A 144,179-nucleotide genomic window follows, 5' to 3' on the forward strand; every position below is an offset into this window, starting at 1 on the left:
CCAGTCTGGTCAAGCTGAGGTTCTGTGGCTCAGCACCATAGAGTCAGGTAAGCCATCCTGCCAGCCACATATGCCCACCGAGGCAGACTGGTCTAATGAAGGCTTGGTTTGGCATAAAAGATGGGCAAAATGATATTTTGGCGATATATTAAGCCATGATCTATATGAGCACCCCCATTTCCCTCAGTGCTTCCCTCCCTCCCAATAGGCAGTTGGCAGTCCCAACTAGTCAGGGGCCATGATGCTCCTGCTATGATCCAAACTAACCCTGCCAACAATGACCCCTCAGACCAAGAGTGAGCAGCACCAGAAACCCAAGTGGCCATTTTAATGGAGAACAAAGTCATGGTCATTCAAATCTCAATGACTTTTATGTGCCAGAGCTGAGAAGGGTCCCCCAAGGAGCCCTGGGGTCAGGAAGGAGGCAGGGGAGAGATCTAATTGCTGTCTAAGGGGAAGTGGTGGTTGGCAAAGGAACTCAGGAGGTCAGGACATCCCCTACCTATGTCCAGGCCAGATCCTAACCAGGGGGGCCCACCAATTCCCTGGCTCTCCTGGGGCTTTCTTGGGATATGTCCCTTTTTGCCCTACTGCCCAGGATTCACCCCCAAAGTGAGAGGGTCCTCTAACTCAGGTCCAGTGTATTCAAGGAATACAAAGTCAGGAGGCATCTTGGAAGGGGGGAGTTGTGGGTGGGAGGATCAAGGCAAGTGAGATACTGACCTAGATTTTGGCTAATAGCACCCCATAATTCCCCCAGCCAATCCCAAGTGTGATGGCAGTTTGGGAGCGAGGTATCCAACACTTAGTCACTAGGCCTTCACAAGGGGCAGGGAACATAAACCCCAGGACCTGAGTGAGGAAATAGTGAAATTGGGTTGGAGGCGGGGTAAGATTGGGAGCCAGTAATTGGGTCTGGATTAAGTAAGAGTGGAAGAGTGCCAGAGAATCAGATAAGGCTGCTGATTGGGGGGCCATTCCCAACCCAGGCTCCCCTCATCCAAGATATGTACACCTATACACATGGTATGTTGGTGTGCTGCTAGTTGTAAGTAATGGAGCTCGTCACTGCTTGGGAAAAGTAGAGGAGTAGGGGGAATGGGTAGAGTTGGAGAATATGGGCGTTGGAGGTGGAAAGGAGCCCTTTCTCCCCTCTATCCAAGCTGAGCAGGTTCCAATACACAAATAAGGCACCCCTGATGGCAAAGAGGGATGAGGGTTGGGTAATGTTGGGAGGATTCTTGGGTTTCCCATTGGTTCCCATTGGTTGTCTTGATCCCTGTCCTACAAGGTTGTTCATCCCTGGTACTCTACAGGCACTCCCCTGCCCCCCATCAAAGTTTGGGAAAGGGAGGGTGAAAGGGAAGGGTACCCTGAGCTGGTCCCATCAGCCTCAGAGGCTGAAGCCAGACAGGGGGGAGCGAGGTCTACGACGGCATTAATTTGGGGCCGGCAGCGTGGGCTTCTTGACTGCCCCACCGGAGAGACCCCATCTGCATCCCTCTTTCTCTGCCCCTTTAGGCTTGAGCCCCAGAACCAAGCAGGGGCCCTGAGGAGAGCAGGTCTGGCTGGGAGGACAGGGCAGGAGGCCGGTCACTTTGGCATCTCCAAGGCCGACACCTGAGGCTTCACCTTGAAGTATTGGTTGAATCTGATCACCGCATATCTGCCAGGAGACAGGGAGTAGGGGCTGGTATCAGGGAGGAAGTCAAGGGGATTCCAGAATCATGGCCCCAAATGTCACCATGCACAATCCTCCATCATCAGAGGTTGGATTACAACAGCATCGTCTACCATATTGCCAACCAAAGTACTCCAATCTATGACCTGGGGAGGGCATTGGGGAACTTGGCATCATCTTACAAGCCCTGGCCTTGGAATGAGTAGAAAAAGGGTTCAAATCCCAATTCTGACATTTATCAGCCAGTTAAAGCATTTACTAAATGCTTACTATGTGGCAGGCACTGTCTAAGTTCTGGGGATATAAATTCTTGAGCAAATCATTTCATCTGATCCTCAGTTTCCTCATCTGTAAAACGGAAACAAGAATATGTGTACTAGCTGCCTCCTGATGTTGTGAAGAAAGACTTTTATAAATCTTAAAGCACACGATTCCCCAGGTTCATTGGAGGAAGCCCTGAATGGGTGAGGAGGGCAGGAAAACAGTAAAAACATCTCATGGAAGCTCCTCATTTTCCCTTCTCAGTGCCCCTTTCAGGGAAGCCCTGGAAACCCTAGAATTAGAAACTCTGGGTTTGGGGTCAGAGGTTCTGGGTTTGAATCCTGACTACTACAGGTTTCCTGAGGGACCTGAGGTCACCCACCTGCAGCTCCTTATCTACAAAAATGAGAGGAGTGGTTTTTCTTCTGACTCTGGACCAGAGACTGATTAAAGTTTGAAAATGGCGCCCCCTCGTGTATACTGTCCAAAGGATGCTTGAAGCTATCATCCACACACAACTAGACTTTACTAACATACAACTTGATGTATCTGAGAACATACATCTATGGGACCCTCAGAGCAAAATTTTCAAGCATTAAAATCGTGAGGTCTTTAGAGTGACTTAGATGTGGAGGCATAGAAGGACACATGCACACGTCGACGTATGTGTAAGTATATATGTATGGAAGTTCTATTAAAAAAAAAAGTCTTTTCCCACAATTCACCTAGAGGACTGACTGTTCCCTTGGGGGTTGTCTATCCTGCCTACCCATACTCCTCCTCTCCTCACTCAGCCCCTACATTACAAGCCAAGGATAGGCAGGGTGGGAGGAAATAGTGGAAGAGGATAAAGGAAACCCTGTCTCTGAACCTCAACTGGAAGTATTCACCAGGGGGGAGAGGATGGAGGCTGATAGGAATGCTGGAATATAGTTACGTAGAATTATTATATGTGTTATATGATGCAGAATATCCTAATTATAAGTCATAATTACATATCCTATTTGTGTTCTATATAATGACATTATATATAATTAAGTCAGTCTAATAATTAGTTTATATGATTCTTCTCAGAGGGAGTCTAGGAATGACAGAACAAGAAAGGACTTTTAGAGACCGTCTAAGTCCGTCCCTCTTTATTTTACAAAGTGGAAAACTGAGGCCCAGAGAGATCAGGGGATAGCTTGATACAAGGAAAGAATAGTGACTGTAGTCAGAGACCTGGGTTCAAATAGTCTCTCCCCTCTGCTTGCTCCCTATGTGATGCTATCTGGGAAAGTCACAACCTCCTTGAGCCTCAGCTTGCTTGTCTGTAAAATAACGAGTTCCTTTTTAGCTCTAGATCTCGGAGCTTATGGCATGACTTAGCCAAGGTCACAAAGCTGATCAATGGCAGCACTGGGATTCTATTACCCCCCACTCCAAAGCAGAAATCACCTCCTGCAGCAGTAACTAGACTTTTGAGGACTAAGGTCAGGGAAAGGGGGTGGGGGGGTCACACAGTCTCATCAAAGGAAGCATTGTCAGGCAATGGGAAGAAAACATTGGCCAGAGTTTCAGGACAGCTGGGATAAATCTTGAGACTGAATTAGACCAGCATGAATGGTTTCCTTTTTCTTTTTCAAAAAGCCCTCACCTTCTGTCTTAGTATCTATTCTAATACAGAAAAGCAGCATGGACTATGTAATTGGGAGTAAAATGACTTGCCTAGGGTCACACAGCTAGGAGGTGTCTGAGGTCATATTTGAACCTCAGACCTCCTATCTCCAGGCCTGGCTCTCTATCCACTGAGCCACTTAGCTGCCCTCATGGATAGTTTCTGTAAGAAATAGCATGGAAATGTACTGGATTAGAAGTCAAAGAACTTGGTTTGAATCTTGGCTCTGCTAGTTATTAATGGTGTGGTCTTGGACAAGTCATTTCCCATCTCTCAGGGCCTCTTTCCTCAGGCTCCTTCATAATCCGCCAAACTCCCTCTAGTTCTGAAATGCTGCCATGTTAGGATTCTGTACACTGGCTTGGGAGCTGGCCAGTGAACTGCCTGCCAGAGTTAGGTTCTTCTTACAAAGAAGAGGGGGCTGGAGAGCAGGAGGAAGCAGGGGCTTTTAAGGGAGGGCTGTCTTGTTCCAGCTCCATTGGCTCTTTCTCCTAAGGGCTTCCCAGAGCTCAGAAGGGCACCCTTATTCTACAAATGGGGAAAGGGCCAAAACCTTGGATGGGGAAGGATCAGGATGGGAGTAGGGAGTAGATGACCCATTCATTAGGTCTCCTCTCCCTGGATGGATGCCTCTTGGCTCACCCTCCCAGGCCAGGGGAGTTTCCTTCCTCCAATCCCCTCCCTTCTCACCTTTCTCCCTCCCTACCTCTTTTTGTCCCTTGCCCACTCACCTGAGGAAGTCAAAGTCGATGGTAGAAAACTGATTCTGGATGAGAGCCCAGAATGCCCAGAAGAAGTGAGAGGCCTGGGAAAGAAGCAGAAAAGGTCAGGGTGTTCATCTACCTTCTCCCCCCCAGCACCCTCCCTTTAGAACATAAGACAAACACAGAAGGTTGGCTCAGAGTCAAACTGGGAGAAGTTCAGTCTCTGGGGTCTTTAGTGCTGGCTTAGGTAGGACTGTGTGATGGAAAGATTAGTGAGTTTAGGGTTGGAGGACCTAGATGCAAATTCTGGCTCTTCTTTTTACTTGAGAGGTCATTTTAGTTTGCTTAATCAACAGTTCTCTCATTTATAAAATAATAGACGGCCACACTATGATTTCAAAGCCCCTCTCCAGGGCTACATCTCATGATCCCATGGGGACAGGATGTCTAGGCTCCTTCCCCTGACACAGTACAGAGAGAGCAGGTCCCTCCTGGAAGCCAATGCCATAGCCCTCAGGGGAATGTTCCCTGCCCAGCTCCGATGGCCCTCCAGTCTGATATTCATGCCCTGCAACCTCTACCCATTGGGTCAAAGAATTTTGTCCTCTATGGATCACATGCTATTTCTGGTTGGCAAAAGCCTCCCTAAACACAGGAGCCAAGAAGGTTTGTAGGGAAATCTCCTTCCCTGGAAGACTTTCTCAAGGAATGAGACAACCTAACTTCTTGGAGGTGAGGTGGGAATGGTGCTGCCCAAAGGCATAGAAACCTGATGACCCTTTCCAGAACTGGAGCGGCTACAAATTGTCCATGCATTAATGAGCTTAGACAGGTTTTAGGGAGTTCTCATCCGATTTCTTTTCTTTTCTTTTTTTTTTATACCATTACTTTCTGTCTTAGATCAATACTGTGTATTAGTTCCAAGGCAGAAGAGCAACAAGGTCTAGGCAGTTGGGGTTAAGTGACTCACCCAGGGACTTATAGCTAGAAAGAATCTGAGTTCAGATTTGAATCCAGGACCTCCAAAAGCCTGGTACTCTATCTATGCTACCTGGCTGCCCCTCATCCAATTTCTTTTAGGCTTGTTTCCTCGTTATTACCTCCCACCCCATCACCCAATTTCAGGTTTCTATTCTTGCTACTACACCACCATATAGGCCATCTAGGATAACCAGTGCTTCCTATCTTCTATCCAGGGTGTAGGCTCTCACCAGCGCAAACTTGTTGACTTGTACGTAGAGCTTCTCTACCTCCCTGGGGGTCACAGCCGTCCCACCCCAGCCTTCCTTGCAGAGTTGCTTGTGGGCCTGCAGGTAGTGATTCAGCCAATGCAGTTGAGTCTCCCGGCTGGGGTACAGGCTATAGTCCACCTCATTCACACCTAGGAGACAGAGGCCCTGGCTCATTGGAGGATACTTGGGAGAAGTGGCCCACATTCTTGAGCCTTCCTGAGCAGGATGGGATTGCCATTCCTGTCCCTTTACTGCCTCAACCTCCTTAGGCTTTGGAAACATAACCTCAGTCTGAGGACCATGCCCATAATTGTTCAGGCCTTAGGCAAAACAGTATTCTCTAGGCTTTTCTTCCTTATCTGGTCCCTTATACTAGCTCCGTTCCATTAGCTTACAAAAACAATGTCTCCAACATCTTAGCCTTACCTTGCATTCTTCCCCAAAAGCTAAGGACATTGTTTTTCTTTTCTTTTTCAACCCTTGCCTTCTATCTCAGGATTACTACTTTTTCCTCCCTTAAACCCTTACCTTCTGTCTTAGAATCAATAATATGTATTGGTTCCAAACAGAAATGGAGTAAGGGAACAAGAGAAGTTAAGTAACTTGACTGAGGTCACACAGCTAAGAAGTGTCTGAGACTAATTTTAATCCAGGACCTCCTATCTCCAGGCCCTGGTTCTCTATCCACTGAGACACCTAGATGCTCTTCTGCCTTCTAAGATGGAAGTTAAGGAGAAAGAAAGAGAAAGAAAGAGAAAGAAAGAGAAAGAAAGAAAGAAAGAAAGAAAGAAAGAAAGAAAGAAAGAAAGAAAGAAAGAAAGAAAGAAAGAAAGAAAGAAAGAAAGAAAGAAAGAAAGAAAGAAAGAAAGAAAGAAAGAAAGAAAGAAAGAAAGAAAGAAAGAAAGAAAGAAAGAAAGAAAGAAAGAAAGAAAGAAAAGAAAGAAAGAAAGAAAAAGAAAGAGAGAAAGAGAGGAAGAAAAAAGAAAGAGGAAGGAAGGAAGAAAGACAGGCAGAGAGAAAGAAAGGGGAAGAGAGAGGAAGAAAGGAAGGAAAAAGAGAGAAAAAGAGAAAGTAAGAAAGAAAGGGAAAGAGAGAAAGAAACTACAGAGTGTGAAGAATCTATACTAACCATGTCCACTTCCCCATTCCTCCTCCCCCTCTTTCCCTCCTCCTCCCCTCTACTACTTCCTCTTATAGCCCTTATGATGGTCACTGGACTCTGAGTACATGATAGGAATGGGGAAAACACAAAGATTTCCTAGCTTCATAAAGAGACAACACAGAGAAGTGAGAAGATCTAACTTCGGAGTATGGGACCTGGCATTACCAGACCAGTTCAAATGTTAGCTCTACTCTTTCTCTGTATAACCTTGGGCAAGTCACTTTCAGGGCTGTAAAGTCGTCTTCTGTAAAATTAGAGGGCTGGATTAGACTTCTGAAGTGTCTTTGAGTTCTAGATCAAGGTTCCTATATGCAGGAGACTCAATATATTGGACTGGAGGGACTATTGTAGTGGATCGGTCATTTCAGTAGAGTCTGACTCTTTGTGACCCTATTTGGGGTTTTGTTGCTAAAGATACTAGGTTGGTTTGCTGTTTCCTTCTCCAGCTCATTTGACAGGTAAGGAAATGGTGGCAAACAAGGTTGAGTGACTTACCTAGGTTGACACAACTAGTAATTGTCTGAGGCTGGATTTGAACTCCTGAAGATGTCTTCCTGATTCCAGGTCTGGCACTCAATCCACTGCACCATCTAGCTGCTCTGGAGGGATTGGGACTCCCTTTCTTTTAGACCTGCTGCCTGATGTCTAATAGAGCCAAGGCAATGGGGCTAATAGTCAGTCAAAAAAACATTAATTAAGTACCTACTATATGTCAGGAGCTGAATTTAGTACTGGGAACCCAAAGAAAGGCAAAAGACAATTCCCTGCTCTCAGAAGAACAGAGAAAGACAATATATAAAAAAGAGGCTGAAAAGCTAGGATAGGGTGAAGGTTAGAAAGGAAGGAAGGAAGGGGGGGTACTCTTATTTCCCAGGTGGGTTTAGGGATGCTCTCTAAGGTCCTTTTCAACTCTAAAAATCCAGTTTCAGGAATTGCAGTGCCCAGAATCACAGCTTCTATGAAGTCTCCAGAATAGTAGAGGATGTTAGGGGCAGATAGAGTGCTGGACCTGGAGTGAGGAAGACTCATTTTGCTAAGTTCAAATCTAGATTCAGATGCTTATTAGCTGTGTGACCCTGAATAAGTCACTTAACCCTATCTATTTCAGTTCCCTCATTTGTAAAATGAGGAAGGAAATGACAAACCACTCCAATGTCTTTGCCAAGAAAACCCCAAATGAATTCATGAAGAGTCACAACTTAACAACAAAAGAACTAAAAGAGACCTCAGGACTTGGTTTAGTTTAATCTTGATGTTACGGATGTTAAAAAGGAGTCTTAGGGAAGTCAAGTGAGTGAAATGACCTTCCCAAGACTGTATTTGCTAACTAATGGCAAAATTGATGTTAGAACCCAGCTTTTGAACCCAGAACTCAGACCTTTAAATTGTACCATGCTGAGAACCTCAGCTGCTCTGCCCAGCACTCATCCCTCTCTCCAACACTGCAGTCACCAGGCTTCTCTCTCCGCAGTGTCCCTTAACCTCCGTGCCAAAGCTAGGATCAGGACACAACTCAAATCACTTGCCCCCTTTGAGTAAACTCCAAGTGAACTTTGCTCATACAGTGGGCGAGAGAAGGGATTAAAATGCTTTGGGAATTATCCTTCCCCCTCCCAGCCCAGGCAAGTCTTTCTACATGGCAGCTGAGTGCTTGGCAGGGCATGGTGCCACCACTGGTGCCAGGCTGGACATAAGGATCTCCTACATCCTTCCCTCCACCTGATCGGCTGGTATCTACTAGCCTAGGGAAGGAAGCAAGGGAAGCTCTATGGCTCCTGTACTGGCCCCATTTCTTTGTGAGCTGTCTAAGAAGTGATTATTGATGAGCAAATGGCTGGCTGGGGAATGGCAGCCTTCACTCAGATGTAATTGCTACTTTGCTCTCTTCTCTTGCTCTCTCCCCCCCCCCCCCCAATAAACAATGGTGCCTAGATTCAGGCAAAAAAACAGGAGAGCCAAGTAACATTAGAGGAATCCAGTTGGTTGGGCTGGTTTTTCTTTTCTTTTTTTTTTTAAACTCTCATCTTCCATCTTAGAATATTGTGCATCCATTCCAAGGCAGAAGAGTGTTAAGGGCTAGGGAATGGGGTCAAGTGAGTTGCCCAGGGTCACTCAGCTAGGAAGTATCTGAGACCAGATTTGAACCCAAGTGGGCAAGCTTTTCTATGCACTTTGCCTTCCCTTTTCCTCAGTATGGATCATCCTCCTGGAGTCTTCTATAATTCAGAATGGCAGAAGGATAAAAATACCTCAGAGATCACCTCATCTTGCCCCCAATTCACCTGTGAAATCAGATCCCCACTCCCATGCCTTGGTTCTACTAATCTCATAATTGTAGAGCTGGAGGTCAGCTAGTCCAAATCCCTGTATTTGACAGATGAAGCAGCTCAGGCCCAGGGAGCAGTGATTTGTGTAAAATCACACATGTATGAAGCATAAAAGATGGAATGTGAACCCAGATTGGTTGTTTCCAGAGTCAGGGCTTTTCCAGCCATAAAATCTTGCCTCCCTCATAGACAATATCAGCCAATTGGCCCCCCAAATAGATATCGTCTTCACTCTAAGTTAGCTGGAGAAAGAGATGGCAACCCACTCAACTATCTTTGCCAAGAAAACACCAAATGGGATCAAGAAGAGTTGGACATGAGCTGAAACAACCAAACAACAATACTCCAGTGTCCCCAGACAGGGGAGTGGTTTGTCAATTTCTTCCCCAGCTCATTTTACAGATGAGGAAACTGACACAGAGTTAAGTGACTTGCCCAGGGTCACCCACTTAGTAAGTATCTGAGGCTAGATTTGAACTCAAGAAGATGAGTCTTCCTGATTCCAGGTCTGTCCCTCTATCTGCTATGCCACTTGGATGTCCCCAAGACAGAGGAGGGAACCCTCCATATCAGTATGTATTTCAAAGCCCTGTCACAGAATCATATTTCTGGAGTTTAAATGGACTTTGGAAGTCACCTAGTCTAAACTCCCCTCATTTTACAGATAAGGAAACTAAGGCACAGAGAAGTAAAAGAACTTGCCCAGAATTCCACAGGTAGAAAGTGAAAGAGGTGAGATTTGAACTGAGGTTCTTGTACTGTTACATGCTTCATCTTTACATTCTCATCTTCTTGTCCTTCACTCCTATGACAACTCTCCACTTTGGCCAAAAAACTTACTATTTGTTTCTTATGAACATGTTGCCCTTTCTTGCCTTGGCTGTCCCTCTGACCTATGAAAAACCTCATCCTCCTCCACAATCCTAAACTGTTCCCCTAGACTCCTTCCATCTTGGCTCCAGACAATTCAATGGAATTCAACAAAGACATATTAAATGACTGTTCTCTGTTCTCTGTTGGTACTAGAAATATAAAGGGGAGGAGGAGGAGAAGAAATAGTTCCTGTCCTCAAGACCATATATGCTGTTGGAAGGATATAACATGGACATAGACAAGTAACACAGGAGAATTTAAGGAGGCGGGAGGACTAATGATGGAAAGAATCAAGAAAAGCTTCTATTAGGAAGTAGAGGCTGAGTTGAACCTTGAAGGAAGCCAAAGATTCTGAGGAATTAGATAAAGGAGAGAAATATATTCCAGGAATGGAAGACAGTTGGGGAAGAAGCAAAGAATCTGAAGGTGGAATATTTACTTTGAGGAACAGCTTGTTTATGGCAGTGTGTCTGTAATGAAAAGTTTGTGAAAGGGTAATATGTATTGTCTGGAACAGTAGGTGGAGCCTGCTATATTGGGGAGGGCTTAAGCAGTTTGTCTTTTTATTTTATTGTAATTAAAAAAAAATCTTTACCTTCCACCTTAGAACCACCAATATTGGTTCTAAGGTAGAAGAGTCTTAAGGGCTAGGCAATGGGGATGAAATGACTCGCCCAGGGTCACACAGCTAGATTTGAACCTAGGACCTCTCATCTCTAGGGCTGGCTCTTAGTCCATTGAGCTACCCAGCTGCCCCCTTGTCTTTATTTGAGAGGGAGGTATTGAAGATTCTTGAGCAGGAGAGTCTCAAGGTCAAATCTTTTTTTTTCCCTTGGAAAGCTTACGTGTAAATTTATTACTGGAATAAGATAAAGAAAAAAATTTAATCCTGGAAGATCAGCAAAGATACCAATTGAATGAATACTTTCTATAAAATCACAGGCTCAAAAATAAATCCTCAAAAATCTATAACAAAATCCAAGAGGAAATAATAGAGAAATCTCATGGAAAATAAGCTAGCTATGTGACTGTGGACAAGTCACTTAACCCCAATTGCCTAGCCCTTCTGCCTTGGAACCAGTGCTTAGAATCCATTTTAAGACAGAAGGTAAGGGTTTTAAAAAAAAGTTTTGATAAAACTTGGCAACTGACTAGCCTGAGAATGAGGATAGTGAGGAAGAAATATCAAGGGTGACTAGACATGTCAGCCTGGATGGGCAGGAGGATAGGTGGTAGCTTCAACATCAACAGGAAAACTTGGAGAAGAGGTATTAAGGAGGGGAAGATGATGAGTGCCATTTTAGATATACCGAGTCTGAGATTCTTATGGGACATCCAAGTTGAGATTCTACCAGAAGGCAACTGGTGGTAAGAACCTGAAGTTCAAGGAGAAGATTAGGGCCAGATCCATAGAGCTAAGGGTAATCTGGAGAGTGGTTCCATTCTGGAGAGCTGGCTCCATTGTAGCTGCTGAGAACACTAAAAGAGATAAAGAACATAGATAGACGAGGAGCCCCAGGACGGAGCCTTCTTAGATATGGTCACTTAAGGGATTCAAGAGGGATAATGATTCAGCAAAAGAGGCTGAGAAAGGTTGGGGAAAGCCAGGAGAGAGCAATGGCCTAGAGTTGGGAGGTCCTGGGTTCAAATCTTACCCAGGAGAAGCCATTTAACCCCAGTGCCCAGACCTTATTAATCTGGAACCAATACTTGGTGTCCATTCTAAGACAGAAGGGAAGGGTTCCAAGAAGAATTAGTTCTAGAAGTCCTAACACTCAGAGGGAGCCAAGAACTATAACGAAGGTTTGTTTGTCTTTAAAACGATAATTGGAAAAAGAGGAGAATCAAAGAAATAGGCGCCTTGCTTGGAGCATGTGGGTCAGCAAGACCTGAAAAGGCAGGAAAGAAAGACTTGCTCCATTTTTATTCTGCTCCTGTTTTCTCTCTTAAGAATGACTTTTGGACTAGACAGGCCAGAAAAATAAAAACAAAAACAATGTTAGTAGAGAGTTGATGCTGAGATAAGAGAGTAAATAAAGCCAGAGAGAACGTAGCTGTCCTTGAGGAATTCTTGATGCCTGGCCTGAGTGAACTCCATGGGCAGGTCCTAAAAGCACTGGTGGGTGATGGCCGGGTCACTACCAATAATACAGAGAAAACAGTAGAGAATGGAAAAAAGGAGTATGCCAACTGCTGCCCACTGACTATGATTTTGATTCCTGGGGACATTCTGGAATGGATCATTAAAGAGATGGTAAGAGGCAACCAGGTGGCTCAGTGGATAGAGAGCTGGGAGGTCCTGGGTTCAAATATGACCTCAGACACTTCTTTGCTGTGTGACCCTGGGCAAGTCACTTAACCCCCATTGCCTAGCCTTTACTGCTCTGTAAAAATGGACTTGAATCCAGGACTTCAATCCCCAGAAGTCCTTGCTCCACTTCCCCAGAATGCCCTCTAATCTCACTGAAACCTCACCTGGGCCAAGAGCAAGATGGGGTATTTAACCTGGTTGTGAATAGGCTCTGTCTTCTTTGCTACTTCCGCTTGGGAGCAGACTCGGCTCTCCACCTAGCAGGCAAGATGTGAGTGGTCGTGAATAGGCTCTCTGGGCCTAGACACGTGCTTTTCTTACTTGTGTTTTCTTTATATATTTAATCTTCAATAAACCTCATAAAAATATTATACTCCTAGCAGAGAGAAACTAATTTCTACGTGCTCCGTTTCCCCAATTTGTAATCTTTATAGCTCTTCTGCCTTGGAACCACTATTTAGTATTAGTTCTAAAATAGAAGGTAAGGATTTAAAAAAAAGGGAGAGAAATGGTAAGTGAATGTCTAAAAAAGGAAGTAGTGATTATAAAGTGCTGCCTTGGATTCTGAGATAACAGGTCATAGCAGGCTGATCTAGCACTTTAGCACAGTGCCCAGTACATAGAAAGCACTTAATAAATGTTTATTGATTGATTAATCTCATTTTCCTTTTGTCACAGAGCCACTGTACTAGTAGATTGGGGAGTGAAGTTTACTTTGATGTTGTTCAGTCATTTCAGTTATATCTGATTCTCGGTGTCGCCATTTGGGTTTTTCTTGTCAGAGATACTGGAGTGGTTTGCCATTTCCTTCTCCAGCTTATTTTACAGATGAGGAAACTGAGGCAAACAGGGTTACTTGCCCAGGGTGCCATAGCTAGGATCTGAGGCTGGATTTTAATTCAGGTTTTTCTGACTCTAAGCCTGGTGCTCAACCCACTAAGCCACTTAGATTTACTTAGATTTTAGCAAAGCATGTGATAAAGAATTTCATACTATTCTCATGGAAAAGATAGAGAATTAGAAGATAATACAGACAAGCTGATGCTGAATTGTTTGAATGGCTGGACCCAAGGAATTTCATTAATGATTCAATTTCAACTTGGCAGGAGGTCTATAAGAGGGGAAGCCAGAAATTGTGCTTGACCTTGTACTATGAAACTTGGATATGGGGCAGCTAGGTATCACAGTGGATAGAGCACTAGGGCCAGAATCTGGAAGTCTTGGGTTCAAATCTGATCTTAGATACTTCCTAGCTATGTGACCCTGGGCAAGTCACTTAACCCCAATTACCTAGTCCTTGCCACTCTTCTCTCTTAAAATTGATACTAGAGAACAATGAATGAAAATGACCAAATAAAATAATGTTTAAAAAAATTGATACTAGGACAGCAGATAAGGGTTTGAAAAAACAAAAATAAAATAAAGAGAAAGATATTATATTCTTTGCAAATGTTAAAGAAACTGGAAGGGATAGTTAGCACTGGATGACAAAATTGGAATTCAAAAGATCTTGACAGGATAGAACATTGGGTTAAATCTAATAAGATGGAAGTCAACAGGGATAAATGTAAAAACTTACACTGGGGTTCAAAAAAATCAACTTTCATTCAAAAAATCAACAAGCAAAGGATGAAAGAGACTTGGTTTGTTTTTAAAATATCTGGGGATGGGGGACAGTTAAGTGGCTCAATGGATGGAGAGCCAGGCCTGGAGAGGGAGGTCCTGGGTTCAAGTCTGGCCTTAGAGACTTCCTAGGTGTGTGACCCTGGGCAAGTCACTTAATCTTCATTGCCTACCCCTTACCACTTTTCTGCTTTAGAACTCAGAACTTGGTATTGATTCTAAAATGGAAGATAAGGGTTTAAAAAAATAAAAAAGGTCTGGGGATTTAGTGGACTTCCATGAGTCAGCCATTTAATATGGAAGTTAAAAAACAAAAAGGCAACAAATGTGATCCTGGTCTATATTAAGAGAAGCAGAGCTCTCAGAACTGGGAGGTGATAGTCCTGGTTAGATCAAACCTGATTTACTATAGGGGTGGGTAACTAGTGGCCTGATAGATAGAGCTCTAAGCTTGGAATCAGGAAGACTCACATTGAAATCTAGCCTCAGATACTTACTAGCTGTGTATGACCCTGGGCAAATCACCAAACCTCTATTTGCCTCAGTTTCCTCAACTGTAAAGTGTAAAGAACATCTCCCTTGAAGGGTTGTTTGGAAAATCAAATGAGACATTAAAAAAAAAAATGTTTAACCCACAATAGGCAATTCATAAATTCTCATTTCCTTCTTTTCCCCTTATTATATTCAGCTCCAAGTGTCCCAGTTTTGAGGTGGATATTGCTAAACTGGAGTGTCCTGAGTAGGGTGACCAGGATGACAAAAGGTCTTGAAGCCATATCGTTTGTGGCTTAGTTGAAAGAACTGAGGATGTTTCGTCAGGACAAGAGAAGATGGGTGACAAGAGCAGAGGGATTGTAACTGTTTTTGAGTATTTGAAAGTCTATCCTGTGAAAGAGGGCTTAGATGTGCTATGTGTCATCCTAGAGAACAGAACCAGTCATACCACTACTGGATCTGTAACCTGAAGAGATCAAAGATGGAGGGAAAGGACCTACTTGTACCAAGATATTTATGGCAGCTCTTTTGTGGTGGCAAAGAACTGGAAAGCGAAGGGATGCCCGTCAGTTGGGGAATGACCAGACAAGCTTTGGTATGTGATTGCACGGAATACTATTGTATCTTAAGAAATGATGGGAAGGTCAATCATGAAAAATGTAAAAAACAGACAAATCTGGAAAGACTTCTAGAAAGTGATGCAAAGTGAAGAGAGCACAGACAGGAAGGTGGATGGAGAAGGGAGGTCCTGGGTTCAAAACTGGCCTCAGATGACACCAGGCTGTGTGACCCTGGGCAAGTCACTTAATCCCAGTTGCCTCACCCTTACCACTCTTCTGCCTTGGAACTAATTCTTAGTGTTGGTTCTAAGACAGAAAGTAAGGGTTTAAAGAAAAAAGTGAAGTGAGCAGAACCAGGAGAAAGTTGTCCATAATAGTACAATGATCAACTATGAATGAGTTCACTGTTATCATCAATGTATGGATCCAAGACTATTGCAAGAAAATGGTAAAAGCTATCCACCACCATAGAAAGAACTGACTGAGGCTGAATGAATGAAGCAGACCACTTATCTCCTTCATGAGATTTTTTCTTATATAGGTGATATGTCTTCTTTCACAACATGACAGCCATGGAAATACATCTTGCATCATAGTACATATGTAACTATATCATATTACCTGCCTTCTCAGGGAGGGGGGAAGAGAGGGTAGGGAAGGAGAGAATATGGATTGCAAAATGTCAGAAAACAATTATGAAAAATTATACTGACACAGAATCTGGAAAAATAGGATAAATATATATAATATTTTATTTAAAATTGTTTTCTATGGTTACTCTTTCCCCTCTTCTCCCAGAGTTGACAAGCAATTTCACTGGGTTATACATATGTTATCACTCAAATCCTATTTCCATATTATTCATTTAATATTTTTTTAAAGAAAAGAAAAAATGTCCCTCCTAGCCCTCCATGTAGCCGCATAGATTACCAACCCTTAGTCCGGACTCTGACAGACTCTCTGTTGGTTGGTTGCTCACTTACCTGCAAACTCATTGAAGTGGTTGCCAATGTCAAAGGCTTGGTAGTTGTAGCCGGCATATTCATAATCTATGAATCTGACGTGACCTGCAAAGCGGTGTAACACAGGAGGAGTGATAAAGATCAGGAAGGAGCAGGGAGATCTTTCCAAAATGCTCAGAGTAGGTGCCGCACCCACACACGCTGGGCCCCAGCACAGGGGCCACAGAGTTCACATACTGATTCAACTCTTGCCCTATCCGCCATCTTCCCTACCCCTTCACTGGCCCCTCCAGCAAAGGGCTCCAGGGCCATTTCTCGATTTCTCTCTAGATTCAAAAGTTCCTTCCCTTCAGTGTGGAGGAAGGTCTTCTGAGTGCAAATCCTGCCTCTACTGCTTCCTGTCAATGTGACTGACCTTGGGCACGTCACTGACCTCCCCTGTGCCTCAGTTTCCTCATCTATAAAAAGAGAAGGTTGGATTTAATGGCCTCTGAGTTTCCTTCCAGCTCTAGATTTATGATTCTATGATCCCCTTAATATTTCCCCACTTTAAAAACAAGCAGTCAGCATGACTAAGATTAGAAATAATCTCCATCCTTACCAGGGAGGTTTGTTATTAGGAAAGGGAGGGATTCTTTCTCTGGAGGTCTTAAAATATATGCCTGGAGGCAGGGGGATCGATAAGATGACTTCAGAATCAGAGCATTTCAGCATCAGAAGGGACATCTACTCCAACCCATATTCCTAAGATCCTTTGTGGATGAAGAGGCAGAGGGAGGAGGAGAGGAGGAGGATGGTACTGGGAAGGGGAAGGAAAGGAAGGGGAGAGGAGAGGATGCATTGAGACATAGAATGGAAGGAAACACAGACAGGGTGCTTTCCTCAAACTGCCCTTTGCAGCAGGCTGAGAGCTCCTGCTTTCATTCCTGTGCTTGGCCACCCTTACCAAAGGTCTCTGCTACCAAGATGCTTCTGCCTCCCCCCATGGACCCTCCCCAGCCCAAAAGCGAGAGGCCAGAGTGATGCCCACCTTTCTTTTCATTATAGATGATGTTCTTGCAAAGCAGATCATTATGGCAAAATACTATGGGAGAATCCAGCTGCGAAAGGTGCTCCTTCAGCCAGGCCATTTCCTGCTCGAGGACCTCCACACTGGGTATGCTCTGGGAAAGTCTAATTCAATAGGATGTGAGGTCAATTATGAGGGAGGATTAGGAGAGTAGAGGAAGGGCAGCTGGATGGTTCAGTGGATAGAGAGCCAGGCCTGGAGCTGGGAGGACCTGGGTTCAAATGTGACCTCAGACACTTCCTGGCTGTGTGACCCTGGGCAAAGCACTTAACCCTATTTATCTAGCCTTTGACCTTCCATCTTAGAATTGCTACTAAATCAGAAGGTGAGAGTTTGAAAAAAAGAACAGAGTAGGGTAATGGAAGGCAATAGCACTCAACTGAGTCCCAAGAGACCTGGAATCCAGTCTCTAGCTATATGTCTTTGGGTCAATCACTTCATTCTCCTGGCCTCAGTTTATTGATCTGTAAAATGGTTATAATAATGACTCCCTTAGTTGTGAATTGATCCAACCATTCTGGATGGCAATTTGGAACTATGACCAAAGGGCTTTAAAAGACTGCCTGCTTGGAGGGGATGTGGCAAAGTGGGGACACTAATTCATTGCTGGTGGAGTTGTGAATTGATCCAACCATTCTGGAGGGCAATTTGGAACTATGCCCAAAGGGCGATAAAAGACTGTCTGCTCTTTGATCCAGCCATAGCACTGCTGGGTTTGTACCCCAAAGAGATAATAAGGAAAAAGACTTATACAAGAATATTCATAGCTGCACTCTTTGTGGTGGCCAAAAATTGGAAAATGAGGGGATGCCCTTCAATTGGGGAATGGCTGAACAAATTGTGGTATATGTTGGTGATGGAATACTATTGTGCTCAAAGGAACAATGAACTGGAGGAATTCCATGGGAACTGGAATGACCTCCAGGAATTGATGCAGAGTGAAAGGAGCAGAGCCAGGAGAACATTGTACACAGAGACTGATACACTGTGGTACAATCGAATGTAATGGACTTCTCCAGTAGCAGCAATGCAATGATCCAGGACAGTTCTGAAGGACTTATGAAAAAGATGCTATCCACATTGATTTTTGTAATCCTGGAAGAATGCTCTAAATTAATCAATTAAAAAATTTTAAAAAAAAAAGACTGTCTGCCCTTTGATCCAGCCATAGCATTGCTGGGTTTGTACCCCAAAGAGATAATAAGGAAAAAGACTTGGACAAGAATATTCATAGCTGCACTCTTTGTGGTGGCAAAAAATTGGAAAATGAGGGGATGCCCTTTAATTGGGGAATGGCTGAACAAATTGTGGTATATGTTGGTGATGGAATACTATTGTGCTCAAAGGAATAATAAACTGGAGGAATTCCATGGGGACTGGAACAATCTCCAGGAAGTGATGCAGAGTTAAAGGATCAGAGCCAGGAGAACATTGTACACAGAGACTGATATACTGTGGTACAATCAAATGTAATGGATTTCTCTACTAGCAGCAATGCAATGATCCAGGACAATTCTGAGGGACTTATGAGAAAGAACACTATCCACATTCAGAGAAAGAATTGTGGGAGCAAAAACACAGAAGAAAAACAGCTATTGATGGGGATATTATTGGGGATGTAAACTCTAAATGATCACTCTGGTGCAAATATCAATAATATGGAAATAGATCTTAATCAATGACACAAGTAAAACCCATTGGAATTGCTCATTGGTTCTGGGAGGGAGGAAGGAGGGGAGGAAAAGAACATGAATCATGTAACTATGGAAAAATTCTCTTAATTAATCAATTAAATAAATCTTTCTAATGACTCCCTTGCCCATCTTACAGGTCTAATGTGAAGATCAAATGAGACAACAAATACATAAGTACTTTGAATATTATGAAGGGTTCTACACATCTAAGCTGTTGTATTATTTAAGAGAGGACAGGCAGTGAGATCTGGGAGAGTATTATAAATGAAAGGTCAGGGGACGGCTAGGCAGCACAGTCGATAAAGTGCAAGGCCTGGAATTGGGAGGACCTGCATTGAAATTTGGCCTCAGATACTTCCTAGCCATGTGATCCTGGGTAAGTCACTGAACGCCAATTGTCTAGCCCTTTACCACTCTTCTGCCTTAGAATTGGTGATTCTGAGACAGAAGATAAGAGCCTTAGGAAAAAAAGAAAAGAAACGAAAGTCAAGCCTTCTTCCAAACCCCAACCAAGAACAGAATAACTATAATGAAAAGGCAGAAAACATGAGTTTCTTGATACACTATGAAGAGACAAGGTTAGCCTAATTATAATGATTCACTTTTTTCTGCCAATGAAAAAGATACCCTGGTCCAGGCTAGTCCTAAATGGACATACCATGAAGCTTGGAGCATGCTTCTTAGTGTAACTTAATCTCTCTCTTCCTTAAGGGCTCAGTTGAGACACCAATTCATCCAAAATGTGTTCCTTTTTCCTCCCAAATAAAAGTGTTTTCTCTCACCTCAATTTTTCCTTGAGCATTTTGGATTTCTCTTTTGCCAAATTATATGTACTCATATGAGTAGCAAAGTGGCACAATGGATAGAGTGCCAGACCTGGTGTCAGAAAGACCTGAGTTCAAATATGTCCCTAAATTAAAAAATAGCTGGGTGATCCTGTGCAAATTACTTAACCTTGTTTGCCTTAGTTTCCTCATCTGTTAAATGAGCTGGAGAAGGAAATGGTGAATCACTCCAGTATCTTTGCCAACAAAACCCAAATGGGGTCAGGAAAAATTGGAATATAACTGAAAAAAATGATTGAACAATAACAACATATACTTATCTGTGCATTTACCATATTCCTCCCAAGTAGAATATAAGGTCCTTGAGGACAGAGCAAGTCATCTTTTTATACCCAATGCCTGTCATAGTGCTTTGTAGATGGGTGATTAATAAATGTTTGTTAAATTGAATTTGTTGACAATTCAGTCATGCTCGAATTGAAAGGACCGTAAGATGTCATCTAGTCCAATTCCCTTATTTTACAGACAACAGAAGCCCAGTTGAACACTTCTTGGACTATAGGGACAAAGAGATGTCAATTAGGTTCCTTTTGGTCTAGTGGATTTGATGGGTCAATTTCAGAATAATCTAGAATACCTTCTTCCCGTTTGTCTAAAATCATTTGGAAATTAGGTTGGGTTTGAATAGGTTGGATGCCCTGGACTCTGGCTCCTAGAAAAGCACATTGGTTTGTGTACAGTGTAAAACCAAATATCTGACCCCATCCCAGTAAAGTTCAGAGTGAACCAATCAGTGAAGGGGAGGAGACTTGGGTGAGTATAACTAAACGTGGTCTTTCTTTGATTCATGGATCTGTTTGTTTGTGTTTTATCTTCCCAGGCAGTTGAGCACAAGAAGAAAGGGGGGAGGATTGATTTTCTGGATTCCCTCCAGTGTATGTACAGTGCGTGACCTCTTGAGGATGGCATATCCCCAGGAGGCCAAGCCACTGGACCAAGTATCCAGGGATATTAGGTCACTATTGTCCCTTGCCTCCCACAAAGCTTTGGACACGTGGTTTCTAGAGACTTACTAGATAGGGACTTTGGGATCATAACCCTCCACCACCCAAACCAACACATACAAGCCCACAAACACACATACACTAGGAGGAAGGCAGGCTGGAGCAGGAAACAGAAACCTAAAGAAGGCTCAAAGTGACTTGCTTAGCCCTCCAGCCAGTTGCATTGCACTCTGAAGCTGATCCTGCCTCTTCTCCATTGAGCATTTGGAAACACTGGGCCAAGGGTCTACCATCTTCCATTTTGACCTTCTCACATCTATTTGAGGGTTGTAGGTTTGGCAACTTTAGTATCCATCACTACCATAGTAACACACTGAGTGGAAAAGTATTACTCTTGCAGCCAGGGAGAGGGGTGAGAGGGGCAGGAAAGGGGATACAAAAAGTTATAAAACCCTTGGCACTCATCCTACACAAAGAACTGGAGCTATTCCAAGAGGAACCTCAAGACAATGAGTACTGTTTTCACCTATGAACCCAAGGAAGCTAAGTGAAGGTATCTCCAAAGCAGGAAGTGGCAGAAAAGAAGGGCTTCTGTCCCTACAGTTGGATGGATTCTTCTCTGGGGATGAGCTCATGCCTGCCTGTAGGCCTCCTGTCAGTAGTCAGACTTTACTACCTTCCCAGACTGGGGCCTCCCCCTGAATCCTTGGTTTTTATCAACAGAATCACTATTCTTCCTAGTCACTACAGTTCAAAAATTCAAATCTCCTCTTTGCTTTCCCCAACCAGTAGCTACACTGTGTTTATCCTAGCTCTGAAAAGTTTCTCAAAACAGTCCCTTCCTGCCCATATCATTGTCACCACTCTAGTTCAATTTCTGCTGGCTCTCTGCCTGGCCTTCCCCTTTGCCCTTGTCTTGATCTCTCCTCCCCCACATAGTTATTTGTGTACTTGTCTCTCTTCCCCCCATTAACTCCTCAAGATGGGGGCCTATATCATCTATTGCTGTATCTTCTAGGGCATCTCATCCAATGCTTTAATCCTAGGAGGAACTTAATTAATGCTTGTTGAATTGAATTGCACTCAGACTTATACCTGTTCTCTTCGGAGAGATTGTTATAGCCTCTTGGCTAGTTTTCTTCCCTTCAGTCCCTCATCCCTTCCAATCTGTCCCCACCAGCAAGGCCAGATTAGTCTTCCTTTATCACCACTTGGATCAAAGGGTTCCTCACTGCATCCCAAATAAAATTGAAGCTCCTTATTTTATGGTATATGTTATTTTTATTTCAGCCTTTCTGGATTTCACCCTACAATTTCAGGAGGACCTAGAAAGGTGGACTAAATGATCTGCAAGTTGTCTTTCAACACTGATATTTCTATGTTTCCAAGAATAAAATAAAATCTCTTGGCAAATGTTTAAGCACTACTTTGATCATTTGCTATTATTCTTATTCTTTTCTAGTCATTGAGAGGAGAAAGGATGCCCCCCTCCCTCAGCACTCACCCCATTAACAGGATGAAAGGAATTTGAAATAGGAGACATACAAGGACAAGGGAAGAGAGAGAGAGAGAGAGAGAGGCTAGGATTGTTCCAACAGTGACATTTCAAGGCCACCCAAGACCAAATGTCCTTAAATCAGTGCTTGTTAATGATTAAGTGGGATGATCTGGATAAAGTCATCCATGGTTGAAGGCTGGGACAAAGTCACAGTGGGGATGGCATTAATGATTCTTTCTCCAATTCACATATTCCTTCCTCTCCCTTCTCTCTCTTGTGCCTTTGAGTCAAAGAACCTGATTGGACAGGGAGCTATCTATGAGAGGGAATAGAGTAAAGAGGGAAAAAAGAGCTGAACCTAGAGAAATTGGCTTGAGACTTCTCATTGAGAATCAGCCTCCATCATTTGCAAGCTGCGACCATGGGCTATCAAGGTCCTTCATTTCTTTGGTTCTCTATTTCCTCATTTGTAAAATGGAGATAATAATAACATGTGTACTATCCAATTAACAGAGTTGTTATAAGGAAAGTGCTTTGCAAACACAACTATTTAAATGTGGGAAGAGGTAAAGGAGGAGGCTGCTGTCTGGGGGAAAAAGGGAGCCTCTTTCTTCCTTTCTCTCCCTGTGATGGGGATGTAGGAAGGGGGAAAACAGGGTTTTGAGAGATTAGTAGGAGCCTTAGGGTTATAGATTGGGAAAGGATTTTAGAAGCTGGAGGACCCTCATGACTGGGTGGGATACAGCAGACAGATAGTGGTACTTCCTTCCCTAGAGAAGGAAGAGGACAAGAGAGAATTACTTGTCTGCCTGAGATGGGTAAGGTTTAGAGCCTGGAGATGAGATGGACAATTAGCCTGTGCAGGTAGACAGAAGTTTTTTGTTGTTGGTTTTTTTTTAAGCCTTACCTTCCATCTTTGATTCCAAGGCAGAAGAGCTCTAAGGGTTAGGCAATGGGGTTAAGTGATTTGCCTAAGGTCACACAGTTAGGAAGTGTGTGAGATTTGAACCCAGGCATACAGAAGTTCAAAAGGGAAGGAAAGAGGCTTGCTGGTTGGAGGATCCCATTCCTGCTTCATCTCTACTCTCCTGTCATAGGATTTTATCTAAGTGATCAATGTAGGGGAAAGCCCATCAGAAGACCTGGGTTCAATCACTGACTCATTGTTTGTGACTGGACAAGTCCCTTCACCAAATTCTCTTGACTTCTATTCTTCTTGGGTAAAATAAGAGACCCTTCTCCTGACCTCAGTCTTGCTCTGAAGGCCTGAAACCGGATGGCATTTCACCAGAGATGAAAGACCTTGAAAAGGAGAAGTCTTTTAAAGTCAAAAAAGATTTGAGCTGTCATTCAGGTAAGACCCTGACTTGGACATGGTCTCTCCAACCAGCTCACCCCTAGCAAAAGACAAGCAAATAGCCTCTGGATTCAAATGAGAGGTGTGGAAAATAGTTGAAAATCAGCCTTAGCCCACTCTGAGGCTTTACTACCTACCTCTATGAGCTGAAGAAAATGACTTAATTTCTCTGGGTCTACCATCTTTGGTCCTGGGACTCTCTTGGGTCTGAGGCTCTAATTTCCCAAACCCACTCAAGGTGAGGAACTTAGGCCGAATTTTACCCAGAAATATTTACCCAGCAATAATGTGGGTAGGGGAGGACAGGGGTGCCTGACTATGGCTCCTTTATTTACCTGGAGTTGAAAGAATCCTTGACAAGAGTGAAATAGCTGTACATTTTGGACCACAGGCCAGGTTTGGGCAGGCAGCCGTTGGCATGGATGGCATGGATTTTTGCCATCTCCCGGGCAATCAGTCTATGGTAAAGCACAAATATGAAGGTCACTGTAAGGTAGCTCACAGCCTGAAATTCCCATGCCACTCCTCTCACTTAGCCCTATTGCCTCCCGTGTCAGAAAGAGAAAAGGGTAAAGGAGGGGGGAGGACCAATCATTTGCTGTTTGGGGAAGGAGGACCCCAAACTTCTACAAGTCAGGAGAATAAAATGGAAGCATTAGGCTTAAGGCTACCATCTCATTTTCAAAACTGGAAGCAGGAAAGAGGAAGGACTCCTTAAACATATAAACTAATGGAAGTTGATTGGCTTTTTGAGGTCTTAGTTTTCTCAGCCATAAAATGCAGGGGCTGCTGAATCTAAGGTCTCTTTCAGCTCTAACACCAGAAATCAAGGGGCCAGGCCTTTCAGAGCGGTCATTATTTTTTCTTTCTGTAATTTGTTCCTACTCAATCCTTCAACCTGTCACGGTCCCTTCCCTACTACTTTCCCCTCCCATGGATTCTTGGCAGCCTAGTCACTGGACCAGAAAACCATTGGATTTAGACTCATAAAACCAGAATTACATGTTATCTTAACCACTTACATGTTATCTTTTTTTTTTTTTAACTCTTACCTTCTGTCTTAGAATCAATACTAAATAAGTATTGGTTCCAAGGCAGAAGAATGGTAGGGAATAGGCAACAGGCTTTGACTTGCTCAAGGTCACATAACTAAGAGGTATGAGGTCAGATTTGAATCCAAGACTGCCTGGCTCTCTATGCACTGAACCACCTAGCTGCCCTTACTTACATGTTACCTTAAGGCTTACAAAATTTGTTTCTCACAACCACCCTGGGAAGATGGTGTTTTAATCATCATGAATGCCATTTTACATATGGGAAAATTAATTTCAGTAAGGCTAAATGCCTTGCCCAGTGCTACAAAGCAGGCAGCTCAGTGGCACAGTGGATAGATTGCCTGATAAGTTTGAATCTAGCCTCAAATACTTACTAGCTATGTGATCTTGGGCAGGCCATTTATTCTCTGCCTCAGTTTCCTCTTTTGTAAAATGAGGATAATAATAACCCCTATTTTCCAAGGTGATTGTGAAAATCAAATAATATTTGTAAAATACTTAGCAGAGTTCCTGGCACAATTGTTGTGGTTCAGTCACTTTCAGTCAAATCTGACTTTTTGTGTCCCCATTTGGGATTTGTTTAGTAAAGACTTGAGAGTCCTTTGTCATTTTCATCTCCAGCTCATTTGACAGATGAAGAAAAGGGAGGGAAATGGAGTAAAGTGACTTATCTGAGGTCACATAGCTAGTATTTGAGACCAGATTTTAACTCAGGCACCAAGTAAGCACTTATTGTTTATTATTATTGTTGTTGTTGTTATTATGGCACAGTAAAAGGAACTCTGGATTTCAGGATCACAGACCTAGATCCAAGTCTCAGGTGACACATTTAATAGCTAGGAGCACCTTTTGTCACTTTCTCTCTCCGAGTCTCAGTTTCCTCTTCTGTAAAATGGTGAAAACAGTAAGTAGTGGACACTGCCCATATGGTCAGGACTCAGCAAGACCACCTGGTATAGTGTAAGTCCTAGATGTGAAGGCAAGAGACATGGGCTGGAGCCTTTGTTCCTCATTTGTACATAATAATGCCAGCCACATATTTGCCCATAGGCTTCTTGTGAGAACTCGAGGTAACATGTAAATGTATATATTAATAGGTGTGATGCTTTATAGGTATCACACAAATATTCATACCATTATTAGGAGAATGACTATTTGTTCAGCCTCATACAGGAACAGAGAGGGCAGTAAGCGAGGGGAGGGGACCTGCCATGGAGGGGGGGTACCCGTCTACTTTTCTTCAGGGTGGACCCCGTGCAGGATGCTCTGGTCCAAGGGAGGGATACCAGGCAGGAAGTACCCAGCTCTTATCAGGCTGGCCGAGGCAGGGATGTAGGCCCAAGGCAGCCTCTCCTCGGCCAAGGGGAGTTGATATTGGCATCAGGGTGCCAAGGACACACAACAAACCCACGTTCTTATTTCAGGCTCTGTTGTGGACACAGTCCAAGGTCCTGGGAGGGAGAGGGTTGTAGAGAACAGAGGCAGAGGGGAAAGCTAAGCTGGGAAGAGCCAGAGGGGAGTGAAGGGGAAAGACTTCCCACCCTAAACCCCAGGGCCATGCCAGACAGTTGGGATCCCTTTGGGTAACACCGAGCTCTCCCTGCAGTTTCTATCTTCCTCTATCGTCTCTCCCTCCTTCCCTCCCACCCCCCCAAGCCTTCAACATTCTCCTTCTCTGCCTTTGCCTGTTGCTTGGATAATAATCACGGGCTGAACACAACAAAGGCATTTGCTGTTTGAAACCTTGTTACCATGTTGTTCTCCCCCCACCCTACACCCCGCACCCCCTCCTTTGCCTGGCTTCAGGGAGAGGCAGGGCTGACAGTGCCCTCCAGAGGCAAAGGGGCAACCCCCAGCCTTTGGAAGGGACACCCACCACCCCATGCCCTCCTCCTCCATCCGTCTCTCCTTGGGTGCAGTGGAAAAGGTTGGGGGCGGGAGAGGTGGCCATGGAGGGTTGGAGAGATCAAGGCCAGCTTCAGAGGTTGAGAAGGAGGCCTCAGGGTGGGAGGAGAAAAGCTGGAACAGGGCTTCACTCCCACAGGGCCAGAGGAACAGACCTGAAAACACAGATCTTTCCCATCTCCCTTCCCAGAGGAAGATTCTACACAGAGCGTTTCCTTGAATATCAATAGAGCTCTTGTCTGGAATAGCAATGAGCGAGACATCTACACTCAGCATTTTTTGGAGCTGCAAAGCCTAGGCAGGCAGAGAAAGAGGTCTCCCCAGGTGACCAGGGCTTCTTAGGGTCATGCTCCTTCTTCTCCTGCCTCTAGGCAGGTGGACTCACCCTTACCTAGACAGGTGTCCCTGCAGAAAGATCCTGGGCCATGGAGCTCTAGTTAGCCCTGACTGGCACTGGCCTACCTGTCCTGGTACGATTTTTTTTTTGCCTCTCTCCAATAGGGACGTTCTTCCTGCTCTTAACTGAAATCCCTTCTCTTGCCTTTCTGACAACTGAAATCTCTCCTATCAGGGATGACAGGTGGAAATCATCTACCTAGGTGGGGGTGGGAGTGGTAGGTTTCTGCAGTGCTTGAGTTCCTGCTTCAGAATTGGGAGGGATGTAAGAAAAGGGCTCCAGGCAGCTTTCTACCATCTGTCCTGTCCCCAGAACAACCGAACAGGGCTGGGGCACAAATGAGGGCCACTTTTTAAAATGACTAACCTCCCTGTTCCTATCTGCCAATCAGATCCTCCTGTCCTCAATTTTAAGGCAAGGGTGGAGTTGAAAAAGTAAAAGCAACTTTTACTTCATGGCCAGTTTTCTAAAAAATTTTCTACACACATTTGCAAATCCCCAGTGTCCCACAACTTAGGGCTCCCTGTGATCAGTTCTCCTCACCTTGGTGTCCTATCTAAAGGAGAGGGGGTAGGGAAAGTCCCTTCGGTAGCTCTTAGAAGCCCATTCAGAAGTTTACCTGGGTAACTGGCAGAGAAAGACTTGTACCTGTGTACAGAAGCCCCTCTCTTGAACCTATCCCTTACGGTGGTGGCCAGGTAAGGGAGAAACAGAACTTAGAAGATTCTTCATCTGTAACCAGCAAGGACCTTCTCCTGATCTATCCCCACCACTTGAGGCTCTAAGAGCCCCAATAGCTCCCAGGATTAGCTCTCTAGATATAGATTTTGTTATATCCCTCAGTGGTTCTAGGAGTGACAGTCAGTCTTTAGAGCCTGAAGGAACCTTAGAGATGAGTATCTTTATTTTACTGAGGAAACTGAGTGCCAGTGAGGGAAAGAGATGTCCCAGCCTCATAGAAAGAACAAGACAGTAGAAGGAGGAATTTGCCACAGTAATAAAGTAAGGTGAAAAGCTGGAATTAGAACCCAGATCTCCAGATTCTAAAATCTTATGTAAGGCTTTTTAGCAGTGCCTGATTGCTTAACTATGTTCTGTTCTTCCCAGCTGTTTGGGTGAGGGTCAGCTGAGTGTGTAGCTGGGAGAACGTGAGGTTCTGCTTTTGCCACCCTCCTGGTTGGCCTTTAGTACTGGGGTCAGTGGAATAGTGGGGAGAAACCTGCTTACAAGCATCTCCAAAGACCCCTTTCCATCAGGCCCCTAGACCCCCATTGTATCTCACACCTGGGTTTGAAACAATGAAATAAAGGCATCTGGGTTTTATGGAGAAAAGCCCAGCTCTCAGAATCCCTAGGGATCCAGAAGGAAGCTCCTGCTTGGGAGGAGCTGGGTCACCCTTCAGAGGTGGGGTTCAGGTGCAGTACATACTAGTTCTGGGATGGGTCCCAATTTCCTTTCATTCCTGAGCTAGTGACAAGGTGAGGGGAAGGGAGAGAGAGAAACCCCAAGAACTCCAAGAATTTGGATAGAGTGGCTGGCACATAGCGGGCACCTGGTAAAATATTTGCTGAAAGGAAATGTTGAATGAGTGAGCCATTTCTAAGGTTGGAGAGGGATGTGGATAAGTCTAGAGGTTGCAGCTGAGATGCAGCCTTCCTTTACTTGAACTCCTTGCCCTTTGCAACAACTCAAACAGAACATAGCCAAAAACCCAGGGTCCTTGTGTTTAATTTCTACTTCATTCTGCTCTCCCCTCCTCTATATCCCCAAACCTGCCTTGTTGGCCAAGAAAGATCCTTAAGAGCTTAAAACTCCAGTGGCCTAAGATGAGTTCAGACAGAAGCACATCATTAACACACAACTTCTGAGCCCAGTGGTTCCCCACCACCAATAAAAATGGTTCCCAACCTCCTCCTGGACTCCCGAGCCCACCTCACCTGTAGAGCCGAGGTTCCAGAATATGCTCAGGCCCCAAAGCCATGCCTGGGAGAAACTCATAGCACAGGCCATTTTGGAAGGTACAATAGAGTTTAGGTGCACAGCCATGGGCCCGCAGGAGCTGGAAGTTCCTGACCTCATTCTCTCGGTCCACCAGAAGCTCTGTCCGCTCCCCATAGACACGGACCAGCACTGCATCCCTCATGTCATCCTCTACAAAGCAGGCCACCAGCTTGTTGGTGATCCCATCAGTGAAGCGCTAGACAATGAAGGAAAGGGGGGAAAGGAGCTGAGGGGGATGAGAGGAGAAGGGTATTGAACTTCCCAACCCTATCATCCTCACTCAAGACGTTCACTGAAGTCAATTTTAATTTGTGTGCTAAAAGGAATAGTCTACATCAATAAACATTGCTACTTCAAATCTTCCAAAAGATCCAGGATTTGGTCTATACAGGTATTCCCTCCATTGATATAAATTGCATACCCTTTTTGCCTTAGTAGTTGTTGAATTTTTTGTTTGAGGTGCTGTGGACAAATTGATCCATTCCCTGGTGGCCAAAGTTTTAACCACTGATCCTTTCTTTGCTTAGTTAGAACAGACATCAATAGCCCCAGTCCTTGGTGGGGCTCATACTTTGAAGCCTTCTCACCTTGGGAGGACGTGTAAGAGCTTGTTTTCAGTTGTCATAGTCTTTGAGAACCCAGAGTCCCCTTCAGGTCATGATAAGGCATCAGAGTAAGATTTTTATGAAGACTAATATACATAATTCTCCCAGATGTGCCAAAAAATTCAATAGGTATTTCCTTCCCATCAGTGCCCTCTCAACTTTCTCCCAACCCAACCAACATCTCCTTGCTTTTTCTCCCAGTGCCTCAGCTGAGCTAGGCAGTTATACTGAGCTATAAAAATGGCAGACTGGCCATTTTATCCTCAGTCCTGGTTGGTTCTTCTTCATAGCTTGAGCCTCAAGATGGAGAGAGTTTCTGGGTTCTGGAGAGATTAGGCTCTTTCTCCTCTCTCCCCATTTTAATTGCTTCCCTCAAATTGTTTCAAATACAAATAGGACCAGCAGAAGAAGGCAAGCAAGAGAGCCTTCAGATAGAGGTTATTCTCAGTCAGGGCTAAAAGAATGCTAGCCTTGGACTTAGAAGTTCTATGTTCAAATGCTAGCCCTGGTATTTATTGGCTAGGAAAGCTTAACCTGAGTACTATACTTTCCTCATCTGTAAAAGGAAGAAAATATTTGTACTACCTACCTAACAAGGTTCCTTAAAGTTCTAAGGAATAGTATTATTGCCCTTTACTCAGCTTATTGTCTTAAGTCAGAGAGCAATGTCCTAAGAATATCAATGAGACACCTGCATGTCGTCTTGGGTGGAGAGAAGGCAATTATTTCCAAGGTTGCACAGATGACCCTCAGGGACCAGTGTTGAAGGGGAAAGTAAGGTGCCCAGAATTTAGGCACTTTCATTGAATAAGAATATTTAGAGCTAGGAGAAACCTAAGGGATCAAGGTAACTTACTCATTTTATAGAAGAGGTAGCCAAGTCTCAGAGTCAGGATTATTGGTCTCAGGCTACATAGCTACTTAATGGTAGAGTCAGGGCTAAAAGAACCCAGTCAAGTCTTTTAACTTGAGGTCAGTGTTCTTTCCACAACCATATACCTATTTCTTCTCAATGAGCCCTATCTCCCACATATCAAACATGCAGGCACTGTACATAGGGAGAGAGAGGCTCTTCTTACTCAGCAGAGTGTCACTTTCCACAGTCTACCCTGGACCTTCCTAGTAGCTTCCACTCCTTGGTCAATGTTCCAGCATGACCACTGGCACAGAGTGTCCTGTCATTCTATGAAACAAGTCAGAGGGACTCAGCCTTTAACATTCCTTCTGGGGAAGACTGGATGTTCTCCTCTCAAGGAGCAGGCCCTGGGGTGGAATGGGGTGTGGGCACACAGGTGATGCCTTTTCCTAGAGAAAAGATGTGTCAGCTTGAGAATCAGTCTGGCTCTCCTGGGATAGGAGACATTCTATGCTCTACTGGGGACTGAGGTTGACTCTTCTCCCCCTCCCCTTTCCACTTTTCTTCTTGTATGTGGCTTTGCCTGAAAGTCAGGAGGCTGGTGAAACCAGCCTAATCCTTGGGAGGCTGTCTCTTGCTGAGGGAGGCCAAGCTTGTAGTCTTTTACTACTGCTTTCTGGGAGTATCCAGTTAAGACAAGGCAAGAACCCTAGTACTATGGTCTTTGGACAGAAAAGATGTAGGGTTATGGGGAGTGCAACTGGGGTCCCCAGAAAAAGTTAGCCCTGTGTTTGGATTTCTGGATTTGCAGATCACAGGAAGGGGGAATACTCGGTATATACGACTAGGCTACCAGGTATGAGTATGGGTGGCATCCCCAAGCAGTGGAACGCTCTCCAAGCACAGCAGAAACAAGAAAGAGGGGGCGTGGTGTGTGTGTGTGTGTGTGTGTGTCTGAGAGAGAGAGAGAGAGAGAGAGAGAGAGAGAGAGAGAGAGAGAGAGAGAGAGAGAGAGAGAGAGAGAGAGAAGGAGGAGGGGATCGGGGAGTTCCCACCACGAAAATGGAGTGAACCCTATATTTTAATGGACCCCCCCAACCAACCAAAATGAAAAAAAAAATTCAGCCATCTCCCCCCTCCCCGTGCCTCCTGCAGAGAAGCTCCCGAGTAGCTCCGACACACACTCAAGAGACATAGCAGCATCCCCGCCTCCTCTCCAGATCAGCCCCCACTCCCCCCTCCAGCCTCCTCATCCCCAGAAACGTGTTGCTTCTCCTCCCTCTCCCAGTCCGCCCCGGGAGGGGAGTGCGAAGGAAGGAGCGGGGGGGGGGGGTGTCTCCCCCTGCCTCGGAACCGCCGAGTCCCTGCACCGCCCAGCCCGCACCTTCCCTAGCCCGCGTACCTTGGTCTTAACGTGCTCAGGCTTCCAGTGAGGGCGCAGCTCCTGAATGAGCCGGAGGGCTCCGGGAAGGATGTGATTTTGGTCCACTGCAGTATTGAAGTACTGGACCGCAGATATCCTCCGGGGGCCTGGCAGCTCCCAGCTGCCCCCGCTGGCCCCCGACTGCGCCGCTGTCTTCTCCTCCATGCCCCATGTGCACTGTGGGCAAGATCTTTGCCTCTTCAGGTAAAATAGGGAGCCGGGCAGAGGAGGAGAAGAGCGAACAGCCATTCCCAGCAGCCCCACCCCCTCGGAGCCCGAGGAGCGAACGCTAGCCCTTGTGGGGGGGGCCAGCGAGGGAGTGGGAGTGGTAGAGGAGGAGCCAGGAGAAGTCCATGACTCACAAGCGAGCTCCCCCCGAGCAATCCCCTTTTTCCCAGCCGGACAACTGGGAGCCGAGACTGGAAGGCTCGGTCCGGGAGGGATTGTGACATCACGAGCCGGAGGAATGGGCCCGGGGCCAGGGGGCAAGGGGCAGGGGATGGGAAGCCGTGGAAGCGCCCGCCCCCGCTGCCAGAAGAAGGCCGCCGTGATGGTGGATGGTCTAGTTGGGTTTGCAGCGGGCTTCCCACAGCAATAACCTGGAGCTCGCGATGGAGGAGCGAACCCCCACCTCCCCTGACTCCCCGCCCAACCCTAGGGAAGGCTGGTCAGGTTGGGGGAGGGGCATGCACTGTCCGGCCTTCTCTGCCCCACCCCCCCTCCCCCCCGCTCCACCTCCTCTCTCCTCTCCCCGCCTCTCCCTTGCGGGGGGTCCCCTGATTCCAAGAATTCTCCTGCCTGGCTTGGACTCCTAGCCCACTTTCCCTTTGCCCCGAGGGGGGAAAGTTACTTCTCTGCTCCGGGAGGATTGGCTCCGGCTCCGTCCGTTTACATCCTTGGCAGCTTCAGCATCTAGCTGCTGGGGCCCGTGTAGAGAAGAGAGAGAAGCCGGGAGATTCCTGGGCCAAACCCGGAGAACGAGCTTCCGGCTAGCCGCCAGGTCAGCTTGAACTAACCCAGCAAAGTTTTCCCCTGGAGGGAGGCCCTTCTGTTGGGGAAACTTCACTCTGAACTTCTTGGACACGATAAGAGTAGCCCCTGCCCCGCCCCCTTACCCCAGGTTCCCTTCTCCCTTTTTCTAGCCCACCTGGGAGAGCCACAGTACCTCCATTGCCAAGCCCATAGCTCCCTGCCCTAGAGACAAGCCTTTGCCACTCCAGTTTGTTGCTGAAGTGATGGAAGGTGGAGGGAGGGAGGAAGAATAATTACAAACCAAAGAAAAACAATAACAACAACAGAAAAACCTAGCTCAGTTTTGCAGCCCCCAGAGGCGGAGGGAGGGGCACATTTAACTTTCTCCTTCGGAGTGACGGGGAATCGGGAGATAATCTCACTAATCGCTTCCTGGGAGGGGCATATGCCAGCCTGACTTCTAGTGGGGTTGGCTGTGGGCTGTGGAGGACCTTGAAGATGCTGCTGCTTCTCTGGGGCTGGGGAGCTACAGAGTTGATGGGTGGAAACACAGTCTAGCAGAGTTATCTTCTCTGGCCTGCCTGTCTTCCCTGAAATCACCTGATCACTGTGAAGGATGGAAGGAGACCAAAAGAATTTGGCATCTTCTCTGGTCTTTGTGTTTTAAGTCATTTTAAGCAATTTAAATCTAATCCAAATCTCCACCCTGACCTTTGCTCTAGCCCTGCTGGTTGAACTACCTTCAGAAGGACATGATCATCTCCACCCTCCTACCAGCACCTCCATTTCAACCATTCAATAAACATTTATGAGGTGCCTAGTATATTGCTAGGCACTGGGAAGACAGACTGAAAGAAACCAAAACAAGAAACCATACATGAAGAGCAAACAGCCCCTACCCTCAAGGACCTTATATTCTGTTGAGGGAGTAGGATACAACATGGATAATTAATTATTTGATCTTAACATACCCAAAGTCAAGTATATTATTGTCCTTTCTTCCCCTCCCCCAAAGCTATTTGTCCTTCTGACTTGATTATTTCTATTTAAAAGATTGTGATTATTTTCTATTGGAATTTTTGGTCAGTTAAACCAGGTCCTGTTGATTCAACTTCCAAAGTCCTCTCAAATGAGCAAAATCATTCAAAACCAACATATTGAAAAATCTGACAATTTAAGTCTTGTTCCAGACCTATGGATTCTATAGCTCTAAAGACGAAGGACTCTGGGTTGAAAATTTCTTTTCATATTTTTTCTTTGGGGTCAAGCTTGTTCTTTATAATTTCTCAATATTCATTTTATTAAAAAACATTTTATTGATGCTTTAAAAAAAATAACATCAGAATCTCTCCCAGTATCTCTCCTCCTTTCCCTTTCAGGGAGACATCCTATATAACAAATAACATTTAGTGGTTTTTAAATAAAGTTCAAACACCCTTGTTGGGCTTTCAAACTGGTACCCACCAAACCTTCCAAACATGTCCTTTGAACCACCATTCTTCCACCTCCACCCATTTATTAAAGTTTTCTTTATTCCTGAGAAGCCCCCTCATTTCTTCCCTCCCCTCTGGTAGAGCCCTAACTAGAAAGTCTGGAATTTCACAGAGCAGTTAGTTTTGAATCTAAACTATATTATGTCATGTTGTTTATGGTAGTTATCTGTGTTTGGGTCTGTTTCCCCTATTAGGCTGTAAGCTTCATGAGTGTAGGAACATATATTTTCATTTTCTTAAAAAAAAATCCCTTACCTTCTGTCTTAGAATAAATACTAAATATCAGTTTCAAGGCAAAGTGGTAAGGGCTAGGTAATTGGGGTTAAGTCATTTGCTCAGGGTCACACATCTAGGACGAGTCGGAGGTCATATTTGACCTAGGTTCTTCTCACTCTATGCCTGTCTCTCTCATTGTGCTACCTGGCTACCTCAGGAATATATATTTTCTAAACTTTTTATTACCACCCCATCCCTGTCCCCCCCCTCCCCAGTGTGCAGCACATCTTTGAACAAGCAGATACATAATCAATATTTACTGAATGATTATTAAATAGATTTTACTTTTTTGAAACCCTTATCTTAAAATTGATACTAAGAATCTGTTACATGACAGAAGAGCAGTATGGGCTAGGCAATTGGGGTTGTGATTTGCCTAGGGTCACATAACTCCAAAGTATCTGAAACCAAATTTGAACATAGTCCTGTTAAATGAGTTTTGCAAATAATTATTATTAAGCTTTCCTATGTTTGAAGTACTCTACTGACATTCTCATTCTGGGATTCCCTCTCTCTTTCCAGTCAATAGATAGGTAGCCAGCTCTTTATAAGAGAAAGGGAAAAGGATGGTTACCAAAATACTTAACTTCATTCTGATCCTCTTCCATTTATTTTTTGAAACCCTTATCTTCTGTCTTAGAATTGATACTAAATATCTGTTACAAGGCAGAAAAATGGTAAAGGCTAGGCAGACCTAATGAGGACAGTAGTCCCAGCTCTCTGTGTGTGTGTGTGTGTATGTGTGTGTGTGGAGAGAGAGAGAGAGAGAGAGAGAGAGAGAGAGAGAGAGAGAGAGAGAGAGAGAGAGAGAGAGAGAGAGAGAGAGAGACAAGGTGGGGGACAGGACTAGAGAAGAGATTGTCATCAGGATAGATCTGTTCTTATATCTCCCAGAGATGACTGCTCCCTATGTTTTTGGGCTAATATCTGTTAATCTGTGTACTTGTCTAAAGCACCCAGGCTTCAAAGTAAGAAGAATAGGCAGCCACTTTTCCTATGTCTAATCCAAATAGCTCTCATGCTCCATTTATATTCATGCAATGTCAAATGAATGAGAAAAAGGCTCCCAGCACATTAGGCAGAACCCCTGCAGTGGATTTATTGGAGGGCATAACCAGTAGTGCAAGTATGGATGGTCTACAGCATACATCATTAGAGGGAGCATCCATGTCAATGAGAAAGTGACTGATCCTCTGGGGTATTGCATTCTGGGCATCAGTCAAAGATAGGACACAACATGCAGCAGCTTGATAGATTTCTCAATATCATTTTTTGTGATTGTACAAAATGCCAATGCCTGGAAATTCAGTTCTCTATGGCCAAAAGGTGTGTTCATCTGAGATGTCGTTTAAGCCACACATATTATAGGAAAGGCTCAAGCCCCCTGGAGGATAGTAACACAGAGCCACAATCCATCAATCCTACTTAGGACCTATAAAAGCCTTCTCCAGTGTCCCTGTGGATGTTTTTGGTTCTTGGCACATGGCTTTGTACATATAGCCAGCTCATTGATAAGGCATATGAACAACTAAGGTGAGGACAGAAGGCTTTGTCTAAGGGAATTTGGAAGGTACTGACAGTACTTGTAGTCCTTTCAACTACAAGTCTAAGAAACAATAGAATCTAGCACCTACTGAGCAAAAGTAATTCTTTTAAAATAAACTCAAACTGATGGTTCTTCAGGGAAAGTTTCTACCCTGCCCATCTTGTTCTCTTCCTCTGTAGTAGTCTCTCCAGCCTTAGCTTCACATTAATATAATAGAGGCTCTGTCTGATTACATGGGGGAAGTCTTCCCTTTTGTGGAAAGGAAAACTGAAGCAAGTTTTGGATTTTCTGCCACTCAGGTGGAACAAACAGCAGTTGGAATGTTAGAGAGAAGATATTGACAAGGACAGTTGGTGGGGGAAGGGGACTGGGAGAGTGACAGTTGGTCTAGTGAGTCTCTTTCCTGGCCCTCAGACTGGAAGGAGCCTCTCTGTCTCAGGATAGAAATACCTCTATTCCTGAATATTTCCCAACTTCTTGCTCTACCTGGATTCCTGTGATCATGTCATCAAACAAAAGGATTTACAGGGATCAATTTGAACTGTAAGCCTGGTCTTTAGGGTGCTAGCCTGAAGAGACAGGCCCAACCAGCTCTGAAAGTCAGAACCTTTTCTTCCTCTTCTTGTCTTCTGCTAAAGACTTTGATCTTAAGAAAACTAGCATAGATATAGCATAGACAGGAATAAAAGAAACCCTCCACCAGCCTGTGAGGCCTGGCCTCAGCTCAAAAGCTGAGAGAGACTCAAATCCAATCTAGGGAAATCCCAATTCCCTCTTCCTTGATACCTCCCCAATCCAAACTTGTTATTAAAATTCATCTTTATTTAAATAACTACAGTCAGATAAGGGGAATGTCATTTCAGGGGACATAGAGGGAGCTGAACCCAAGGACAGCCATTCAACCATAGACGGTCCTTATTGTACCCCTGCCGGGTGACCTTGGTCCAGGAAAAGGCTTGTCCTTCAGGAGGGTCTGTACTTACCTGCTCTGGGCTATCTTCAACATCAATCCATAGAGAAGCCATCCCCTCAGGCTGTCATAGGTGGCCCATTTCTTGGGAACCCCAATTTTCAAAGAAAGCCTCTCAGCAGGGGTATCTCTCTTCTTTTACCTCACTGGCAGCCATATTATCCTCTCTCCCTTCAACCCCTCCATTCCCTGTTACAAACCCTTTCTTATCCCCTGTACTTCTTCAATCCCTATAATCCATATAATTATTATACTTTCCCTCTCTCTGCTTCAACTGTGCGCACCTATTCCATGTTGTTTGTTCCAGTGCATTTTGTATATTTGCCACAGATCTAAAATTCTCAGGGTAGAGGGAATTCCTTTTAGCAACGAGATTGGGTCAGGTCATTTCTGAATACTGGAAATTCTGTGAGTCTATATGGGCAAGTTATCACCCCTACATGTTGGCAACTGTGCTATGTTTTGGGTGTCATGAATGCACAACGGTACATTGTACATCCTGTGACTTTCACATGCACTTTGCATCAGTATATGCTTGTCTCTGGTTCTGTGTGCATGTACAGGTGTACATCTACATGTCGATGGATGTGTATATTCATACATCTGTAAGTGTCTGGGCTTGATCAACTCAGTTGGTGAGAGCTCTGTTCTAAGGAGCCTCAAGGTCATGGGTAAATCACTGGATGAGCCACTGAGTTTTTTTTTGCTGCTGGGCAGCCCAATCGCTGGTTATAGCCTTTGCTTGGACTAGCTGGTTTGCAAATGCTTGCCCTTGGTTGCAAGGGGAGTTAGAGTGTGGCAACAAAGAGTCTGTTTTCCAAAGCCCGAGTCTAGGTAAGGATAGTGAGGCTCAGTCACCACGAGGCTGCCCATTTTTTGGTCTTGACAGCTCATGAAACCAAGAAAATATTTCCTCATTGCTAGAAAAATCAACTCAAATGGCACATTGTACAGAGGGGGAAGGGACAATGCTGCAATTAAGCTATTGTGGGTGAGGAATGTGGAAACATGGATTGCATGACAGCATTGGTATGGCCTCTATGAGACTCTTTACTGCCTTGGGGAGGAGAGAATCTTTTTATTTTTAAATTTTTTAAAATTTTTAAAAATTTTATTTAATTGATTAATTTAGAGCATTTTCTAGGATTACAAAAATCATGTTCTTTCTCTCCCCTCTCCCCAAACTCTTCCCATAGCCAATGCACAATTCCACTGGGTTTTACATGTGTCTTTGGTTAAGACCCATTTTCATATTATTGATATTTGCACTGGGGTGATCATTTAGGGTTTATAGCCCCAATTATAGGGGAGGAGAGAATCTGAATCACAAAATATTGGATAGCAATCTTCAACAAATGTTTCTACATTTAATTGAAAACACATTTTAAGTTAAAAAATAAGAAGCTATTGCAGGGAAGCTTGGTGGTCAGGTCTGGAGATGGTAAATACTGGGTTTAAATTTCACTTCAGACACATCCTAGCTGTGTGACCTTGGGCAAGTCACTTCACTCATTGCCCACTTGCCACTCTTCTGTCTTAGAATTGATATTTAGTATTGATTCTAAGGCAGAAGGTAAGGGAGTAAAAGAAGAAGTAGGTATTGCAATTGGAATTGCAATTATATAACAAAGGGTGATACATGTGTCCATTTGGACTTCAGAGTTTATGAGCCTATATGGATTTGTCTATATAGCAGGATCATTGCCTTTTACATTCTGAAGAGACATTGTGCTTCTTCCAGTTCCTGCTATACCCCATTCTCATTTAAAAGACAGATGCAGATTTGAGCAATGAAACTTTATTCTATTCTCCATTAAGGCAGAAGATTAACAGTGGTCTCCAGGATTCGAGAGCTTGATGGAGGGACTTGCCTCTGTCCCAAGGACTGAAGCACAACAGGGAGAAAAAGTGGGATCTAACAGGGATGTGGGCAGAGACAGGTCAGACTGCCAAGGCAAAACCAATGCGATTGTTGTTCCGGTCAAATTCCGTGTAGAACTTTCGGATGAAGGTTGTTCCCAGGATCCACAGAGGTCCTACTGGTTTAGCTATATCCTTGCCATGGAAGGCCACCATGCACATCTTATCATTGCGCTTTGAAGCCTGTAAGGAGAGATAAGTTTGGACTGATGCCCTTTAACAAACCTGTATGATCCTTCATCCTCTTCCTCTGACCCCAGCTTTTAGCAAATACTCAATTTAGCTCCTAGTTATAATAAAAATCACAGAATCTTGGCACTGGAAGGAAGAGGATGACAAGATCACAGAGGATCAGTTAGAAGGAAGTTTAGAAGGCATCTAGTCCAACCCGAAGGAGAACTAATATGATATGCTTGACAAATGTCATCCTAACTTATGCCAAAAGCAATTTAGAAGAGAGGAACCCATTGCTTCCTGAGCCAGCCCATTCCACTATGGGTTAGCTATTAGCATTAGGAGATTGTTCTTTATATCAATCCTGCTAGTTATAAGCTTTATTCGACCTCTTTAACCTTCTGCCCATCTTTCCTAGCTCTTCTGTTTGGAGTCAAGTAGAAACACACCAATTTTTCTTCCTCTAGTTAGTCCTTCAAGTACATAAAGGTAATGATCACTTCCTCCACCACAACTCCACCACCAGCTCTCCCCGTAAACTCTTCTCTAGGCCAGACATACTAAGTATCCTAAACTGATCTTTTTTTTTTTTAATTTTTATTTGGTCATTTCCAAACATTATTCATTGGTAACAAAGATCATTTTCTTTTCTTCCCTCCCCCCCTCCCACCACCTCTCCCATAGCCCATGCGCAATTCCACTGGGTATCACATGTGTTCTTGATTCAAACCCATTTCCCTGTTGTTGGTATTTGCATTAGAGTGTTCATTTAGAGTCTCTCCTCAGTCATATCCCCTCCACCCCTGTAGCCAAGCAATTGCTTTTCATCGGTGTTTTTACTCCCACAGTTTATCTTCTGCTTGTGGATAGTGTTTTTTAGATCCCTGCAAGTTGTTCAGGGACATTGCATTCCACTAATGGAGAAGTCCATTACCTTTGATTGTGCCACAATGTATTTGTCTGTGTACAATGTTTTCCTGGTTCTGCTCCTTTTGCTCTGCATCACTTCCTGGAGGTTGTTCCAGTCTCCATGGAATTCCTCCAATTTATTATTCCTTTTAGCACAATAGTATTCCATCACCAACATATACCACAATTTGTTCAGCCATTCCCCAATTGATGGGCATACCCTCGTTTTCCAATTCCTTAACTGATCTTTTGTACCAGCCTGTTTGTCCTCCTCTGGGAAATCTCTAGCTTATCAATGTCCTTCCACCAATGTGGCATCCAGGACTAAATGTAGCACCCCTGATAGTCAGATCAGGACAGAATGCAGCAGAGCTAGTACCTGCCTTCACACTGTAGCCTAAAATGGAATCAGCTTTTTCCCTTGCTCTATCACCCTGTTCACTGATTCTGAGTGTAAAGGTCACTGAATCTCTCTGATTTTTTTTTTTTTTGTCAAACTACCTCATTTTTGCACTTGGGAAGTTGATTTTTGGAACCTGTGTGAAAGACTTCACATTTTATCTCCACTGCTGTGGACCTCATATAAAGACTCCATTGCTACCTGAACTGGTTTAAAATGTAATTAGGAGGAAACTAAGTGGCTCAGTGGATAAAGAGCCAGAACTGAAGATGAGAAGCCCTGGGTTCAACTCTAGCCTCAGACACTTCCTAGTTGTGTGAGCCTAGGTGAGTCATTTAACTCCTATTGCCTATCTCTTACCACTTTTCTGCCCTGGAACTAATACAAGTATTGATTCTAAGACAGAGGGTAAAGTGTTTTTTTTTTTTTTTGTAATTAGGTGACTAAATGGATAGCAAGCCAAGTGTGGAGATGGGAGGTCCTGAGTTCATGACACTTCCTAGCTGTGTGACCCTAGACAATTTGCTTAACCCCCATTGCCTAGCCCTTACCACTCTTCTGCCTTGGGAGCAATACACAGTTTTGATTCTAAGATGGAAGGTAAAATTTTGGGATGGAAGCTATATTTGAACCCAGATACTCCCAATTCCAGACCTGGTGCTCTATCCTTTGTGCTACCAACTGTCCCCTGCTGTTCATTTCTGATGATCAATCCCCCACCCCAACCCCATTCCATACCCCACTGATGGTCCCCTCTTAGGGGTAGCCTCCAGGAAAATTCCCAGCCTAAAGCTATCTCAACTAATGAGAACAAATGTCAAGTGCTTTATCACTCTTAAAGAGACATATGTCTCATTATTTCCTATCACTTCCCCCAGGATGGGAAATGCAAATCCTCTCCAGAAATACACATCTGTCTTTCTTCTAGTTGGGATGGGAAAAGGTCAGAACACTAAGGCCCAGGAGGAAATAGAACCTAGAGTGACTGACCCTGTCAGGAAGGAGACCACCTCCACACTCTTAACCAGGGACATCTTTGGGCAGATCTGCTTTCCTGAGAAGGTCTCCCTCTACCTTCTTCTTCACTCCAGCTTCACAATTCTTTGGTACTTGGGTTACCCTAGGAGCTGGAGGCAGTTTAGTCCAGTCCATTGACATTTCAGAAGAAGTTCTTGAAGCTGTCCCATGGTGAAGCTCTCAATAATACTCATCATCAATAAAAATATAATAGATGCTTAATATTATGAGATATAAGTACTAAGTACCTTTCCAAAGTACTTCAAGGCTCAGATATTCTGTGAGGTAGCTAATGAAAGCATTATATTCATCACTTTATATTATAAGGAAATCAGGGGAGTTTGGAAAGTTAAAGAACTTGCCCAGAATCAAAGATCAACAATCTTTCTACCACACCATGGTCATGGTTCTCTTGTCCTGCCATATGGATAGCCTTAATTTCTGGGAAAGGAAGTTATTTGAAAGAATCTGTTTTTTTTTTAATTTAAATTCTTACCTTCTGTTTTAGTAACATTTCTAAGACAAGACAGAAGAGAGGGAAAGTCTGGGCACTTGGGGTTAAGTGACACAGCTAGGAAGACTTTGAGGTCAAATTTGAACATAATGCCTCCAGGCCTGACTATCTGCCAGAAGCTCCTATTTTAGTAGAATCTTAAAATGGGAAGCAAATTGAGAGATTATACAGGCTAACTGTCTTATTTTACAGGTAAGAAAGTTGAGGACCAGAGAGGGGAAATGAATATTCAGCTGACCAGTGACAGAGCAGCCCCTAGAATCCAGGTTTCTTAATTCAGTTCATTTCAGCAAACCTGAAGCATATGATTGTTGCACTATGATATAGGTGCTGGCAATACAAAGATTAAACAATAACCAGAACAGCTCTGAAGGAGCCCGCATTCATCTTTTTTTTTTTAATCTCACCTTCCATCTTGGAGTCAATACTGTGTATTGGCTCCAAGACAGAAGAGTGGTAAGGGCTAGGCAATGAGGGTTAAGTGACTTGCCCAGGGTCACACAGCTGGGATGTGTCTGAGCCTAGATTTGAATACGGAATCTCCAATCCCTGGACCTGGCTCTCCATCCACTGAGCTACCCAGCTGCCCCCTCCCCCAGCCCTCATTCTATTAGAGGTGACAACACACACCTGGATGAACCAATGCAAGATAATTTGAGAAGAAAACACAACTGGAGAGGAGAAGGAAAAGTTTCCCTTCGGAAGTTGTACTTGAGGTGAGCTTTAAATGAAGACAAGAAGTCTAAAAGGTGGAATTGAAAATCCCATCTCAGAAAAGGAAATAGATTTATCTATAAATGAACTACAAAAGGAAAAAAAACAAACCTTCTGGTCCTAATGAATTTACAGGAAAATTCCATAAAACTTTTTTTAGCACTTACCTTCTATCTTAGAATTGATACTAAGTACCAGTTTCAAGGCAGAAAAACAGAAAGGGCTAGGCAACTGGGGATAAGTGACTTGCCCAGGTTCACATAGTACAAAGTGTCTGAAGTCAAATTTGAACCCAGGACTTCCCAGCTCCAAATATGGTATTCTATCTTCTGAGCCACCTAGCTGCCTTAAACTCTATAAATCTTTTAAAAATATTCAATACCCATATTTTACAAATTATCTCTAATAATTGAGGAAGAAAGCACCCTACCAGAATCCTTTTGTGAGACAGTCTTAATCCCTAAACCAAGGAAAGATAAAACACAAAAAGAAAAATCACAGGGCAATATCATTACTAAACACTGACTCAAAAATATTAAACAAAATAAAATTTCAGCGGTTTATCCAAGAAATCCTTCATTATGATCAAATAGGGTTTCTACCAGGGATGGAAGGGTGGTCCAATATTGGAAAAATAATTACATAATTAGTAAAAATGATGATGATTGCTAACATTTATATACTGTTTATTCTATATCAGGTACTATGCTAAGCACTTGACATCTCACAACAACCCTGGGAGGGAGGAGCTATTATTTTATTTTATGGATGAGGAAACTTGGGCAAATAGAAATAAAATGAGTTGCCTAAGATCACATGGCTATGAAGGATCAGAGGTAGGATTTGAACTCAGAACTTCAAGGCTACCAGTCATCATTGTATCCACTGTGCCACCTAGCAACCTAGGTTATTAAAATCCAAGCATCTAAAACTCCCATGATCATCTCAAGAGAAGCAGAAAAAATCCTTTGACAAAATATAACACAATTTTATGCTTAAAATGCTGCAAAGTACGGGCATTGATGGAGACCTTTATATTAATGCAAAAAGCATCTATGTAAAACCAAAAGATCATCGCCATATGCAATTGGGATATACTAGAATTGTTTTCAATAAATACAAAGAGGAGCAAGGATGCATTCTCTCTCTCCACTATTATTTGATATAGTTCCAGAAATGCTAGCAATAACAATAAGACAAGATAAAGGGATAGAAGAGAAAATAACACTATCTCTGTTGATGATCCCATTAGGTCTCTGATCCTGAGTTTCCTCATCTGTAAAATGGGGATAAAACTTATATACTACCAGCTTTCTAGGGTTGTTGGGATACAGATACTCGATGGCCCAACACTTTGGGGCTAGTTAGTAAATGAACCATCTTTTATGGAGGAAGCATAGGAGTACCTTTAACTCTCTATATTCACCACTCCCCTACCCTGGTTTTTAGCCATGCAGCTGATTCCTAATTCCCATGGTCCCCTCCTTCAGAGAGAGAGATAGACAGACAGACACAGACAGAGAGGCAGAGATAGAGATCAAGACAGAGACTGAGAGAGAAAAAAGAGAGGCAGAGACAGACAGAGAAACTGAAAGAGAATGATCCAGAAGCTTACCTCTAAGACATATTCGGAACCTTGGAGTGTGAAGTCCTTGCCATCAAAGTTGAAGGAGATATTCAGGAGCTTCTTTTTCTGTTCACATTTTACAAAATACTCTGGGGAGTAAGAATCCCAAAGCCTGTGTGAGTTCCAGGCATTCTAGACCTCACATGTACCCAGTAAGGAAGGGCTGAAGTGTCCTCTGGGTCCCCTTTCTCAGTGTTAGTCCAGGTTCAGGAGTTTACACAGTCAGAATAGAAAGTAGCCCCAGAGGTACTGAACAGGGAGCTCCTCTGCCTTTATGGGGACAGTGAGGGGAGAGACTATTGGGCCTGGAGTCAGGAAGACTCATCTTCCTGAGTATGGCCTCAGATACTTAATAGCTCTGTGATCCCAGACAAGTGACTTCACCCTGCTTGCCTCAGTTTCCTCATATGTAAAATGAGCTGGAGAAGGAAATGGCAAAACCACTCCAGAAGCTTTGCTAAGAAAAGCCCACATGGGATCATGAAGATTTGGACAGGACTGATGATGACTAAGCAATTGCCTCTATAGCACTGGTGTCAAACAGAAAATTTTTTCATTATTTATATAAATAATATATATATGTATATATATATACAATATATACAAATAAAATAAAAAATATAAATTTATATATAAATATATATAAATAAAAATATTTCGTTAAACATTTCTTTTCAACATTTGCCAGCTTCCATCTCCAGCATAGGCATCAGGTGATTATCAAATGATCACTTGCTTCCTTAAGTAATAGGGGATTCATTTTCCCTTTAGGCAGGCCAAAGTAGAATGGCACTTAGGGGAAGCCCTCATTTTTAGGACATTTTTTCATACATTGAGCTGAAATCTGGCTTGACTACTTCCACTCCTTACTCTTAGCTATGGCCCTCTGGGGATAAGTAGAACTAATTTTTATTTCTCTCCTAGTTGATTATCATTCAAATAAAAATGTATGCCTATGTATATTATATATAATAAAAATTTTTTAATTGTAAATTCCACCTATTCCAATAGTGGGATATTATATAAGCAGATTTGACTCTATCTCAGGGAGAACTTTCTAACAGTTGAACTTTTGGTTGTTGTTCAATTGCATCCAACTCTTCATGACCTGATATGGGGTTTTCTTGGCAAGTACTGGAGTGGTTTCACATTTCCTTCTCCAGTGGATTAGGCAAACAGAATTAAGTGACTTGTCCAAGGTCGCACAGCTAATAAGTGTCTGAGACTAAATTTGAACTCAAATCTTTCTGATTCCAGCACTCTATGCATTGAGTCACCTCAAAGGTGCCAATAGTTAAATTTCATGGCAATAAACAGAAATGTTTACTTTGTGTAAGGTGGTGAGCTTCCTTTCATTGGAAATGTTCTATCAGAAGGTGGATGAATACCTGTAAAGAATGATGTGCAGAGAATTTCTGAACAGGATAGAATGAAGACTTCTGAGGGACCTTCCAACTCTGAAATCTATGCTACCTTCTGAGTAATTATTGCATTTGCAGGGAGTGGGGCAGACCAAAATGGGACAACCACCTTTGAGATAACCACCTCTGAATCAGCCCCCTTATGGTCCTTCCATTCTCTGGGAAGAGAACTTCAGGATCCTGGTTTTACCCAGCCCTTCTTGGCAACCCCCCACTCTCTTCTTCTTCCCAGAGTTTGGTTGCTCACCTCTTCCTCCTGTTCCTTAGCTCCAATTGTCTTCATCAGTGCCCATATGTTGCCACAACTGCAGTGCAACCATCCTTGCAGGACAGCACATAAGACTTGACAGTCACCCTGTATGGGAAGGTCAGAGACAGAAAGAGGGTTCATAGGTCAATAGGGTCAGCCACTTGCCACCTCCCCCTCCCCGAGACTTTGAGCCTCAGATTAGGATCTTGGGGACAGAACAAAGAACAGATATAATCCCTACTTTCAGGGAGTTGATATTTGGACAGAGGAGGGGGTGGATGTGATGCTCCAAATACATGGAAAGAACATTTCAGAGAATGTGTTATATAGGTGGAAAATAGGTTATCTGGGGGACAGTTAGGTGGCTTAGTGGTTTGAGAACAATACCAAGAAATATGAGGTCCTGGGTTCAAATTTGGCCTCAGACACTTCCAGCTGTGTGATCCTGAGTAAGTCACTTAACCCTGTTTGCCTAGCCCTTACAAATTTTCTGCCTTGGAACCAATACACAGTAATGATTGTAAGAGAGAAATTAAAGGTTAAAAAAAAAAAGAAATAATTGAGCTGAAACTGGGGAGATTTCCTAAAGGACATCGGGCTAGAGTGTCCATATATTAAAGGAGAGGGAGGTGGGCAGAAGGCACCCAGTCTAATGATTAATGTTTGTAAAGCATTTCTTCATAATCAATTCATGAGGTATAGGATAGTATCATTAATCCCATTTTACAGATGTGATTGTCAGATCCAGGATTGAAACCCAGATTTCCAATTCCAATTCCAGCAGTCTCTTATTTTTATCAAGCTGCCAAGTCCTTGGATTGTTAGGGTTAGTACCTCCTTATTCTCACCTCCCTCCAAACACCTTAGGAATACTCCCTCTGCCTCCTCTTCCTTCTCTCTCATGAACACCCATTTGTATTAAGAGTCTATGGTAAGGATAACAACAAAGGACTCATGCCCCAAAATGGCATCCACAGCCCAAAATGGAACTGTTAGAGTCTGATTGGAAATCAAAGCCCTGGATGCCATCTTCTACTTCATTTCCTTCACGAGTTTCATGTTCTTTTCAATTGTACATGTGATATGTCTTCAGTTCAGACATGGGGAATATGGAAATCTATTTTGCATGAAAGAACTTTATCAGACTATTTACCACCTTGGAGGGGAAGGGAAGGAAAGAGAAAATCTGAATCCTAAAATGTCTGAAAACAATTGTCATAAATGGTTTCTCCTATAACTGAAAAAGAAAGAAAAGAAAACAGACCCCCCCCCCCAATAGTCTATGACAGGGACAGTGGGCTGGCACAGTGGATAGAGCACCAGGCCTAGAGTCAGGCGGACCTGGGGTTCAAATTTGGCCTCAGACACTTCCTACCTGTATGAACCTGGAACAGTCACTTAACCCTGCTTGTCTAGCCCTTGCCTTTTTGTCTTAGAATTGTTTCCAAGAGAGAAAGTAAGGGTTCAAAAGAAATAGTCAATGGCAGTAGTCCCTAGGGAAGGACATTAGTGAATAGATAGAAGTCATTCCAGAGGTATCTGAATGTAGAGAGGTGGGTGACAAAAATTCTTGGGGTTGGCGAAACATTAGGTTTGTATGGATTTCAGGGCGGGTTAGGAGGTAGAATGGAATTAGAACCAATGGTGATTCCTTACCCTTGCATCTGGATCTGCCAGAAGTGGGGCCGGCTGGTGCTGATGTAGTAAAAGGTCCCTTGGTAATAGTTGGGGTCACTGCCTCCCAGTATCTGCTCTCCACCATTCTTCCCCGAACTCCTGGAGGGCAGATGGCAATCTTTTCACCCTGAGGTCTGAGGACTCAGGGCTAAAGGGAAATTGGGAGAGGGGTTTGGAGAATAGGGACAGTCAAGTCAACAAATATTTATTAAGCATCTACTATGTGTCAGGGACTAGGCTAAGCTTTGGACCAGGCCATGGGAGATAGGAGGCAGTAGACTGTGGGATAGCAAAGCCAGGGGATGTGCATTTTCCTCCTTTCCTGGATCTCATACTGGGACCTCATGGGCCCTTCATGCCTTGAATCTACATCCGGTTACATCCCTGAATAAGGAGCTCCTCTCCAAGGCCCCCACAAGTGGTCACTGAGCCTCCCCTGTAAGACCCCATGATGGGAAAATTCAATTCCTCCCAAATCAGTCCTTGCCATTTTTGGACAGCTCTCATTTTTCCAGGCTGGGTCAGCCCAACCTGACCCAGCAGTCACTGCAGTAATTAGTAGAAAGGAGGAGGGATGGGGATGTGCAAATGAGCTCTATGAAAATGAGATGCAAATTGGCACCCATTCTCTTGCTGTAGGTACTTTGAGTTAGATCCAGGCCCCAAAGAGTGGGGCTTGGCACCTGGGGAACAATTCTGGGAAAGATGAGAGGAAGGTAAGGGTAGGAATGCACGGGATTGTGACTAAAAGGGGGGGGGGGTTGGTGCAGAGAATATCAGCAGTCAGCCTCCAATGATCCTGGGCTTCTTTGGGGCCTCTCTGGGCTGGTAGAGTGTGTGACTTTAGGCCATGTTACTAAGGATGCTCATGGACAGGGAAGCTGGAGTTATGTAGGAATGAGCTTGTATCCTCACTTGGGTTTCCTGTAAAGAGATAGGGAAGAATTGATGGAATTATTTGGCCACTCCCATCTCCCATCCCTTTCACAATTAGGATTTCATTAGATCTCCAGGATATCCCTAGCAGTTTTTTTTTTTTTAACCAGTCTTAGAGGTGGGAGGTCCTGAATTCAAATGTGATCTCAAGACACTTCCTAGCTTTGTGACCCTGGGCAAGTCACTTAACTCCCCCATTGCCTAGCTGTTACTGCTCTTCTACCTTGGAACCAATACACTGTATTAATTCTAAGATAGAAGGGAAGGGTTTAAAATAAAAAAAATACATATAGGGAAGTGACCAGGGAAGTAGGAAGAGAATCAGGTGAATGCTGTGTCATGGAAGGCCAGACCAGAGTTTTGAGAAGGCTGCAGAGAAGTCAAGTACAGTGAAGAAACAATTGGGTTTAAAATTAGAAGGTCACTGCTATCCTTCTCAGCTGTGTGACCCTGGACAAGTCACTCATCTCCTCTCTATTTGCCTAACCCTTGGCTATTACTAAGTCAGAAAGGAATGGCTAAAAAACAAAAAAGGTCACTGCTGACCTTTTAGCAAAGATACCTTCACCTTACTTGAAAATTTCTCTGCATCTTCCTGGAATTATAGAATTTTATAGTTGGAGGGGACCTCACAGGGCACCTAAGGAGGATCAAGAGCTGTCAAACAATGCCCCTGAGCATCCCAAAAGCCTTGAGTATGGACCCAGATTAAAATTTAATTGGAAAATATTCAAAAAAACTAATGCAGAAGAAAACACAGAAAATATCAACTTCTTGTTTTGCAAGTCAACGTGTGGCCCATACGGATTCCTATGTATGGTTTAGTGAAGCCCCTTTTCTATGCGAGTTTGATGCCATGACCCAATGTCTAGCACAAGCCTGGAAAGTATCCTTCCACTATCCCATACCTTATGCCCGAGTGTCCATTCAGCCTTTGCTTTAAGAACTCCAGTGAGAGGGAACCCATAATCTCACAAAGCAGCCTCCACTCTTCTCACACAACTCTAGTCATTAGGAAATTTTTTCCTGACACCAGCCTAATCATCTCTATAACTTCTCTGGATTGCCATTGGTTCTGCCCTCTGGGAATAAATAGAATGAGCCTAACTAATCTCTTTGTAACATGGCAGCTTTCCCAGTACTAGAAGACAGCCATCATGTTCACCACCCTCCTAATCTAGTCTTCTTTTTTCTCCCAGCTAAACACTCATGACTCAAAGTTCTCTACCTTTGTGGTTGCCCTCCTTTGGACCCTGTCCAGACTGTCAACATTCTCTTTGTCCTGTGGTGCCCAGAATCAAACAGGGTTTTCCAGAACTGGTCTGTACAAGTCATGGGACTGGTCAGTAGTACTACCACCTCTTCTGGAAGCTCTGCAGCCTCAAATCACAATCTTTTTTGGGGCTGTCATAGCCCATCATTGACTCCACTAAATTGGCCCCCCGACCTTTCTCCATCAAAGGGCTTCCCCCTACCTTGTGCCTGCAAAGTTGATTTTTTGAAACCATCCAAGACTCTCTGTGGATCCCTGTGAAATTTCACCACATGAGACAGTCTAGTGTTCTAGCCTCCGGAGATTTGGGGGGATCCTGACTGTCCTATAGAGTGTTAATTATCCATCCTATCTTTATGACCTCTGCAAATGGGATAGCCATGCCATCTAGAACTATCCTTTTCTAGCCACAGAAGAAGAAATATCTCTCTTCCTTTCTAAGACTAATGCCTCTACCTCTTGGTTTCTGGTGCCTCCCTCCTATTCTTTAGAGCCCTTTCTCTATTTATCATCCCCTCTTGATTTTTCCATCTCTTCTTTTCCATGGACTCTCTTCTACTCACAAGCAATTCAGGTCCCCAGTATCCTTTTTTTAAAAACTCATACCTTCTGTTTTTGTGTCAATTCTAAGACAGAAGAGCAGCAAGGACTAGGCAATTGGAGTTAAGTGACTTGCTAGGGTCATATAGCTAGGAAATGTTTGAGGTTAGACTTGAACCCAGGTCCTCCTGACTCTAAGCCTGGCACTCTGTCTACTATGCCACCTAGCTGTCCTTATTTCATTTTATTTATTTATTTTTAAAATTTATTTATTTTTTAAAACCCTTACCGTCCATCTTGGAGTCAATATTGTATATTGGCTCCAAGGCAGAAGAATGGTAAGGGCTAGGCAATGGTTGTCAAGTGACTTGTCCAGGGTCACCCAGCTAGGAAGTGTCTGAGGCGAGATTTGAACCTAGGACCTCCCATCTCTTGGCCTGGCTCTCAATCCACTGAGCTACCCAGCTGCCCCCCTTATTTCATTTTTATTTGGTTAGGCTATGCTTTAGAGTGTTGTGACAGCCTGGGAGACTGTGTTCAATGCTTCTGGTTTGGAGCATCAAGTAGTTCAGTGATTTTCCCAGGGCCACACAGTCAGGCTATATCTGAGGCAGAACTTAAACCCAGGTCTCCTGGCCAACTCTATTCACTCTCTCTCCAATATGTCCAGAGCTAAACTAATTACCTTCACATCCTCATTAGTCCATCCCTTCTGGATTTTACTGCTTCACTGATCAGGATACCACTACTCTCTCATTCACTCATGCTAAAAACCCAGGAATCATCCTTGATCCCTCTCTCTGCCCCAACTCCCAGAGCCAATCTGTAAGTCTTTGAATTTCTTTCTTTTTTGTGCTTCCAGACTCCATCCTCCTCCTTTTCCATTACCACTACCCAGTGCTGCCACTCAGTCCAGGCCCTCATCATCACACCCTTGGACTATTTAATAGCTTCTTAATTGCATTCTCTGCCTCCTGGGTCTCTTCCTTCCAGTCCATCCAGACCAGAGTAGCTGCCAGTTTAGTCTTCTAAGACAGCTTTCTAGACATAATTTCTTCTTCTACTTTCCCCAGTTCAAAACCTTCAATAGCTGCTCCTTATTCATGAGATCAAGTCCAAATGCCTCATCAGGACATTTAAAATAATCCACAGTTTCACCCCAGCTTACCTCTTCTTAGCCTTTTCCTCTTCAATCTTTTCTCCTACTCTTCCTCACAACAAATGCTCTACACACCTGATTGTTTTCCCCAAACACAGCAAGTGCCTTTCTGCCTCAGATCTCTGCTAACCAAGTTTCCTTGCCCCTCCCTTATTCCTTCAAGGCCAAAGTCTAATCTCTGTTGTGTCTGGAGGCCTTCCACAAGGGCTCCAATTCTGAGGATGGTTCATTTTAACAGGTAAACTCATAGAATCTAGAACTGGAAGGGATCTCAGGCATCTCATAATCCAACCCCTTCAAACTGAGGTTCAGAGGGATTAACAACTTATCTCAAGGGGGCAGCTAGGTGGCTCAGTGTATTGAGAGCCAGGCTTAGAGACAGGAGATCCTGGGTTCAAATCCAGACTCGTAATTCCTGGCTGCAGGACCCTGAGCAAGTCACTCAACCCCCATTGCTTTGCCTTACCACTCTTCTGCCTTGGAACCAACACATAGTATTGATTCTAAGATGGAAGGGAAGGGTTTAAAGAAAAGGCCACTTCAGTAAGCAGCAGAACCAGGATCAGAACCCAGATTTTGTGACTCCAAACTTTAGGCGCTTTCTACTTTACTTTACTGCACTGCTTTCTCCTGATGGTCATTGTCATTCTGACCTACCATATGCTTCCTGATCTTGTTGGGTGGTTGGGCTTGGAAAAGAGTGCTAGCCTTGGAGTCAGAAGACTTGCTTCTAATGCTAGTTCTACTTTCTATCTGTATGGATTTGGGCAAATCATTTAATATGTGTCTTAAGTTAGTGTCCTTATCTGTAAATGGAGGTTCAGTTTAGATCAGTGATTCTTAACCTTTTTGGGGGGTTAAAGATGCCTTTGGCAGTCTGGTAAAGCCAATAGATCTTTTCTCAGAATAAACACACACACACACACACATACACACACACATACACACACACACACACACACACACATACACACACACAGACATCCCTTACCTTCTGTTTTAGTATGACTTCTAAAACAGAACAATGGAAAGAGCTAGGCAATTGGGGTTAAGTGACTTACCTAGGGTCACACAGCTAGGAAGTATCTGAGGTTAGATTTGAAACCAGAGCCTCCAGACTCCAGGCCTGGCATTCTATCTACTGTGCTACTTATCTGTGCTTCAAAATAATATTTTTAACTGTATAACAAATATAAGAATTCAAAGCAAACCATTTATATTAATATAAAGATTTTCTTCCTATTCTAGATTCATGGATCCATTGAAAACTATTCACAAACCCCTTCTGTGTCCAGGAACCCCGGGTTAAGGACCCATGGAGATAGTCTCTAAAATTCCTGCCAGGTGAAAAATCTATGCTTTTAGGTGGGTCTCCACATCTCTCTCTAGGACTGTGAACCCTTCAATCCTGGCTAGGATGTCTTCTTATCCTGCTCTTCAAAGAAGGATATGTCTTTAGATTCTCCCTGAATAGAATCCTAAAACCTCACAGTTTTTAGAGCTGATTAAACTTTTCTCACAATGATTCTATACTGCAAGGATTATCATCGTCATCTGTAAAAATAGACTCGAATCCAGGACTTCAATCCCCACAAGATTTTGCTCCACTTCCCCAGAATGCTTTGTAATCTCACCTGGGCCGAGAGCGAGATGGGGTGTTTAAACCTGGTTGTGAATAGGCTAGGCCTCTTTTGGACTTCCATTTTGGAGCAGACACATCTCTTTCATGATGTGAGGTTATCTTGTCTAGGCCTTTGGCCTAGGCACGTGTTTTTCTTATTCTGTATTTTCTTTAATCCTTAACCTTTAATAAACCTCTAAAAAATAAAATACTCCTTGCAGAGAGAAACTAATTTCTACCTGCCTCAGCTTCCCCTAAATTTTAATCTTTACAGTTGGTGTAACCACTTTGGGAAAACGAAATATCTCAATCTTCTGATTCTTTTCTGATCTTTAGTTAATCTTTAATAGCTAGTGCCTAGAAATTTTTTTTTTTTGATCCACGTTTCTCTGGCCGAAGTTTTTTTTACCCCTGCAAAGCTGCTGCTTGTTCCAGCCATTAACTCCCGGCCCTCTTGCCTGCTGCTGCCATCCGCTTTGGATGGCTGCTTCTCCCTGATTGCAGACCTGTTTGCAAATTGTGGCTCACCTGCCCACCCCGGCTGCCAGCTCTGCTCCCAGCCCTGCTTGTCTGCACTCTGGCTCCTGGCCTTGCCCATCCCGGTGTTCTTTCTCTCGATCACCTGGCCCACCTGATTCAACCAAGATTGCAATCACCTGGTGACCTGCCTGCCCAACAAACTCTAGCCTTGGAGCAGATTCACTCATTGCTCACGGCTCATTTCTACCAGCTAGTAACAAATAAACGGGGTATTGACCATGTGGGTGGATCGAGTGTAGGAGGGGAAAGAGAAAGGGAGAGAAGAAACAGGCTTTTCCAAACAGGAACTTAAAAGCAATGGGCTATTTAAAAGGATACCTTTTGACTGTTTTGGTGATTTTATTGACTTCACCTGCATGTCAGGGAGAAGATTCAGCCCAAAGATTCAACTTTAACTTTGAAGTTGCAAATGGGTGGCTCAGCGAACTGAGAGCCAGGCCTAAAAACATGCAGTCCTGGGTTAAAATCTGGCCTCAGATACTTCCCAGCTGTGGGGCCCTGAATGGGTCCCTTAACCCCCTTTGCTTAGCCCATACCACTCTGCCTTCCGACAATAGGCATCTAAATGTATAATTAAAAACAACAACAACAAAAAAACCCCCAAAGAACTTCAAAGAGACTAATGGCTATATTTTAAGGCATTTCAGACTCCAATAGTTTATAAAAAAAATCTGTATTTCTATTGCATTTTTAAAAGATATAACGTTGTGATTTTAAGTTCATATATTACTGGATTCAATATTATTCTGTTATACTGTTCATTTAATGTACTGAGTTTTAAAATTCGGTTGCTTTTCCCTATAACCATATTGAGATCATTGTAATTAAGCCCATATAAGAAAAAAAAAACAGCCTTTCTATTTTTGCCTTTGTAAATTGTCACATAGAGGATAAATGGACTTCAGAACTGGTTACAATTGCTATAACAACCTTTGGAAAATTTAATGTGTTAAATATCTCAATTGATTTTAAGGGTTTTTTAAATATGATTTTTGGAATTTTTTTTAACAATCTCTGGTCATTTTTGCCTGCCCCTAACACGAGGTGTAAGGCCAATTCTAGCTGAAGTGAAATACATTTTATAACCCCCAACCTTCCCACATTTCTAAATATGTGAATGGAAGTTGGGCAGTTAATCTCAGGGCATTTGTACCCCTAAAAAGCCTCCAAAAAAGGAGCACCTCTCATTTATACTCTTCAGCTCATTACTTTACTTCCACCAGAATGATATTTCTAAATAAATGATAATAAATAAATAAATAAATGATGTTCTAAACCCAAAATGAGTTTTACTTTGTTTAAATATGTTTATTACCAAGGTTGAAAGATTGCTATGTTTGTAAAAAATTTGTGACAAATATCCATCAATTCATAGGCTTTAAAAATGCCATATAGCAACTTATGTGAAATATGATAGTGTGTTTGTTTGCTATTGTAATTAATTGGGATATTGAGAATTTTGGGGATATTGATATCTACATATTTGTACTACTGTTCTTTAAAAACGAAAAATGTTACTTTGTTCAATTCATTTGCCTTTTACTCACAGTGGAGCATGGCCAGACATGAAGAGGAAATGGATCTCATTTTTGGTGAGAAAGCCTTGTATTCTATATTTTCTTAGCTGACACAGAGTGTCAATGATTATAAGCTATATTTTTGAATTTTTAAAACTCTTTTATTATATTTTTCTCGCATGTGCAATATACTATTTCAGTTTTTTTAAAATTTTTCTCTCCTTTTTTATATTTGAAGCACATGTCACCAGCATTAAATTTTCTTTAAACTTTTGATTTTTCAGTACTATAAGTTTAAAATACATTTGTCAATGCATGTCCAAAAAGCTAGAGACTATAAAAATGATGCCACTAATTGTTTAAAAAAATTATGGGACTTTGCTTAATGATTCTGTCTGATTCCAGGACAAGATATACACAAAAGAGCCATTGCACAGAACCAAAGAAAAGCCAATCCAGGATGGATTGATGTACTTGGGCCCTGATTCAAGGACCTGTTATAGATTTATTCTTCTTTTTACTTGGAATTTTTACACATAAGACTTTGATAGTCTATATTTTCATCCAGAAATTTTTCTTTTTTATTTGGATTTTCTGATATCTTTTTAATTTCTCTTGCCAATTGATTCATATACCTCATACCTCAGCCACACATCCCTAAGTGATCCTGTATTTGTCAATCACCCTCTTAATGGGAGAATGTAAAAAAATATTATTATTTAAATTGCAAAGTTTAAATTCCTTTTGAGAAGAATTTTAGGTAAAGAAAGATGATACCTCTCTGAATCCAGAAACTTAACTGTTGGAGAAGACACTATGAAGAAGCCTCTAGTCCACAAGTTGCACAAAAATGAACTTTGGGTGTAGTTGATTGAACATTTATTTGTATGTATACTTTCATGCGAGAAAGGGGACTGCCCCCTAACTGGCTTTTTGTCAATGTGTCCAGCAGTTATTGGTTTTGTTCTTCTCTTCATCCTCAAATTATTGTAATCTTTAAGTTGATTATGTTTTCATGATGCTTTTTGGGGAAACCTTTCCCAAAAAGAATCAAATGGAGGAATGTAAAAATAGACTTGACTCCAGGACTTCAATCCCCAGAAGTCCGTGCTCCACTTCCCCAGAATGCTTTGTAATCTCACTGAATTCTCACCTGGGACAAGAGCAAAATATTATTTAAAGGTTCCCTGCCGTAGGTGTGGTCTCCCTTTTTTCTCTTTTTACTTCCTCTTCGAAGCACACACATGGCGCTCCACCTAGCAGGCAAGATGTGAGTGGTCATGAATAGGCTCTCTGGGCTGAGACACGTGCTTTTCTTACTTGTGTTTTCTTTATATTTTAATCTTCAACAAACCTCATAAAAATATAATACTTCTTGCAGAGAGAAACTAATTTCTACCTGCCTCAGTTTCTCTAAATTTTAACTGTTACACCTTCCATATTAGAATCAATATTGTATATTGGTTCTAAGGCAGAAGAGAAGTAAGGGCTAACAAATGCTGGTTAAGTAACTTGTCCAGGGTCACACAGCTGGGAAGTATCTGAGGTCAGATTTGAACCCAAGACCATCTGTAGGCCTGCCTCTTAGTCCTATCCACTGAGCCACCCAGCTGCCCTCAATTCAATTCTCACTAAACACATTCTTCATTTTTTTGTATTTGTCATCAGAAATGTTCAGTCTTAAACTACCTGCCCCTACCTTCCAGCTGGTGTGGGCTTAGAGAATGAATCCTGACTTCAGTCTCAGCCTGAGTCAGACAGGAGGAGGAGGTTGAAGCTGCTGCCCACACAGTCAACCAAAAGTCACTTTGCTGTCAAAGAAGTTTGTTTCCTAATCAGATATTACCCAGTCCCAAGAGTAGGAAATGAGCATATGCTTCTATTGGGCTTACTCACAAATGCCACTGATTCAGGACTGGCCTTGGTAACTTGAGTAATGCCCTACTTCACCCAGATGGTTATTTGGGCCTCTCTTTGGCAGGGTGGCATCAGATATTCTAGGATTATTTTGACACTTAGGAGGCTCTGTGATCTCATCAATGTGGGGGCTCTCTCCAACTGCACAGAATAAATCTCAAATGGATCCCAAATCCCAACATTCTCACTTTTGTTCCTGCCCTCTCATGAACCAGCAGATTTCTCCCTGCAGAAATGAGGGCCTTCTGCTAGATCTTGGGACCTTGAGTAAATACTAAGCAAGTCCAATGGCTGCCTGTGAATCTAGACATGCACTTGGTCACGGAAGATAACACCTTCTAGTAGAACATTATGTTCATCTCTCCCTATATTTTGGAGTTTTTTTTTTTTTTTTTTGCAGGGGGTAAAGAGAGTGCTAAAGAGCCATGATTTAATTGATCTAGGGAGCTCTGGGTGGAGGGAGAGAGATCCTTGTATTAGTGCAGATTGGCAATCGACCTTTTGCTTACAATCTGGGGCATTGACTCATCACTCTCTTAGAGATGAAAATGACTTGTTTAGTCAAGGAAAAGGCAGCAAAAAGGAGTCTTAAACCCTCGTCTTGCTTACTTAGAAGCGAACATTCTTATCCATTCTACTATGTTACCTCTCACATGTCTATAGAGAGAGATGACAAAATATCACAAAATTTCACTGCCTAGAATGTCTTTTTGATTTATACTTCTCCCATATATGCAGGGAAGCAGTGTTCTTGGGGCTAGAAGCCCTGGATTTTAGTCCTCACTTTGGGTAAAGAAATGGAAACAAGATTTTCTTCTTCCCTTCCCTTCCCTTCCCTTCCCTTCCCTTCCCTTCCCTTCCCTTCCCTTCCCTTCCCTTCCCTTCCCTTCCCTTCCCTTCCCTTCCCTTCCCTTCCCTCCCCTCCCCTCCCCTCCCCTCCCCTCCCCTCCCTCCTCTCCTCTCTTTTCTTTTCTTTCCTTTCCTTTTCTTTTCTTTCCTTTTCTTTTCTTTTCTTTTCTTTCCTTTTTTCTTTCCTTTCCTTTCCTTTCCTTTCCTTTCCTTTCCTTTCCTTTCCTTTCCTTTCCTTTCCTTTCCTTTCCTTTCCTTTCCTTTCCTTTCCTTTCCTTTCCTTTCCTTTTTTCTTTCCTTTCCTTTCCTTTCCTTTCCTTTCCTTTCCTTTCCTTTCCTTTCCTTTCCTTTCCTTTCCTTTCCTTTCCTTTCCTTTCCTTTCCTTTCCTTTCCTTTCCTTTCCTTTCCTTTCCTTTCCTTTTTCCTTTCCTTTCCTTTCCTTTCCTTTCCTTTCCTTTCCTTTCCTTTTTCCTTTTCTTTTCTTTTCTTTTCTTTTCTTTTCTTTTCTTTTCTTTTCTTTTCTTTTCTTTTCTTTTCTTTTCTTTTCTTTTCTTTTCTTTTCTTTTCTTTTCTTTTCTTTTCTTTTCTTTTCTTTTCTCCCTTATCTTCCCTCTTAGCATCAATACTGTGTTTTGGTTCCAAGGCAGAAGAGTGGCAAGGGCTAGCCAATGGTGGTTAAGTGACTTTCCCAGGATCACCCAGATAGTAAGTGTCTGAAGCCCAAAAGACTGGATTTTCAATCAGAAGACCTGAGTTCAAATACTAGATCTTCTACTCAATTGTGTGACCCTGGGAAATTCCATAAGGTATAGAGCAGTATAAAGTGTTTTATAAAGAGCAAAGTTTAGGCAAATATTAGATTACGTATACCTCTGTGAAAATACAAAACAATGCTTTCCAAAGCTAAATTTGGGCTGTGGGGCTCCCTCCCATTAATATGGATTAAGGGTTCAATTGTCTCTCTGAGCTACCCTGGACTCCACAGAGCTTTTATAAGTGAGTCCTCTTGTACTTCTTGCTCCAGCAGAGGGCAGAGTCATTCCCTTCCTTTCCTCCTCCCCAGGGTGCTAATCTCACCCAGAAGAACAGCCTCACCTGTTGTAGTAGTTAGAGAAGACATCTTCCTTCAGCACCCCTTGGGCCATTATGTTGTCAAAGACAGGAGTGATTCTGCTCCTCGCCTGCTCAGGGTACCCCAGGCCAAGGATACCATCAAACTGGGTCAGTCCAAAGGGTATCAGGGACAGTGCTATGACCTCAAGTAATAACTGAGTCACCTTCATTCCACCAATCTGTGGGTTTAAGAAGCCAGAGGAGAAAGCTGGCTGACCAGGCATATTGCCCTAACAGCGTGACCTGGTGGTGACTCTAGGCCCCAACAAATCAGCATACTGGTCCCTAGCTTGGAGTGCAGTCCATTATTAGATTTGGAGGAATTAGGTAAGAAAAAGAAGAAAAATAGGTAGTTTGAAGATCAATTCAGAATGCAGTCTTTTTGAAGCACTTCTTAAAGATTGGTATGGAAGGATAGTCAGAGTGGTTTTGGCTTTTGCTGCTCCTAATTCGCCATCTTGACTCTGCCTCCAGATTTAGAATTCAAAGGAATCATTGAGGTCATTTAGTCCAAACTTTTCATTTAACAGATGAGGAAACTGAGGCACAGAAGATTAAATGATTTGCCCAAAGTTCCACAGTAAGCACAAGAGTTAAAATTGGCTCCCTGCTCCACCCTAATCCTCTCTGGCTATAGCCAGAGCCCTTAGCCCCTGAGTTGGACTGCATGACAACCTAAACCCTTCACCATTTCCCATGTGCCCCCTGGGCTGCAGGCTGCCTTCTTATCCTCTTCCAGGATGGCCTTGCTATTCCTCAAAACCTGATGTCACCTAGATAAAATAGTCATGGAGTTGTGGGAGGCACAGCCCAAGTTGTCCTGGACCTTCTCCCTTAGTAATGGCCTGACCTAAAGTCAACCCAACAGATGAGGACCTGGAGGAGCACTGGGAAGAGAGGAGCAGATTGGATTCTGGCCCAAACTGGAGTAAGTTGAATCTCTTAGTCTGTCAGTCTGTCTTTCACTTGAGTCTCTACCTCCTTTATCCCCTTCTCTCTGTAACATCTTTAATGCCTTTGTTCCACTCCCACAGATCCCTTCCAACCAAAGTCCCAAGGTATTGGTTCAAGCTTCAGACTGTACTCTGCCCCCACACCCCCAATGTCTCTCTTCCAAAGCAAACTGTTTTCAGGTGATTCTTTTCCCAGGATCTTCTGTCTCAGTTGAGAGCCAATAGGATGCTGCATGGATTCATACAGTAAATCCATCTTTACCACTAGCTGGCCTGTGATTTATCCTCTAAGCTAATATAATGCCCAAATCCAGTCACAATGCTAGTGTCCCCCCTTAGGGAAATGAAAATAGAGGACTTGGAGAACAAGGGAAGAGATGTATAGAAGAGAGATTTTTGATTTTTTCAAATCATATCACAGTAGGAAAAGAACAAGGAATGGACTAGAGCAGTGGTTCTCAACTTTTCTAATGCCGTGACCCCGCAATACAGTTCCTCATGTTGTGGTGACCCCAAACCAAAAAGTTATTTTGATGGCTACTTCAAAACTGTAATTTTGCAGCAGTTATGATTTGGAATGTAAATATCTGATATGCATTATATATTCTCATTGCTACAAATCAAATAATTTAAACATAGTGATTAATCACAAAAACAATATTTAATTATATGTTGAGAAATATTAATTCAGCAGGAGGCAGTCTGAGCGCTGGGGCGGGAGGTAAGTCCTGCCTAGGGAGGGGGTCTGCAGACATTGCCTTCTTCTTCCTGTCATCTCCCTCCAGCTCAAGCTGAGGCTTCACTTTGCTGGGGTTACTCGGCTCCGTTATCCACTCCAGGAATTATCTGCTCCAGGACTCGTTCTTAACCCCTCTGAAGCCAGGCCTGGGTGCTCTCTCTGGGTCTCTGTTTGAGTCCGGTCTCCAGGCAACAGGGTAAATCCATCGCCCCTCATAGGGGGAGGGCTGCTGATAGGTAACTAATATTAGTACAATATGCAGGCAGCAGGGTCTCCGTTCTTTCCGAGATCTTGCTGTAAAGTAGAGCGATTTCTCAGCGGCTAAAGCCATTGGAAATATGTATTTTCCAATGGCTTTAGGCGACCCCTGTGTTTTGGTTGTTCTACCCCCACTGGGGTCGTGACCCACAGGTTGAGAACCACTGGACTAGAGCCTCTAAGCCAGGGGTCCCCAAACTTTTTACACAGGGAGCCAGTTCACTGTCCCTCAAACCGTTGGAGGGCCAGACTATAAAAAAACAAAACAAAACTATGAACAACTGTATACTGCTGTCTGGGATAGTGGAGGCTGCAGCGCTGGCTGTGATGGGTCTGTCACACCTTGCACAGGCCCATCACCATCACTACTATCCCCTCCCCCAGATCGCAGCTTACCATGCTGACGTCTTCCATTGTGCAACCACATAATCCTTTGCGTGGCACCTCGATCTCATTCAGTTACTCTCAGAATAAGGCACCACACAAAGGATTATGTCACTGGAAGTAGTACTGTATATGAGTATATGCATGTATATGTATATGCACTTTGAGGCACTGCCACATACAGTGCTCCTCTCACTGACCACCAATGAAAGAGGTGCCTCTTCTGGAAGTGTATGTGTGTGTGTGCTGGATAAATGACCTCAGGGGACTGCATGTAGCCCACAGGCTGTAGTTTGGGGACTCCTGCTCTAAGTATTTTACCTTTAAGTGAATCACATGCAAATTCCATGCAAAATTCCATGCAAATAATCCAGATTTTCTTTTTGAGGCAGCAGCTGAACCACTTTCTAGGATTGGTATGTGGGCTCTATTACTGCTCTCTAGTGATCAAAGGGAAGTAGCAGAAGTCCATTGTTTCCCAGGATCCCTCTGTTCTCAGAGTAGGCTGACATCCATCTCCTCTCCTTAACCTTTCCCCTCTTCCACAGGGATTTCTCCAGGATCCTAAATTATGGGAAATTGCCAAAGGGAACATCATTTCCTATGGGAGGGATACATAGTCAGTATAACCTGGCTTAGGAAGCCCTCAACCCAGCCCGATGCATAGTGGATAATGAATTCAGACTCATTCATTTTGTAAGTAGAGGATTTTGAGGCATCATATCGATTGTGAAACTTTGGGGAAGAGACAAAGACCCAGGTGTTAGAGTAGGAAACCAGGCAGGGTAGTAAAGGCAGGAATGCACTGAGATCAGAAGGAGATTGGGCTCCCTTCTCTGTCACTAACAAGTGACCTTCTCCGTCCAGAAAGATGCTCTCTAACATCCTTCCTAACAGTCTAGGATTCTGCAATCTGCTGTCACTGGTGGAAGCACAGGTGGGTAGGGTTGAAAGTTCTAGGAATGTGCCTAGTTGTCTGACTGGGCAAGCCAATTAGCCCCATTTGCCTAGCCTTTGGCCTTCAGTCTTAGAGTTGTTGCTGAGACAGAAATTTGGGGTTAAAAAATAAAGGATGTGCCTAAAGTTGGTTGAATAGAAAGAGTCCAAAGCAAGAAAGACTTGCCTTTAACACAGACTGGCCTGGTGACCCTTCACAAGTCTCTTACTATCCCAGAGCTTAGCTAAGACCCCAAGTCACAGAGAAGGTGCCCATGGGTGCTATTTGAGGGGGTTTCCTCACCTGGGATTACCCATCTCAAGGAAATCCCAGGTCAGCCTGAACCCCTCAAGAAAACCTTTACAAATGTAAAAATGACGGATATCTGCTATGTGTCCCACACTCTGTCAGGGCCTAAACTAGGTTTCAGTTTTGTTGTTCTTTTTTCACATATTGCAACCTAAAGCCTGCTGCAAACAACAGGAAGGGTGACTTTCATTAGGGATGGAAACCCTGACAGCACCCCCATTAGCAATAATGAGATTCTGGGGTGGCAGAGCTCCTGCTGGGAACATCCTGGGTGGACCTGGATAGTAGGGCTCCTCTAGCCTGTCATCTATCTGTCAGCCTCCTATTTAACCAAAGCAGTTAGCTGGTGTTTACATATGGCTGAAGATTGAATGGACTCTCAGCTTATGCCTAAGCCCCACTTGCCTTACCCTAGGTAAGCCTCTGTACTCTGTTTAGGATTCCTCCTGAGCTTTGTTCCATCTTTTAAATGAATCAGCTTGAAGCATCTCTAGTCTTGGGGTGGGGGTGGAGGCAGGAAGTACACAATATACCCTGGAGAAATACTTGCTGATTGACTGATTGTCAGAGATAGGAGCTAAGGACCTGTGAGAGATGCTAAAATGATATTGATGGAGATCTAATTGCTAGGAGTCATGAGAGCTCCTCGAATGGAGGTTAAATGCCGAGGATGGAGCAGGTCTAAGTGTCAGTGAGGGAGGGCTAAGGGACAGAGAGGGCAATTAAATGTAGGGAATGAGAGGGACCTAGTCCTTGGCAGGGCATTGTTAAAAGCCATGGGGCTTCCTAGCTGTGTGACCCTGGACAAGTCACTTAACTCCCATTGCCTAACCCTTACCTCTCTTCTGCCTTGGAACCAATACATAGTATTGATTCTGAAATGAAAGGCAAGGGTTAAAAAAAGCCACAGGGCTTGAGGGATGAGAATGGGGGCTACAAGCATGGAAACATGAGGCAAAGTCAGGTTGGGAGTGAGGAGAGGCTTAGGAATTCTGTCTTGTCCAAGGCTGAGGAAGACCCAGATGTATCCTTTGGGTGGCCAGGGTCTGAATGCTCTTTCAGGGGATCAGATTTGATTTTGTGTTTCTTCCCATTATTATCATTTATCTTTTCTGGCTGAAAGAACAAGAAGCTGGTAGTGAGGAATCCTGGGTTCTATACACAGTTCTGGTAGTTCTGGGTTTTTGTTTCCACTATTTAGAAAGGTAGAATTATCCCTACCCCTACTGAAAGTACAGATGAGTGGATGGGAGAATAGGAGGAGAAATGACTTAGATTTAGGCTGGTTTGGGGCCAAGCACAAAGTTCAAACTCTAAACCAGGAGAACCCAGACCTTGGTGCCAAGGGGCTAGGATCTTACCACACACTTTGTTGAATGGGCTACAAAGGATGGAGGGCACCCAAAAGTCAGAAGATCCAGTGTCAAAAACGACTTTGAAGGTTTGGGGTGGGCTGCCAATACTGATCTCACCATAATACTGGGTCTGTAGGCATAAAAAAAGGAGAGATGGACTGAGGGCAAATCACTTCACTCCCTTGGACTTCAGTTTCTCATCTACAAAATGAGCAGATTAAACAAAATGATCTCTTAAGGGAACCTCAACTTCTCAAGATGCAGAATAGTGTACTGGAAGGTGTGAGGGACTGGCCAGCTTTTCAGTCCCAGCTCTCAAAAACTAACTATGTGGCCTTGGGCTACTCACCTAACTTTGCTGAGCCTCAAGTTGCTCATCTATAAAATGGGGATGATACCTTTTGAACCACATACCTCTAGGATAAACAAAAACACTTTATAAACCTCAAAGTAAAGTAAAGACATGAATTGTTATTTTTTATTTTTCTATGACTTGTAGTATTTTTTTCCCTTTGACCTAGAATCTCTGAATATTGGCTATAACATTCAGAGAAGTATTCATTTGAGGGATTCTTTCAAAAAGTGACCAGTATGCTCTATTTCCATTTTGGCTGCTAATTCTAGTACTCTGGGCATTTTCTTTTAAGATTTCTTGAAATATATCTAGACTATTTTTTAATGGCATTCCGTAGGTAGTTGTTTCTTTTTTTTTTTTTAAAGCCCTTACCTTCCATCTTAGAATCAATACTGTGTATTGGCTCCAAGACAGAAGAGTGGTAAGGGCTAGGCAATGGGGGTCAAGTGACTTGCCCAGGGTCACACAGCTAGGAAGTGTCTGAGGACAGATTTGAACCTAGGACCTCCCGTCTCTAGGCCTAGCTCTCAATCCACTGAGCTACCCAGCTGCCCCCTAGTTCATTGTTTCTTATATTTTTTCTCCTTGATCCATTTTCCTGTTTAGTCATTTTTGTGATGAGAGACCTCAGATTTTCTTCTATTTTTCAAAGTCATTTAGTTTTGTTTTACTGTTGTCTCACAGAATCACTGGCTTCTATTTGATCCAGTCTAATTTTCAATGAATTTGTTGCATGGACAAAGTTTTGTTTCCCTTTTGCCAAGCCTTAATTCTCTTTCCAATTCTTTATTTCATAGCTCTTATTTATTTTCTATTTTTCCTCTGTGCTTTCATTTAACTGAAAAAAAAAACAATGAAAAAAACTATTTAAAATCCTTATTTCACATCTTTTAGAAATTCTAGTTGAATGTGTGCCCTGGGGAGTTTTGGGGAAGGAGGGGTAAGGATCAGTAGTGGAGAGCTTACATCCTCATAATTGGTGAGAACAACAGAGAATATTTTATCATACAAGAAGTTGTCTTCCACTTTCAATATTCGCACGTGCTTGCCCCTCATCTTCATGGCCTCTTTGACTGAGGTCATTTTCTTGAGGGGAATCCTGACCAGGAATAGAGGAAAGAAAAGACAAGCATATTAGAATTTCCCAGGGTCCCCTACTCAATCCCTTAAGATCATTTCACTCATTCCCCTGCCCCCAGTTAAGACTACCCCAACCTTTCAGACCACGCAGTAGAGAGCTGCACCTGTTTCTAAGACCCCAGGAAATTCTGGGGCCCGGGTATCATGGGTAGTTTTACCTGAACCAGATTAAAATGTAATTGTGAAATGTTTCACAAAATAAATAAAAGCATAATGAAACATCAAGAAGGTTTGTGATTTTCCAAGTCAATATGTGACTCAGGGGGATCCTTTTCTAGTGGAGTTTGACACCACTGGTCTAAAAGCTTCCTTGGCTCCTCTTGGTCAAGGACTTTTTCTTTCATTCAACCTTAATCCCCCAGATTATTTTCTGCATTTAGATGATTATTGCAATGCCCCGACCCCCTCTGCACACACACGTACACCCCTGCCACTTCTTCACAAGGTAACAAAACAAAACTCTTCCACACATAATGACTGACCTATGAGTGGCTACTAGGGCTGAGTGCTGTAGACATTTGGGGCCAGCCAGAGGTTCTAATGGGTAGAGTGCTAGACTTTAACTCAGGGAGATTTGAACTTAAAGCCTGCCATAGACAACAGTTTTGTGATCCTGAGCAAGTCATTTAACTTCTTCTTGTCCATAAAAATGGGGATAATAATAGTATATCCTTCACAAGGTTGTACAAATGAAGTGAGACAACATAGCAAAAGTATTTTGAAATCTATTTTAAATTTAAAACTTATTTTCTGTCTTAGAATCAGTACTGTATATTGGTTCTAAGGCAGAAGAGCAGTAAGAGCTAGGCAATGGGTGTTAAGTGACTTGCCCAGGGTCACACAGCTGGGAAGTGCCTAGGGCCAGATTTGAACCCAGGATCTCCCATCTCAAGACCTGCCTCTCAGTCCACTTGACCACCCAGCTGCCCACAGTACTTTGAAATCTTAAAGCACATGGAAAAACTGATTATTATTATTGGCAAAATTTCTATATCATGTCTTCATTTGTTAAAAGGGAGGACTTGCTCTGACATAGGGTGGGGAATGATTTGTTCAAAAGCATAACTTTAATTAATTAAAAGTAATTATAATTCATTAATTATATCAGACACAACAATCCTTCCATATATAATTAAGCACATCAATTATATAATTAACATTAGCAAAATTAATTAAAGAAGAATTATATGTTTTATGGATCTATTTTTCTTGCCTTTTCTAAGAAACCTAAATAAAATAATGCCAATCCATGGGGTGGTATGAAAGAGATCTGAATTTAGAATATCTGTAGGATCTTGATCCAGTGATATTTTCCCTTGGCCTCAGTTTCCTCATATGTAAAATGAGGGGATTGGACTAGTTATTGGTAAGGTCCGTTCCAGATCTAAATCTGCCCTCCTATTTTTTTCTTCTTTTTTATAGAAAAGACACACTCAGCACTAGGAGGCTTAAGGAAACAAGAGAGCCTGACTCATTCTTATCACTGGCATGGCCACAGAATTTCCATCTGCCCCAAGCATGGGCAGAGTATCCTTACTGATCTCTTAGACAAATGTTGGTGGCTGGGCAGAGGGACTGGGAAGAAGAAGAGCTAAGGCTAAAGGAGAGGTTTGAGTTAGAAGTCAGAAAAGCTTCCTTCCACCTCTGAGATTCAGTGATTTTCTGGAGTCCTAAGAAAACCACTTGTTGTTAGGTAGTCAGTTAGTCACATCTGACTCTTTGTGACTCTACTTGGGCTTTTCTTGGCTAAGATACTGGAGTCATTTGCCATTTCCTTCTTGGGCTCATTTAACAGAAAAGGAAACTGAGGCCAACAGAGTAAAAGTGACTGCCTAGGGTCCCATAGCTAGTAATTGTTTGAGGACAGATTTGAACCTAGGTCTTCCTGCCTCCAGGGTCAGCATTCTATCCATTGTGCAAGGTAGCAGCACAGGCAAAGGTCTAAAAGGACTGCTGGGGAAGGGAGCAGGAATGGGAATCTGACTAGGGAGTTAAGAAGGAGGTAATGCTACATGTAAACGGTAGGTGGCAGCAGAGACTCACAGCAGCCCAGCTAGAAACTGACACCTCAAGGTAGGTATAGAGGGAACAAGATGATGGAGGAGTCTTGTGGAGAAGAGTCAGCAGTCCTATTGCTGGGACCCCTGAAGGATTTTTGCCCCTATCTGTCCACCTCAGTGTTGCTGTCTCGACTGCTATGCTCAAGCTGAGATGCATCCTTGATGACCAAGGAGAGCTCTAGCTCAAAGGGGTATTGGAGGACCTCCAGCCCAGCCTTCCATTTTAGAGGTAGGGAAACTGAGGTCAGGAGACTTGCCCAAGCTCACATCGGAGGCAAGATTCAAGCCCTCTTTCTACTGCACCAGTCCCAAGTTTTATTAAGGGCTTTCCTCTTTCCCAGCACAGTCTTTCTGCTTGAAGATGATCCTTATTGCTGAATGCTCCCAAAATGGCATCCTAACCCCAAATACCCTCAACCCAAATATACATTCACACAGGGATGTGTTGATAAATGATTAACAACTGGCTCTCGGGGGGAGGAATGGGCAGAAGACACCATTTTATGCTTAATTTGCATTAGTCACATTTTCTCGATCACTTTCTTAAGTTTAGATAATCAACAAAATAAGAAATCGAGGACTGATTTGTAGTTTTGCCAATTTTGGAGGTGTAGATGCTCCCCTTGAAAATTAATCATCAGCCCTAAGAAGCCTGTATGATTTACTCATGACATTTCCCTTACCTAGAATTCAGCATGCTCCTTTCTTTTCTCTGCCTTCTGAAAGTCTACCTAGTCTACAAGGATCTGCCACTTTCTGGCTCTTCTGTGAAGCCTTTTCCCAGTCAATTTTTCTTCCTAGTGTTCTGTTCTTCCTTTAAATGCCTGTAGAATTTCCTTTCTGTCTTACATAATAGGTAACTAGGTGGCACTATGAATAGAGTTGTCAACTCTGGAGTCAGGAGCACTTGAATTCAAATTCAGCATCAGACATATAATATCTTTGTGACCCTGGGCAAGTCACTTAACCTTGTTTGCCTTAGTTTCCTCATCTGTTAAATGTGCTAAAGAAGGAAATGGCCAAATGCTCCATTATTTTTGCCATGAAGAGCCCAAATGAAGCCATAAAGAGCAGAACATTAGTGAAATGAAACAATGATGACTCTGTAACATAATACTTAATTAAAAAAATGATAGCTCCAGTTCCACCATGTCTGTGAAACTTTCCCAAACCACTCACCCCAAGTTAGTTTCTCATTCCTCCAATCTTCCCAGAGCATTGTGATCTCTCCGTTGCTGTTTTCACTCCTCACCTTGAATTATAATTAAAAAAATTAATTATAATGAAGGGCCAGTTGGGGCTGCTGAGTGAATAGAGAGCCAGGCTTGGAGAGACAAGGTCCTAGGTTCAAATCTAACCTCAGATACTTCCTAGGTATGTCACCCTGGGCAAGTCACTTAACCACCATTGTCTAGCCCTTACCACTCTTTGGCCTTGCGACTGATACTTCATATTGATTCTAAGGTGGAGGAAAAGGGTTTTTAAAAAAGTGAGATGAGTAGAATCAGGAGAATGTTTTAAGTAGCAATAGCAATACATTATAATAATCAACAATGAATGACAACATAGATTCTAAGATGGAAGGTAAGGTTTTAAAAAAAATAAATGAATAAAGGGCTGACCTTATTCCCAGGTTGAATGTCAACCCCTTAAAGGTTGGAGTTATTTCATTTTCATTTTTCTATCTACAACATCGAACACAGTGTTAGCACAACCCTATTTGTCTCTTCACCTAGTCTCTCTTCTCTAGTTTTGCATGATGCTCCTCTCTCTGGGTCTCCCCCTGCCTGCCTGATCTCTTTCTTAGTGTCCTGTACTAGATCTTCATCCATTATTGCACCCACAAACAGTGGATGTTTCCCAAAGCTCTGTCCTGGGCCCTCTTCTCTTTATATACCATCTACCTTGGTGATCTCATCAGCTCTCTATCATCTCTATGCAGATGATTCTCAATTCTTTTCATCTAGCTTGAACATCTCTCCTGATCTCGAGGGTCACTTGAACAGCTTGCATATTGGTCATCTACTGGATTTTCCATATATCTCAAAATGTCCAAAAGAGAATCCACTATCTTCCCCATTCCTCCCTGCTCTCCCCTTTTCCAAACTTCCTTATTACTGTCCATAACACCACTTCCCTCCTATTCACTCAGACTCCCAACCTCAGTGTCATTACCAATTCCTTTCTCACATTCACTCTCTTCTATAGACAATATCCTGTCAAGTCTTGCTGTTAAATTCCCAGAACGTCACTTCTATATGTTCCCCTTTCTCTCCAGTCATACAGCCATCCCTCCAGTATAAGCTCTCCTGATATCTATCAATAGCCTTTTGGATGATCCTCCTGTCTCAAGTCTCTCTCCCCTCCACTCATCTTCCAGTCAACTGCCAAAGTGATTTTCCAAAAGCATGTCACTCTTATTATTTTGGATGTTTCAATCCTTTCAGACTTGTTGTGACCCCGTTTCAGGGTTTCTTGCCAAAGATACTGGAGTGGTTTGCTATTTCCTTTTCCAGCTCATTTGATAGATTATGGAACTATGGCAAATAGGGTTAAGTGACTTGCTCAGGGCTACACAGCAAGTATATGTTTGAAACTTGATTTGAACATAAGTAGATGAGTCTTCCTGATTCCAAGTTCAGTTCTCTGTCTACTGTATCACTTATGTATTTTATACCCTCTCTACTAAATAAATTCTAGAAGGCCTTACAGTTATATCCATGATAAAATTTTTTTGAGTTAGCAAATATTTTTAATATATAACACCTTTGATTATAAAAATATCCTTATTCAAGAGAAACAAATTTAGCTGCTAAATAAATGCTTATTGATTGTGTAATTGAATTGTATCTGAAAATAGCTCCTAGTTTATTGACTGAAGCTACAATTCTGATCATTGTGGCTGAAGGAATGACTGAATGCTGGTAGTACTCTGTCCCTCCAAATGGCTCTGCCTTCACAATGGCTTCCTCAATCCAAATGGCTCCCTCTCCCCAAATCCCCCACTTCTTCCTTGTGGGATTTGGCCACACAGGAATCACAAGACCTGATTTTGTCAGTTTTACAGGTAAGAATGCTGTTAAATTGTACTAGATTACTAGGAGGGGTAATAAGTTATTCTTTATGGGTCTCAGTTTCCCCATCTGTAAGAGGAAGCTGTTACAGGTTTTTGAGGGAAGAAGAATGTTGACATAGTCAACAGGAATCCCTGGACCAATTTTTCTCTGCTTATCATCTATAGCCTTAGGTACTTGCTGCTTCTTCTATTGGCTTACTGCCCTGTTGCCTATACCTAGACAGAGAACCCCTTGCCTCTGCTTATTGACCCACAGATGTTGCTTTCCTCCTGATGATCATATGGAAAGCCCTCTCCTCCCCAAGGTTCTTTGGTCACATTATTTCCCAAGCTATTAGTCAGCTCAGCCTCCCCTTAACCCCCTTCTTCTTGGACTTGGTGTTACCTATGTAAGCCATCACTGGGCAGACTGAAGAAGCAAGTGATCCAGGCTCCCAGCAGGAGCTCCCAGCAATCTATCCTGGTCTATCTGTCTGTCTGGCCTGGGATTGAGGCTGCTTGTTTTTTCCCAAGGCTCCATTTGCCTTTATATACTACTGAATTCTAGTTGGGATCCTCCTCTCCCCTGATTTATAGAGTGGAAAGAGAGGACTAATAAATCCCCAGCTGAGGGCTAACACTTGGTACAGAGCCTGGTTTCACCTGTTTCTAGTCAGGGCAACAGGGGGAAAGAGGAGGAGGGCTGGTGGTGGGAAAGTAGACATCTGTTCAGTCACATCAGCAGGTCTATAAATCTGATATAAATCACACTGGTATCACGCCCTGTCCTGGGTTCCATGCTGTAGTTGACCTGAGGAATGAGATGGAAAACAAACCCTCAGTGGATCCAGGAGAGAATTAAGCCAGAATACAGGTTCATGAATGGTCGGTCTAGGCTCCCTCTCCCAGCACACAGCCCTTGAGGTTTTCTCATCATCCTTCAGTGACCACAGAAGTATTCTCAGTCTTGATCTTGTCACAAACATGTTGTATAACTGTACTATGTAACTGGAGGAAATTCATTATTCTCTATGGATCTTAACTTCTCCATCTATAATGTAGAGGAAACCCTCCAGGATCAATTCTGATTTTTCTGAGCAATACAAAGCTGTGGGTGAAACACAGAAGGGAAACTTTGGGGTTCCCAGGCTCCCAGTTCTGTTATCTTCTTCCCCTATTGATGGCTTCTCCCTCTCATTCTCTCCAGGGGATAGTCCTTCTCTGTGAAAACCAACCAGTAGTTCCTTTATAGGTGCATCCCAAACTGGGCAGCCTTCTGTCTTTTGACAATATCAGCAGCACTATTAAGCACTTCTCTATCCTTTTTATCAAAAGAGTTTGACTTTACTCATAAAATTGAGGTTGATGCAGTGAGGTATCACAATGGATAGAGTATCAGGTCTAGAGCTGGGAGGACCTGGGATCAAACCTGACCTCAGACAGTTCTTAGATGTGTATCCCTGGGCAAGACACTTAACCCCCATTGCCTAGTCCTTACAATTCTTCTGCCTTGGAATTGAGACTTAGTGCTCATTCTTTTTTTATTTTATTTTTTTTAATTTAATATATTTTATTTGATCATTTCCAAGCATTATTCATTAAAGACATAGATCATTTTCTTTTCCTCCCCCCCACCCCCCATAGCCGACGCGTAAATCCACTGGGCATTACATGTTTTCTTGATTTGAACCCATTGCTATGTTGATAATATTTGCATTAGAGTGTTCATTTAGAGTCTCTCCTCTGTCATGTCCCCTCAACCGCTGAAGAATTAGACTGGTGAGTGCTAGGCATTTGGGGTTGTGACAACTAGGCAGTATCTGAGATCAGATTCGAACCCAGGTCCTTTTCACTCCAAGCCTGGTGTTCTATCCACTGTGCTACCTAGCTGACCCGTCTTAGTGCTCATTCTAAGACAGAAGATAAGGAAGGTAATGGTTTAAAGAAAAAAAAGTTTTAATTTGTATTTCTCTAAATTGTAATGATTTAAATCATTTTTTTCATATGGTTATATATAGCTTTTATTTTTATATCCCAAAACTCTCTGTTCATATCTTTTTACCCTTTATCAATTGTGGAATGGTTCATTTTTTTATAAATTTGACAAAATCCTTTCTATATTTTAGATATACAAGACTTTTATACAAGAAATCACCTACAAAATCCCCTCTCCAACTTTTTATGTTCCTTCTTATCTTGGTTATGTTAGTTTGATTTGTACAAAAACATTTTAATTTTTTCTTTTTTTCAGAAACTAAGTTACACCATTGTTAAGATCCTCTGAAAAGCCCACAATCTGTCACAGAGATATAGTCAGACTTAACAACTCCAATTGTCAAACACTTGGATCAAGTCATGACCACATTTATTGCAAAAGGACCCTGTACATTTTTATATCAATTCCAGTACCTTATGATTCTTATTACCCAGCAAGTCATTAACATGGAAACATGCATCATGAACAGCAAGAAATATTGCCCATCCCTTCTGCATATTCCCAACCTGTCCCTCCTGAGCAACAGTGCTACTCACATTACAGAGGTCTGTGCAAAGTTATCTATTTTATATATTACAACATCTCTATCTCTCATTTATATATAACTTTTTCCTATCCATCAATCTGAAAGTTAATATGTTCCAGGTCCTTCTAATTCCCATTAGGTCCAGGTCATGTATCCATTTTGACTTTATCTGGGTAAATAGTTTAAGATATGACTCTATACCTATTTTCTGCCAGATAAACCATTGTTTAATAAGATTGAGAAAAAGAGAAGAAAACCAAATCACTAGCATCCAAAATGAAATAGGTGAATTTGCCATGAATGAAAATGAAGTCAAAACAATTCTCAGGACTTATTATGCTGGATTACATGACAACAAATTTATCAATTGAAGTAAAATGATGGAAGAATACTTACAAAATTATAAACTGCCTAGACTAACAAAGGAGGAAAAAGAATATCTAGATACCTATTTTAGAAAGAGAAATTGAACAGGCCATCAGAACCAGATGGATTTACAAGAGAATTTTGTCAATATATAAAGATTAACTAATTGTAATGTTGAATAAACTATTTAGAAAAATTGGTAAAGACGGGAGTCCTGATAAACTCCTTTTATGCTACAAATATGATGCTGATATCAAAACCAGAAAGAGAAAGAAAATTATAGACCAAAAAGATAGGAACGAAAGACAGAAGTCTGGTAAGAATAAGTAGCAAGGAAATAGCGAAGTGAGAAACTTGACCCTAATGGTTCTATTCCAGCAAGAGATCAAAAAGGGTTCATGGCCAGTTTCTAAGTTTATTAGCGTCCTGGAGGTCTGGGATTATACTAGGAAAACTAGTTTTCACCTGCCAACCAGGATGAATGCATAGAAGCATGGAGAAATTTATGTGAACAATACAAAATGAAGTCAGGTAAATCGACAGGAAAGATCTGGCACATTATGATACAGTGGAAAGAGCACTGGACTCTATGTCAGAAAGCTATAGTTGAGTCTTACATTCCTACTATCTATATGACAAAAACAAAACAAAACAAACAAAAAAACCAACCTTTACCTTTTGTCTTAGTATTAGTTCTGAGACAGAAGAGCAGCAAGGATGAGGCACCTAAAGTGAAGTTACTTGTTCAGGGTAATATATCTAGAAAATGCCTGAGGTCAAAATAGAACCCAGGGCCTCTTGACTCCAGACCTCACACTCTATCCACTGTGCTACTTACCATATCTGTATTACTGTGAACAAAGAACTTATTTTTTACCCTTCTGGGTTTTAGTTTATTCATATGTAAAATGTGGTAACTGGACTAGATGATCTTTAACATCTCTCTTAGCTCTTGGTCTCTTATCCTTTGACCTCCCTGAGCCTTCAGTTCCTTCCACTGTAAAATGACTAGGTTGAATGAGAAGACCTGTAGAGTTCCTTCCAATTCTAAAAACCTGTGAATCAGTGTCTGATAATATCTGAAAAGCTTCATGTGGAAGAGAGCAGCTAAATGGCTCAGTAAGGAAGACATGGGTTCAAATCCAGCCTCAGACATTAGCTGTGTTACCTTTGGTAAGCTACCTAACCCTGTTGGTCTCAGTTTCCTCCTCTGTAAAATGAATTGGGGAAGGAAATGACAAATTCCTCCAGTATCTTTGCCAACAAAACCCTAAATGGGGTAATGAAGTATCAGACAGTACTGTGTGGGTGATCTCTGTTGGAAGGAACAATTTTAATTGAGTGCTAAGGAAGAAGTCAGAGGTTGGGACTGGGGGGGGGTGCTCAGGGGTGGGAAGGAGGAGATATGAAGAAGGAGGGTGCTAGCATTTTAAGAAGAACTTTGAAAGAATCAGAATTCAAGTTAGGGTTGCAAAGATCCCATCCTTCTTCCCCAGGCTTCACTGGTCTTGGGGAAACCCAAGAATGTTGGAGGCAACCCTGACCTACCTTCAGAATGTTAGTGTCTGGAGGAATACTACTGCACCCTCACAAATGATGAGCTGGTTAACTTGTTAAAAAAAACTTGTAAAGATGTACATGAAGTAATGAGGGGTGAAAGCAGTAGAACCAAGAGAATATTATGTAGTTACAGAAGGAATATTTCAACATGATTGAAATGTCGAAAATGAGCCTATGAATGTCCACCTCCAAAGAATGAGCTGAAAAATAGAAACCTGAGAGTCATTCTACACACACTTATCTTTTTATTGGGTGAAATCTTCTATGGTGTGAGTAAGGCAGGGAGGGGTTGAGATAACTGGAAATAAGTCCCATTGAATAAGAATTTTTTAAAAAGTGAAACAGATGGAAAGAATGACTGGAAATAGGTGCTGGGATAACACCTTTGGTAGTAGTATTTTTCAGTCATGTCTGACTAGGTTTGTTTGTTTTTAAAACCTTCCCTTCCCTCTTAAAATCAATTTTGTGCATTGGTTCTAAGACAGAAGAGTGGCAAGGGCTAGGCAATGGGGGTTAAGTGATTTGCCCAGGGTCACACAGCTAGGAAGTGTCTGAGGCCATACTTAAACCCAAGACCTTGAGTCTCAAGTCCTGTCTTTCAATCTACTGAACCACCTAGATGTGTGTGTGTGTGTGTGTGTGTGTGTGTGTGTGTGTGTGTGCGTTTGGCAAAGATATCTGAGTGGTTTGCCATTTCTTTCTTTTTTATTTTTAAATTAAGAAAATTTAAAAATATTTTCCATTTTTACATATTTTGCTTTCTTTCCCTCTCCTCTTCCCTGCCTCCTCCCATCCAATAAGCACTTCCACTGGGTTATACAAATGTTATCACTTACAACCTCTTTCCATATTATTCATTTTTGCAATAAAGCAGTCTTTTAAAACCAAATCCCCAAATCACATATCCATATAAACAAATGATGAGTGATTTCTCATAAGTCCCATGGGATTGTCTTATATTAGCAAAGTCCATTACACTGCATTGTTCCACAATGTTTTGTTCTCCTGGTTCTACTCATTTCATTCTGCATCAGTTCCTGGAGGTTCTTCCACTTCATCATTCCTTACAGCTCAGTAGTATTCCATCACCATCATATACCACAATTTGTTCAGTCATTCTCCAATGAAGGGAAACCTCTTCATTTTCCAATTTTTTTGCCACCACAAATCTTTTTGTACAAACATTTTTCACTATTATCTCTTTGGGGTATAAACATAGTAGTAGTATTGCTAGATCAAAGGGTAGCATTCTTTTAAAGCCTTTTGAGTGTAGTTCCAAACTGCCTTCCAGAATGGTTGGACCAATTCACAGAACCACCAGCAATGCATTAGTGTCCCAATTTTGCCACATTCCCTCCAACATTTATTATTTTCCTTTAATGTCATATTGGCCTACCTGCTAGGTGTAAGGTGGTACCTCAGAGTTGTTTTTAATTTGCATTTCTCTAATTATGAGAGATTTAGAACACTTTTTTCATGTGCTTATTGATAGTTTTGATTTCTTTATCTGAAAACTGCCTATTCATATCCCTTGACCATTTGCCATTTGGGGCTTGATTTTTTGTAAATTTGACTTGGTTCCTTATATGTTTGGGGTTGTTATAAAATCCTCCCCCCCCACAATTTGTTGCTAACCTTCTAATTTTGGTTGCATTCGTTTTGTTTGTTCAACACCTTTTTAACTTAATGTAATCAAAATTATTCATTTTACATTTTGTAATGTTCTCTATCTCCTGCTTGGCCTTAAATTCTTTCCTTTCTCATAGATCTGACAGGTGTACTCTTCTATGTTCACCTAATTTACTTAGAATATCCCTCTTTATATTTAAGTCATTTACCCCTTCTGAATTTCTCTTGGTATAGGGTGTGAGATGTTGACCTAAACCTAGTCTCTCCCATACTGTTTTCCAATTTTCCCAGCACTTTTTGTCAAATAGTGGATTCTTGTCCCAAAAGTTGGGATCTATGGGTTTATAGTACACTTATCTTGCTGAGGTCATTTACCCCAAGTCTATTACATTGATCCACCCTTCTATCTCTTAGCCAGAACCATATTGTTTTGATGACCACTGCTTTATAGTACAGTTTACAATCTGGTACTGCTAGGCCTGTGTCCTTTACATTTTCTTTAATGAGTTACTTGATATTCTTGGTCCTCTGATCTTCCAAGTGAACTTTGTTATAATTTTTTCTAATTGTTGTAAAGTTTGGTAGTTTGGTAGGTATAGCACTGAATAAGTGAATTATTTTAGGTAAGATTATCATTTTTATTATGTTAGCTTGTCCTACCCATGAATAATTAATGGTTTTCCAATTATTTAGATCTAGTTTTATATGTGTGAAAAGTGTTTTGTAGTTGTGTTCATATAATTCCTGAGTTTGTCATGGCAAATAGATTCCCAAATATTTTATTTTATCTAGAGTGATTTTATTTTATTTATTTTTTTGAAAATTTTATTTAATTAGATGATTTAGAATATTTTCCCATGGTTACAAGACTCATGTTTTTTCCCTCCCCTCCTTCAAGGGACTAAAACATTATTATTATTTTAAAATTGGAAAATTTTATTTAATTAATCAATTTAGAATATTTTTCCATGGTTACAAGATTCATGTTCTTTCCCCTCCCCTCCTCCCACCCTCTCCCATAGCAGACTGAATGAGGGGATGCCCTTCGATTGGGGAATGGCTAAACAAATCTGTTGGTGATGGAATACTGTTGTGCACAAAGAAATAATGAACTGGAGGAATTCCATGTGAACTGGAACAACCTCCAGGAATTGATGCAGAGTAAAAGGAGCAGAACCAGGAGAACATTATACACAGAGACAGATACACTGATAGACTGAAATTCCACTGGATTTTACATGTCATTGATCTAGACCTATTTCCATATTAATGATATTTGCACTAGGATGATCATTTAGAGTCTACATCTCCAATCATATCCCCATCATCCCATGTGATCAAGCAGTTGTTTTTCTTCTGTGTTTCTGCTCCCACAGTTCTTCCTCTGAATGTAGATAGCATTCTTTCTCATAAGTCCCTCAGAATTGTCCTGGATTATCGCATTGCTACTAGTAGAGAAGTCCTTTACATTGGATTGTACCACAGTGTATCCGTCTCTGTGTATAATGTTCTCCTGGTTCTGCTCCTTTTACTCTGCATCAATTCCTGGAGGTTGTTCCAGTTCACATGGAATTCCTCTAGTTCATTATTTCTTTGTGCACAACAGTATTCTATCACCAACAGATACCACAATTTGTTTAGCCATTCCCCAATCGAAGGGCATCCCCTCATTTTCCAATTTTTTTGCCAAATGGTGGGATATTTTTGAGAGCAGAGAAACTGCAGTCAGAGAACCTTGCTTCCAATTCTTTGCAACTTATTATTTGTTGGACCTTGGGCAAATGAATCCACAAGTCTAAGTCTTGATGTTCTCATCTATAAAACAAGGGAATGGAACTAGATGTTCAATGTAAGAGTTAAACCTAGGGTCCCATGAACCTCTCCTCCTTCAATAGGTCTGTGGATAAATTTCAGGGATTCTGTAAACTTAGGTGGGATAATAATTACTGTACACTTTTATTTTCATTAGTCCTCTGTTTACTTTGTAATACTCTGTATTTTTTATGCATTAAAATATCTTTTTCTTTTTGTTTTGTTTTAATTTAAAGCCTGGATCTCCTTTCTTCATTCAAAATTGAACTGGGCATATTCTAATGTTTTAAAAATATTATATTCTTTGTGTTTCTATTGATTTTTTCTCTGGAAGGTAGACATCCACAAATTATTCTTTAAACACTAATTCTGTAGCTGAATATAATGTTCTCTTGCTTCTACTCATATCACTTCTCATAATTTTATGTAGGTATTTCCATTTTTAAGTTAATCTGTTCATCATTTCTCACAGCCAGAGGCCACAACCTATTCAGTCATTCCCAAACTAATGAACACCCCCTTAATGTCCAGTTCTTTGCCACCACAAAGAACTACTATAAATATTTAGAACATAGAGGGCAGCTAGGTGGTTCAGTGAATTGAGAGCGAGGTGGAAAGACAGGAGGTCCTGGGTTCAAATGTGGCCTCAGACACTGCCTTTCATAGAAACTGATTCTAAGATGGAAGGTAAGGGTTTAAAAAAACCCAAACATGATTCTGAGAAACAGTCCATAGGTTTCATTAGCATATGAGAGACCCATGTCAGCAAAAAGGTTGAGCACCTCTGGACTAGGCTTCTAATTATGATTTCTGTGAAATATCACCTTGTCAAGGGTTATTAAAAGTCTTTCCCTCAAAGCATATAAACAAATTAGCTTATAAGATGAAAAAATAGTTCCCTATGTCAGGGTTGACTTTTTTTATGCCAGGTAAAATGTTAGTTACACCAAACCTTTCATATCTCCAAAAAGCTATAATGTACAGATGTCAAATTTTGCCTCCTCCTCCATTTCTTCTTTCACTCTGTGCCCTATGCTTGGTCCCTGGTGTTAAAAATTTTTTTTTTTTACTTAACTGTAACACTAAAATTTTTTACATTTTTTCCAGTTACATGTAAAAATATTTTTAAAGATTGTTTAAAATTTTTTTTAGTTCTGAATTTTCTCCCTCTCTCTTTCCTCTCTCCCCTCACTGATAAGGCAAACAATTTGGTATAGGACATATATGTCCAGCCATGCAAAACATTTCCATATTAGTCATGTTGTGAAAGAAAATAGACAAAAACATTTTGAAAGTAAACATAGTATGCTTCAATGTACATTCAGACTCCAAGAGTTCTTTCTGTTGGGATGGATGGCACTTTCCAACATAAATCCTTTGAAATTGCTTTGGATCTTTATATCGCTGAGAATAGTTAAGTCATTCACAGCTAATCATTGTACAATATTGCTGTTACTAGGTACATTGTTCTTCTGGTTCTCCTTATTTCAGTCTGCATCAGTTCACATAGATCTTTCCAGCTTTTTCTGAAATGATACTGCTTATCATTATTTATAGCACACCATACAGCTAGTTCATCCATCCTCCAAATTGATGGACATTCCCTCAGTTTCTAGTTCTTTGCCACCACAAAAAAGCTGCTATAAATATTTTTGTACATTTGGCACTTTTCCTTTACTTAAAAAATCCCTTACCTTCCATCTTAGAATCCATACTATGTTTTGGTACTAAGACAAAGGAGAGGCAAGGACTGAATTTTGGGAGTTATGTGACTTCCTCAATTTCATACAGGTATTGGGTGTGTGAACTCAAATTTGAACCCAGGACCTCCCATCTGGCTTTCAGTCCACTAAGCATCCTATCTGTCTCCTTTACTTTTAAAAAATCTCTTTGGGATATAGATGTAGTAGTAGGATTTCTAGATCAAAGATATGGACAGTTTGGGAGCCCTTTAGGCATAATTTTAAATTGCTCTTCAGAATGGTTGGAACAGTTGACAACTTCATCAGCAGCATAAACATTCTGTCTTACTCTGAAACTTTCCTCAGAGCCTAAGACCTCCTCTGCCTGGAACATTCACCCATCCTTATGGCTTTCTCAACATGAAACATCCCACTTTGAGGTGTACCCCACTTCTCCCACTGGTGAGTTCCTCCTGGAGCCACCATTTTGCAGAGGGACCCAGTCTGGTGTTCATTCTCCTTCCAGCCCTATTTCTGGCTTTTCAGATTTCAAAGCAATCTCCACTCTTTGGGACATTCATACTTACAGGGTCAAAACTTTTCATCGTTATACTAAGATGTTTTAATTTCTATTAGGATAAAAATCAATAGCTAGAACCAAAATGAAAGGCTCATGTTGGGGTGGGGATCCTCAGTAGTTTTTAAGAGTGTAAGGGGATCCTGAGACCAAAAACTTTGAGAGCCACTATCGTTGGCTATACTATGTGCCATTGTAATGAACGATGACTGAGTCAGCATGGATTCCTCAAGAACAGGTCATGTCAGAATAACCTCATTTCCTTGTTTTGACAAATGAGGGGAATGCTAGAAGTATAATTTATCAAGATCTGCAAAGCATTTGACAAAGACTCTCATGTTATCCTTGTAAACAGGACATGATGGAGAGGTATGGGCTACTTGACAATACAGTTAAGTAGATTGTGGCTGGGTCAGCTTGGAAAGAGGTATCTAGTAGAGTGTCCCAATTCTATTTACTTTTTTCTTTTTTAACCCTTACCTTCTGTTTCAGGATCAATATTGTGTATTGGTTCTAAAGCAGAAGTAATTTGTCCAGGGTCACACAGCTGGGAAGTGTCTGAGGCCAAATTTGAACCCAGGACCTCCTGTCTCTAAACCTGGCTCACAATCCACTGAGACACCCAACTGCTCCCCCCCCCCCTTTTAACTAACTTGGATGAAAATGTAGGAGGTGTGCTTATTACATTTATAGATGGCCCACAGATGAGAAGCTGAGAGAGATGGCTGATGTATTTGATAACAGGCGGGATGCAAAATGATGGCTAGAATGTTGGGCTGAATTTAATTTTCAATTTGACATTTAATAAGAACAAATAAAAATTCTTATACTTGGGTTCAAAAAATAGTGTGAGACTGGATGCATCTTGTCAGGTGGTCATCTGAAAAAGATCTGTGTGTCTGCATATGTATTTGTGTGTGAGTGCTTGCACATGTGTGTGTTAGAGAACCACACACTCAATGAGTTATAACGATATGATATGATATTCAAAAAAAGTTCATGTGATCTTATCCTGGGGTAGTGAGATAGTGCAGTGGATAGGATGCTGGCCTGGAGTCAGAAAGACTCTTCTTCTTGAGTTCACATCTGGCTTCCCACACTTACTAACTGTGTGACCCTGTGAAAGTCACTTAATTTTATTTGCCTCAGTTTCCTCTTCTGTAAAATGAGCTAGAGTAGGAAATGGCAAACCACTCCAGTAACTTTGCTAAGAAAATTCCAAATGAGACCAAAAAAGTGTAAGACATGACTGAAATGACTGAACAACAGCAACATTAGACACTCCTACATCACCTGTGCTGAGCACTGGGGATACACAAAAAGACACTCCCCAGGATGCAGCTAGGTGTCTCAGTGGATTGAGAGCCAGGACAGAAGATTGGGAAGTCCTGGGTTCAAATGTGATCTCAAACACTTCCTAGATGTGTGACCCTGAGCAAGTCACTTAACTTCCATTGCCTATCCTCTGATATTTGTCTTTTTTTTGGAACCAATACACAGTATTCACTCTAAGATGGAATGTAAGGATTTAAAAAAAAAAAAAAGGACCATCCCTGGCCTCAAGGAACTTATAGTCTAATGGAAGAGGTTTGACATTTCCTCCCAATAGAGCAGGTTTGGCTGTGTCACTCCCTATTCAATAAAGTGCAGTGGATCCTTATTACATTTAGGATCAAATATAAACTCCTTTGTTTGTCTTTTAAAAACTCTTCCCATCCTGGCTGCTCTCTCTCTCCAGCCTTCTCATGCATGACTCCCCTCCATGTACTGTCCAATCCAGTCACACTGGCCTTCCCGCTGTTTCTTCTGTCTTCCATCTCCATCTCTATGCCTTGGAATCACCTGTCCCCCAGGCTGGGAGGGTTCTTCCTCCTCACCTCTGGCTTCCTTCCAAGCTGCTCAAATACCATCTTTGGTGGGCCACCTTTCCCAGTTCCAGGAGGTAGGAGAGCCCTGGCTTCAAAGATCACCTCTTCCCTGCACTGGATGCATATGAGGGTATTTATTGACAGGACATCTTCCATTCAATCAGGGCTTCAGGGAAGGGCAAGGTGGATTTTGGTTCATTTCACCTCATAGTTGTCATTGTTACTGTTTCATTGTAGGTCCAGCATTTAGTACAGTTATATGGGGCATATGGTAAGTACTAATAAATATAGTTTGTGGATAATTGATCTATTTGGGACAAAGCAGAGACTAGACAAAGGTATGATGAAGGCTGTACTCGGCTATGCCTAATAAAGCTCAAATATAGCGTTTGCATGTGCCTTAGAAGTGACCCAATGTAAGATAAGGGGTGCTTACGTGGCTAGCAGATAGAAAGTCAGGACTGGAGAGGGGAAGCCTTGGGTTCAAATAGGATCTCAAGACACTTCCTACCCTGGGAAAGTGACTGGGAAAGTCACTTAACCCCCATTGCCTAGCCCTTACTGCTTTTCTGCTTCAGAACCAATGTACAGTATTGAGTCTAAGTTGGAAGGCAAGGTAAAGAAGTTTTGTTTTTTAAGTAAAGGAAAAGGACCCATATGTAGTTCTGAGACAGAAGGTAAGGTTTTATTTTTCTTTCAAAGGTAAGTTAGGGGGCAGCTTAGGTAGCTCAGTGGATTGAGAGCCAGACCTAGAGTTGGGAGTTCCTGGGTTCAAATTTGGATTCCCTTCCCAGCTGTGTGACTCTGGGCAAGTCACTTAACCCCCACTGCCCAGCCCTTACCACTCTTCTGCCTTGGAGCCAATACACAGTATTGACTCCAAGACAGAAGGTAAGTGTTTAAAAAACAAAATAAAATAAAATGTAAAAGAAGACATAGAAAGACCACTGATGGATTGCAATTCAGAAGGCTCTCCTGCTCCCTTCCCTTTTTGGAAAGACTCCCCATATTTATTGTTGCTCAGTTTGACTCCTTTCCAAATCTGTGTGACCCCATTTGGGGTTTTCTTGGCAAATATACTAGAGTGAATTACCATTTCCTTCTCCAACTCATTTGATAGATGAGGAAACTGAAGCAAATAGAATTAGGTGACTTGCTCAGGGTCACACAACTACTATAAATGTCTGAGGATGGATTTTAATTCAGTTCTTTCCTGACTCCAGGCCCAGGACTCTATCCACCTCAATGTCCCATCAGTTCAAACATAAATACATGCTAATAAGTGCTTATTGATGTAACAAAGTCAGTCTAAAGATCATGTGCTCCGAGTGGGGAAAGCTGAGCAGGTGAATGCTTTTGTGTTCCTTGAACTCCTCTCCCATTTGTCCAAACTAAGAATGGAGTTTGTCAGAAAGAGATAGAGGAGACTCATGGGGAAATGAGAGGAGACCAGCAGAGAGTAGGATTCAGAGACCTGCATGATGAGAGTTCCTCCCCTCTCACATACTCCATCAGTGGGTAAATCAGAGACCAAGTTGGTCCCTGATGGAGAAAACTGCTCCCTGATGAGTAGGTATGGGTTCCTTGTCCTTCACAGAAGGCCATGTGTGACTCCCCATAATAATAGCATTTAAGATTTGCAAAGCACTTATATATGCTATCGTATTTGATCCTCTCAACAGTCCCTGACTATTGGGTACCATTATCTATATTTACAGAGGAGGCCAAGAAAGTTAGGTGAACTGTCCATGGTCACACAGCAAGTAAAAGTCAGAAGTAGGATTTTAGGGGCTTCAGGGGCTCAATGGACTGAGAGCCAGATCTAGAGATGGGAGGTCCTAGGTTCAAATATGACTTTAGACACTTCCAACCTGTGTGACCGTGGGCAAGTCATTTAACCCCCATTGCCTAATACTTATCACTCTTCTGCCTTGGAACCAATACACAATATTGAGTCTAAGATGGAAGTTAAGGGTTTAAAGAAAAAAGAAGTAGGATTTCAACTTAGGTCTTCTTGACTCCCAGTCCAATACTCTATCCACTGATTCACCTTGTTGTCCAGATAGGTTTTCATTGATTATTTGTTCTCATTGAAATTTTCTTTTCTATCATTTATATCCCTAGTACAGGTTAGCATAGATAAAGTGTAGCAATAAGAATAGGATAAGATAAACATAAGATTAAGAGTATTTTTAGGAAATATAATAATAATATTAAGCATAGCTTTAGAATTACATAGAATAGCAAATATATGGGAGAGATTTTTCATCTCTCCATATGCTTGAAGGGGGGAAATTGTAAGGATGATATTAGAAAATAAGTATTATTTTATTAGTTTAGGGATAAGAAGTAAAGTGGCTACTTGGGAAAAGAACTAGAGTTTGAAGCAGAGCTGAGAGAGCATCTTAATTTCAACTACTGACAGTTACAACCATTTTTCTATGTCAATTACTCTCTCTGGCAGTTGGCAGAGACATTCTCAGAGTCTCTCTCTGTCAGGGCTGGAGGAGGTAACATCTTTGCCTCTCTCTGAGGGAAAGATCTGAATAACTCAGTGCTTTCCTTTCCCAACTTGGGAAACACTATTGAATATCTATTGTGGTTTTATAGATTAACACTGAGAAGACCAAAGAAAAACTTGGGCTTTGGTTAACAGACTCAGAGTCCTAACTTGATTTTTGTTGAGACTCAACCACTTAGCCTTTGCTATTTTAAAATTTGAAGGCAAAGTTAAGATTTATAAGGATATTAGCAGTAGTTTTATTTAGATAGGAGGATTAGTGTAGCCTGTGAAACAGAGGAGAAGTGGTTCCTTGCAGAACCTGGGAGTTTATTTGGGTGGATTTAGAATCCCTTAGAATTAGAAATCCTTTATTTATCCTTATATATTTCAATACACATTTTATATTTATAATAAGAGTCCCTTTGTCATCCTTGTGCTTAAAGGGAAGTTCACATTTGAGTTTCACTTAATTACTGAGGATACTTTTGATTATCTCTATCAAAAGTATCTGAACAGTTTGAACCTGATTGATGAGTTAAACAGTTAAAAAGTTTTGAACCTATATTGGAATAGTTTTTCCATCTAAATATTATATTTTATGTAACTCACCATTTTATTTTTACAGTATTATGGTTCAAGACAACTTCTACCTAATGTAAGTGGCAGATAGAAGAAGGGATCATGTCATGGGTAGAGGAAGCAACAATGGCATTATTTGGAAGAGAAAAGGTAACTTTCCTATAAGAATAAGCCATAAAGCAAATAAAAGGGAGTTAATATAATTTATTTTATCTCCAGGACATTATTCTCCCATCCCCTACCCCCCAAACCCACCTCCCTTTCTTGAAATCCTTGTCCCCAGGTTGAAATTTATTCCAAATCCCAGGACACCCATGATCTCTATCAGGCAGGCATCTGAGCCTTTCCTCTGTTTGTCTGGTGCTTCCCACAATGCAGGTTGAAGGAGTTCCAGTTGTAGGCTGACAGGTCCTTCTCCTGCTCCACCTGCAATGCTCCTTGGGGTGCTATGATCAGTTGGCTGGGAGTGGGACACAGACCTGGCCACAAGGGGTCAGAGGTCTCATCAGAGGGACAGAGCAGGGCCAGTCTCTGTGTTTGTCCTGTCTTTTCTGGCTTCTTGGAGCACCATGGCCTCCCTTCCCAGGGAATCAGGTGGGCCAAGAGTTGACCTGGTTGTCCTAGAGCAGAAAAGCCAGATGAAGATGCCTAATCAAATAGTGTCATCTTTGAAATGAGGGGATTGGACAAAAGGACCTCTCAGGTCCCTTCCAGTATTCTATCTATGATATTAAGTTTGTCAAGCTTTTTGGGTCTTAGTTTCCTGCTCTGTAAAATGAGGAGGTTTGGCCAGATCATCTAAAAAATCCCCCCTTTCCAAATCTGACATTCTGAAAATATGAATCTGTGATTCTAGATTGGGCCAAAGACCAGAGGAGGTGCCTAGAGACCTAAGCCACAGCTATTTCCTTTCTTCTATTCCCCAAATCCACTGCAGAAAAGGGCAGTGGTTACACATCCCTGTTTCAGAATATTAATATATATGCATATATATTATATATATGGAGAGCATATATAATATATGCTCTCCATATATATAATCTACATACTCCTGGCAGAACCCAGCAGAATATGCCAGAGGGAAATCATGTGTTACTTTTGACCACCCTTGTGTCTGGAAGTTATGACACTAGGAGGCAGTAGAACTCTACTGGGCTGTACAGTGTGGTTGACAGTCAGCATCTTTTCATGTGAGAATCTCCTGGGCCTCCTAGGGTACTCTCCACAGAGAAGACTTATTAAATGATTTTGAACACACTCAGAAGCTGACTTGGAGTCATGTAATCACATAGTATTTCAACCTAAATTTCTTTAAAGGAATCCTTGATATTATTTCATCCCATCTGGAATGGAGGAAGGAAGAAAGGAAGGAAGGAAGGAAGGAAAAGGAAGAAAAGAAGGAAAAAGAAAACCATAGAAGCAAAATAAACTTGAGCAGCTCTGTCTGGTTTCCATCTCCTGTTAAAATCACCCCACCCACTTCCCACATCAGTCCTATCTCTTCTTTGAGCATTCTCTTTGTCTCCATACAGATTTTTAAAGTCACTTTTAGTTTGCTTCACTCTTCTCATCTCAGTCCAGAGCTCTAGCACTCCCAACAATATTCTCACAGGTTCATGCATTCCCTTTTCATAGCTTCTCTGTTACTTTCTTTTGATTTCTTCATCATTTGTATCTTTAAAAAATATTTGTTAGCCTCTGAATTTCCTGTGAATCCATATGAATCTCTTTAGAACCTCCTCTTTTCCTCTTCATCAAAAACAGTTTCTCTCTGTGTCTTCAGAATTCTATTTTCTTGAGTTTCCCATCTCTTCTGGGATGACTTCCTCTGTAGAATTTTAGACCCTGGAATCCTAGCTATCCTTTCTCTGCGCCCTGTGAAATCTCTGTTCTCCAAGTCTAAGTTGCATGCCTGACTCTGGCCAGTCTCCCCTATCACAAGTTTTAAGATGCTGTGGTTGTTTCTTTCCTCTGCTCCAGATTCCCATTGTTTCTGCTCAAGCCACCTCTTCAGGTCTTTTGACTTATTTCAGAGCTTCTTCTACTTCAATACATGACCCTGTCTCTTAGGCTGAATCACTCTGGGTAAATCTCTCAATTTTTCTGAAAAAAGAAGGGAAATGATAACCACAGTGACCACCACCTCCCCAAAGGTTCTGATTACAGTAATTACTGAGCCCTAGTAGGTGAACTCATTGCTTAATGGATTGAATTATCAGGGTGACCTTAGCTTGAATTCTCTCCCCCTCTCATTTCCCCCTTCAGCTGATGAGGTTAATGAGGCTAATTTGGAAGGTACTTCACATCTGAGATCTTGTTAAGCTTCCTGCGATTTTTGGCAAAAAGAACAACGTTGCCAGTGTCTTCACACAATAACCCCAAACAATTGTGGTAAGATCAGTTGAAATGAGAATTCTGGGTTTGTGGCAGGGGGAGGATGACCGACTCTTGATGGCTCTAAGTCCTGCCTCCTGCAATTCGTCAGTGAAGGAGGACATGAGAGAGTCAGGATGGCCCAGAGTTGATGAAGTTCTCCATCCTGCTTCTCCCTGTCCACCTCTATCTACCCTCTGAGATGGCAGAGATGGAGAAGAAAACCCAGGGAGGCCCTTCCAGACAGTGGGCAAATGCCCAGTATGGCAGGCCACTAGGAGGAAAGTCTTGGGCCACGCAAACTTTCTCAAAAAATCCCCCAAACAACCCCAAAGGTATCCCTAAGGGGAATGCCTTACTGTCTTCAGGGAAAAACCCTACTCTAAAGCACCCAACTCTTAGAGTTGGCTAAGAGACTGGGTGATGGAGTAGACCACTGAATCTGTAGTTTGAGGACATGCATTTGGCTGGTAGCTCTAATACCACTTACTTGTGGCCTTGGGTAGATCACTACCCTTCCTTAAGCCTTAGTTCCTTTATCTGCAATATGAGGCAGTTGGGAGGTGGGGAGGCTATTCTCTCTACTTCCTGTTAGACAAAGTGACATCGATAGCAACACAGCAAACAAGCAGCCAAGTAGGGATGCAACAGAGGAGTTGACTTCTTTTCTTTTCAAGATGTTCTTTTAGATCATAGACCACACTGGTGTACTATTCCACCTTCTTCTCCCAGTCTGGAACCTGGTCCTGATGCTCTATTGTTTTACTTTGTGGCTTTAAGGTCACAGAATATCTCTGGGACTCTTTATCCATCAGAGCAATTCAAAATGACCACATCAGATGTTCATAACCTAAATTGATCTTTTTTCCTTTAAAATCCTTACTTTCCATCTTAGAATCAACACTGTATTTAGGTTCTAAGGCATACAAATGCTAAGGGTTAGGTAATGGGGGTTAAATAACTTGCCCAGGGTCACACTATTTGGAAGTATCTGAGGCCAGATATGAACCCAGGACTTCCTATCTCCAGGCCTGGTTCTCAGGCCACTGAGCCACTTAGCTGATTCTTCCTACACTGATCTTAATACCACTTATGTCTATTAAGAGTATATTTTTTAATCCTCACAAAGGCTATGAAGTTACTGACTTCAGAGAAATGGTTATATATTATATGACTTTTAGAGTCAACTTCTATTCAGAGGTGATCTATTTTCAGGACAATGTTGTAATTTTTATCTGAAGATTCAATTTGAAGCTTTTTTTGTTAACCTAATAGGCACTCAGAGATCTTTATTCCCATCTTTCCCACCTTCCTGTCTCAGATAGCTTGAACCTGTGTGTCCAGGATTCTCAATAGGAGCAAACTTGTCTGAAGTCTTTCCAAATGGGGATACAGAAAGTAACAGTAGCTGCCAATACTTTGAGGTTCTCATTCTGCTATGAGACCTAAAATAGATACAGAGAAAGAAGAATAGTCAGTCATTGCCCCCACACTGAACTCCTCTGTGGTTCTTTGCCAGGAGGGCAAACCAGAGAAAAAAGGAAAAGGGTCACACAGGTACAACCAAACTTCTCACAGAATTCCTGCATCAGTAATTTCTTGGAAATTCAGTTTCTATAAAGTACAGCAGGCAAGGTTGGAAAGAAGGAGTTTTCAGGGCCTCATGTGAGGAGTGATTCTGGCCACACCATGGCTTTGATTTTGCTGGGGACCACTCTCACTACTGCAGCCTACAATTATAAAGATATTTTGTTTTATCCATTACATGTAATTAATTGTTTTCTGAATAGGATCCAAATTATCTCCCTACCTCCTTCTCTCCCCCATCCTGAAGCTGGCAGGCACTTTGGTCTGGGTTAAATATGGATTTTCAGGCAAAACATTTTTATATTGTTCATTTTTGTAAGGTTTTGATTAAACCAAATCTCCCAAACAAAAACCCAAATAAGTTAAAGTAAAAAACTGTTTGCTTTCATCTCCATTTTGACTCTAGCAGTTCTTTCTCTGGAAGTGGATAGCATTCTTTGTTTAAGTCCCTCAGAATTGTCCTGTATTGCTGCTAGTAGAGGTCTATTACATTCAATTGTACCACAGTATATCAGTCTCTGTGTATAAGGTTCTCCTGGTTCTGCTTATTTCACTCTGAATCAGTTCGTGAAGGTCTTTCCAGCCCTCTCTGAAATCATTCTCTTCATCATTTCTAAGGCATAATAGTATTGAATTGTATTTTAGAGTCCTCTGTATATACTCTATATACCTAGAGAGAAGACGCTACTCAAATGGAAAATACAACACTTTGTTCTCTAAGCTCTTAGAGTAGGAGAAAAGAATCAAGATTCTCAGTGCTGGGAGTGATCTGCCCATTCTGGGTATACCCAGATACCCAGAATCAATCTCCTTCATCTGTAACATGATGGGGTTGGATAAAATAGTCTTTTAGGGTCCTTCCTGCTTTGACATTCCAGGCTTCTAGGGTCTGACATATTTAGAAGTGGGTGTTTCCTGTACCAAAGACAACTGCCAAATTGACTCACCTCTTTGCGACTCCTTTCCACATGAAACAATATTTTCTTAGATCCAGCCTAACTTCTTCCTGAGGCTATTTCTCTTTTATTCTGTTCTCAGTGGAAATGGAAAATATTCAATCTACAAGTAATAGCCCTTCATAGAATTAGGAACTGCCATTACGTTGCCCTATTATCTAATATTCAGACAATCCCCCATTCCCCAAAAGTCATTTCATCTGATTTATCATATAAATTGTCTCCATTTCCCATTTTTCTAAAGCCCTGAATGGGTGTGAATAGAGCAAGTCACCTCACCTTTCCTTGAGGAGAAAGTTGCCTGCCCCTTCCTCTTATCCTCCCCAGATAATTCCTCCTCAGGTTCTCTTCCATGCTCTACCTTTGGAGATTGTCCAGGAACAGTTTAAAAGACTGGGAAGAGATGGAAGAAAGCAGGATCTTTTGGGCTAAACAAAGAGGAAATGCTAGAGAGAGGTAGACCAGACCTCCAAACTCAAATTTGCACTCAAGATAATAGGGCTGAGGATGTAGGGTGGAGAGAAGTGGGAGGAAAGTGGCCTCTATTCAGGGGCAGCTATTGGTGGCTCAGCAGATTGAGAAGGAGGCCTAGAGATGAGAGGACCTGGGTTTAAATATGGACTTAGATACTTCTTGCATTTGCTGCTCTTCTGCCTTGTAACCAGTACACAATATTGATTTTAAGACAAAAGGGTGTTGTTGTTTTTTTGCTAGTTTGTTTTTTTAAATGGTAGCCTTGGACAAGATGACCTCTGAGCTTCCTTCTAGCTCTTGATCTTGGACAGACACTATAAAGTGTGTCCCTTTCCTTAAGGGTAACTTTCTATGATTCTGGATAGCAGAGACAAGTGTGCACAGACTCTTATGGAGTCCCTTCAGCAGGGTCCACAAATTAGTGGATGCAGGAGACTGCAGGCAAACACTCTCCTAATTTCTTTTTTTTTTAAAAATCATTTATTTTTAAAATTTGGTCAATTTTGAACATTATTCCCTGGTTACAAAAATCATTTTCTATTCTTCCCTCCCCTCCCCTCTCTTCTCCCCTCCCCTCCTGTAGCCGACGCACAATTCCACTGGGTATTACATGTGTCCTTGACCAGAATCCATTTCCATATTGTTGGTATTTGCACTAGGATGTTCATTCAGAGTCTACATCCCCAATCATATCCCCCTTGACCCATGTAGTCAAGCAGTTGTATTTTCTTTGGTGTTTTTACTCACACAGTTTTTCCTCTGAATGTGGATAGTGCTTTCTCATACATCCCTCTGGGTTGTTCAGGATCACTGCATTGCCACTAATGGAGAAGTCCATTACATTTGATTGTGCCACAGTGTATCAGTCTCTGTATACAATGTTCTCCTGACTCTGTTCCTCTCACTCTGCATCACTTCCTGGAGGTTGTTCCAGTCCCCATGGAATTCCTCCACTTTATTATTCCTTTGAGCACAATAGTATTCCATCACCAACATATACCAAAGTTTGTTCAGCCATTTCACAACTGAAGGGCATCCTCTCATTTTCCAATATTTTGCCACCACAAAGAGTGCAGCTACGGATATTTAAAATACATGTATTTTTCCTTATTATTGCTTTGGGGTACAAACCCAGCAATGCTATGGATAGATCAAAGGGCAAGACAGTCTGTTAGCACCTTTTGGGCATAGTTCCAAATTGCCCTCCAGAATGGTTGGATCAATTCACAACTCCACCAGCAATGAATTAATGTCCCCACTTTGCCACATCCCCTACAGCATTCATTAGTTTCCTTTGCTGTCATGTTAGCCAATCTGCTAGGTGGTACCTCAGAGTTGTTTTGATTTGTATCTCTCTGATTATAAGAGATTTAGAACACTTTTTCATGTGCTTATTAATGGTTTTGATTTCTTTGACTGAAAATTGCCTATTCATGTCCCTTGCCCATTTATCAATTATCATTTATCAATTGGAGAATGGCTTTATTTTTTGTAAAAATTTTCTGCAATTGATTTAACTCTTTGTAAATTTGAGTAATTAGACCTTAGTCAGAGGTTTTTCTTGTGAATATTGTTTCCCAGTTTATTTCCCTTCTGATCTTGATTACATTGGTTTTGTTCGTACAAAACCTTTTTAATTTGATGTAGTCAAAATTATTCATTTTACATTTCATGACTCTTTCTAAGTCCTGCTTGGTTTTAATTTTTTTCCCTTACCAAAATGACATGTATACTATTTGGTGTTCACATAATTTACTTATAGTTTCCTTCTTTATGATCAAGTCATTCACCTATTCTGGGTTTATCTTGGTGTAGGGTGTGAGGTGTTGATCCAAGCCTAATCTTTCCCACACTGCCTTCCAATTTTCCCAGCAGTTTTTATCAAATAGTGGATTTTGGTCCCAAAAGCTGGGATCTTTGGGCTTGTCATAGACTGTCTTGCTAAGATCACTTACCCCAAGTCTATTCCACTGATCCTCCTTCCTGTCTCTTAGCCAGTACCAAATTGTTTTGATGACCACAGCTTTATAGTATAGTTTGAGATCTGGTACTGCAAGACCCCCTTCCTTTGTATTTTTTTCATTATTTCCCTGGATATCCTTGATCTTTTGTTCTTCCAAATGGACTTTGTTATGATTTTTTCTAATTTAGTAAAAAAGTTTTTTGGAAATTTGATGGGTATGGCACTAAATAAATAGATAAGTTTGGGTAGGATGGTCATTTTTATTATTTTAGCTCATCCCACCCATGAGCAGTTAATGTTTTTCCAATTGCTCAGATCTAGTTTCAGTTGTGGGGAAAGTGTGTTGTAGTTGTGTTCATATAGTTCCTGTGTTTGTTTTGGCAGATAGATTATTAAGTATTTTATATTGTCTAGGCTGATTTTGAATGGAATTTCTCTTTCTAATTCCTGCTGCTGAGATGTGCTGGAGATAAATAGAAATGCTGATGACTTATGTGGGTTTATTTTGTATCCTGCAACTTTGCTAAAGTTCTTGATTATTTCCACTAGCTTTTTAGTTGATTCTCTAGAATTCTTTAAGTAGACCATAATATTATCTGCAAAGAGCCTCTTCATTGCCCATTTTAATACCTTCAATTTCTTTTTCTTCTCTAATTGCTACTGCTAGTGTTTCTAGTACAATTTTAAATAATAGAGATGATAATGGGCATCCTTGTTTCCCTCCTGATCTTATTGGGAATGCATCTAGTTTATCCTCATTGCAGATGATGTTGGCTGATGGTTTTAGATAGATACTGTTGATTATTTTTAGGAAAGACCCTTCTATTCCTGTAATTTCTAGTGTTTTTAATAGGAATGAGTGTTGTATTTTGTCAAAGGCTTTTTCTGCATCTATTGAGATAATCATGTGATTTTTGTTGGTTTGCTTATTTATATCAATTATGTGGATGGTTTTCCTGATATTGAACCATCCTTGCATTCCTGGTATAAATTTCACCTGATCATAGTGAATAACCCTCCTGATCACTTGCTGGAGTCTTTTTGCTAGTATCCTATTTAAGATTTTTGCATCTATGTTCATTAAGGAGATTGGTCTGTAGTTTTCTTTCTCCATTTTTGACCTGGCTAGCTTTGGAATCAATACCATATTTGTGTCATAAAAGGAATTTGGTAGAACTCCCTCTTTGCTTATGTCAAATAGTTTGTATAGTATTGGGATTAGCTGTTCTTTGAATGTTTGATAGAATTTACTTGTGAATACATCAGGCCCTGGGGATTTTTTTCTTAGGGAGTTCTTTGATGTCCTTTTCAATTTCTTTTTCTGATATGGGATTATTTAAGAATTATATTTCTTCTTCTGTTAACCTAGGCAATTTATCTTTTTGTAAATATTCATCCATATCACCTATATTGGCATGTTTATTGCCATATAATTGGGAAAAATATTTTTAATGATTGCCTTAAGTTCCTCTTCATTGGAGGTGAGTTCTCCCCTTTCATATATGATACTGTTAATTTGATTTTCTTCTTTCCTTTTTTTATTACATTGACCAGTACTTTGTCTATTTTGTTTGTTTTTCAAAATACCAGCTTCTAGTCTTATTTATTAGTTCAATAGTTATATCACTTTCAATTTTATTAATTTCTCCCTTAATTTTTAGGACCTCTAATTTGGTTTTTATCTAACTGAACATTTTAATTTGTTCACTTTCAAGTTTTTGGATTTGCATGTCCAAATCATTGACCTCTGCCCTCCCTAATTTGTTAATATATGAACTCCAGGATATAAATTTCTCCCTGAATACTGCTTTGGCTGCATCCCATAGATTTGGAAAGGATGTCTCATCATTGTCATTTTCTTCAATGAAATTATTAGTTGTTTCTGTGATTTGTTCTCTAACCAATTTTGGAGAATCATATTGTTTAATTTCCAATTAGTTTTTGATTTGGCTCTTCATGTACTCTTGGTGATCATTATTTTTATTGCCTTATGATCTGAAAAGGTTGCATTTATTATTTCTGCTTTTCTGCATTTGTATGCCATGTTTTTATGACCTAGTATATAGTCAATCTTTGTGAATGTACCATGTGCTGCTGAAAAGATATATTCCTTTTTGTCCCTATTTATTTTTCTCCATATATCTATTAACTCTAATTTTTCTAAGATTTGATTCACCTCTTTTACCTCTTTCTTATTTATTTATTTATTTGATTTGATTTATCTAAATTTGATAGTGGTAGGTTCAGGTCTCCCACTAGTATAGTTTTACTGTTGATTTCCTCCTCCAATTGTACTAGTTTTTCCATTAGAAATTTGGGTGCATATATGCTGATTAGTGATATTTCCTCATTATCTATACTCCCTTTTATCAGGATGTATTTACCTTCCCTATCCCTTTTAATTAGGTAAATTTTCATTTTGGCTTTGTCAGATATCATGATTGCAACTCCTGCCTTCTTTCTATCTGTTGAGGCCCAATAGGTCTTGCTCCAACCTTTAATTCTGACCTTGTGAGTATCTACCCACTTCATGTGTGTTTCTTGTAGACAACATATGGTAGGGTTTTGGATTCTAATCCACTCTCCTATTCATCTACGTTTTATGGGTGAGTTCATCCCATTCACGTTCAAAGTTATGATTGTCACTTGTGAATTCCCTAGTATTTTGATATCCTCTCCTAGTTCTGTCCTTTCTTCTATCCTTTTAAACCAGTGGTTTACTTTTAATCAATCCCCCTAATCCCCTCTACTGATATGCTTCCCTTTCTTGTCCCTCCCTTTTTGTTCCCTTCTTGTTTTTTTTTTAGGGTCTGTTAAGTTCCCTCCCTCCTCTCTTTCCCTCCTTTTTTGTACTTCCTTCCCCCTACCCCCTTAGTTTTACCTTCTCCCTTACCCTGTAGGATAAGATAGAATTCAAGATTCCAATGGATCTAGATGCTATTCCCTCTCAGAGTTGATTTCACTGAGAGTAAGTTTTAAATATTATCTATTAGCATTCTCTTCCTCTCCTTATTATGAGTATTTTCCCCCTCCCCTTCCCATGTGTATCTTTGTGTGAAAAAGATTATTCTATTTATTTTATTTCTTCAAGTATCTCTTGGTACCCTCTTTAATTCCCCCCACCCTTTTTCTTTTTTTTGCATAACATCTTATATCCCTTAATGCCCCAATCTTTTCCTATGAGTGATTCTTCTAATTACTATTATAATGAATAAAGTTTTTGAGAGTTACAAATAACATTTCCCCCATATATTAATATATATAATTTGATCTAATTGTAGCCCTTAAAGAAGAGAGTTTAAATATAAAGAAAAAAGATTTTTATCCTTTTCCCTCTTTTTCTTATTTACCTTTTCATGTTTCACTTGCTCTTTGTGTTTGGATATCAAACTTTCCACTTAGTTCTGGTCTTTTCTTTACAAATACTTGGAAATCTTCTATTTTGTTGAATGCCCATATTTCCCCCTGGAAGTATATAGTCAGTTTTGATGGATAGGTGATTCTTGCCTGAAGACCCAGTTCTCTTGCCTCTCTGAATATCATGTTCCAGGCCTTGCGGTCCTTTAGTGTGGAAGCTGCCAGGTCTTGTGTGATCTTGATTGGTGCTCTTTGGTATCTGACTTGTCTCTTTTTGGTTTCTTATAGAATTTTCTCCTTAGCTTGAAAGCTCTAGAATTACATTCCTGGGAATTTGGGGATTTAGTATAGAGAGTGCTCTATGAACTCTTTCAATGTCTGTTTTTTCCCTCTTGTTCAAGAACATCAGGGCAGTTTTCTTGGATGATTTCTTGTAGTATGATGTCAAAATTTCTGTTTATTTCTGTTTTTTCAGGTAGACCAGTGATTCTCAAATTGTCTCTCCTTCCTCTGTTTTCCTGATCTGTCACCTTGTCAGTGAGATATTTTATGTCTCCTTCTATTTTGTCAGTCTGTTGACTTTGCTTTATTAATTCTTGCTGTTTTGCAAGATCATTGGTTTCCAGTTGCTCAGTTCTGGTCCTTAAGGTCTGTTTTTCTGCTTTAATCTTTTGATTTTCAGCTATTATTTTTTGGTTTTGTGCTATAATTTTTTGATTTTCTTTTTGAACCTTTCCCATTTATTTTTTTTAATTTTTAAACATTATTTTATTTGGTCGTTTCCATACACTATTCACTGGAAACAAAGATCATTTTCTTTTCCTCCCCACCTCCCCACCTTTCCCTCTCCCATAGCTGACGCACGATTCCACTGGTTATCACACGTGTTCTTGACTCGAACCCATTTCCCTGTTGTTGGAATTTGCATTATAGTGTTCATTTAGAGTTTCTCCTCAGTCTTATCCCCTCCAACCCTGTAGTCAAGAAGTTGCTTTTCATCGGTGTTTTTACTCCCACAGTTTATCCTCTGCTTGTGGGTAGTATTTTTTAGATCCCTGCAGATTGTTCAGGGACATTGCATTGATAAAATGGAGAAGTCCATCACCTTTGATTGTACCACAATGTATCAGTCTCTGTGTACAATGTTTTCCTGGTTCTGCTCCTTTATTCCATTACCAACATATACCACAATTTGTTCAGCCATTCCCCAATTGACGGGCATCCCCTCGTTTTCCAATTTTTGGCCACCACAAAGAGTGCAGCTATGAATATTCTTGTACAAGTCTTTTTCCTTATTATCTCTTTGGGGTACAAACCCAGCAGTGCTATAGCTGGATCAAAGGGCAGACAGTCTTTTATCACCCTTTGGGCATAGTTCCAAATTGCCCTCCAGAATGGTTGGATCAATTCACAACTCCACCAGCAATGAATTAGTGTCCCCACTTTGCCACATCCCCTCCAGCATTCATTACTTTCCATAGCTGTCATGTTAGCCAATCTGCTAGGTGTGAGGTGATACCTCAGAGTTGTTTTGATTTGCATCTCTCTGATTATAAGAGATGTAGAGCACTTTTTCATGTGCTTATTAATAGTTTTGATTTCTTTGGCTGCGAACTGCCTGTTGATGTCCCTTGCCCATTTATCAATTGGAGAATGGCTTGATTTTTGTACAATTGATTTAGTTCTTTATAAATTTGAGTAATTAAACCTTTGTCAGAGGTTTTTATGAAGATTGTTTCCCAATTTGTTGCTACCCTTCTGATTTTGGTTACATTGGTTTTGTTTGTACAAAAACTTTTTAATTTGATGTAATCCAGATTATTTATTTTGCATTTTGTAACCATTTCTAATTCTTGCTTGGTTTTGAAGTCTTTCCCTTCCCAAAGGTCTGACATGTATACTATTCTGTGTTCGCCTAATTTTCTTATAGTTTCCTTCTTTATGTTCAAGTCATTCACCCATTTTGAATTTATCTTGGTGTAGGGTGTGAGGTGTTGATCTAAACCTAATCTTTCCCACACTGTCCTCCAATTTTCCCAGAAGTTTTTATGAAATAGTAGATTTTTGTCTCAAAAGCTGGGATCTTTGGATTTGTCATATACTGTCTTGCTGAGGTTGCTTGCCCCCAGTCTATTCCACTGATCCTCCTTTCTGTCTCTTAGCCAGTACCAAATTGTTTTGATGACCACTGCTTTATATATAGTCTGAGATCTGGGACTACAAGACCCCCTTCCTTTGTATTTTTTTTTCATTATTTCCCTGGATATCCTTGATCTTTTGTTCTTCCAAATGAACTTTGTTATGGTTTTTTCTAAATCAGTAAAAAAAAAATTTGGAAGTTCCATGGGTATGGCACTAAATAGATAGATGAGTTTGGGTAGGATGGTCATTTTTATTATATTGGCTCGTCTTACCCATGAGCAGTTAATGTTCTTCCAATTGTTCAAGTCTAGTTTTAGTTGTGTGGAAAGTGTTTTGTAGTTGTGTTCATATAGATCCTGTGTTTGTCTCGGGAGATAGATTCCTAAGTATTTTATTTTGTCTAAGGTAATTTTGAATGGGATTTCTCTTTCTAGTTCTTGCTGCTGAGCTGTGTTGGAATTATATAGAAATGCTGATGACTTATGTGGGTTTATTTTGTATCCTGCAACTTTGCTAAAGTTGTTGATTATTTCGATTAGCTTTTTGGTTGAATCTCTAGGATTCTTTAAGTAGACCATCATGTCATCTGCAAAGAGCGATAATTTGGTCTCCTCCTTGCCTATTTTAATGCCTTCAATTTCTTTTTCTTCTCTAATTGCTACTGCTAGTGTTTCTAGTACAATTTAAATAATAGAGGTGATAATGGGCATCTTTGTTTCACTCCTGATCTTAATGGGAATGGATTTAGTTTATCCCCATTGCAGATGATATTAGTTGATGGTTTTAGATATATACTGTTTATTATTTTTAGGAATGACCCTTCTATTCCTATGCTTTCTAGTGTTTTTAGTAGGAATGGATGTTGTATTTTATCAAAGGCTTTTTCTGCATCTATTGAAATAATCATGTGGTTCTTGTTGGTTTGCTTGTTGATGTGGTCAATTATGTGGATAGTTTTCCTAATGTTGAACCAGCCCTGCATCCCTGGTATAAATCCTACTTGATCATGGTGGATGACCCTTCTGATCACTTGCTGGAGTCTTTTTGCTAGTATCCTATTTAAGATTTTTGCATCTATATTCATTAGGGAGATTGGTCTATAATTTTCTTTCTCTGTTTTTGGCCTGCCTGGCTTTGGAATTAGTACCATGTTGGTGTCATAAAAGGAGTTTGGTAGAACTCCCTCTTTGCTTATTATGTCAAATAGTTTGTATAGTATTGGGATTAACTGTTCTCTGAATGTTTGATAGAATTCACTGGTGAATCCGTCAGGCCCTGGGGATTTTTTCTTAGGAAGTTCTTTGATGGCCTGTTGGATTTCTTTTTCTTATATGGGATTATTTATGAAAACTATTTCTTCTTCTGTTAGTCTAGGCAATTTATGTTTTTGTAAATATTCATCCATATCACCTAGGTTGGTATATTTATTGCCATATCCTTTTCTATCAGTTGAGGCCCGACAGGTCTTACTCCAACCTTTAATTCTAACCTTGTGAGTGTCAACCTGTCTCATATGTGTTTCTTGAAGACAACATGTGGTAGGGTTTTGGGTTCTAATCCAATCTGCTATTTGTCTACGTTTTATGGGTGAGTTCATCCCATTCACATTCAAAGTTATGATTGTCATTTGTGGATTTGCTGGCATTTTGATATCTTCCCCTAGTTCTCACCTTTCTTCTTTAGCTTTCTCCTTTTGAACCAGTGATTTACTTTAGGTTAGTCCCCCTAGTCCCCTCCCTTGAGATGCTTCCCTTTCTAGCCCCTCCTTTTTTATGCTCCCTCCCCCTCCCCCCTCTCCTTCCCTCCATTTTTATACTCCTTTCCCCAACCCCCTCCTTAATTTTCCTTTCTTTCTTGCCCTAATGGATAAGATAGAATTCAGGATCCCACTGGATCTATATGTTCTTCTCTCTCAGATTTGATTTCACTGAGAGTAAGGTTTAAGTAATTCCACTTCATGCTCTCTTCCTCTCCTTCTCATATGAGAGTTCTTCCCCTCCCCTTCCCATGTGTATCTTTATATGGGAAAGATTTTTCTATTGAGTCCCCCCCTATTTCTTGAAGTTAATCTTAGTATTATTGATGGTTCCCCCCTCCCTTTTCCTTTCTTTTCCCCCACTTTCCCCAAATCTTCTTAATGCCCCAATCTTTCCCTATGCATGTTTCTTCTAACTACTCTTATGATGGTACAATTTATGAGAGTTGCACAAAACATCTCCCCCACATATTAACATATATAATTTCATGTAAATGTAGTCCTTATAGAAGAGAGTTTGACTTAAAGAAAAAGATAAGATTTATCTCCTTTTCCCTTTCTTTCATATTTACCTTTTCATGTTTCTCTTGCTTTCTGTGCTTGGATATTGAACTTTCCACAGAACTCTGGTCTTTTCTTAGCAAATGCTTGGAAATCTTCTATTTTGTTGAATGCCCATACTTTCCCCTGGAAGTATATAGTCAGTTTTGCTGGTAGTTGATTCTTGGTTGGAGACCCAGATCTCTTGCCTTTCTAAATATCGTGTTCCATGCTTTGCCGTCTCTTAGTGTGTTAGCCTCTAAGTCATGTGTGATCCTTATGGGAGCCCCCGTATATCTGAAGCTCCTTTTCTTGCCTTCTTGTAGGATTTTCTCCTTTTCTTGGAAGCTCTTGAATTTGGCAATTACATTCGTAGGGGTTGTCTTTTGGGGATTTAGTATAGAGGGTGTTCTATGAACCCTTTCTATTTCTATTTTGCCCCCTTGCTCCAGAACGTGGGGGCAATTTTCTTTTATAATCTCCTGTAGAATAATATCGAGTTTATTGTTTATCTCTGGTTTTTCTGGGAGACCGATAATTCGGAGGTTTTCTCTTCTCCCTCTGCTTTTGAGATTGGTGACCTTCTCAGTGAGATATTTTATGTTTTTTTCTAATTCATTAATTTTTTGGGTTTGCTTTATTGATTCTTGCTGTTTTATGATCTCACTTTCTTCGAGTTGCTTAATTCTGGTCGTTAGGGACTGGTTTTGCTTTTCAGCCTTGTCTGCCCTTCTATTGGATGCTTTGAGTTCTTTTTCCAATTGAGCAGTCTTATCTTTCAGACTGCTGATCTCTTTCTCCCATTTTTCTTTCCAGGTTTCCATCTTTTGGATAAGTTCCAGTTTGAGATCTTCCAGAGCTTGTTGATAGTTTCCATTTTGGGAGGCATGTTCTGATTTTTTTTGGATTTCCTCCTCATTCTCCTCTTTTCCTTGGGTACTTCCACCATAAAAGTTTTCAATAGTCACTTTTTTCCCTTTCTTCCTGGAGGCTTGATTTTGGGCCATGTGAGCCATCCCTTTGGTGGTTTTATTCCTCTTTCCTTTTTGGTCTGGGGTCTGGGTTATATGGGCGGTTTTTTTTGTGAATTTAGGTTGCTTCAGACTAGTTCTTCCCAGCCTCCGAGGTTTCTTAGAGCACTGGGCCCCTGATCACAGCCACACTGCCCAGGTGTTCAGCTCCGCCCAGATAATCAGTGCGTGGTCCACCCCTGGTGTTTAGCTCCGCGGAGATGTTCAGCGCAGCCGCCCCAAGTACAGCTCCGCTGACCCCCGTAATCAGCGCTGGATTCTCCAGTAAAACCGCCCTGAGACGTTTTTTTCCTGGCAGTCCCCAGATCCCAAGGACCCTGGAGTGCCCCCTCCCCCCCCCAGACAGAGACGTTCCCCACTCACTCGCTGTCCCGGTGAGCGCTCAGGTAGCTCACTCTGGTTTGGTGGGGCAGGTGGGGTGGGGGAAGGGCGGCTCAGTTCACTTTTCTGTGCAAGCTTTTCCTCCTTCTTATTATAGTGTGGAAATGTTCAAGCCCCATGTACCTTCACCTCTGTGGAGTACTGGGAGTACTAGGGTGTCCTTCTGTTCCTCCAAAGGTGATTTTTATGCTCCTTTGATGTAGTCTATTTCGTTTGGTGCCGGGGAGAGGAAGCATGTGGCGTCTAGATTGCAGCCATGATTACCCGGAAGTCCCATTTCCCACTTATTTTGCCAGAAGGATTCTATCTTTTTGATAAGCTCCAATTTAAATTCTTCAGAACTTGTGGACAATTTCAATTTCTTTTGGAAGGTTTTGCAGCATTTATTTGGATTTCTTCTTCTGCTATTTCCTCTGTAGTCTGTATGTTTCCTCCATAAAAATTATCCAAGGTCAACCCCTTCTTCTTGTTTTTCTTGGTATTGGGAAGTTGTTCCTGGGCACTGTTTGCCATCACTATGGTTGTTTTTACTTCCCTTTCTAGTCAGAAATCTGATTGAGGAGGGCAGGATCTCTGTGCATGGAGCCAAGGAGTATGGCTTTTGCCTGAGGCAAGCTCTCAAATCTCTGCAGCTGCGCTACCTTCATGGGGGTGCCCAAGGTCGGTGCTCCCCTGCCCACTGGGGTTTTGGGTGTAACTGCTCTCAGGGGTAGGTTTTTGGTGGTCTTAGTCAGCTCCCAAGACCTAGAGGTGCCTCTTGCTCACTTCAGAGGTGCCCTTATCTCACTCACTGATTCTCGCGTGCAGTAGTAGAGACATGAAGAGAGAGAGGTTTTTTGTTTTTTTTGTTTTTATATATTTTATTTGATCATTTCCAAGCATTATTCATTAAAGACATAGATCATTTTCTTTTCCTCCCCCCACCCCCCATAGCCGATGCGTAAATCCACTGGGCATTACATGTTCTTGATTTGAACCCATTGCTATGTTGATAATATTTGCATTAGAGTGTTCATTTAGAGTCTCTCCTCTGTCATGTCCCCTCAACCGCTGTATTCAGGCAGTTGCTTTTTCTCGGTGTTTCCACTCCCATAGTTTATCCTTTGCTTATGAATGGTGTTTTTTTCTCCTGGATCCCTGCAAGTTGTTCAGGGACATTACACCGCCACTAATGGAGAAGTCCATTACGTTCGATTATACCACAGTGTATTAGTCTCTGTGTACAATGTTCTCCTGGTTCTGCTCCTCTCGCTCTGCATCACTTCCTGGAGGTTGTTCCAGTCTCCATGGAACTCCTCCACTTTGTTATTCCTTTTAGCACAATAGTATTCCATCACCAACATATACCACAATTTGCTCAGCCATTCCCCAATTGATGGGTATCCCCTCGTTTTCCAGTTTTTGGCCACCACAAAGAGCGCAGCTATGAATATTTTTGTACAAGTCTTTTTGTCCATTATCTCTTTGGGGTACAGACCCAGCAGTGCTATGGCTGGATCAAAGGGTAGATATTCTTTTGTCGCCCTTTGGGCATAGTTCCAAATTGCCCTCCAGAATGGTTGGATCAGTTCACAACTCCACCAGCAATGAATCAATGTCCCTACTTTGCCACATCCCAAGAGAGAGAGGTTTTACAGGACAAGCCAAGATGCAAGAACCAAGGCTGGGGACCTGTCTGTCAATCAATAAGAAGGTTCCAAACAGAATGTTCCCAGGAGAGGCAGTTGAGCTGGTCAGGACCAAAGGAGAAACCTCTGCTCTCTCTGAGATTTGACTGACCAACAGTTGGAGGAAAGCCAGGCTGAAGGAGAGACTTTTTTTTGGTGGCTGGCTGAGGGGGAAGAAGCTGAACTGATCCTTGTAGCTTCTGTCCCAGGCTGAAGGACCCTTGAGGGGGACTTCTGAAATTAGGCTGAGAGACCTTGGTGGCTTTGAGAAGTAGAAAGAAGATTTTAATTGTTGTCCTCCATGTCTAACTGTTTCTGAGTCACATTTGTGACAAGACTGACTATTTCCATAACCCTCCTAAATTCTCATTATAGTTTAGGGAAACCCTCATCCCTCTTTCCTCAGTTTCCTTGTCCTGTTATCCCAATAAACCCCTTACCTGAGAAAAGAAAGGAAGAAAGTTTTTCCTCATAAATATCATAGTCCACTCGGGGGGGGGGAAGAGGGAGGAAGCCACAGGCTTCAAAAAGAAACTGGGAGAGAAATGGTTGGAGAAGAGAGGGAGTGAAGGGAGGAGGAGGTTAGGAAATAGATTGATCCATTAGTTGTCAGTAGAGATCAGTAGATATTCCTCTGTGGCAGCATCCCTCCATTTCTCAGTGTCTCTCAAATACTTCTATCCCCATTACAAATACCAGCAGCTCTCTCTAGTCACAAGCCAGAGTACATCAGTCACTACAACAAGTAATAATTTTGGTCTCTATATCAGAGACCAAATAGATGATGGGAGAAATCTAAGGTGCAGGGTCAGTGGCTTCCAACATTCCATTATTTCCCCTGGCAGGAAGTGATCTCTCTAAGTTCCCCAAGAGACAGGAACCAATCTTTCTCCAATGCTCTGTTTGTCTCTTTATATATGTTCCTGATATTCTTTGGAACCTTTTCCTTTTGTGTTCCATGCATGAGCTAACCTGGTTTGAAAAGCTAAGTCTCTGACTTTTGCAAAACTTCTCCCTTGTTCTCTATCATTTCTATAGATCCCTTCTGGCCTTCACTTCTTTCTTGCATTTCAATCTATATGTTTTATTTTTTAAATTAATAAACATTTTATTAATTTAATTAATTAAAATATAAAAATTTAATCAATACATATAATTTAAATATACATTTATACAATTTAGGCATTGAAAAATAGTGTTGGCTCAAAGACATGAGTTCAAATCCTCCTTATAGGCTTTTTGACACTGGATAATAAGTTCCTTACCCTTTAAGATACTTTGGTTCTTCCTCTGTAGAATGAGGATAATAATAGCATCTATCTCAAAGAGTTGTTGTGAAGGGGAATCAGATGCTAAGTGCTTTGCAAGGAGAGGAAGATGGAAATACTGTCTGACTAAGAAAGCTGGTCTCTATTCAAAAAGGCCAGGTCAACTTTCACTGTTCCAGGTAGATCTCTAAGGAAGTAAGTTACAGATTTGCATTGGTAGAGAAACTTTCTTCACTGGGAATTCCATTACTAAGGAAATCACAAATACTGTCACCCATAAAACATTATAATTCTAGGGGCAGCTGGGTGGTGAAGGAGAGGATTTTACACAGATATGAGGTGGAATGCTGAAGAAGCAGAAATGACAAGCAAGAGCAGTTGGAATGTTTGGGAGCAAGGGTTTCTAAAAGAGCAATGAACTCTGAGAGAGTTGTTTTGAACTGAAAAAAGGGAGGGAGACCCTGGGTTGATGATACAGATGAGTGATCGGGTATTTTGGGTAACCTAATCTATTAGAGTATTCCCTCCCAGAGACAGAGAGCAAAAATGGCTACTCTCTGCCTTAGGCCAGAGCACTTTGGTGGGCAAACTGTTGCAGCAATCTGTGTCAAGATAACAAACACCTCAGGAGAAGGGGATAATTGGTCCTTTGATACCACTTTGGAGGACACTGAGATCATTCTTGCTGAATTATTCTCTCAAACCTAGTGTCATGGCCATAAGAAGGGGGAACCTAGATCTATCAGACAATCAAAATTTAAAATTGTTAACCAGAGCCATACATGCATTAGTGGAGGCAATGAAAATTTTGGGAAATTGCCCTGACATATGGGGGAGATTTGAAAAGTTAAAACAAGAAGCTGGGGAACATCCTTCAACATTCCTTGATCACATTGTCAAAGCTGGGAAGAAGCTCTTAGGCTTCACAGATTTGTCTGAGCAAAATATGCAACATGTGAGAAGACAATTTGTAAAGGGCAGCTGTCTACCAGTGAGAATATACTTTAGGTTGTATTACTCAAATTGGGAATCCCTAGAATTAGAGGACCTAAGATGAATGGCTACTTATATATTTAGTGGGGAAAAGGAACATCGTTTGAAACAGAGAGATTGAATTAGTCCAGGAACTCAGAACACAGCTCAGGGAAGCAAATAACAAGCCCAGGCAAAAAGAAATTGATGAGGTAAAAAATCTGGAAAGCATATAGACCAGTGATGGGCAACCTTTTGAGCATGGTGTGTCATAATTCACTAAAAAACCAAGCATAGCTTCGGTGGTGTGTCACTTCGAGAAAAAACCCATAATTTTGCAATATTTATAGTTTAAGTAACAAACGTGTATAATTGTAATATATAACTGTATTTAAGAAACCCAAAACTAATTATTTAATTTATCTGCTTAGTGACTTCTTTGTTCATCTGTCAGTTGGTTTCTTTTGTGGATCTTGATATTATTTAACTTGTGTGGAGTGCCATGAACTAAGCTAAGTATGGGGAGGGGGAATTCTATAACTAACCTGCCTATTCATTACTTTTTTTATTGCTGATTTTCACTGGCTGAATCTTCAACTGAAGGTTGGTATTTTGCACACTTCAAGTCCAAGCAAGCTACTAACGTCATCTAGCAATCTGTTTCTTTTGTTGGTTTTGATATTATTTAATGCTGAGAATAAGGTCTCACAAAATTACATAGAAGGAAAAATTGTGAGTAAAGTCATTGCTATATTCTTCAGGGTGCTAAAATCAGTTCCAGGTACTCCTCTATTGCATGTGGGCTGGAGCCCCACCCAATCTTCCACCTGCCCCACCCTGCCCCTCTCCAACAGGCTGGCCCAGGGATGCTGGCAAGAGCAGTGGCCCACCAGCCTGCCTGCCCACATGTGTTCCTTCCATTCTCACTTGCTCCTCTTCCTCAACCCCAAGGGAGCCCCATGCACCCCAGCTGCCTGGTGCATGCCACCTGCTGCTTGCCCCCCCACCCCTGCAGTCAGCATGTGGAGCAGCCCTCCCCCCTGGGCCAGGTCGGGGTATGGCCATGGCTATGGCTATGGGTGCACAGTTCCCTGGGTGGCTCCTGGGTCTAGAGGTGCACTGAGCCTGCATGCGGCCATATGTCATTGAAAATGGTTACATGTGTCAGTGTTGACACACGTGTCATAGGTTGGCCATCACAGGTATAGACCAAGGAGAGATTTAGGACAGAAACAGCAAAGGAGCAATTTGCCAAGATGTCTCCTTTGTGAGAAAGTGGGGCATATGGTTAGGATATGCAGATTAAAAGCCCAAATAGAGGAGAAGAATGACAGCAGAGGGACTTGGAAAAATAATGCAAACTACAATAGCTACAACCAAAAGCAATTACATGACAAGTGTTCACATATTTGTATGAGCATATATTTCGAAATGCAAGCCTCAGATCTCAAGAGTGCAAAAGTATATACAACAGGGGACAAAGCCAAAATATTCATCTATTGCTTCAGGACATTCCAAACAGAGTCAGTTATGAAGCCATATACAAGGGGTGAAAGGAATGAAAAGCAAAGGCAAAAGAAGTGAAGAAAATGGTACTGAGGGAAAAAGCATTAAGATATAAATAATGGGTAAAGATATGAAACATGACACAGTAAAGAGTATAATGGTAAAGAGATTGTGCAAGTGGGAAATTTGCCACACCTGAGCTACATTCCCAGCATCATTTTAAGTTACATCCTCATTTTACATAAGGATGTTTGGGAGATAAATTTGGCTGAGACCCACATTGCAAGGCTCTTTTTTTAGGGCTTGTGCTTTTGGTAAAGTGCTGCAGGTGTGAGTCTCTGGCTCTCTTTGCTTTGCTCACTTGACTGAAAGAATCTTTTTTCTTTTCCCTCTCTTTTGATTTATTATTAAAAATCCTATATATATATATATAATTTAAATACTAGGAGTACTTATTCATTTTTACTCCTACAAATTTTTGGTGACAATACAGGGACATTAGAACTAAAGGAACCAGACTTCTTCTCCTGCCATGGTTTTCCCTCTCCTCCCTCCCCCTTTCCTTCTCCCTTCTCCCTCTGGGAAACTCTTCAAAGCTTTCTCAGGCTCATTGCCTACACCTGCCCACCTGGAGAGCTGGGTAGCTGGGTCTCTCCCTCATAGAAGCTGTTCCTGCTAACTCCTTCTGCTGATACTGCTGCTTGCTGTTCTTGCTACTGGTAAGCTTTAAATTCCCTGCCCCAAACCCCCAGCCCAGTGGAGGAGGACCCATTTTCCCTTTTTCAGGGAGAACTGGTCTTCTCTTCTAACTAAGTCCTGTTCCAAAAAACACCCACCCAGCTTCCTATACTCCCTCTTAGCAAAACAAAAACACCTCTTCCCACTCCAGCTAAAAGGAGTCCTCACCCCTAAAACAAGCCCATAATCTTTGACTTAAACCTCCTCACCCCTGTCACTAGAGGCTAGAATAGAGCACTCAGTATTGTCTTTTCCTTTTCTGCTGAGCTTTAGTGCTACCTTTCTGCCACCTAAGGGCAGCACCAATATATATATATATATATATATAGCAACTAAAAATCATCCAAATACAGCCATGCTATATCATTGTAGAGAACAAAAGCTGCACCACATGATCACTTCTCTACAAGAAAGCCTTTTGGCTTTTGTCAAATTGGAATCCCTTAAGTTCCTGAATAGCTCTTTTCCCTAATGCTGCTAGAAAATCTTCTTTTCCTACTTATTAATATTAAGATGTAAAAGGCTGAAAATTGGAAATTGCAAGCAAAAATACAAGCAGAAGTAAAAATTCCATTGGAAAATTTCAAGCACTCTTTACACAGTACAGTAGAAAAGGAGGATCCCATTCAAATGTCTAATTCAAATTTTTATGAGCCTGTTTCTAAACTACTCAGAGAGGAAAATCCTATTTCTCCTGAAGTAGAAATGAAAGACCCTTCTCCTATGTCTCAGATGTGTTATAAATTAAAAAGTGGTTGGCATAAACTGTTACAGATAAAAGAGTAGTTGCCTTAAATTGTGACCGTGGAAATATGGTTTCAAGACATCGTCTTGAGTTAAATCAAATATAAAGTGGTCGCCAGGAAAAATTCCCAAATATGAAACATACCCAAGTCAGCTGGGTTTTTATGGAGATTTTAATTAATACAAATAAGGAATTAATGAAAGAGAGAGAGAATAAGAGGAAACAATGAGAAAGGGGCTAGGCCAGCCCAGGCCAGCCTAGGCCTAAGCCCTAAGAGAGAGATCTATCAGTCTTTAATCCACTCACCACAAGATTTGTCCCAAGCAAGATTGTAGTGTTCAGAGAGACCCACCAGTTCAGCTCCTGAGCTCCACTTCAGCTTCCAAGGCTGAATTATTCCTCAGAGAGAGGTCTCAGAGAAAGTTTTTTCTCTCAGCTTCTGACCTCCTTTTAAAGAGAATTTTCTCCTATGTCACCTCCCCTAAGTTCTCACATCTACCAATCACAGTAGACGTTTTCCAAAGGACAGACAATTCTTAATTCACACATGAGTAGACTAAACTTTTGAGTAATTCACACCTGAGTAGACTAAAACCTCATACCTCTTTTGTTAAGGCTTGTCCCTTAAAAGTTTGCAAGTTGCCTGACCTTCAGAGGTACTTAGCACCTTCCTAAAAATAGACTTAGCTTAAGGCTTTTGCTTCACTATACGTATGAGTTAAGTACTTTTTCATTGTTCAGTAAAGAGTTTACAACTTTATCTTCCCCTAAAGTATGCTTAAGTATGGGTGGAGTAGAGTTCTCACATTCCTGATTAAGTCCCTTCATTGTTTAAAAGGGGGAATGGTCTTAACCAAGTGTTCTGAAGTAGGGTTTGAGAATTTTTAAGATTCACAGATGGAAAACCTCCTCTCTTGTATTGAGCAACTCCTGACTAAACCTCCCTCCTCTGTTCCTTTTCTCAATGCCCCATCCTGCCCTGTCCCTTCTCCCACCCCACCACCAATCCCAGCCCCAAGAAACCCTTGTCTTCCTACTATACAGGTTCCTACTTGTACTACTTCAGTATCCACACAGACACCTCCTAGAAAATCACAACCACTGACTGAATCCTATGAATTCTTATTCCCTTTAAGGGAAGTGCACACATTAGCATCAAATGGGAATTTCTTAACATTAAGACAATATAGACCTTTCTGCCATCAGCAGGTTATAGCATAGAAAAAGGCATTGGAATAAGATTGGTAACACTCCCATTGTCACTAATAACTTGTCTCTTATAGTTGTTTTGAAGCTTTGAGGAAAAAAAAAACACAACTTTTTAATACTAGCCCTTTAAATATTTCCAGGCCACAGAGAGTGTCACTTGCTAATTGGTAGGTCTTATTACTGGGCAGATTTTACCAATTTTACCAAAAAAGATGGCCGATATATTTTTTCATTTTGATCCTTCATATAAGGATGTTGAACAATTCTTCCATGTCTTTTTGATAGAACATGAAAGGGATAAGCTCATCTCTCATGTTAATAAGGTCCAAGGACACAATTCCCACACTGGCCACCTATAGATCTAATCATTGGGACTATAACAATCATGATGAACATATGCAACTACAACGTGCTTGGGATGTCATTCTACAAGCAATGAGAGAATGCTCAGAAAGACCTGATGGTTGGACTAAATTTGAATGCCTTAAACAATCTGATGATGACACACCCTCCCAATTTATGGATAGGCTCACTGAACTGGGAGGTAGGTACTTAGGCCTGGATATTTCTTCAGAAAGAGATGTAAGACACATAAAATGACATTTTATAAACAATTGTTCCAGAGTAGTACAAGATTACTTTAAAACACATTGCCCAAAGTGGCCAGAAGTAGATATAGATTATTTGAGGTGAACTACTGCTCATGTCTTTAAAGGCAATAAAGAAAAACAATAAAAAACTAATGATCTACTAGAAAAGATCCAGAAAGAATTAAAATCTTTAACTGAAAGAATTGATAAACAAGAAAAAGGGCACTTTTTTTTTACTCAACCAATGGCAATTTCCCCTCTCCAAGAACCTAATTATCATTCACTTACCTGTGTATGGAGGGGATTTTATTCCTCCCCACTCCTGAGTAGCTTGACTTGTCCATCAACATTCCTCACATAACACAGTTATGCCAGGTTTTGAGTCCATTTACATGCTATACTTCAATAAAAGTAAGGGGGAAGGATCTCACTGGGACTTCTTGGAGGGACACAGGCTGGAGAGACAGGTGAGGGGAGAGAAAGATAAATGGAATCTGGCACACATGGTTTGAAATCTTAGAGTAAGGCAGTGAGATTTAAGTTTAGTCTTATATACCCCTTCTATTAATAAACTTTATATATTTAATAACTGGGTAGTTATATTAATTTAATTTTTACAGTTGGCAACCAATAGACTGGTTTTTTTTATCTTTAATTTTATTCTGAGAGAATTTTTGAGTAAATGCCTAGATAAGTGAATACCTAGAATTCTCCTAGATAAGTGAATAGGAGCTGTTTCAGTTTGCTCATCTGCTTTCATATGCGAAATGAACCTTGGCAGGGAGAGGGAACAGGCTGCTGTTTTTCTTGGATTGGATCACATTGGATCGGTGAGGAAAGCTCCTTCTGAGGTGGTGTTCCCTTCCCCTCTTTTTTCTTTTGGTTTGAATGGGGTGAAGGAACCTTTTTTCCCATATGGAATCAGGTGAGGTTTAGGACCCAACAGGAACTCCTGATCTTTTACTTTCCACAGCACACAAGGTCCTAGTGCCCCTTTGCTCAGCCCAGTGCAGTACAGGGCAGGGGGAACCCCTTGAAGGGATCCTGTGGGTCCTTCTAGGCTGTAAATTTGAGTTATGGAGCTCCTTGGGGCAATAGGGATAGGGGAGGAATCTTTTTGCACAGATGAAATCTGGCCCTGACTTTTCCCTGCATGTGAAAATGCAGGCTTTTAGCTGAGTGCAGTCCAGCCACTGGGACTCTTACCCAAAGCCCTCCCACTGTGCTCAGCACAGTATGGCCTTTGAGGACTGGGGAAATAGTGCACAAGGGTGGCCCCCTAGGAAGACCCCACCCCAAACTTTTGAATCTGGCAGTGAGGGGCTGGCAGTGAGGGGCTGTGGAGCAGGGAATTCGAGTGCTTGGTAGTTTGAGAGCCAGACCTAGAGAGAGTTCCTGGGTTAAAAAAAACCTGGTACTGATTGATTGGGTCTCTTGCAGTTACCAGCACTTCCCCCCAACTTTTGAAAGAAACACGTGACTTTCCTTCTGGGGGAGGGGAAGGACTAGGCCTTTCTTTCTTCCCTCCCCCTGCCTATAACATTTCTCAGGACTAGGCTCAGAGGAAGTGTTTTTTGGGATTATTTTCTTTCCTCCCTTCCCCACTCAGTAAATTTCTTCAGACTGCTGAGCTTATGTAAGGCCAAATCAACTTTTTTCACTTTCTCTTCCTTTATCTCCCTGTGAACAACAGATAGGACCTAATTCCTCAAGTGTGTTCCATTCTACTCAATTATATCTCCACCTACTGTAAAGAATTAAAACTGCAGGAAAATTAAAAGAAAATTCCTTTGCCACTGCTAATAGTAATCCTGAATAATGATATGAAATTTAATACATTTAAATAAAAGGATAATTAATAGTTAATAATATTGAATTAAAATTAAAAGCAAATTTCTAAAGTTGAACAGAGCCAACATTAAATTGAATTAATTACATGCAATATTGAGGAATGATTTTAGAACACAATAGTATTAATAATATTATAAATAACAATAATTGTTTATTTTCAATAACTAGTATTAGTCACTATATTAATTATGAACAATACTTATTGATAATTGCTACCTTTTAACGATTGTTGCTATTAATTATTAATAACATTAATTATAACAAATACATATTATTAATTATTAATAAAATGATAATTACACTACACATTAATTATGGATAATATTGCTGTGTAACAATTACTTACTTCCTTACATTAGCTTTTTGTTTTAAATCTCCTCTCATTGCCTTACACAATAACATTGAAGAAATTTATGTCTTCATTTTTTTATGTTTTAGAAACTTTTCATTGTTTAAACTGACCATTTAGCAAAATTCAGATTAGCTTAAATAGGCAGATTAAGACAGACAGACTAGACAATATGGGAAATACTGCAACACATCAAGGGAAATCAGCAAATATTCCTCCTGATTCACCCCTAAATACACTTTTAAATTCTTGGGGTGATCCTAATTTACCTAAGGAGAATTGGATGACAAAGAAGGAAGTTAGAAAAATTTGCAAAGCCTGGATAGACATATTTTTTACATGGCCAAAATATGGTTCTTTTGACTTCAAGATCTTAAAAGATTTGAAATTAGTCATTAAAAACAAAGATTCCAAACATTACATAAATACTGGCTCTTGTGGGCATATCATGTTGATAAATCAACCATTCCCTCTAGTGAGGAAACCATTCTTTCTTTGGATCCTGATTACCCTGGTTTAACTCCTTCAATTATTCTTTCTAAACCCTTGATTAGATCTATCAAGAATCACTCTCTATCATCCCACCTGGTCTGTGAGGTTTCTCCTTCTTCTAACCCAAGCCAAGACTTGAACCCCTCAACTCCTCTCCCTGTCAGACCTTGCTCATCTCCTACTCCTCCTATCCTGTTTCCTCCCAATCCACCTCTCTATCCTTCCTTTCCATCCCACTACTCATATCCTCCTCCTTCTAAGTACCCAGTGCCCACCCATCTCCACTATCCCCACCTGTACTATCCCTACTTACCTTATTCTCTTGGCAATCCTTTTCTCTACTCTCCTTATCTTGACTGATCTGCCTGTAAAGGATAATTTTAGGGTTGTGACCTAAACTAAATTAATTTGGTTGCCAAAGAATATCTCAAATAAAATACCCAAGTCAGTTTAGAAAATATATGGTGGTTTAATCAATATAGAGGGAAAAATCAAGGTGAAGAGACAGGGAAAGGGTATAGGATTTCTCCTGCCTGGCCTATGCCAGGTGGAGTTCAAAGTCCTCTGCCACAAGGTTTCTGAAGAAGATTAGAGGCTTCTAAGTGTATAGTTTTGGAAAGTGAAGGAGAAAAGGATCAACCTAAACTCCAACTAGTTTACTCAGCCTTTCCCAGTATAGTATTAAGGAAAAGTCACTGCCAAACTGGAAAATAGCTACAGCCACGCCAAGATGCTCAGCAAGCTGCCGCCAGTCACCTCTCTGCCACCAAAGAGGACAGAGAGAGGAAGTAACATGAAATATATAGACAGTTTTACATTACTTTCCTGCATCTCACATGTACCAATGGTAGCTTAAGCTTGACTTAGGACAGCCCAGAGGTCTGTCAGTTCTTTCTGATTTGTCATATGCCAGCACATGTCTGTCATAGGCCATCCTCCTAAATACTTAATCCTTAAGTATGGGTTTAGACATTCCTGATTTAATTAGACTAAGTAGGGTGGAGTAATCTAAAGTTCACATCACCCACCTTACTATGACTCCTTCTCTAGACCTCACCCATCCTATTCCTCTCCACCCTGCACCTAGTCCCACCCCCTCCTCTCCACTCCACCTCTAGCCCCAACCCCATTCCTCTCTACCATGCTCCAGCCCCCCTGACCATTTTCCCTGCCTCCCCATCACCTGACTAACTCTTCCCTCTCTATTCACCCACCCCACCCCTTCCCCTACTAGTCTCACTACAACCCACTCCATTGAACCCCAGAACACAGGTCAAGCAGCTGTTACCACAGATGATTAAAATAAAAGTCTTTTCCCTCTAAGGGATGTTCCTATGTATAACAGATGTGGAGATTTAGTAAACATTAGAAATCATTCACCTTTTCCTCCACAGGCCATTGAGAGATTCAAAGAAAAAACACCTTCATTTGAATCTGAGCCTATGGTGGTGATAATATTGAAAACAATTTTCATACATATAACCCCACATGGCTTGATGTAGAAGATTTGTTCCAGGCCTTGCTAACAGTAAGGGAAAGGAATAAGATTCTTTCTCTCGTTAATGAGGCCCAGGGAGAGGGAATAACAGGTTGGCTAACTGAAGATCCCAAATGGGACCCAAATTTAGAGCAAGATTACTTACAACTATGCCAGTATAGGAATGCATTGCTAAAAGCTATGAAAGCCTGTTCTGATAGGCCTGGTACATGGACTAAATTAGAAAATATTAAGCAAGAAGACAATGAAACCCCTCCCAGTTTATGGATAGGCTTATTGATCTGGGAGTAAGGTATATAGAATTGGATCTTGATAGGGAAAGGGATGCTAGACAAACCACAATACAATTTGTGAATAACAGTTGTAAGGTAGTTAGGAATCATTTTATGACTAGCTGTCCAAAATGGGCTACTATGGACCTTGAAGACTTAAAAAGAGTGGCAGTTTATGCTTTTGAGGGACATAAGAAAAAGGAGGAGAACCTAGATTTAGTGAAAGCATTAAGGAAGGAAATAAAGGAATTAACTGCTAAACAGAAGATAATGCTATTTTATTAGAGACACGGAGGAAGGAAATGAATGAACTGAAATAGTTGGAAAGGTAAAGCAAAGAGAGATCATAGCTCCCTTACAAGAACCCACAAAACAACTACTAAGATATTATTTTTGTGGAAAAGTGGATCATATAATTATGAATTGTAAGAAGAGGAATCTGGAATATAGTAATAGAAGCTTCAGGGATAATGATAATATTAGGAAGAATAGTTATTTGAATGAGGGAAATCAAAACTCATACAAAAACATCTGTACTCAATGTGGGAACTGTTACAGACAAAAGAGTGTTTGCCTTAAACTGTGACCACAAAAATATGGTTTCAAGACAGTGTCTTGAGTAAAATAAAAAATAAAGTGGTCACCATGGGAAAATTCCCAAATATTAAATATATCCAAGTCAGCTGGGTTTTATGGAGATTTTAATTAATACAAATAAGGAATTAAGGAAAGGGAGAGAGAGTAAGAGGAAATAATGAGAAAAGGGATGGCCAGCCTAGGCCAGCCTAGGCTTAAGCCTAGAGATCAGTCAGTAAGAGAGAGATCAGTCAGTCTTTTAACAACTCACCACAAGATCCTTCCAAGCAAAACTCTAGTGTTCAGAGAGACCCTCCAGTATAGCTCAGGAAGCTGCACTTCAGCTTCCAAGGCTGAATTCCCTTTCAGGCACCGAGACAGAGACCAGCCTCCAATTCAGCTCTATAGCTGAATTACCTCAGAGGCCTTTCTGACCTCATTTTAAAGAGAATTTTCTCCTATGTCACCTCCCCTAAGTTTTCACATCTACCAGTCACAGTAGATGTTTTCACAGGACTGACCATTCTTAATTTACATCTTCTTTAGTTCTCAACTTCTCTGGGTAGACTAAAACTTCACACCTCTTTTGTTAAGTTTGTCCCTTGCAAGTTTGCAAGTTGCCTGACCTTTTAGTGATTAATTTGACCTTTATAGGTACTTAGCACTGTTTTGTATTAGATCTAAAAATAGACCCAGCTTAAAGGTTTTAGCTTTACTTTAAGTATGGGTTAAGTACTTTTCATTGTTCAGTAAGGAGTTTACAAGTTTATCTTCCCCTAAAGTATGCTTAAGTATGGGTGGAGTAATGTTAGCATTCTCACATTCCTGATCAAGTACCTTCATTGTTTAAAATGGGGAATGGTCTAACCAAATGTTCTAAGGTAGAGTCTGAGAATTTTTAACATTCACAAGTCTGAGAAATTTTAAGATTCACAGAACCCTCCTCAGTATGGGGGACCCCAGAGGTGTGAACAAAGGAATTGTGATGAATGATGGAGGGGAAAGAACCTCAAAGAGTCTGGAGGTGAATTTTTTAGCCTTTTCAGACCTCATTGCCTCATTGATGTTAACTGTTTCAGTTTGTTCCCTTCCCCAGAATGAAGAACTCTCTGTAACAATTAAAAAAACAGGGTATATGTAATTTACTTTTAACCACTTCATTCGTTATCAATATTGAAATATTCTGTTACACTATGATTATACTGTAGAAGAATATCATTGTAATAAGTTCACAAACAGTCTTTTGCTCCTTTTTGTTTTTGTCAATTGTCACACAGAGATGATGAATGCACTCCATCAAATTGGTTTCAACCTATATGAAAGTTTTGGAGACTTTAATTATTTAATAACTTAATTTGATTCTAATGAGTCTTCAGAAGTGATTTTTAGATATATGGGAGCATCCCTACCCCTAACTGATCATTTGCCTGCCTCTGAGTTGTTTGTAACAAGAGGTAAGGGTTCATTTGTAGCTGAAGTGAAGTGCAACGGCACTTCTGTATTTCCCCATCTCCACATTTATTGAAAATGTAATATATGACACACCTGAAGTGATTTTCACTTTTTAGTCCTCAGCTCCACGTGAAAATGGTTGGGACATATTGAAGACAGTTCTTTTACATTGTTACAGTCTGATACCAAGATGGAGGGAGGCACCCAAGTGCCTTAGTTAACCTGTAATGTATTATAATCTCATCCAGGAGTTGGGAATGATTTTTCCTCTGTAGTAGCTTTGAAATGGATTTATTATATTTGTAACTTTTTATCAATAGAACTGAGGTTTTTCTGGGTTTCTCTCCTACCAAATTTTGGGATGATGGTAATAATAGACTTTGTTAAAAAAAATCTCATCCCTGATTGAAATATTGGTTAAATCTGTAGAACTTGTAACAAATGTTCATGATTTCAAAGGTTTTTTTACATGTCACACAGCAAGTCATGTGAATCCTAATGATAGTGGGTTTGTTTGTTATTGTCATTAAATGGGCTCTTATGATTTTGGGGATTTTGGTACTTCTTAGAATCTGTATTAGTTGTTGTACTACTGTTTTTAAAAGATTTTTACCTGTTGTAAAAATTATGTATTCTCACACTGTGGATCCTGGCCAAGTTAAGAGGGATATAAATCTCATTTTTCAGTGAACACCTTTTGTCTTGTGGCTCTGCTTGGCTAACATATTGTCACATGGAATATGAACTTTGAAATTATGATTTAAAAATTTATTTCTCTTTATGTTTGCAATAGAATATTTAATTTTTTCTTTCTTTTTTCCTATTCTCGATAGTACTTGAAGTATATGAGATTAGTATTAATGTTTTTTGTCTTGAAGGATAAAGTTTACAGTATAAATTTACAGTATTTATTAGCCCTAGTAACTATGCCTACTGAAAAGCTTTAGATTATGGAAACCTGCCATTTATTGATAAATGTTATGGGACTGTGCTACATTATTGTCTCTGATTCCAGGAGAAGGGAACAAAAGAGACACTATACAGTATCAAGTAGCATGAGATCAAAACAGACAAAATCCAAACCAGGGAGGATTGTTGAACTTTTATGCCAATACAAAGGACTGGCACCTAGTCTGTGAATTGAGGTTGCAGCTCTTGACATATGTTAAGATGCAGGACTCCCTTGTACCACATTCCATGTGCAATATTCTGAGTCAAGTATGTCAGTTTGGCTATCATCCTGGCTCCCCCTATCTCTGACAGTGAAGGCAAAATCAGACCAGAGAATGATTTTTCCCATTTGCTGCTGAAACCTAGTCCCTTCTGTTTGGCAATTTTTTGTAGTCCTGGCTGCAAATGGGTAAAATCCTGTACTGCTGCTATTGTCCTATAGGTTTTTGGGACATAAATCACTTTAATTAAATGTTGTTACTGATTCAAGGACCTGTTACAGGTTTATTTTTTTACTCAGAATTTTATACACATAAGATTTTAATTTTAATTTTTTTTATCATTTCTCTACTCATTATTTTTATACAGAATTTAATTTTTGCTCTTTTATTTGGTATTTTTGGGGGGTTTGTTTTTCTTTTAACAATTGTTTCATATTCCTCATAACTCAGACATTTATCCCAGGATGATTCTGGTCTTTGTCAATACCCTCATCATGGTAAATTGTGTAATTATCCTAAAATCCAAGATTTAAAATTTTTTGGAGAAATTTCAGGAAAAGAAACTTGACAACATCTTGAATCAAGAAAGTGGATCCTTTTGGAGAAGATACTGTAAAGATGCTGTGTTAGGATTAAAATTTGGGCCAAAGTGTGGCAGGTAAAAATTAGTTTTACTCTGTCAAGGAGTATGATATTTTATGAGGTTTATTAAGGATTAAGAATTTAAGAAAATACAAGTAAGAAAACACGTGCCTAGATGGGCCCATTCAACCTCACCTACATCATGAGAGACACGTCTGCTTGGAAGTGGAAACAGGAAAGAGAAAGACAATAGGCGGAGACTCTTTAAATAATAATTTGTTCTTGGCCCAGGTGAGAATCTCAGTGAGATTAGAGGGCATCTTGGGAACTAGAGCAAGGACTTCTGGGGATTGGAGTCCAGGGTTCAAGTCTCCATTTTTATATTTCCCCGTGTGATCATTTGGGAAGAAGGACTTCCCCAAAGGATCATGAAAACAATCAATTAAAAGATTACAATAATTTGAGGATAAGAGAAAAAAGAACAACACCAATAATTGCTGGATGCATTGACAAAAAACCAGTTAGGGGGCCATCCCCTTTGGCATGAAAGTATACATACAAATAAATGTTCAATCAACTACACCCAAAGTTCATTCTTGATCTTCTTGTGCAGCTTGTGGTCTGGAGGCTTCTTAATGGTGTCTTCTCCAACAGTTCAGTTTCTGGATTCAGAGAGGTAGCATCTTTCTTGACCTAAAATTCTTCTTAAAAGGAATTTAAACCTTGCAATTTAAATAATATTTTTTACATATTCCTGTGTTGAGGGTGATTGAAAAAACACAGAATCACTTAGGGATGCATGCTGAGGTATGAGGTATATGAATCAATTGGCAAGAGAAATAAAAAAGTCATCAGAAAAATCCAAAAGTAAAAGAAAATTTCTGGTTGAAAATATAGACTATCAAAGTCTTATGTGTACAAATTCTAAGTAAAGGTAAAAGAAATCTATAACAGGTCCTTGAATCAGGGCCCAATTAAAATGATCTAAGCAATGATGCATTTACCCAGGCAGTAGCCAGGACTACAGAAAGTTACCACTCTATGAAAGACAGAAAAAGGGACCAGATTATAGGAGCCAGGTAGTAGCCAAGGTTTGGGATACTTGTCTGTAAATATTTCCAGAGTTAGTGTGGACACACGGAAAGCCTATGTCGTAACAAATGTTAAACATAGTAACCCAAGTCTTAACACTAGGTTCAAGACCTTTGCATTGGCTTGGAAGTTCATCAATCCATCCTGGATTGGTTTATCTTTGGCCCTATGCAATGGCTCTTGTGTAGATTTTGTCCTGGAATCAGACAGAATTATTAAGCAGAGTCCCATAATTTTCTTTTTTAAATAATTAGTGGCATCATTTTTATAGTCTCAAGCTTTTTGGGTGTATGCATTAGTATTATAGCAATGTATTTTAAACTTACATTATTGCAAAATCAAAAAGTTAAAGAAAATCTTAATGCTGGTGACATGTGCTTCAAATATAAAAAGGAGAGGAAAAAATAAAAAAAACTGAAATAGTATATTGCACATGCAAGAAAAATATAATAAAAGAGTTTTAAAAATAAAAATGTAGCTTATAATCATTGACACACTGTGTCAGCTAAGAAAATATAGAATGCAAGGCTTTCTCACGAAAAATGAGATCCATTTCCTCTTCATATTTGGCCATGATCCACTGTGAGTATGAGCAAATGAATGTTACAAGTTTTTTTTTAAATAAAGAACAGTATTACAAATATGTAGATATCAATATCCCCCAAATTCTCAATAGCCCAATTAAGTACAATAGCAAAAAACACACTATCATATTTCACAAAAGTTGCTGTATGGCATTTTTAAAACCTATGAACTGATGGATATTTGTCACAGTTTTTTACAAATGTAGCAAATCTTTCAACCTTGGTATTTAAACAAAGTAAAATTTGATTTTGGGTTAAGAACATCACCAAGAAATCTAGATATCATTCTGGTGGAAGTAAAATGAGCTGAAGAGTATAAATGAGGGGTGCTCCTTTTTGGCAGTTTTTAGGGGTACAAATGCCCTGAGATTAACTGCCCCCACTTCCATTCACATATTTAGAAATGTGGGAAGGTTGGGGGTTATAATTGTATTTCACTTCAACTATTAGAATGGGCCTTACACCTCGTGTTAGGGGCAGGCAAAATAACCAGAGATTGTTAAGAAAAAATTCTAAAAGTCATGTCTAGAAAACTCTTAAAATCAATTGAGATTATCACTTTAAATCTCCCAACGGTTGTTATAGCAATTTTTCTGATGGAGTCCATCTATCCTCTATGTGACAATTTACAAAGTCAAAAATAGAAAAGCTGTTTTTTACATATGGGCTTAATAATGTTTTTTCAATATGGTTATAGGGGAAAAGCAACAGAATATAACAGTAGTTAAAACTCAGTACATTAAAATGATTCAGTGTAACAGAATAATATTGAATGCAGTAATATATGAACTTAAAATATGAACTTAAATCACAAAGTTAAATCTTAAACAAAACAAACAGTAAAATGCAATAGAATACAGAGATTTTTATAAACCATTGGAGTCTGAAATGCCTTAAAAATATAACCTCCAGTCTCTTTAAAGTTCCTTCGGTTTTTATCCATTTAGATGCCTATTTTCAGAAGGCAAGAGATTGGTAATTGTCAGGCAATGGAGGTTAAATGACCCATCTAGGGCCACACCAACAGGAAGTCTCTGAGTCCAGATTTCAACCAAGGACCTCCCATCTCTAGACCTGGCTCTCAGTCCACTGAGACACCCAGCTGCTTCCCCAAAGTCGGTTAAAGGGTTGTAGGGAGTTGAATTTTTCCCCTGACATGCAGGTGAAGTCAATAAAAGGATCAATGCAATTAAAAGATATCCTTGTAAAATAGTCATGCTTTAAGTTCCTGTTTGGAAAAGTCACTTTCTTCTTTCCCTCTTCTTTCTTCCCTCCTACGATCTCCTACCCACAGTCCACATTCTTAGCCTAAGGGAAAATTACCTCCCTGTCTTTACCAGCTGGTAGAAATGAGTCCTGGGCCTGAGTCAGGATTTCTGGGCCGGAAGATTCATCTGGGTTGGGATTGCAGGCAGTAGGGCATCAGGTGAGGGAGATCTGGCCAGCAGCAAAACAGCAAACAGGTCTGGAATGGATGGCTGCAGGCAGGAATACAGACAGGCAAGGCTGGGAGATGGGCACCAGATGAGAACGGAGCACAGCCGGACCAGCAGGAAAGGCTCAAAAAGTCTGAAGTGGATGGCTGTAGTCAGGCAGGCAGGGAAGGGCTGGGCCAGGAGCCAGTGATCTATCTAATGGCTGGAAAGAGCAGCAGCTTTGCGAGGGTAAAAAACCTTGGCCAGAGAAACGTGGCTTAAAAAAAAATTCTAGGCAGTAGCTATGAAAAGCTGAACTTAGTACAGAAAAGAATCAGAAGATTGAGATATTTCATTTTTCCCAAAGTGGTTACACCAAACTGTTAAAATTAAAATTTGGGCCAAAGTGTGGCAGGTAAAAATTAGTTTTACTCAGTCAAGGAGTATTATATTTTATGAGACTTATTAAGGATTAAGAATTTAAGAAAATACAAGTAAGACAACATGTGCCTAGATGGGCCGAGAGGCCCATTCAACCTCACCTACATCATGAGAGATGCGTCTGCTTGGAAGTGGAAACAGGAAAGAGAAAGACTGTAGGCAGAGACTCTTTAAATAATAATTTGTTCTCGGCCCAGGTGAGAATCTCAGTGAGATTAGAGGGCATCTCGGGAACTAGAGCAAGGACTTCTGGGGATTGGAGTCCAGGGTTCAAGTCTCCATTTTTACAGCTGGAAGAAGTCACACTCTGCATCAAAAGATCCAGAATGAACTTTGGGATATAATGAACTGAACTGAAGGAGGTTGAACATACTTATTCTGAATGTAAACTCTTATGCTACCACCTGTATCTCTCTTTCTTACATTACAGGGACTGCCTCCTAATTGGCATTTTGTCAATGCGTCGATCAATCAGTTTTTGTATTTTCTTTTCATATTTCCCTCTCTTCTCTAACTATTGTAGATTCCTCTTAGAAAATGCAATATTGTATGTACTTTTAGCTAGGAGGTACTTACAGTTTTAAAATAGTTATGTGTAAAAATGATCCACTGGGGAGACTGGTCTCCCAAAGAATCACAGGGGCATTTGTGCTGAAGGGATCTTATCCCCTCCCATCTTGAGTAGCTTGACCTGCCCATCAACATTCCTCACATAACACAATTATGCCGCGCCCATCTGCATGCTGTACTTCAATAAAAGTAAGGGGGCAGGGTCTGACTGGGGCTTCTTGGATGGACACAGGGGCTAGAGAGACAGGTGGGGGGAGAGAAAGATAAATGGAGGCTAGGCACACATGCTTTGAGATCTTAGAGCAAGGCAGAGAGATTTAACTTAGTCTTATCCAACCCTACGACTAATAAACTTTATAAAAATTAATAGCATGGTAGATATATTTATTTCAAATATTAAACCTGCCACTTCTGTGGAAAGAAGGGCCACATAATGATGAATTGTAGAAATTTCTTCCACGTAATTAGAAACAATATTCAATGGCATAGCAGACATAGAAACAATCATAGAAATTATAATTACAATAGTGAATTTAGAAATCACAATTTTAGAATGGATAGCTTTTCTAGAAATTTAAATAAAATAACTGATAACTCAAACCAAATGACCCCTCAACAATATATTTTCAGTGGAGCTCATCTCGAACCCAAAGAACTACACAAAGATTATGAAGGTGTACTGGGGTGGGGGAGGCGCACAGGAATCAAAGGATATAACCTTTGATTTTCCAGATATTGATGTCTTACTACCCATTATCCCTATTCACTGCCCCCTCCCATAGTGATGAACCTCACCTGACTTTAAAGGTAGGTAACAGTTATTATGACTGTCTTCTGCACAAAGGAGCCTCCAAGAGGAGCACACCTGATTCAGATTGCAATTCCATTTGATCAATAAATGTAGTGGGGGTATCGGGTATACCCTAAAGGTTTCAAAGCTTTCCCCTAAGATGTTGTCTGTGGGACCCTTGTCAGTGGAGCATTCTTTCCTCTTGATGCCTGGCTCCCCTATAAATCTCCTGGGGAGAGATTTACTATGTAAACTGAGAGCTACAATAAATTGCTCTCCTAATGGCTCTATCTTCTTAGAGTTGCCAGAGAAAACCTTAACTTTGATTCTGGTCCTTCTTTCATACACTCAGGACATTCAGGAACCTCTTACTTTTCAAATCCCAAATGATATAACTGAGTCTCTCTGGTTCACATCATCTTCTGATGTTGGTCTACTCAAATTGGGTTTCCCTGTCCAAATTAAAACAAAATCTAGGGGGCAGCTGGGTAGCTCAGTGGATTGAGAGTCAGGCCTAGAGACAGGAGGTCCTAGATTCAAATCTGGCCTCAGACCCTTCCCAGATGTGTGACCCTGGGCAAGTCACTTGACCCCCATTGCCTAGCCCTTACAACTCTTCTGCCTTGGAGCCAATACACAGTATTGACTCCAAGATGGAAGGTAAGGGTTTTTAAAAATAAAAAATAAAACAAAATCTAGCCCACCTCATTTGATTCCTCAGTACCCTCCCTTGAAGGAGTCAATTGTGGCATTATGCTGGTAATAAATAATTGACCAAGGCATCACAATTCCCTGTAAATCTGAATACAATACTCCCATTGTCCCTGTTAAGAAACCAAAATTGGGGCCTGATGTTAAGCATCTCTATTGATTTGTCCAGGATTTGAGAGTGCTTAACAATCATGTTATAGACACCCTGTACTTTCCAACATAAACACTATTATTTCTTCTATTCCTAGCAAAGCTACATATTTTACTCTAGTAGACTTGTCCTCCACTTCCCCCCCCCCCCCATACCCATATATAAAAATTCCAGTCATATGTTTGCTTTCACATGGAAAAGTTTACAGGGAGCCTGGACCCATTTCCCCCAAGCTTTTGTGGACTTCCCTAAATTGTTTACACAATTCTTAACTGCTGATACTGATTCCATTAAGCTTAAACTCAGCCATTTAATACAATATGGACGATTTACTCTTGGCATCACCTAATGCTGAAGCATGCCAAGAGGATGGCAAACACCTCCTTTTGGAGTTATATAAGAGAGGCCATAAGGTCTCCAAAGACAAAGTTCTGTGATGTCCCCCCAAAGTACAATATTTAGGTTTTATTTTAACTGCTGGGTCCCATATTATTTCTCCTAAACATATTGAAAGTATCCAAAAATTAAATGTTCCTGCCACTAAAAATCAATTGAGGGTGATTCTTGGAGCAACAGGATTTCGTCAGCAGTGGATCCTTTCCTATGTGGAAATCACTAAGCCCCTTGTATCACTCACAAAAAAAAAATTGTCCCATAACCACTTAAATTGGAAAAGGAACATCTGAAACCTCTTTCAAATCTAAAACAGGCTATCCTGTCTGTCCTTGCTCTAGGCATCCCATATTACAACAAGCCATTTACCTTATATGTTCATGAACAGAGAGTAGTAGTTTCAGGTGTTCTAACTCAAATTTTAAGACCTGCTCAAAGCTCAGTAGCCTAATATTCGGCCCAGTTGGACTCAGTTGCTTCAGGAGTACCACCATGCCTTAGGGGAGTAACTGCCACAACTTTATTATTAACAATAAGAATAAGGGAATAAGAAGGGAGGGGAGTAGAAAGGGAAGTAACAAAAGGGTGGGAACTAGGGGGACTGATAAAAAACATACATTGGTGTAGAAGGAAATAGTGAAAGAAGAAAAGGCAGGACCAGGAGTAGAAATCAAAATGCTGGGAAATGCTGGGAAAAACACAGCTAGTAATCATAACTATGAATGTGAATGGAATGAACTCACCTATAAAATGCAAGTGATTAACAGAGTGGATTAGAATCCAAAACCCTACTATATGCTGTCTACAAGAAATACACATGAGGAAGGTAGACTTGCACAGGGTGAAAGTAAGAGGGTGGAGCCAAATCTATTGGGCATCAACTGATAAAAAGAAGGCAGGAGTCACAATCACGATATCTGACAAAGCCAAAGTAAAAATCAATCTAGTTAAAAGAGAGAGGGAAGGTAATTACATCCTGATAAAAGTCAGTATAGACAATGAGGAAATATCAGTACTCAGCATGTATGCACCAAATGGTATAGCATCCAAATTTCTAAAGGAGAAACTAGAGGAGCTCAAGGATGAAATAGATAGAAAAACTATACTAGTGGGAGACCTGAACCTTCCTCTATCCGAACTAGATAATTCAAACCAAAAAATACATAAGAAAGAGGTAAGAGAAGTGAATGAAATCTTAGAAAAATTAGAGTTAGTAGACATGTGGAGAAAAATAAATAGGGACAAAAAGAATATACCTTCTTTTCAGCATCACATGGTACATTCGCAAAAACTGATCATGTATTAGTGCATAAAAACATCGCAAACAAGTGCAAAAGAGCAGAAATAATAAATGCAACTTTCTCAGATCACAATTCAATGAAAATAATAATTAGTAAGGGAACATGGAGAGGTAAATAAAAAATTAATTGGAAATTAAACAATACGATTCTCCAAAACTGGCTAAAGAACAAACCATAGAAACAATAACTTCATTGAAGAAAATGACAATGATGAGACATTCTTTCAAAACTTCTGGGATGCAGCCAAAGCAGTACTCAGGGAAATTTATATCCTTGAGTTCATATATTAATAAGTTAAGAAGGGCAGAGGTCAATGAATTGGGCATGCAAATTAAAAAAAATTAGAAAGCAAACAAATTAAAATCCTCAGATGAAGACTAAATTAGAGATCCTAAAACTCAAAGGAGAAATTAATAAAATTGAAAGTCAAAGAACTATTGATTCAATAAGACTAGAAGCTGGTACTTTGAAAAAACAAATAAAGTAGGCAAAGTACTAGTCAGTCTAATTAAAAAAAGGAAAGGAAAATACCAAATTGTTAGTATCCAGGATGAAAAGGGAGAACTCACTTCTAATGAAGAGGAAATTAAGGCAACCATTAAAAACTACTATGCCCAATTATATGGAAATAAATATGGCAATCTAGGTGATATGGATGAATACTTACAAAAATATAAATTGCCTAGGCTAAAAGAGGAAGAAATAAATTACATAAACAACCCCATATCAGAAACATAAATTGAACAAGCCATCAAAGAACTCCCTAAGAAAAAATTCCAAGGTCCAGATGGATTCACAAATGAATTCTATCAAACATTCAAAGAACAACTAATTCCAATATTATACAAACTATTTAACAGAATAAGCCAAGAAGGAATTCTACCAAATTCATTTTATGACACAAACATGGTACTGATCCCAAAGCCAGGCAGTTCAAAAACAGAGAGAAAAAAACTATAGACCAATCTCCCTAATTAATATAGATGCAAATATCTTAAATAGGATACTAGAAAAAGACTCCAGAAAGTCATCACAAGGGTCATCCACTATTACCAGGCAGGATTCATATCAGGAATGCAAGGATGGTTCAATATTAGGAAAACCATCCACATAATTGACCATATTAACAAACAAACTGACAAAAATCACATGATTATCTCAATAGATGCAGAAAAAGCCTTAGATAAAATACAACACCCATTCCCATTGAAAACACCAGAAAGTATAGGAATAGAAGGGTCTTTCCTAAAAATAATAAATAGTATATATCTAAATCTATCAGCAAACATCATCTGCAATGGGAATAAACTAGAAGCCTTCCCGACAAGATCAGGAGTGAAACAAGGATGCCCATTATCACCTCTATTATTTAACAGTGTACTAGAAACACTAGCAATAGCAATTAGAGAAGAAAAATAAATGGAAGGTATTAAAATTGGCAATGAGAAGACCAAGCTATCAGTCTTTGCGGATGATATGATGGTTTACTTAAAGTATCCTAGCGAATCAACCAAAAAGCTAGTCGAAATAATCAACAACTTTAGCAAAGTTGCAGGATACAAAATAAACCCACATAAGTCATCAGCATTTCTATATACCTGTAACCCATTTCAGCAGCAAGAATTAGAAAGAGAAATACCATTTAAAGTCACCCTAGACAATATAAAATACTTAGGAATCTATCTGCTGAGACAAACACAGGAACTATATGAACACAACTACAAAACACTCTTCACACAGTTAAAACTAGATCTAAACAATTGGAAAAACATTGAATGCTCATGTGTGGGACAAGCTAACATAATAAAAATGAAAATCTTACCTAAATTAATTTACTTATTAAATACTATACCCATTGAACTACCAAAAACTTCTTTATTGAATTAGAAAAAAACATAGCTAAGTTCATTTGGAAGAACAAAAGATCAAGCATATCCAGGGAAATCATGAAAAAAAATACAAAGGAAGGTGGTCTTGTAGTTCCAGATCTCAAACTATATTATAAAGCAATGGTCATCAAAACAATTTGGTACTGGCTAAGAGACAGAAAGGAGGATCAGTGGAATAGACCTGGGGTAAATATCCTCAACAAGACAGTCTATTACAAACCCAAAGACCCCAGCTTTTGGGACAAAAATCTACTATTTGATAAAAACTACTGGGAAAATTGGAAGACAGTGTGGGAAATATTAGGTTTGGATCAACACCTCACACCCTAAACCAAGATAAACTCAGAATGGGTGAATGACTTGAATGTAAAGAAGGAAAGTATAAGTAAATTAGGGGAACATAGAATAGTATATATGTCAGACCTTTTGGAAGGGAAAGATTTTAAAACCAAGCAGGACTTAGAAAGAGTCACAATATATAAAATCAATAATTTTGGTTATCAAATTAAAATCAAATTATCAAAAAATATCAAATAATTTGGTTATCAAATTAAAAAGTTTTTGTACAAACAAAACCAATGTAACTAAAATCAGAAGGTAAGCAACAAATTGGGAAATAATCTTCTCTACAAAAACCTCTGACAAAGGTCTAATTACTCAAATTTACAAAGAACTTAACCAATTGTAAAAAAAATCAATCCATTCTCCAATTGATAAATGGGCAAAGGACATGAATAGGCAGTTTTCAGTTAAAGAAATCAAAACTATTAATAAGCACATGAAAAAGTGTTCTAAATCTCTTATAATCAGAGAGATGCAAATTAAAACAACTCTGAGGTATCACTTCATACCTAGAAGAATGGCTAACATGACAGCAAAGGAAAGTAATGAATGCTGGAGGGGATGTGGTAAAGTAGGGACACTAATTCATTGCTAGTGGAGTTGTGAATTGATCCAATCATTCTGGAGGGCAATTTGGAACTATGCCCAAAGGGCGATAAAAGACTGTCTGCTCTTTGATCCAGCCATAGCACTGCTGGGTTTGTACCCCAAAGAGATAATAAGGAAAAAGATTTGTAGAAGAGTAGCTGCGCTCTTTGTGGTGGCCAAAAATTGGAAAATGAGGAGATGCCCTTCAATTGGGGAATGGCTGAACAAATTGTGGTATATGTTGGTGATGGTATACTATTGTGTTAAAAGAAATAATAAAGTGGAGGAATTCCATGGAGCCTGGAACAACCTCTAGGAAGTGATGCAGAGCTAAAGGAGCAGAGTCAGGAGAATATTGTACACAGAGACTGATACACTATGGTTCAATCGAATGTAATGGACTTCTCCATTAGTGTCAATGCAATGTCCCTGAACAATCTGCAGGGATCTAGGAGAAAAAACATTACCCACAAGCTGAGGACAAACAGTGGGAGTAAAAACACCGAGGAAAGGCAACTGCTTCACTTCAGGGATTGAGGGGATATGATTAACAAGAGACTCTAAATGAACACCCTAATGCAAATACCAACAACATGGAAATGTGTTTGGATCAAGGACACATGTGATACCCAGAGGAATCATGCATCATCCATGGGAAAGGTGGTTGGAGGGGGGAGGGGAAGGAAAAGAAATTGATCTTTGTTTCCAATGAATAATATTTGAAAGTAACCAAATAAAATAATGTTTAAAAGGAAAAAAAAGATGCTGAATTAATTGATTTAGTTCATGCTGATAAATTAGTTAAAGGCAAAAGAGTAAATATTTATACAAATTCCTGAAATGTCTTTTTGATAATTCAACTAGAGAAATTTGGCAAAACTGGGAATTTCTAACAAGTGCAGGCAAAGAAATATCATATGCAAAAATCATAGCTGAACTTCTTGAAGCCATAAAATTGCCTAAAGAAGTTGCAGTGGTCCACTGTTGTGCTCACAGCTTTGGGAAATACCCAGTGTCCCTAGGAAACAATAGGGCAGAAGTCATAACTAAATTTGCAGCAAAGCAGGGACCAATGAATATCCTGAATACTTTGGTCATTGAAGAGCAAAATATAGCTAATGCTTATGATGATCAGGAAATTCAGATGTGGAAAAACAAATTTGGAGCCAAAAAGTTAGAAGGGATATTGTTTTCTCATTTAGGTATACCCATATTTCCTCAGAAACTGTTTTTATCATGTTTTCCATGCAATACATGAAAAAAGGACATTTTGGGACACAAGCAGTTATTGATACAGTGAGGAAAATTTGGAGAGCACTTGGAATTACACCAATTGCAATAAGAGTCTGTGGCAGATGTAATATTTATATGAAATATAATCAGGGAGTGTTTAAGGGGAAAGGTCTTGGAGGTCGACCATTAGCCTGCATTCCACTTGAAAGCATACAGATTGATTACATCAATGTGCCAAGACATAAAGTGTTTAAATATTGCCTAATGATAGTAGACAGACTTACAAGGTGGCCAGAAGTGTTCCCAGCTAAGAAAAACACCACAGAATTTGTAGTGAAAGTTTTATTGAAAGAGATCATTCCTGGATACGGAATTCCTTCTAGGCTGGATTCTGACCATGGATCACACTTCTCGGAATCTGTGCTTAAGCAGGTCTATGAAAAATTGGGGATCAAAGCCAGTTTTCATACACCATACCATCCACAAAGCTTGGGACAAGTTGAGAGACTGAACAGATAAATCAAAACTCTCATGGGAAAATAATGTTCAGAAATTCACTTGAAAGAGACTGAGATTTTACCCCTAGCACTTTTCTATCTGTGAACACATCAGAGTGGGGATTTACATCTTTCTCCATTGAAGTTGCTCTATGGTCATGCTCGATTCCAAGCAAGAATATATACACCCAGTTTCATTTCAATCTTGGGAGGTGATTGTCAGTTGGCAAGTTATATAAAAGCCTTGCAATCAAGAATCAGAGAACTACATGAAATGGGTTTGATTCAACAAACAACACCCCTAGATTATTTCTTGCATAAAATAACACCAGGTGACAAAGTCTATGTGAGAAATTTCAATAGGAAAATAGCTACTGAGGAAAAGTGGGTCGATCCTTTCAAAGTTTTACTCACAACTCCAAGTTGTATAAAAGTTTTAGGAAAGGAATCACGAATACACTATTCCCATGTGAAAATTAAAAATCCTCCCACTGATATGGAAGATCAAAGTGAAACTACAAATGAAGAAGGCAATAATCAAAATAGAAATCCTACAAAAGCGAGGGAGTCATATCAAAGCCAAATAGAAGTTCCTGAAACAGTTCCAGAAGTAGATCAAGTGTAGATGACCAGCAAGTATAGACTACCACCAGAAAGAGTATTAGGGGACAAAAGGAGTGGAAGAAAAGAAGAAAAGGCAAAGATTTACCAGCCTAGAGGAAAAGCAAGAAGAAAAGCTACAAAAGCAGAAGAAAAACAGAAATTTTGGGAAGCTGACATGAACAGTACAGACACTGAACATTGTAAATACTTGTACAATAACAAGAGGACAGATGGTAACCAGAACTTACATAAGATAAAGAGCAACAGAGATAAAAAACATACATATACACATGTTAGAACATGCAATACTTACACATCAGGGAAGGAAGAAGTGATATCATCAGGCAACTATAATAAGTGGATTCTGAAGGGGATTTGCAAGTATCACATCCTACACAACATAAAATAGAACACATATTCCACAAAATGATGATATGTTTGATGACCCTAGGTAGATAAATGGGAGACTGTAGATAAATGGAAATGAAATGATTTGATGTAAATAGTTACTATAGATCCATGAGGTATTAATTGAATAAGAGAATCTATAATCTATAGTTCTCAGTTTAATTAACATCAGGGCATAGATAGAAATGGCAATTGTTTGTAAATATTATGTACATAGATGTATATATTTTACATACATAGGTTCTTATAATTGTATTTAAACAGCTTGTTCATATGTATCATAAAGTATAGATAGACTAGGTATAGAATAAGATAAGAAAGTTAATATAACATTATTGTAACATTTAGCTATAAGAGTAAGATTTAGTATAGGCAGTATATAAGGTTAGACTAGTTAAGAATAGGGTTTAAACTGCATTTGCAGAAAAGTTTTCTTTGCTATTTTTTTTTGTGACAACTTCAGCTGCAATTGTGTTTAATGGAAAAGTTTAAGGTTTCAATGTTATTCCAGAATATTGATAAGCATAGATAGCAAATTGTTGTATTAGTTGAGGTTATAACAATAGTTAGCAATAGTATTAAGAATCGTGGATTAGAAATTATGTTACTGAAACTTTGTAATTGTTATATAACCCCAATCCTTACCCAATATTTTTCCTTGGAAAACCCAAGATCAGGAAGTTAAATAGAAATAGGGTAGCATAGAGTGGGGGGGGGAGAATTTTTATTTTGTGGGGGATTAGTAAATACATAGAGTAAGGTTAAAAGTAAATATTGAGATTCACAACATTGACCTTAGCAAGGTCGAAATCTTGAAAAGGGACAAATCTGAAAGAGAGGATTTTACACAGATATGAGTTGGAATGCTGGAGAAGCAGAGATGACATGTAAGAGCAGTTGGAAAGTTTGGGAGCAAGGGTTTCTAGGAGAGCAACAAACTCTGAGTGAGTTCACATTTGAACCCTGGAGAGAAAACAGCTCCTAGACCCACTTCAGGACTGGAACAATCCCATTCCTGAGCATTTTCCCTGTTATATCCAAAACCCACTGTGACTCTTTACTGATCCTGTCTCTCTGTGAATTCAAGTCCTGTGTGGACTGATTGGACATTCAACTTGACTGAGAGGGATTTCACTATAAAGGGTAGGTTGGGTTAGTCCCAAAGCCTGAACTTCTTCATTTGTGCCAGCTACAACTACAGACATTGATGCTTCTTAGTTTAGTTTAGGTTAGTTAGTACAGAAGAATCCAGCAGACAGAGAGGGCTTCCAGGCCAGTCCTGGCAGTTAGCCAAGGGCTGAAAGGACCTGCCATCAACCTGTGTTTTAGCTAGGGAGCCCCTGATGACCCTCTTCCCTAACTCACATTTGTTGTCCTATCCCAAAATAAATATTTATGGTTATATAGAAGTAGTCAGATCAATATAAATAAGAATCAAGAAGGTTGGTGGGTAAAGGGTTTTTAATCTGGGATGGAGAGCTTTCTCATATCCAGGTTACATTAAATTCCTGGATCAACTATTACTTCTCTCTCTCTTTCAGACAGCTTTTCTGTTCAGAAGAGGACATCATGGGAGAGGCTAGGTTTATCAAACTTCCTAGATAATCCCCTTCTCCTGAGCTATTCTCTATCTTGACATAGATTGCTGCAACAGTTTGTTTGCCCACCAAAGTGCTCTGGACTAAGGCAGAGAGTAGCCATTTTTGCTCTCTTTCTGGGAAAGAATACCCTAATAGATTATGTTGCCTCAAATATCTGATCACTCATCTGTATCATCAGCCCAGGGTCTCCCTCTCTTTTTTTTTTCAGTTGTTCAGTGAATAGAGACCCAGGTTTGGAGACAGGTGGTCCTGGTTCAAATGGGATCTCAGTTACTTCCTATCTTTGTGACCCTGGGTGAGTCACTTAACCCAAATTGTCTAGCCCTTACCACTCTTCAGCCTTGGAACTGATATCTAGTATCAATTCTAGGAGAGTAAGGTTTTAAAAAAATATCACACCATAACTAGGTAGCATAGTGGGTAGAGTGCCAGGCCTAGAGTAGGGAAGAACTGGGTTTGAATTTGGCCTCAGACACTCCTAGCTGTATGACCCTGGATAAGTCACTTAGCCCTGATTGCCTACCCCTTAATGCTATTCTGCCTTAGAATTTAGATTAAGAAAGGTCAGGATATATGGATATATAAGTGTGTGTGTGTGCATGTGTATGTATGTATGTATATATATATATATATATATATATATATATATATGAATTTAGGAGCCTCTGACCTTGGTGAAGCTCATGGAAGGAATGGAGAGATCTCTGCTACAGGTTAATTGGAAATGACCAGAGCTTACCAGGTACCAGATACACTTATCAACAGTTAGAAGAGTGCCTATCCCTAGGTCATCTTGTCTAATTTCTGATAAAAATACCAGACCTCAGACATTTCCTAACTGTGTGATCCTGAGCAAGTCATTTAATCATACACACGCACACACACACACCCCTAGGTCTTGCCACTCTCCTTAGAACTGATACTGACAGAAGGTAATGGTTTAAAAAATTAAAAAAATAGAGTGCTTAGTACAATGCCCAGCACAAAGTGGGTACTTAATAATTGCTTGTTTCCCTCCTTCTCTAGTTGCCATATTTGACCTCTGTTTAAGCAGATCATAGATTAAGATCCCAGTGACTTGGGGACTGTTCTTTTCTTCCTCTTTAACACTAGCATAGTGGCAATATGGCCTCATGGGTAAGAGCTCTCCTCCAAGTCAGGAATACCTGGATTGATTCAGTGCCCATGTCTGAGCCATATGAGCTGTGTGACCTGGGTAAGTCACTGTCAGGACCCCAAAAAGTCTCTAACATGGAAAACTATAGAGCAGGTACTGATGATCTTTGGTAGGGACTGTCCTTGTTGGGAAGATCTCTATGTCAGGGAAATCACAGGTCTAGTCCCTATGTAAACTATAAGCCCCAGGAGGTGAAAGCCCATTTTTGTTCATAGTGCCCCTCTCCCACTGAGTCTTTAAAAAAACAAAACAAAACAAGCAACCCCTTGCCTTCCATCTTAGAATTGATACAAAGTATTGATTGCAAGACAAAAGAGTGGTAAGGGCTGGGCAATGGGGGTTAAGTGACTTGGCCAGGGTGACACAGATTGGTGTGTCTGAGGCCATATTTGAACCCAGATCATCTCAAATCCAGGCCTTGTACTCTATCCACTTAGCCACCTAGGTCCCCTGATTTGAGTTGAGTCTTAAAAGAACCCAAGGGAAGCCAGGAGACAGAGGGAAGAATGGGGAATATTCAAGGGAAGGGGACAGCCAATTCAAAGGCAGAATCTGAGTGTCGTGTGTGAAGAAGGGCAAGGAAGCCTGTCTACTGGGATTGTAGAGTGTGGGGAGGGCAGGTAAGTAAAAGGACACTGGAAAGGTTGTAAAGGACTTTAAATGTCAAACAAGACAATTTTGTTTGCCCCTTGTGAAGATGGGATTAACTCTCCCCTGCCCATTTTTAGAATTAATCACTAGAAGTCTATATACCCCACTTATCCTTAAGTATGGGGAGGTCTGTGACCCATGTGTGCTATAGTGAGTGACAAATCAGAATCAACTGACTGCCCTCTGGGCAGTCCTAAGCAAAGTTATAGCTGCAATTGGTCCATGTAAAGTAGAAGGAAGGAATGGGAAGTGACAAAAGGAATGGTCTTTAAAAAATGAGAAAAACTTCCTGTGATCAGCTTTTTGGCCTTCAAACATGGCCTTGAAGGAGCTCTGGCTGGGGACATTGGACTGCTCTTTGATTTCCCTTAGAACTACCACATGCGTGAAAAAGGCTGACTCTTTCCTGACTTTTCTGGACGTACTAGCCTCCAGAGAAGTCCCTCCTCTTGGAGGAGGCCTTGTGGCTAAAAACCTTGTTTAATTTACTTCTGGTCCTGCTTTGTTGGGACCTCTGAAGCCCTGCCTGGTGTAAGGGTTAAAAATTAAAGAGTTGGACTAAATATATAAAAATGTGGTAGCTGAAATTATTACTCAATTCAGAATGACTTTTTATGTTAGTTTATTTACAAAAGGAGAAAGAATGAAAGTAAGGAAATCAGAAAGAGAATAAATAATTACTCCAGTCCAGTCCAGACCTGGCAGGGCTTCAGAGACCACAGCAAAGGGGGCCCAGAGGTAAGTTAAACAAGGGTTCTAGCTACGAGGCCTCCTCCAATAGGAGGGGCACATGGCAGTTGTTGCAATGGGAAGTAAAGCTTAGTGCAAAGAATGATTGATAGGGGAATGAGACCAGAATATTTCCTGAGCTTGGTTGAATTTTATACACATAAGATTTTATATATATATATATATATATATTTTATCCAGATTTGATTTTTTCTTTTCTACTTGATTTTTGGGTTTTTGGTTCTCTTTTGAAAATTGATTCATATACTTTATAATTCATCCATGTATTCCAGGGTGATTCTAGTGTTGGTCAATACCCTCCTAAGGGGGATTGTATAATTATCCTAATTATCTTAAGATCCAAAGTTTAAGATCTTTTAAAGCAATATTAGAAAAAAAATCACCACTATCATGAATCAGGAAAGTGGATCTTTTGGAAGGAGGTGTCATAAAGATGCCTGAAGAAACCACATACTACATCAAGAGATCCACAATGAACTTTGCAATATAATGAACTGAACTGAAGGGAGTTGAACATATCATTTATCTGCATGTAAACTCTTATGCCAAAGGAGATTGTCCCCTAATTGGCTTTTTGTCAATACATTTATCAATCATTTTTGTTGTTTTTCTTTCCCCTTCTTTCTTCCTTTCCCTCTTGTCCCCAAATTGTTGTAATTCCCTCTTTGTAAAGGGCATTATTTTGTACACTATAGGAAGTTAATAATTAAAGGTATAGGCTACATATGTGGAATGATTCATTAGGGAGACCTGACATGTTAATCTCATAAAAAACCTGAATGAGGAGATTTGACATGCTGGTCTCCCAAAGAATCAAAGTGGGGATTGTGTAAGGGGAACCCTCTCCTGGGATCATGCATTGTAATCCTGCCTATGTCTATCTCACACTACTGAGGGTGGGTCACCAGACAGTGACCTGGGAAGTTGATCCAGAAAGGATTTGGAAATTGATCCGGGTGTAAAGGAAGATAATAAAGTGGGGGAATCAAGGAAGTAGACCTCTCTCTATTCTCTCAGGTATAAGGCTAAAGGAACGTGGCTAAGGGATCCTTTGGGAGATCACCACATGGCAAGACAAATTTAGGCTTTTCTCTATCTTCTCCTGTTCAAATAAATACTGATAAACTCGATTGACATTAAGGACCAGATTTTAATGTAGTTCTTATATGTCCCAGGGAAAGAAATTACCTGGAAATGAATAGTTTTAATCTAGGCCCCTTAGGAGCAAGATATTCAACTGAGTTCTGGAATCCTCCTCCATACCCCCAGTTCTCCCTATTGCCCTAATGGTCCTCCAGGATTTCTCTCTACTTCCTTTTTATCCTGGGAAACAGTTATAACTGGTAGTCCTGGTGTGTTCCTCCCAAAGGGAAGCTATGCAGATGAGTCTTCCTTTGAGCAGAGATGTTGGGGTCAAATGTAGTCCTTCAGTGCATTCTCACCAGATCATAGAGTGACTTTCATTTTATAGATGAGAAAACAGATGTCCAAAGACATTAGAAGACTTGTCTAAGGTCACGTAGATAGTAAGTGGCAAAGTCAGAATTTGAACCTGAGCTCTCTGACTCCAAATTTAATGTCTTCTGTATTGTATATTGCAAAATCCCATCCTCTGGACCTTTATCAATCAGAGATTACAGACAGGCAATTGCCAAAAAACAATTGTACTGGAGAGCTCTGCTATTTTCTAGCTGTGTGACTTTGGATAAATCATTTATCTTCTCTGGATCTTAGTTTCCTCATCTGTGAAATGAGTGAGTAGAAATATAGAAGGCCAAGATCATTTCCCAATAGATAAGTAGTCAAAGGACACAAACCATTAAAAAATGGTAAACTATCAACCATAAGAAAAATGACTGTAAATCACTAAGAGAAATGTAACTTGTAACACCTCTGTGGTTTCTTCTCATGCCCCTTAAAATTGTTGTTTAGTCATTTCCATCATTTCTGATTCTTTATAACCCCATTGGGGATTTTCTTGGCTAGGATACTAGAGTTATTTGCCATTTCCTTCTCCAGCTCATTTTAGAGATGAAGAAACTAAGGCAAACAGAGTTGGTGAAGTCACTTCCCCAGGGTCACTTTCCTGATTCATGGTAGTGGCGATTTTTTCCCCCTAATATTGCTTTAAAAGATCTTAAATTTTGGATTTTAAGATAATTAGGGAGTCCAATTATTCTTAAATTATCCCTTCTCCCCCTATTTTCCAGATCTATCACCTTGTCGGTGAGATATTTTATGTTCTCTTCTAATTTCTTGGTATTTTGGCTTTGCTTTATTGATTCTTGCTCTTTTACACGATCGTTGTCTTCCAGCTGCCTGATTCTGGCCTTTAAAGCCTGGTTTTCTTTTACAGTTTGGTCAAACTGGTTTTGTAGATGTGTGAATTTCTTTTGCATTATTTCCAACTTTTCCTCCCAGAAGGCTTCCATCTTTTTGGACATTTCTGATTCAAATTCTTCATAGGTTTGTGGAGAGTTTCCATTTCCTTTGGAAGGTTTTGGAGCATTTTCTTTTATATTATCTTCTGTCTGCTCTGTATTTTGTATTTTGGCTCCATAGAATGTGTCCAAAGTCGCCCCTTTCTTCTTATTTTTCTTGGTATTTTGGGGCTTCTGTGGTTCTGTGGAGTTTGCCATTTCTGAATGTGGAGGATTAGTTTTTCTTGCCTCTGTCTGGTGTTCAGAGGCAGTCCTGGGCAGATGGTTCTATGAGCTTTCCCTGGGTTAAACTGAATATGCCTCACTGGAACTGGAATGGAAGGGTCGGACCACGAGGCCACACTCTCCCCCGGCTCGCTTTCCGGAAGTTGCCTTCAGAATCACTGGCCGTGAGGCTGTTTCATCAGCCTGCGGGGGGATGGGCTGCAGCTAGCCCAAGCTCTGAGGGCAAGGACTTTCACTGAGACTTGGATAGCAGGACCCAGCCCGTGAGGCTGTCTTGCCCGCCCTGAGGGTTGCTGTTGTTTCGACCAGCTCTCTGCAGCGGAAGCCCCAGGCAGTAACTTTCACTGGGACTGTAGAAGGCCCTGAGGGTTCTGCTCTCTGAGCCCGGCCGGGCTGCGGCTTCCGGGAGCCTTGGACTCTGCGCTCCTACCCCTGAGGTCCGAGGGATCTCGGGTTCTGGCTTTTAAGGGGAGCCGTACCTTTTGAACCGGGTCCAGGTCCAGGAGGAGGGTTCCCAGGGTCTGTGCTGTTGATCCTTTTGAATTTCGGCGCCTTAGGAGCTTATCGTTTGAGATCGGTCGGGAAGGGTTTTCCGGAGATCTGAGCTTTAGCTTTCTCTAAGCCGCCATCTTAACCGGAACTTTTAAGATAATTAGGATAATTATACAATCCCCCTTAGGAGGGTATTGACCGACACTAGAATCACCCTGGAATACATGGCTGAATTACAAATTATATGAATCAATTTTCAAAAGAGAACCAAAAACCCAAAAATCAAGTAGAAAAGAAAAAATCAAATCTGGATAAAAAATATATATCAAAATCTTATGTTTATAAAATTATGAGTAAAAATAAAATCATAACAGGTTCTTGGATCACAAACAAGGCCTAATTAAAGTGACTTATGTCCTGCAAGCCTGCAGGACAATTGCAGCAATATTGTGCTCACCCATCAGCAGCCAGAACTATGGAAAATTGCCATACTATAATTAGAAAGGGGATAAAAGTCTGAGGTAAAAGGGGAGTATGATTCCTTGGTCTGATTTTACCTTTAACCTCAGGGAATGGGGGAGCCAAAATGAAAGTCAAAGGGAGGTACTTGTAGGAATCTGGCATGGGGAAGTCCAACATCTGAATTTTGTCAAACAGCTGCTTCCTTAAACCTCAAAATAAATTCTCTGTCTTGGCATAGATCCTTACCAATCCCACAGGGATTGTTGGTCTTCTTGACCCTGTGCTTCTGTGCACTGTGCAGTAGCTCCTTGGTAATCCTTTTTTCCTCAAATTAGACACAATTATTAAAGTCCCATAATACTTAACAATCAATGACAGGTTTCCATAGTCTAAAGTTTTTGCACATGCATTGATATTAGGGCTAATAGTTATTGTAAACTTATCCCTCAAAAAAAAAACCCACAATGTTAATACTGATAGCATGTATTCAAGTACAAAAAATATGGAGAGGAGAAAATATCACATATCCTACTGAAAATATAAATAATAATTCATAAATTCATATTTCACATTCAATTTGACAATAGGTACACCAAACAGAAACATATCATGAAGGTTTCTCACTCAAAAATGATTTCTGTTTCTTCTCTAACTTAGCCATGATCCACTGTGTGAGTGTACATAATTTTTTCACCAGGTAAAAGCTTGTTACAAATGCTAGTACAATAACTGATACAAATTCTAAGAAGTACCACAATTCCCCAAATTATAAAAGCCCATTTGATGATAACCTCAAGCAAACCAGTTCCCTGTAGCCATGAGAGATTCTACCAGTTATCATTAGGGGTCACATGAGTCTCTATAGCTACTTGTTCAGTGTCATTTAAAATCCTTTGAAGCTCATGAAAATTTATAACAATTTCTCCAGATATATTTACATAAGAACAAGAAGACTTATTAATAAAGGCACATACCCCTCCTGATGAGGCTGTGAGCATGTCAAGGGCCAGCAGATTTTATAGAACTGTTTTTGTTAAGGAGTCTTCCTCTAGGTAAGAGATCACCTCAGTAGTTTGGGAGATGGATTGATCTGTGTCTTGAGACAATCTTTCAACCTCAGCTGAGATATTTCTAACAGAATTTATTTCTGCTATCATTCCCAAATTTGGCAGGGGTGCCAAGAAAAACATCTGTACTGCTGATGAAGATGCTACTGAATTTGGCCTTGAATTCTTGGTCATGGACTTGTCTATTTGGCCAATATAGTGATCATGCGCTGGTATAGGTGGAATAACATAAGCCAGACCACAAGCATCATACCACCCTGGTGGAAGGGTAGAGTAAGCTGAAGAACTACAAACATAGAACTGTCCAAGGCTCACCAATCCCCACAGGAAATCCTTCTTCCTCTGGGATGAGACTGTAACAGCTGTAAAAAGGCAAGTATCTATACATCCCATTCCTTGCATTTCTAAGCTGTACTCTAGAGCAAATAAATATGGAAGTAGGGAATGGGATGGTGTGGTTGCACTTCACTTTGCCAACCATGTATTTGCTACTACTTAATGGACCTTTGCCTCTTGTCACACACAAGGCAAATGATAATCAGAGGGAGTGGAGCTCTGAGATATCTAAAAAACACTTCTGGAGACCTGTTAAATCAATTGAGGTTTTCAGCAAGGTCACTGATATAGGTTGTACCCATTTTTATGGAGTCTATCCAATCTCATCTATATGACAGTTAACAAAGGGAAAAGGAGCAAGAAGCCATTTAGGTAATATGTGACCTTTCTGTGGTGTAAGCTATGGTAACATCTCATTTCTGTGGACTGGAATTGTTGCCCAAGACAAAACAGAGCTCCAGTGGATCTGGTGACAGACTCAGCATCATAAGGAACAAAGGCTTGGCCATGGAAAAGAGTTTTTCCAACTTGTCTATGGACTTTTATAATACTATTATCTCCAGTCCAGTCATAAGAAGAGTATACAAATAAAGACAATGTAACAACATAGAGCTAATAGTCAAAACAAATTTACTGAAGGTAACATTGTATAAAGAAACCTCTTAGATGAGAATAATATGTAAATTTAGAAACAAAATTAAATCTAAAAACAAACAAGTAGCAAATACAATATATGTGACAGTATACACTCACTCAGTGTCAACGGAAGGTGCCTGTTTTACATGCAAGCAATGAATTCATGAGTTCTTTTCTCCAATTTTGATAGCTGTTGGATTGGTCAACAGTACTTGAAACAGATCTTGTCAGGCAGGCTGAGTTCCTCCAGTGAGCTGGAAGTTCTTTATGTACACCTTGTCTCCTGGGTATAGGTCATGGAGTGAGAAGTCTAGAGGTCCCTCTTGTACCTCAGCTCCATATTCATGGAGTTCTCACAATTTGACCTGTAAATCCTACAAATTGACCTGTATATAAAAAGCAACAGAAGGGTCTCCACCTAGTAATGATGTGTATGCAGGGGGAAAAAGTTTTAGCCTGTATGAAGGGATGTCCAAAATGCATCTCAAATGGTGAGATGTATAGATCTTCCCTGGGCCTGCTACGAAGATAAAACAGAGCCTGGTTATGAATTCACTGAGATTCCCTGCCCCTCTATTCTTTAATGTGGGGACATAGAAAAGCCAATTCATAAATTGAGTCCATTCATTCGAAGCTAACAGTGTCTGCCCATCTCATACCTATCACCTTCGAAATAGAATTCATTATGGGTCTGGAGTCTCTTTGTCATTGAAACAGTTCCTGAAACTATACCTCTATCATGAAATCATTTCAGTTTAACTGAAGCAGAGCTAATGGATTCCCCAATCCTCACTCATCCTGGAAATTAAGCCTTTTTGGTTATTCTCCCCAATCCCCTTGACTTTCTTAACCCTGGGCCATATGTCAACCAAAGTAAAAGTAAATTAGATAAACATTTGCAAAAACACAAAATATCTAGATTTTAACAGACCAATAAACAGAATAGAAACTAACCTAAGAGACAGAAATTTAACAACCTATAAATAAACTCCCAAAGTAAAAATAAAAGTGATCCTGATGTAATACAAATGGATTCTATCAAACATTCCAAGAATGATGAATTGCATATTTAAAGAAATCATTTGCAAAAATATAAATGGAAGCACCTTACCAAACTCCTCTTATGAGATAAATATGACCTTGCTCCTCAAATCAAGATAAATAAAAGAAATTAATTTAAATCTATTCCTAATAAATATTTATATAAAATATTATATTATAAAATATAATTATATATAAAAATAGAATATTAGCAAAGAAATTTAAAGTCAGTATTTAAATACAATTTATAAATATAATTATTAAAAATGTAAAGCTATAATTATGATGAACTATTAGCTAGCCCTGTGGTTTCATGACCAAGCTACCTAAGAAAGGGAGAGGACGAAAGGAAGGGGGTACCCTATTCGTCACCCCTGTTTGTCACCATAAAATATTATTTTTTTAACAATTGGAATGTGTGAGCCTTTGAAAGGAGGTATTACCTTGCTTTTCCATCTATAATCACAGTGCTTAGCATAGTTTTTTGCACAGTAGGATCTTTAAAAAAATTTTTTTTCATTCATTCATAGGATGAGGGCAGTAATGGAAAATAAACATATCAAGGTAAGTTAGAATCAGATTATGAAAGACTTTGAATTCCAGACTAAACTATATGTATTTTCTTCCATAAAGAGCTACAAAAGATTCTAGGAAAGGGCATTAATATGCTCACACTTGTGCCTTAGGAAAATAATTTTCATAATTTCATAGGATACAACTTAGAGAGAAGAAAAACTGGAAACAGTACTTCAGGCAAGAGGAAATGAGAGCTGTATTAGGGGATTATTTTAAGTGGGAAATGATAATCCAAGATCAGATCTGCCAGTCTCCTCCCTTCTCCCTCCTTCCTCCCTTCACACTCCCTGTCCTACCTCCCTCTTCACTCACCCCCTTATATGATTCTTCTGTTAGTAGCACTGAAGTCAGCTCAAAGTGAGTATCTTGGTATATCAAACAAAGCACTCTCTTTTCGAAGTTTAAGTAAGGGGGTTTATTTGGGAAAAGGGGAAATGTAAGAAGTTGAAGGAAGGGAGGGTTTGAGGTTTCCCTAATACTTAAACAATTCCTAAGATGGAAGGTGGTGGAATAGAGTTCAGATTTGGGAAAATGGTTAATAGTTTGAAGATTCAGTCACTGTAGTATAGTAGAGAGAAACCAGAGAGCAGGACTTTTGTCCTTCCTCCTTTTTGTGCTGAGGGCAAGAGACCAAGATTTTCAGTTTGCCTCTTCCTTTTTCAACAGTCCATTGTGGTTCCCATTCCATTTAGAATGTCCATCATGATTGACAGGTTCTGCAGTCCTAGCTTC

At 40.7% G+C, this 144,179-nt stretch overlaps 2 protein-coding genes and 1 long non-coding RNA gene across 7 annotated transcripts; 1 reads left to right on the forward strand and 2 right to left on the reverse strand.

Annotated features, from left to right (window-relative positions):
- Positions 1–297: 297 nt before the first annotated feature.
- Positions 298–32,695, reverse strand: ETNK2 (ethanolamine kinase 2). Of its 5 annotated transcripts, none has more exons than XM_001370507.5 (10): positions 32,663–32,695; positions 32,348–32,416; positions 31,477–31,695; positions 28,550–28,809; positions 23,591–23,713; positions 16,879–17,021; positions 15,870–15,953; positions 5,515–5,684; positions 4,331–4,404; positions 298–1,666 (listed from the first exon to the last, which is right to left on the reverse strand). In XM_001370507.5, the coding sequence occupies exons 1-10, from the start codon at positions 32,678–32,680 to the stop codon at positions 1,594–1,596; spliced, it is 1,233 nt and encodes a 410-aa protein (XP_001370544.3). In that variant the 5' UTR covers positions 32,681–32,695; the 3' UTR covers positions 298–1,593. The 5 variants fall into 5 exon arrangements, with proteins under 5 accessions (XP_001370544.3, XP_056671745.1, XP_007481261.2 ...); XM_056815767.1 differs by lacking the exon at positions 298–1,666 and adding an exon at positions 2,011–2,029; XM_007481199.3 differs by lacking the exon at positions 298–1,666 and adding an exon at positions 2,606–3,252.
- LOC130457123 (uncharacterized) lies at positions 32,138–34,528 on the forward strand. Its single transcript, XR_008916167.1, has 2 exons — positions 32,138–32,497; positions 33,192–34,528. It is a non-coding gene; the product is annotated as an uncharacterized LOC130457123 (long non-coding RNA).
- A 4,008-nt stretch (positions 34,529–38,536) lies between these two features.
- Positions 38,537–68,584, reverse strand: LOC100618729 (renin-like). Its single transcript, XM_056814621.1, has 9 exons — positions 68,512–68,584; positions 65,099–65,231; positions 63,791–63,907; positions 61,807–61,911; positions 58,825–59,054; positions 47,357–47,476; positions 45,768–45,805; positions 44,018–44,118; positions 38,537–38,857 (listed from the first exon to the last, which is right to left on the reverse strand). Exons 2-9 carry the CDS (start codon positions 65,213–65,215, stop codon positions 38,696–38,698), a joined length of 990 nt encoding a protein of 329 aa, XP_056670599.1. The 5' UTR covers positions 65,216–65,231; positions 68,512–68,584; the 3' UTR covers positions 38,537–38,695.
- Between the last annotated feature and the right edge of the window lie 75,595 nt (positions 68,585–144,179).

Source organism: Monodelphis domestica, chromosome 2, assembly GCF_027887165.1.
Source record: "Monodelphis domestica isolate mMonDom1 chromosome 2, mMonDom1.pri, whole genome shotgun sequence".
Classification (NCBI taxonomy): Eukaryota; Metazoa; Chordata; class Mammalia; order Didelphimorphia; family Didelphidae; genus Monodelphis; species Monodelphis domestica.

Excerpts from the sequence above, each read along its gene's own strand:
- LOC100618729 (XM_056814621.1), bottom strand. The coding sequence starts at position 65,215 with ATGACCTCAGTCAAAGAGGCCATGAAGATGAGGGGCAAGCACGTGCGA. Across the intron at positions 63,908-65,098 it reads TTCTCACCAATTATGAGGAT|ACCCAGTATTATGGTGAGAT; the intron begins GTAAGCTCTCCA and ends TTATGCCTACAG. Across the intron at positions 38,858-44,017 it reads GTTCCGAATATGTCTTAGAG|GCTTCAAAGCGCAATGATAA; the intron begins GTAAGCTTCTGG and ends CTCTCCTTACAG.
- ETNK2 (XM_001370507.5), bottom strand. Across the intron at positions 28,810-31,476 it reads CTGAGCACGTTAAGACCAAG|CGCTTCACTGATGGGATCAC; the intron begins GTACGCGGGCTA and ends TTCATTGTCTAG. Across the intron at positions 17,022-23,590 it reads AAGGATTCTTTCAACTCCAG|ACTTTCCCAGAGCATACCCA; the intron begins GTAAATAAAGGA and ends CTATTGAATTAG.